This window comes from Pistacia vera, unplaced genomic scaffold, assembly GCF_008641045.1.
Source record: "Pistacia vera cultivar Batoury unplaced genomic scaffold, PisVer_v2 Contig459, whole genome shotgun sequence".
Taxonomy (NCBI): domain Eukaryota; kingdom Viridiplantae; phylum Streptophyta; class Magnoliopsida; order Sapindales; family Anacardiaceae; genus Pistacia; species Pistacia vera.
In genome coordinates this window covers 941,879-1,086,057 of record NW_022196289.1, presented here as the reverse complement: position 1 = coordinate 1,086,057, position 144,179 = coordinate 941,879, and the positions used below count along the sequence as shown (strand labels likewise).

General features: G+C 34.4%; 8 protein-coding genes, 1 non-coding gene and 1 pseudogene across 18 annotated transcripts; 4 read left to right on the top strand and 6 right to left on the bottom strand.

Moving 5' to 3' along the window:
• Nucleotides 1-15,136: 15,136 nt before the first annotated feature.
• Nucleotides 15,137-20,466, top strand: LOC116144908 (TMV resistance protein N-like). 8 transcript variants are annotated; one of them, XM_031430340.1, is made up of 7 exons: nt 15,137-15,319; nt 15,462-15,483; nt 15,574-15,688; nt 16,066-16,603; nt 17,166-18,264; nt 19,238-19,510; nt 19,636-20,466. In XM_031430340.1, exons 4-7 carry the CDS (start codon nt 16,125-16,127, stop codon nt 19,840-19,842), a joined length of 2,058 nt encoding a protein of 685 aa, XP_031286200.1. In that variant the 5' UTR covers nt 15,137-15,319; nt 15,462-15,483; nt 15,574-15,688; nt 16,066-16,124; the 3' UTR covers nt 19,843-20,466. The 8 variants fall into 8 exon arrangements, with proteins under 8 accessions (XP_031286200.1, XP_031286199.1, XP_031286197.1 ...); XM_031430339.1 differs by lacking the exon at nt 15,462-15,483; XM_031430337.1 differs by having other exon boundaries at nt 15,401-15,688.
• A 30-nt stretch (nt 20,467-20,496) lies between these two features.
• LOC116144907 lies at nt 20,497-22,716 on the top strand. The gene is made up of 4 exons (XM_031430334.1): nt 20,497-20,673; nt 20,755-21,374; nt 21,510-21,592; nt 21,662-22,716. Exons 2-4 carry the CDS (start codon nt 20,974-20,976, stop codon nt 21,664-21,666), a joined length of 489 nt encoding a protein of 162 aa, XP_031286194.1. The 5' UTR covers nt 20,497-20,673; nt 20,755-20,973; the 3' UTR covers nt 21,667-22,716.
• A 14,874-nt stretch (nt 22,717-37,590) lies between these two features.
• Nucleotides 37,591-43,152, top strand: LOC116144839 (formin-like protein 2). Its single transcript, XM_031430264.1, has 4 exons — nt 37,591-39,928; nt 40,052-40,251; nt 40,859-41,103; nt 42,003-43,152. Exons 1-4 carry the CDS (start codon nt 38,409-38,411, stop codon nt 42,471-42,473), a joined length of 2,436 nt encoding a protein of 811 aa, XP_031286124.1. The 5' UTR covers nt 37,591-38,408; the 3' UTR covers nt 42,474-43,152.
• An 851-nt stretch (nt 43,153-44,003) lies between these two features.
• LOC116144842 (acyl-coenzyme A thioesterase 9, mitochondrial-like) lies at nt 44,004-47,879 on the bottom strand. The gene is made up of 5 exons (XM_031430268.1): nt 46,928-47,879; nt 46,125-46,302; nt 45,126-45,595; nt 44,510-44,638; nt 44,004-44,315 (listed from the first exon to the last, which is right to left on the bottom strand). The coding sequence occupies exons 1-5, from the start codon at nt 47,654-47,656 to the stop codon at nt 44,163-44,165; spliced, it is 1,659 nt and encodes a 552-aa protein (XP_031286128.1). The 5' UTR covers nt 47,657-47,879; the 3' UTR covers nt 44,004-44,162.
• A 1,050-nt stretch (nt 47,880-48,929) lies between these two features.
• LOC116144895 (sm-like protein LSM36B) lies at nt 48,930-51,777 on the top strand. 3 transcript variants are annotated; one of them, XM_031430314.1, is made up of 4 exons: nt 48,930-49,077; nt 50,302-50,421; nt 51,174-51,287; nt 51,376-51,777. In XM_031430314.1, the coding sequence occupies exons 2-4, from the start codon at nt 50,307-50,309 to the stop codon at nt 51,420-51,422; spliced, it is 276 nt and encodes a 91-aa protein (XP_031286174.1). In that variant the 5' UTR covers nt 48,930-49,077; nt 50,302-50,306; the 3' UTR covers nt 51,423-51,777. The 3 variants fall into 3 exon arrangements, with proteins under 3 accessions (XP_031286174.1, XP_031286173.1, XP_031286175.1); XM_031430313.1 differs by having other exon boundaries at nt 48,933-49,077; nt 50,297-50,421; XM_031430315.1 differs by having other exon boundaries at nt 48,943-49,077; nt 50,280-50,421.
• Nucleotides 51,778-54,080: 2,303 nt separating this feature from the next.
• LOC116144868 (very-long-chain aldehyde decarbonylase CER1-like) lies at nt 54,081-57,911 on the bottom strand. Its single transcript, XM_031430290.1, has 10 exons — nt 57,822-57,911; nt 57,498-57,721; nt 56,771-57,003; nt 56,423-56,642; nt 55,504-55,885; nt 55,121-55,228; nt 54,798-54,998; nt 54,598-54,699; nt 54,345-54,518; nt 54,081-54,257 (listed from the first exon to the last, which is right to left on the bottom strand). Exons 1-10 carry the CDS (start codon nt 57,879-57,881, stop codon nt 54,081-54,083), a joined length of 1,881 nt encoding a protein of 626 aa, XP_031286150.1. The 5' UTR covers nt 57,882-57,911.
• A 14,231-nt stretch (nt 57,912-72,142) lies between these two features.
• Nucleotides 72,143-72,249, bottom strand: LOC116144919. Its single transcript, XR_004130331.1, has one exon. It is a non-coding gene; the product is annotated as a small nucleolar RNA R71 (small nucleolar RNA).
• A 25,603-nt stretch (nt 72,250-97,852) lies between these two features.
• LOC116144900 lies at nt 97,853-101,622 on the bottom strand (annotated as a pseudogene).
• Nucleotides 101,623-128,490: 26,868 nt separating this feature from the next.
• Nucleotides 128,491-131,042, bottom strand: LOC116144867 (cytosolic sulfotransferase 14-like). Its single transcript, XM_031430289.1, has 3 exons — nt 130,829-131,042; nt 129,574-129,722; nt 128,491-129,183 (listed from the first exon to the last, which is right to left on the bottom strand). Exons 1-3 carry the CDS (start codon nt 131,040-131,042, stop codon nt 128,491-128,493), a joined length of 1,056 nt encoding a protein of 351 aa, XP_031286149.1.
• A 10,199-nt stretch (nt 131,043-141,241) lies between these two features.
• Nucleotides 141,242-142,365, bottom strand: LOC116144831 (cytosolic sulfotransferase 15-like). The gene has a single exon (XM_031430258.1). It carries the CDS (start codon nt 142,308-142,310, stop codon nt 141,396-141,398), a length of 915 nt encoding a protein of 304 aa, XP_031286118.1. The 5' UTR covers nt 142,311-142,365; the 3' UTR covers nt 141,242-141,395.
• Between the last annotated feature and the right edge of the window lie 1,814 nt (nt 142,366-144,179).

Here is a 144,179-nt window from a genome sequence, read left to right as displayed (position 1 = left end):
TCTTTTTCTTTCAATTTACAAATCTTTCATGGTATCAGAGCCAAAGACTAACATCAATGGCAAAGATCTCAGACACTAATCACTCTGAAACTATCTTCGAAAGGATGATTCACAGCGCTTCAAGCTCAGTTAGCTTAGCTTTTCCAACAAGTCTTCAGGTCGTTACTCCAAAGTTGACCAGAGACAACTATCGCAACAACTATCGCTTCTGAAAATCGCAAGTGCTCTTAGCTGTGGGAGCCCATGAGCTTGAGGATCATCTCACAGGTCTTGTATCCGGTCCTGAGCCTTTAATTACTATTGATAATGACATATCGCATGAATCAGGAGAAGTTAGTTTAAAAGAAAAAGTTATTGAAAAAATTAATCCTGCCTATATTTCTGGGAAAATGACTAATAAGTTCTTAGTCACATGGCTATTAGCGTCAATATCTGAGTGTATGTTTGCCTCAGTTTCCAAAAGTCAATCATCTACAGCAATTTGGCTAACCGTAGAAAGTGAGTTCGTTAATGATTCTAAGTTTAGAGCTCTTCAGTTGAAAACTTTACTTCAAACTACTCAGAAAGGTCATCTGAGCGCTAGTGATTATGTCAAAAAGATGAAAGGGATAGCCAAGAGTTTGTCAGCTAGTGGCCAAGTAATTTCTGATGAGGATTTGTTACAGTTTATACTAGATGGACTAGGTCCAGAATTTGATGCTGTAATTGTTAATCTCACATCAAGAATAGAGTCTAAGTTTGATTTAGTGACTTTACAAGAAGCTCAATACTTGCTTCAAAAGTATGAGATGAGGATTGAAAGATTTAATTCAAGTGAGTTTCTAAACAGTTCTATTAACAGATCTGTTAATATGGCTACTATTAGCAATCCAGGAATCCATTCATCAGCTGTCAATGTTTTACCTACATCAACACCAACATCAATCCTTTCCAACCAACCTATTGGTGCCTTCAATTTATCACCAGTATTTACCTCCAATCCTACTGCTCAACACACCACCAATCCTTATATTAGACATTAATATCCTACCCCTGTCAATTACCAACACCTAAATGTGCCTTTGATAAGTGAACAGTATAATTCGTCAGCCAACATTGGATAGTATGGAGTCCCTTTTACCGCCTATAGGTCACCTGGTTTTATTCCTTATGGACAAGGTAGAGGTAGAGGAAAACCTATCTACCAAGTCTGTAACAAAATGGGGCACACTACTGTGCAATGTTATCACAAGTACATCTCCATGTATAATGGTATACCCCCACCCTTTGAAGGTCAAAAACCTGGTGGTAATCCAGTTAATCAACATGGTGGTTATCAACATACACAGCAACAACAATAATCCATAATGAATCACAGTCAGCTTGTACCAAACCTTCACCTACAACATCACAATCAGCCTGTACCAAACCTTCCCCTATAACAGCAGCCCCTACCAAACGCTACTCATTCACACTCAGTCTATACACTACCTAGTCAACAAACATCTAACACTATATCAAGTCAAGCATATTTTGTTGCTCCCCAATCTTTTCCCAATCCTGCCCTTCCTGCTCATATCTCATCAACACCAATTCAGGATCCAGCCTGGTACATGGATTCTGGAGCAATAGATCATGTCACCTCTGATTTGAATCAATTGAGTGCAAGTAGACACTATGATGGTCCTAAACAACTTCAGGTTGGCAGTGGTGAGTTCCTCAATATATCTCATGTTGGTTTTTCACTATTGCCTAGTTCTTTACAATCCAAATCCTTATATTTGAAAAAAGTTCTTTGTGTTCCTCGTATAACCAAGAATTTACGTAGCATTTCAAAATTTACTAAGGATAATAATGTTGTGGTTGAATTTTCTGCTACTTGTTGTGTGGTTAAGGACAATGCTACCAAACACGTACTGCTGCAGGGAGACCTTAAGGCTGGATTGTATCAGTTGAACCTATCAACCTTCCCTTTACAACCCAAGTCTGCTAACACTTCATTAGCCTCTGATAGTTCATTCACAAAACAGTGTCATTTAGGCAAATCAGTATTTACTAGGACTCCTATTGAGAATAATAGTGTTTCTTCTAAATCTAAGTGTGCTGAAAATACACATTCTAGTCAGTCCATACTTTCCTCATGCAATAAAGTTGATGATTCTACATTTCCTTCATGTAATAAGAACAGTGATGAGCATCCTGTTGAATTAGTTTCTGATAGTTGCAAAGATTTGACTAGTGATAATAAAACAGATTTACTTTTCACTGAGCCTACTATGTTGAATTTACTTTCCACTGGTAATTCTAGTTCTGTGAATATGCATTCTAAATATGATTCTATTACTAAGTATGCTACTGCAAATATGCATGATGTTTCCTTTGATTATTGTTCTGATATTAACAAAACACACACTGATTTTATATCTAAAACTATTTTTGATAATATGTGTTCTATTCTTGATAAGCACTCTAATTATTTGATACAACCTACTGTGCACATAACAACCACTAGGATTGCTAATGACAACACTTTTGCTTCAACATGGCATAAACGATTAGGTCATCCTCATAATAAGGTATTTAAGAAAATTATGACCACTTTGCCTAAAGCTAATTCATCACTACCAACATTTTGTGATGCTTGTCAATTAGGAAAGATGCATAGGAACAACTTTCCCATTTCTCACTCAAGAGCCACCTTACTTTTAGAGTTAGTCCATAGTGATGTTTGGGGACCTACCCCTCAAGTTTCTTTTGAAGGTTTTCGGTATTATGTCCAATTTATTGATGACTAAAGTAGATTCACTTGGCTTTTTCCTTTAAGAACCAAGAGTGAAGTTAGGTCCGTTTTCATTAGGTTTCATTACTTAGTTGAAAGGCAATTCAGTTTAAAGCTTAAGTGTTTACAATCGGATCAAGTGGGTGAATATAAGGGTCTAATTTCTTACCTCACCAGTGCTGGAATTCAATTTAGGCATTCTATTGCTTATGTTTACCAACAAAATGGTAGAAGTGAGAGAAAACATAGACATGTAGTTGAAACTGGTTTGACCCTACTTGCACATGCCTCTATGCCTTTACAGTTTTGGTGGAATGCTTTTGATACAGTAGTATTTTTTATTAACAGGATGCCTTCTTCTGTTCTTAATTTCATTTCACCCTATCAAATTCTGTTTCACAGTCTTCCTCTCTATTCAACTTTGAAAGTGTTTGGATGCACCTGTTATCCATATCTAAGAGATTATAATCAACATAAGTTTAGTTTTCATTCTGAAAAATGTGTTTTCATAGGCTATAGTTTAGTTCACAAAGGGTTTAAATGTTTAAGTTCAACAGGTAAAGTTTACATAACTCCTAATATCAAATTCAATGAGTTAGAATTCCTTTTTGCTCATCAGTTTAGTGTCTCTAGTTCTACTCAAACAAATTCAGACTCTTCTACATCTACCAACCTCACTAAGAGTTTTCCCTTTGTGTCTATCAAATCATCAAGGTCTTCTGATTCAAATCCTGCTGATGGAATTCTACCTGCTACAGTTTCCTGTGGTAATAACAGTCCCTATTCAACAATTGGTCAAAATCATTTGACCTCACATTCTGCATCCTTAGAAACCAGAATTTCACCTCAATACGCTGATTCATCAGCCACATTATAGAAATCAACACCATCTTGTCCCTTAGTTGTTGATTTTACCTCTTACCCAATGTTGTCTTCTCAATCTGCAATCAACTGTATTCCTGAAGTTGTTCCTAATCCATCACAGCAGTCTACTGCTCTTAATATTCCAAAAATCACTCAAAACACTCATCCAATGGTGACTAGAACCAAGTCTAACTGTCTTCCTCAGCTAAAACCATTCTTACCTCCAGTTCACTTGTCAACCCATCCATCTCTTTAGTTGTTACTGAACCAAGGTCTGTTAAAGAAGCATTAAGTATTGCTGAATGGCAGGCTGCAATGGAGAGTGAATTTACTACTCTGCTCAAGAATAAAACCTGGTCTCTTGTACCCCCTACTGATGATATGAACATAGTGGGAAATAAATGGGTTTTTAGGATTAAATATAACCCAAATGGCTGCCTCCAAAAGTACAAAGCCAGGCTAGTGGCAAAGGGTTTTCAGCAAACTCCAGGTCTTGACTGCTTCGAGACCTTTAGCCCAGTAGTTAAGCCATCCACCATTCGCATAATTATTACTTTGGCTATCACTAATGGGTGGGATATTCAGCAAATTGACATAAACAATGTTTTTCTGAATGGTACTCTAAATGAGATAGTGTTTATGAAACAACTAGAGGGTTTTGAGCATCCTGAATTTTCTGGACATGTTTGTAAATTGGAAAAGGCTTTGTATGGGCTCAAACAAGCTCCTAGGGCATGGTTGATAAAGGATTTAGAAACTCAGTGGCAGACTCTAACCTATTTATTTTTCAAGAAGGAAGCCAAATGACTTATCTTCTCATTTATGTAGATGATATTCTGATTACTGGAGGTAACAAGGAGTTTATTCATACTTTGGTTAGAGATCTTGATCAGTTCACTACTTTCTTGGAATAGAGGCCACTCGAACTGATCAAGGTTTGCATCTCAAACAAACCAAATATATTCTTGACTTACTTGCTAAAACAAGAATGGCTGATGCGCACCCTTGTCCAACACCTCTTGCTGTTGGTACTAAACTTTTTTCTAGAGACAGTGCATGGTTTCAAGATCCTACTTTGTATATGAGCATAGTTGGTGCCTTATAGTATTTACACTCACTAGACCTGATATAAGCTTTGTTGTTAACAAGCTTAGTCAATATTTGCAAGCTCCCACAGAAATTCAATGGCAAACTTGTAAAAGAGTCCTTCGATATCTCAAAGGGACTTCAAATCATGGTATTCAATTTAGCTAGCAGCATCAATGAGTGTTGAATGCTATGCTGATGCAAATTGGGGAAGTAACATTGATGATAGGAGGTCAACTAGTGGATTTTGCATTTTCTTGGGTCCAAATCTGATTCAATGGAGTTCTAGAAAGCAAAGGGTTGTTGCTTTGTCATCAACCGAAGCTAAATATAGAGCTCTAGCCAATACAGCAACTGAAGTTTCCTGGTTAAAAAGTCTTTTCTTAGAATTAGGCTTAAGTTTTCCAAAGTCCCCTATCATATGGTGTGACAATCTTAGTGCAGGAGGCCTAGCATCTAATCCTATATTTCATGCTAGAACTAAACATATTGAAATAGATGCCCATTACATAAGAGATCAAGTTTTAGCCAAGTAGCTTCTTGTTCAATATGTTCCTACTAAGCTGCAAATTGCAGATGTCTTAACAAAAAGTTTTTCCATTGCTCAGTTTCTTGAGTTAAAGGCTAAACTTAATGTTGTTGATTTGCACTTTTCCAATTAAAAGGTTATCTAAAGTGTTCAGATGTGGTGGTACCTGCAATGTCAAGAGTTCTGTTCTTTTCTGCTCCAGTTTGATGACAATATGCAATGCTCATTTCTGCTTTAGTTTGACGGCAATCTGCAATGCTCTAATATGGTGCTTTCTGATTTATTGATAAACTATTGTTCTTATGATTAGAAGTGTTTTGCTTCAGTGGTGATTGCCATGTAGTTTAATGGATCATGGATTGTGTGTGTGAGAATACTAATGTTGAAAGTTGTTGTGTAAGCTAAAGGTTGCTGCGTGTGTTGATTCATTTGGAAAATGGTGAATTAGTATATTCTGGAGGTTGTTGTGTAAACTGTAGGTTGATTGTGGCATCTGTTGACAATTTTATGAAGTTTTATGATTTTTGGAGATTGTTGTGTAAAATGCAACTTGATTGTGTGATGATTTGTTAGTGAAATAGTGAGTTGGTAAAGTGTATTGGTGGTGAAATCTATCGGCAGTTTTTGTGATTTCTGGTGACATGCTATCTTCTGCAGTGTTGTAGTGGTGCAATTTTCTGGTTGCACAATGGTGTTTGCAGTTTTACAGTTTACATCTTTGTGGACTGCATTAACAGTGGAGTACTGCCGAATGTGCTCTATCTTGTACAGTGGAGTACTGCTGAATGTGCTCTGTCTTGTAGTGGTGCAGTTTTCTATTGTGCAGATTGTAATGGTGCAGTTTTCTGTGGTGCAGATTGTTGTGGTGCAGTTTTTTGGTAGTACAGTGGTGTTTGCAGTCTTATAGTTTATAGCCTTGGTGACTACATTAACAGTGGAGTACCGATGAATGTAATCTGGTGAAAAACTGCTATTTGTAGTTTTATAGTTTGTAGTTTTACAGTTTGCAGTTTTGTGATTTATGACTGAATTTTATGAAGAATGGAAATGGTGAATGTAATCTGATGAAGACATGACCTATTGCTGCTGAAGTTTTATTTTTTGAAGGAGATACATGTTTGAGTGGGCATGTGGATTAAAGTGTCAGAATTCAGAAGATGAGGACTTAGTTGATATTTAGCTAAGTAACAACAAAACACAGTCATTTGTGTCTCTCTTAAACAAAACACGTGAGCTTTCTTCTCCACTTTCCCCTTTTTCTCTTTACTTCATTCAGCTGCTATCGTTACTTAAAAGTAGCTGTTGTAATTCATTCACTCATTTACTCAATTGAATATAGTAATTGAAGCTAAATTTGTTTCTCTTTTTCTTTCAATTTACAAATCTTTCAAGATGATATATGTTTGAAGAAAAATAAATAAAAGAATGACAAGAGGGATTTTTATAGTAGTTTGAATACTTAAAACGAATCCTACATTTGCTATTATCTTATTATTCTCTGACTTTTTTTTTTTATTGCCTGCATGACATACAAAAATGGCTTAATGTTTTGTTTACAAAGAAAAATAATGTTTGAAGCTCACATTTGTGCCCAGTTCTCATATATCCAACCTCCCTTTTTTCATGAAGAGAGATATCTATTTGTACCTTTGAGGTCAATGTAATGAGTGTTTTTGTAAGTTGTTTTGACACGTAGGAACCACTCTTTAATCATTATCCTTTATTTGGATAAAGTTGGGACATGTGTTATATAATATCCCTTTAAGACGGTTTAGTTTTTGATAGCTAATACCACTTTGTCTTTAAGTATTTGTTGAGCTCTAATTGATGATGTTGATATAATATGTATTTTTGGCATAACACATGTGATCCACAACCACATTAGCTAAAAGATATTGCTTCTTGGAAGAAGTTATTTTGTAAGTCACAAAAAAATTGGTGCTTTAATTCAATACTTCCTTATTGGAGAAAGGCGATTTCCAGGAAAATGAAGAAATAAAAATACTTCCATGACAACATGACTCGTTTGATGTTGCGTCCAGAATAGTCTAGTGGAACGACCTTGAGATTTAGATGAGATGAGGTCAATTGGGTGCTCGTCATCTATGAAGCCGAAAACCTGTAAATGTCAATGTTACCACACCAAGTTGGGTCCAGTGTTAGATCACTTTCTTCCTTATGTGTCACTCTGTAATTAAAGGAAAAGCTTAAATAATTCAGGTGGGAACCACCACTCAACACAGCTTTGACAGATGTAAGACTTTAATCATGGCTTGGTTTTAGAATGGGAAAGCAAGTATGAAAAGGAGCAAAATTAAAAATAGAACTATCCCCCCTTCACGCAATTGTCAAGAAATTTCTAATCTCTTGTACCTTTATTATTGTTTCGCAATCAAAAATTTCTTTTGGTAGGTCTGACAAAACAATGAAGCAAGAGATATGACATTTTATTATAGCTGTCTATACCTTTCTTCAACGTACACGGTTGATAAAGGAATTACATCGAAATCAAGTCGAAATTAATTATATTATAATATTCATCATTGTATACATTTATGGTCAATATAAATCGTGGTTCCCATATGCCGGGCAAAGTCCCGCACCTCATTGGACCCCAAAATCTTAAACAACCCCTTAAAGAGTTCAGAGATCACAGGCTCAACAACAAATTCCATGGTTTTGGTTGTTGGAAGAAGAAGAGAAAGATGAGAGAAAGCAAGAAAAATTGGTTAATTCTCTCTTAGAGTGATTAAAACTGAACTCAAAAGACAAGAATAATTTACTATTTAATAAGAGAATTTAGACTGTGATTATTCAGATTATTAAAAAAATTGCTTGTCAAACTTCGGCTAAGTAGTTCTTCAGAACTTTTGATATATATTATTCGTGAACAGTACGATGGATCTCTATTAAGATCTCAAAAGACTTAAATATTGAAGTTTACTAACATATAGGGTATATACATATATTTAAACCAGATTGAATTCCTCTAACATCAGCTAAAGGGCTTGATCTTTTATTCTCAATCCATGGATACTTGTTTAGTGTATTACAAGTATATAACATTATTTATATAGCTAGATTTGCTATATTTCTGGCTGTGCATACAGGGCTACAGTGAGCAAAAGTTCGGCTGTCATTGTTAGAGTTATCGCAAGAAGAAAAGGAGGGACGAGTTTGTAACATTATTTATACACATATATTCTATGACTGTTTTTCTGATATTACATGTAAGGTGTATAAAAATGGTGAAATGCTTTGTTTACAGAGAAAAAATAATGGTTGAAGCTTTCGTTTATACCCTGCTCTCATATGTTTGGCCCCCCTTGTTCATGAAAAAAGGTGTTTATTTATACCTTTGAGGTTAATGTAATGAGTGCTTTTATAAGTTGTCTTAACATGTGAGAACCACTCCTTAAGTATATCTTAAAATAGGATATAATTGATATAAAATATCTCTTTTAGGCAGTTTAGGTTTTGACAGCTAATACCACTCTGTCTTTGAGTGCCTGTTAAGCTCCAATTGGTGATGCTGATATTAGTGTGTTTTTGGTACAATAGTATTTAACATACCAAAAACCAAATTGACGGAGCAAGAAAAGGATGAGAGAAATTCCATGGTTTATTTTGTTTATACTAAAAATATAAACCCCTTAAAGAGTTCAGAGACCATAGGATCAACAACAAAGTCCATGGTTTCAATTGTCAGACGAAGAAGAGAAGGATGAGAGAAAGGAAGAAAAACGGGTTAATTTTCTCTTAAGAGTGATTAAAACTAATCTCAAAATGCAAGAATAATTTACTATTTAAATGCGGGCACCACTAGAATATTTAATAAGAGAAATTAGACAATAATTAGAATATTTGAAATCTGACAATGTTTAAACATAAAATATGAACCATTAATTTTTTTTTCTTGCCATCTGCTTATTTGTGTTTTTGAGAACTATTTCAATAAGACAGGAATGTATTATTGAATTAGGTTCACCTAGTCATATAAATATCAATATGCAAGTTCCGTAAAGACAACAAGTGACGACATAACCTTAATTAATTAATTAAAGAAATATAATATTAAGAATATTTGGTAGGCCGAACGACTTACACATACCCAAGGTTTACCGAAATGACAAGTTGGTACCCAAAAGGTTTTGAAATGACAAATAGGTACCTTCCGTCATGTTCTGTTAGTGATTTTCGTTTGATAATAGTAAAAAGACTAGAATGCCCTTGAAAGTTTGATATTTTAGTTTTTTATAAATTTAAAAATTTCTAAAAAACCCCCTAGGTTTGCTAATTTAACTAAATACCCCAATATATAAAAATTTTGTAAAATAACAAAAAGACCCCGCCACCCGCAGTGCCAGATTCCGGCCACCACCGCCAGAATCTGGCTGAAAAAATGTGTTACGGATCTGCGTCGTAACGCGTCGATCTGGCATTTTTCGGCCAGATCCGTGGCTGTTTTGGCCGAAAAAGGCCAGATCTACGCCAGATCAGGCCATCGAGGCCGAAAAACTCCATCTGGCCTTTGCCGGCCTCGTCGGCCTGATCCGTGGCTGATATGGCCGAAAAAGGCCAGATCTACGGTCAAATCTGGCCGAAGAGGCTGGCAAAGGCCATATGGAGTTTTACTACCTCGATGGCCAGTCTGGCCTAGATCTGGCCTTTTCCGGCCAGATTAGCCACAGATCTGGCCGGAAAATGCCTAATCGACGCGTTACGACACAAATCCGATAGGTCTGTGTTGTAACGCAATTTTTTGGCCAGATTCCGGTGGTGGTGGCCAGAATCTGGCACTGTGGATGGCGGTGGTGTTTTTGCTATTTTATAAAGTTTTTATATATTTGGGTATTTAGTCAAATTAGCAAACCTAGGGGATTTTTAGGAATTTTTAATTTTATAAAAAACAAAAGTATCAAGGGCATTCTAGTCTTTTTACTATTATCAAACAAAAATCATTAACAGAACATGACGGAAGGTACCTATTTGTCGTTTCAAAACCTTTTGGGTACCAACTTGTCGTTTCGATAAATCTTGGGTATGCAAAAGTTGTTCAGCCTATTTGGTACTTTAGTTAGTGGATCAAATATTTGTAAAATTAATTAAGGTGAGTGACGGTGTCGTCAACTTTCTATATAAAAATATTTATAATAATTTAATTAATTAATAAATTGGAAATTGGAGTTGTTAGATTTAAAAAGCAAGAGAGGGTTGGTAGAATTTAGGTTAAGACAAGGACCGAAAGGAGTTTAATTCCAAAGGGATAAGCAAAAAGACCGAGCCTTCTAAATTCCACAAATGTACACCTCAGCTGAATGCAAATCCTGGTTATACACTTATTAAACAAATCCAAAAAATTTAATAAGGATATTATTATTGACAAACATCAATTTCTAATTTAGAGGAGTTATTCTCACTCATAGAAACCTTCCACAACACTCCCACCCCAATCACATGCCGTACGTTGCAAGTCTTCTCTCCAATCCTATTCATGCGTCGTGTAGACTTAAAACACAGGCAGTGAGAATAGCAAAACAAAACGAACCAAGTACGTTTTAAGTTTTAACGACATACTGACCGTGCTAAAGACACCCACGTCATCAACCGCTTCTATTGGGTTTGCGACACGTGGCGATTCATCACTCTAAGATGGGTTAGATATTAGATAATCAAATGGTGGAAAGACATTCTCCAATAGGGAGAACGATTTACACATACTCAAGATTTGTTGTAACAATAAGTTAGTACCTAAAAGGTTTTGAAACGATAAATAGGTACCTCCGTCATGTTCTGTTAATGATTTCTGTTTATTAATAGTGAAAAGACTAAAATACCCTTAAAAGTTTGAATTTTAGTTTTTTAAAAATTTAAAAATTTCTAAAAAACCCCATAGGTTTACGAATTTAACTAAATACCCCAATATATAAAAATTTTGTAAAATAACAAAAACACCCCCACCACCCGAAGTGCCAGATTCCGGCCACCACCGCTGGAATCTGGCCGGAAAGTTGTGTTACGACACGGACCTATCGGATCTGTGTTGTAACGCGTCGATCTGGCCTTTTTCTGTCAGATCCGTGCCAGATCTACGGCTAGATCTAGCCGTCGACGCCGCAAAACTCCATCTGCGGCATCGACGGCCAGATCTGGCAGTAGATCTGGCCTTTTCCAGCCAGATCAGCCACGGATCTGGCCGGAAAATGTCATATCTGGCTGTTGCTTTGACGGCCAAATCTTGCCTTTTCCTACCAGATCCGTGGCGGATCTGACCAGAAAGGGCCAGATCGGCACCTTACGACACAGATCCGACGGGTTTGTGTTGTAATGCAGTTTTTCGGCCAGATTTCGGCGATGGTGGCTGGAATTTGGCACTTGGGGTGGTGGGGGTGTTTTTGTCATTTAACAAACTTTTTATATATGGGGGTGTTTAATTAAATTAGCAAACCTCGGGGGTTTTTTAAAAAATTTTAAATTTATAAAAAACTAAAATTGAAACTTTAAAGGGCATTTTAGTATTTTCATTATTAATAAACAGAAATCACTAACAGAACATGACGGAAGGTACCTATTTGTCGTTTCAAAACCTTTTGGTTACCAACTTGTCGTTACGGTAAACCTTAAGCATGCACAAGTCGTTCGGCCTTCTCGAATATTTTATAAATGGCTGTGGTGGCCTGTGGCCATTGTATTCCACTTGGATAGTGGATATAGTCTATGGCTTGTTTCACAATCGTACCATTGTCTAATTTTTGTGCATATTAATAAGTTGGAAATTGATTTTTAGCCTCCACCTAATTGATTATTACCCTTATTTTTTACAATTTATTTTTTGCTTTGATAAATTTAACCCTTAATTTAAATTACTAGAAATAATATTATAATTTCTAAATACACTCATATTTTATTTTATATTTTTGTTTTAATTTTTAACGTTGAATCTTATATAAATTCTAATTCTAAATTTTCATAATCTTGAAACCGATTGTTTTATTTTAAGTATTTGTTTGTTTGATAAAAATATAAAATTAAAACTATGAGACTATTTATTTTGCTTAAACTACTATACTGATGAGTTGCAAGCAAATTTCTTATGAATATCATAATGAAATAAGTAATTTTGTTACAAAATGGTGTAATTGATTTACGTTTAAGAAAATTTAGTTTAAATCAAGTCCTTGGAGGAGGAAAATAGATGAAGTTATGGTATATATAAAGTAATCATAAAAAAAATAAAATTAAAAGGTTATTAACTCATTATGCAAGTATTCAAATCAATTAAGAAATTCCAAACTAAAAATCAACTCCTATTGAATAAAGATATATACATGCCGATTCCATTTAGATTGTGATAACAACTTAAAAGTTTTTTTTTTTTTCTTGACACCTACTCAGTAGTCTTATTTTGAGAACTTATTTCAATAAGACATAATAAAAAGTGTTACTAAATTAGGTTTAACTACTCATATTAACACGTATTAGGTAGAGACGATGAATGTTGACATAATTTTAATTAATTAATTAAAGCAATATAATATCAAGAGTGCTTGTTATTTTAATTAGTGGACCCTAATTTGTAAAATTAATTAACCGTAAGGGACAGTGTCCGCATTGACAGTGGACCCTAATTTGCAAGTCTTTGCCAAGTATATTGAATTGTTCTTCTTTCAGTATTTTTAAAATTTTAATGAAAATTTCCTATCAACTTGCTATATAAAACTATTGGATGACGATGGAAATTTTATAATAATTCAATTAATTAATAAATTTGGAATTTAGATTAAAGACAAGGACCAAAAGATAATTTAATTCCAAACGGAGAAGCTTAAAGACCAATATGTCACGCATTCACGCTTCAACGGCTATGCTCTGAAACCATAGAAGTGCTTTGAGGCTTGAACTTGATTCCTCGATGGCTTCAACAAATTCGTCCATTTATCAATTTCTAATTTAGAGGAGCTATTCTCACTCATACAAACCTACAACAAAAGTCCCAGTCCAATATTTTGTCATTTCATTTGAATTTAACAAATTAATGTAGCAAGAAAAGGATGAGACACTCTGATTATTCGGTGGCAAGGAAATTTCTTGGAATGATCATGCAATTAATTTCCATAACATATATGGTGTCATATAAGATTGTCTTACTTAAGGCTTAATCCAATTCTTCATACTTCTTTGTATTAATACTTCCTTATATATACAATGATATCTTAACTAGCTAGTATGAAACACACCTCAACCCATTTAATCTTTTATAAATTGTCTTGACATATGAGAATCACTCTTTAATCTTTATCCTTTATTTTGATAAAGTTAAGACATATGCTATATAATATCTCTTTGAGATAATTTGAGTTTTGATAATTAATAATAATTTACCCTCAAAATACTTATTAGACTCTAGTTGATGGTATTAACATCAGTGCGTCTTTTTGACATAACACATGTGATCCATAACCACATTAGCTGAAGATATTGCTTCTAGGAAGAAGTTATTTTGTACGTAAAAAACAATTGGTGCTTTGATTCAATACTTCCTGATTGGAGAAAGGGGATTTCCAGGAAAATGAAGAAATAAAAATGCATGTGACAACAGTTGGTTACTACATCAATTTGGGTCGCTGTGTGCCATGTGTTACATCACACTGATATCAAAGGAAAAGAATGGGAAAGCAAATATGAAAAGATACAATAACGTCATTTTCACAACCAATTAAAAAGAGAATTATTCCCCCTTACGCAATTGCCAAGAAATTTCTAATCCTCTTAACTTTATTATTGTTCCTTAATCAAAGCTTCTTTTGGTAGGTCTGATAAGGAAATAAAACAAGGGATATGATACATTGTTAGAACTGTCTATAGCCTTTTTCTAACATACACGGCTCAACAAAGAAATTACATTGAAATTAAATCGAATCAATTAGATTATAATACTCATTATTGTATGGTAAAATAGATAAATTAATTAATTACTATAATATTCATGAAAATATAAATGTTAAAATTAGTTGGTGGCGTGAGATAAATTTGGAAGCATATATATCTAAAACATTTTATTTTTTGGAAACAAAATTAAAATCTAGTTTATTATCTATGAAATCAATATAATATAGTGAGTATGATAAAATTAAAATCTAGTTAACTATAGAACAGACTAATGTTGGCTAGTTAGAATATACATTTATTAAGTCACAGTCAAGAAAGAAAAGAAGGCCAACAATTTGAGATAAAGTTCTTGAAAGCTCTATGGTATTTTCTCTACTATTTCCTCTTTACTTTTCTCTACTATAAAAAATATGTATTAATAATTTAAAAATTATCAAAAAAAGGTAAAAAAAATTGAAAAAGAAAAAATATGAGAACCCATTGAATTTAGAGACAGAACTGAAAACCCTTAAAGGTAAAAAAAAAAAAGAAAAAAATTCAAAATTTAAGTATAAAAATAAAAAAGAGAAAGTGAAAATAATTAAAAATTAAAAGCTTTTATTAAGTGATCAGTTTGATTTAATATAATGAGTATGTTTCATTCTGATTCTTTCAAATATTTTTATTTGAAAATAAAATTTCTAATAAAAATTTGTTGATAATTTTGAAGACTTTGATTGAAATTAATTTCAAATAGGATAGGTTACTGAAAAAAAGAGTTTATTAGAGATAAATTTGACTATAAATACCAATTAAACTAATAAAAATGTCATATAATTTAATAAAATAACATCTTAATTAATAAAAATCTTTAAATTTTCGTATATAAATATTTTATAAAATTTAATAAAAATACATTAATCATGACTTGCTTTTTTCTCATTTGACCTGGGTTTTAGAATGGGAAAGCAAATATTAAACGGTGCAATAACGTCATTTTCACAACCATGACTAGGGGACAAAATTGAAAAGAGAATTATTCCCCCTTCACGCAACTGTCAAGAAATTTCCATCGATTTTCCTGGAAGTTTGCTTGCGTTTCCTCTACAATTTTCTATGCAGATTTCATTCAAGAAGAGGGGAAAATCAGAGAAATCATTCATAATAAGTAAGAAAGTTTAATGGTTTTCCATCGCTTCAACACCCTCAAAGCTGTAAGTATAATTTCTTTTGAAATATATTCATCAATATTTTCCTTCATTGATCTTTTATCTATTATTTGCCTTATTTGTTAGTTCATATCTGGTTTTACATACTTTCTCTGGACCAATTGCATCTCATTATAAAACATTAAAGTCCGGATACATTTGTTTGTTGGGTAACATACTTGGGCTTTGTATATCTATTATTTTTCTTTTATTTTATTTTTATTTTATGAACGTACTGATACATCTATGTTTTAAACAAGTTGAACAAGTAGTCAAAATTACAATGAAATTTGGTTGAAGATTCTTTATATTCATAGTCTTCCAAAGTTTCTGAAGTTCGAGTATCAAATCTAAGCTTCCAAAGGCTGATTAATTGTAAGTGCTTCCGTTGTTTCTTGGATTTGTTTCTTTTTTTCTTTTTCTTTTTTCAAGTACTTGTTCACGTATCTTTTAATTTTTAGATAGTCAAAATATGATATCATTTTTTTTTTTTATAATTAGAAAATAATAATACAATAAACATTTTTTTTAATTGTTGTCTCTAAAAGATAGAAACATATTGATCTAAGTATAATTTCTTTGATCACAAACTAAAAAAGAAAAAACAAATTGGTGGTTTCTTTGTTAAAAAAATAATTTTCACATAAAATATATGAGATTGATTTTTTTTTCTTTTTGCTCTTTTCTAGAAATTGAAAATACTTATAGATGGGCTAGAAGAATTTAGATTATCTTTCTAATTAATTTTTTAGGTTTTGACAGAGGACGAAATTGCTTGCATATACAATATCAACAAACTTGTAAAGTCATCATGCAAATAGCCTCTTCATCAACATCTTTTTCTTGTCGTTGGAAATATGATGTCTTTCTAAGCTTTAGAGGTGAAGACACGCGGAAGAGCTTCATAGATCATTTGTATAAAGCTTTCAATCAAAAAGGATTGCACGTTTTTAGGGATGACAAAGAACTTGAGAGAGGAAAATCCATTTCGCCAGAGCTCCTTCATGCAATTGAAGAATCAAGATCTGCGGTTGTTGTTTTCTCAAAAAACTATGCTTCTTCCACATGGTGTTTAGATGAACTTGTTCAAATTGTTCATTGCAAGAATATAAAAGTTTTTCCAGTTTTCTATAACGTGGATCCTTCAGTGGTTAGAAAACAAACAGGCGAATTTGAAGAAGCCTTTGTCAAACATGAAAAAACTTTTAGAGAGGACATTAGAAAGGTGCAAACTTGGAGAACTGCTTTGACAGAGGTGGCCAATCTCTCTGGATTTGACTTAAAGGATGGGTATGTGACACTTATTTCTTCATCTTTATGGTGGAAAGTTTAATTATCAAAATGAATTATGAAAATGATGTTCATGACTTGATTGTTTAAATGCGCCAATCATGAGTGTTGATAATACAAATTAAGCATTGAATTTCTTATTCAAACCAAGTTTTATCTTTATCAGAAATTTAAAAGTATTCGTACAATGAAATATTTAATTAACAAATTCTTATGTTACATAGATAGTATCTAATAATAAATTAATTAATGTAAAAGATAATTAATAAAATAAGCTTTTTCATATTTCACCAAGTAATGACAATAATAATCAATAACTTGGTTTTTCTTAGACAAGCATGAATTCTTTTATTCAATTTTCCTTCTTACTGTAAGTAAGACACATAGTACATAATACAAAAAGTATAGAGACAATATAACTACAATAGAGACTGAATGCTGTAAACATAGGTGTATGTAGATAATTTCTATGATACACACTATTTATACAATAGTCTATTCATGACTAGCTAGTGTTGTATGTTGTAACCATAATTTTTTCTTGATCTTTTTCACTCTTCAGGTATGAGGCACAATTTATTGAAGACATTCTGAAGGAAATATCAAGCAATTTATGTTTTCCAAAATACACAAGTGTTGAGGGCCTAGTAGGTATCCATTCACGTTTGAAGAAACTAGAGAAATTTATAAGTCTTGAGTCACATGATGTACGTATGATTGGGATTTGTGGAATGGGAGGAATAGGCAAGACAACAATTGCTAGAGTTGCCTATGACTTGATTTCTTGTAAATTTGAAGGTAGTAGTTTTTTGGCTAATGTTAGAGAAATTTCTGAAAAAAGTGATCTAGTTTCTTTACAAAAGATGCTTCTTTCCCAAATTCTACATATGAAAAAAGATGACATCAACGTATATGATGACTTTGATGGAATAAGCATGATAAGAAGTAGGTTGGGGTGTAAGAAGGTTCTTATTGTTATAGATGATGTGAACAATCCAGAGCAAATAGAAAAATTAGCTGGCATGCATGATTGGTTTGGCATGGGCAGTAGGATCATAATAACTTCAAGAATCAAAAGTTTGTTGACATCCCATGGAGTAGATGAAGTTTATAAGGTTGGGGAGTTAAATGATGATGACGCCCTCAAATTATTTAGTTCAAAAGCCTTTAAGAAACCTCAACCTTCAGAAAGTTTTAGGGAGTTATCCAAATGTGTTATACAGTATGCTAGTGGTCTTCCATTAGCTCTTAAAGTTTTGGGCTGCTTTTTGTGTGGAAGAGAAGTTCATATATGGAAAGATGCATTGCAAAGATTAAAAAGAGATTGTAAAAAAGAAATATTGGACGTACTTCAAATAAGCTTCGATGGGCTAGAAGAATCAGAGAAAAAAATATTTCTTGATATAGCATGTTTCTTTAATGGAAGGGGTAGATCTTATGTGACAAGGATTCTTGAAAGTTGTGGTTTTTTTCCAAATATTGGAATAGATATTCTAATTGATAAATCGCTCATAATTCATAATGGCTATAAATTGTGGATGCATGATTTGTTACAACAAATGGGTCAACAAATTGTCAAGAGAGAGTGTCTCGAAGAGCCTGGAAAACGCAGTAGATTGTGGATGGAAACGGACATTCATCATGTATTGACAAAAAACACAGTAAGCAATTCAATTTTGTTAAAATCATGTGCACCTTTTGAATCATCATGTATTGACAAAAAACACAGTAAGCAATTCAATTTTGTTAAATATCTATATGAGTAGTGAGCTAGTGCATTGTTAGCACAGTAGTTAGCCTCTCTAGATTACACATGCATGTTTAATTTATTATTTGTTGATCAATTTGTAGTCCAGTTGAGCATATTAAAGTCTCTTGTTCTTCAAAAACACTTCTATTTCCAAAATTATATTTTGGCTTCTGGTTAATTTATTTTCTCCCTAGTTTAGATACTTTCGATATACATGAGCATACTAACAACAAGAATAGTACGATCTATAATTAAAAAAAAAAAAAATTGATAGTCATTTTTTATATTGTTTTAAAAAGAGTAAGGAAAAAATCAATAAAATATATATTCTATAGATTCATGAATATATTTAAATTAAATATTATAGAAAACCTATAATATTTTCACAATTTAAAAATTAAATTAAAAATTATTTGAAAAGTTAAAAAGAGTTATATGTTTTACTTGTAAAATTTAGACAATGATTTTTGTTTTTTTTCAAAAAGAATACAAAGTTCCTTTTTTTCTAAAATTTTTCTTTAACAAAAATTCATTTTTACAAAATATCATGAAAATTTATGAAATTTACAAAATAATAATTTCGTTAATAAAAATTGGTGTAAGCATATGTAAGATTAAGTGAGTTTGAAATTGAAGAACTATTTTCATAAGATTTTGTGTTACTTGTAAGAGTTTTTGCGCAACCCAATTAAATTTTATGTTAAAATGTTAATGTCAGACCTATAAGTAGAGGAAAGTTGTCGCATTTTGTTTATTCAAGTGGACTGCAAATTACATATATATATATATTGAAGTAGTTAGCGCTCGTATCTATATAGTTCAATTCATGTGTTAATAATTCTTAACTTGTTTTCTCTCTCTCTCTCTCTTTAATTATTTTGAAGGGAACTGAAAAGGTTGAAGGCATGATGCTCAACCTTTCTACAAAAGAGATCCATTGTCATCCTAAAGCATTTTCAAAACTGATCAATCTAAGATTACTCAAGCTCTGCAATGTTCAATTTTCGGAAGACCTTGATTACATTTCCAACAAGTTACGTATACTTGATTGGAGAGGATACCCTTTAAAATCCTTACCACCAAATTTACAATTGGACAAAATTATTGAGTTAAAAATGTATCAGAGTCGAATTGAACAAATGCCACAGGAAATCAAAGTAAGATTAATTCAATTAAACTTTCCTATTTTAATTTTTATGAAATATTTTATGCTTCTTATTATTTAATAAATATGGAAAATTAAGAAAAGTACATCTTTGTCTAACTTCTTTTCTTTTAACAGCCTTTCAACAATTTGGAATCCATCGATTTTAAAGACTGTGTATACTTAATCAAAATACCAAATCTCAAGAAAGTGTATCTTGAAGGATGTAAAATGTTCGTGAGGTTCACCCATCTTTATTGGTTCACAAAAAGATTACTTTTTTTAGTATGTTTGGTTGTACGAGTCTTACAACTCTTCCAAACCAGATTCATATGGAATCCCTAGAACGACTTATATTAGGTGATTGCTACAAATCGGAGAAGTTTCCAGAGATTGAAGGAAGAATGGATTGTCTACGTTACCTCAATTTAAGCAAAACTGCTATCAAAGTACTGCCAACGTCAATTACACGTTTGAGTGGACTTGAAGAATTTTCTTTGGTAGATTGCAAAAATCTTGTGAGTCTTCCAGTCAATGGTTTGGAATCTCTTCGAACATCTTATCTTTCTGGATGCTCCGAAGTTGATAACTTGCCAGAGACTTTGGAGCGTTTAATCTTTCTGGAAAAGACAAAAAGACTTAAAAGTAAGGGAAACTGCGATAAGACGGCCAATGGCGTCCCTTTTTCTTATGAAGAATCTTACAGAGTTAGATTTTAGTGGATGCAGAGGACCGCCATCAAAATCTTCGTCTTCAGTCTTCTTCGATACTTTTAGATTGCCCACTTTGTCAGATTTTTGCAGATCTTTACAAAGTTTGATTCTGAGTGACTGCAATATGGAGGAAGAAGCGATTCCTAATGACTTTTTCGGTAGCTTTTCTTCATTAGGAATGTTAGACCTTAGCAAAAACAATTTTGTTTCACTACCTGGAAGCATCGATCATCTTTCTAAGCTTCGACATCTTGATTTCAACGGTTGTTAGAGACTTCGATCTCTACCAGAACTTCCGCCCAACATAAGATGTATTGACCTAAATGGTTGTGTTGCACTGGAAACAACATCAAATGCATTAAGGTTATGCAAATCCAAGCTGTTTTATTTTTCATGTATAAACTGCTTGAAATTGATCTGCTGCAACAATCTAGCATCTTCAATGCACAGAGAATCCATTAAGGTCAGTGTATTTCTCTTTCTCTCTCTTCATCTTTTGAGTTAAACATTATTCTCTGACTTTTCTTTCTTTTTTTGAGTTCAGGGAACGTCTTATCAGACGAAGTCAATTAATGCTTTTAAATTGGTTTTTCCTGGAAGTGAAATTCCAGAGTGGTTCCAACATAAGAGTGAAGCTTCTTCAATTAAAATAGACAAGCCTCCAGATTCTTATGATAACAAGATCGTGGGATGTGCTGTCTGCTGTGTTTTCGTTTTGCATGAGCATCGTCGTCAAGATTTTGTCATGCAATGAGATAAAATCATGTTTATATATGCGATTGGCTGCGATGCGACTGGTGAAAAACGGAGATTTGCTGACATTATATTTGGCGAGTCAAGTTGGGTCACGATTGGGTCAGACCATCTTGTGCTATCGCATTTTGATGAACTATTCTTTCAAGATTTTGTTGAGCTTTCATTTGAATCAAATGATCCAGCATTCGAGGTGAAGAGGTGTGGGATCCATCCGGTATACGAGAAAGAAACGAAAGAGTTGAAGCCAAGGACCAACAAATCCAGTAGCTCTACTTTTGGGAATTCATATGAGTTAAATGAAGATTTGGTCGGATCAACGGTGGATGTTGACTGTGATGGGTCAGAAGACGAACCAATCTCCAAGATAATAACGTCTTCAAATTTCATAAATGGCGAATCGAGCTCAAGGTAAACTTTAATATTTGTTTGGTTTTAACGACCTCAACGAATATTGCTCTTGAACTCTCATCATCTTTTTTTTTACAATTTTATACTTTAACTATATTGTTTTTCCATTCTCATATAAATTTTGATGTGAAAAAGGTATGAGGTGAATGAGAAAGAAATAGAAGATTATTCTGATGATGATGATGAACCACCATCAAAAAGATTAAAAGAATATATTGGTAAGTCCATATCTCTATTTCTGACCCAATTCTATCTTATTTTTCTCTAATTTTAATGTTCTATGCCAGATTGATTAGACCAAGTTGGAACTTGTATGGGTTGGAATGAAGCTTCTTGAACCAGAAGATGATTTCGGTGACTCCGAAGCAGTTGTTTTTCACCTCAAATGCTATGTCAGATCTTTGTAACAAAGTGGGCCTAAATGGGACTTCAGAGGATGTACAATTGAATAAATCTCAACTTAAATGTGTGAAGTTCCTCAATTAATAAATCCTATGAATTTCCAGGAGTATTAGGAACCTTTGGTGTGAGAGCCTGTACTATATTGGCGTTGACGTCTGAATTCTATACCTCTGACACGGGTGACATTTGGCATTTGGCTGATAATATTCCTCCAATGCAAGCAGCTGTTTAAGGGGAATACTGGAATTTGTTAATAGGGTCAACCAGGAAAGAACTGTTGGCTGATACCTTGATGTTTGATGAAATGCTTGAAGGAGGGTTTGCGTTGAGAGGTGAGCCCTTTGAGAGATGTTTGATGAAATGCCTGAAAGAAAAAAAAGGGTCATTGTGTTCACTTAATGTGGTGGTTTTTATTCACATATGAATGTCTTATGAAATGAAAATCCATAGCCATTTTAATGAAAGCAATATATAATCCTACAAATTGAATTTTCATGCCTAGCTTTAATCGCCGAGCCTCATTTTATCAAGATCCACTCAACTCAACCACAAAGACAAAGACTCCTTATTTCTGCTTCAGGCTCTCTCTTCTCCGTCGACCTCTAGTAATGGTTTCCCTTTCTTGGTTGTCTGCAATCCATCCACAAGAGAGTCCAAGGCAATTTCAAACTTTCAAGAACAAGATCATTGTGAATATTTATTTGGATTTGGTTATCAACTCTCAACATCTTCTCTTTGAGAAACAATTTCTTGGTTTTTCCCACTAAAGTTTCAAGTCTATGGATCTATCTATTGGGTGTTAAAGTCTTCATCCTTGGTTACTGCATTGGATTTGGAGGAAGAGACGTTCAAACATCCTTTACATTCATGAATTGCAGTATATAATGGGTTTCTTAGAAGTAGGTTTCTGGTTATGACGATACCCAGCATATATTTTTCATGTAGGTTATTTGTTTATGTTTATTCTTTTTTTTTTTTTTTTCATTTTAGGCTAGATTTTTCATTGATGGGCTGAACTCAAATTTACTTCCCCTCTTAAATCCAAATACAATTAAGTAATAAACAGAATCTCCACCCAAAAAAAAAAAAAAAGGTTGAATTGAAGCAAACTCACAAAACTAAATGAAAAATGGAAGGGTCGAATCGTTCTTGGGCTTGAACTGCAAATTTGATAACCCATCAAAAGCAGCCCATATATTAATCAGATTTGGCACTTGTTGTTATTGTTGATTATACTTCATTAATTTATTAATTAATACAATTGCTTTAATTAATTGTCAGCTAGATTGATTAAAGTTATAGAATTTGAAATTTGAATCCTTGAAGAAAGCTCCTCCAATTAATATACATTTTTAATTATTTTAGAGAATCTGCATCTTTATTTTTGGGACCCTTTTTCTCATACTTTTTGGGCAGTTATACTTAAATCCTTATTGGATAAAATTGCTTTCATAATATTTTAATAACAAAGTTTTAATTTTTTAACATGGTGATATTTGAAATTGCTTATTCACCTACCACTTATGAAAGGGATATTAGCTTTATAGTTGTCTGCAAGATTATTAATTCAAAGAGTTTTCGCAATTTCCGAAAATTATTATATAACTTTTGTAATTAATCCCATCTCCCCCTCCCCCAAAAAAAAAAAAAAAAAGAACCTCCGAGATTGTTAAAAATGTCTGAAATTATTATATAACTTGTTAAAAATGTCTGTAAAAATATTAAAAGCACTGTCGTAAAAGTTTTAATCGTTTCTGAAAACCGTTTTATAAATTAATTGATCTAAAAGGGAGTATAGATAATTAACCAAAGGAAATGATAAACATTCTAGAGACAATATTTTATATAGCAAAGATTCTATATATTTTAGTTCTTTTATTAGCTTTTTATTTTGTTCGGTCCCTTGGGTTTGTTCCAAGGGTCTCGATGTTAGGGGCAAAACGCTTGTTTAGGTTATTATTCTTTATAAAATTACCGATTTACCCAAAAAAATTAGTTTTTAAACAATAAAATAATAAAAATAATAAAAAATAGTCTAGCCACCCATGTGTGGTGTTAGGCGTTCAATTCAAATTGGAAAAAAAAAAAAAAATCCCTGGTAATTAATTGAAAAGAACAAAAGAGTGAGTTTGGACTGTTCCTTTTTCATATACAGGCCAAAGATTAATGGAGACAACTTCCTAACTTTCAACACTGTTCCTGATCTCTCCCTGTATAAAATTAATTAAGGAATCTTAATTAATATTAATAAATTAATTAAACATTCTTCCCTTGGCTTCAGGCTCTTTTTATGGGGACTTAGATTAACCAACCTTAATTAATTTAAGTCCTATGTTTTAAGATATTATGATTTACCTTCTTTAATAATTCAGAAACGTTTACCTAATACATTAACCAAGAGATTTTTTCTGCATTAAATACCAAGATTCAGCCATCAAAATCATCTGCACATTTTATGCATATGTGTAAAATTTCGTTTCTACCCTTTGATTATCTATTTCTCCTCAACATGTGCTAAAATTAGAGGGTATATCCTAGTACTTTAAATTGTAGGCTTTGGATTAGTAAACCTAAACCTCAGAGGTAACATATTTAACTCAAGTAATTAAACATAATTAGTATATGTAGGTAATTCAAATGGTTAATGAGAATTTGGGATGGTATGAATAGACATATAGTCTCAAGTTCAATTTTTCATCTGAGTATCCGTGATTTAAGTGAGAGACTATAGCGATAGATTGCTACATTAGTCTCCCTAAAGATTAGTCGAAATATGTATAAGTTGGTTTAGATACCTTAGCTATCAAAAAAAAAAAAAAAAGGGTGAACCTAAACCTCAAGGTAAACATAATAACTCAACTAAATGAGGATTAATTAGGGTTCACTTGAGAACTCAACAGCATGTGGGAGTGTTTGGTTCCGGATACCTTGCATCTTTTGAAGGAACCGAAATCAGAACCGATGGTTCCTTGAAATTTGGAACTGGAACTAGAACTGAAACCGACGGTTCCAGTTCCTAGGTACCCCGTAAAATTATTACCCCCCAAAAGTTTTTAAAATGACAAAAAAAACCCTTAAAAACTTATAAATACCCCCCCACCTGGCACTTGTTAACAAAAATAAAATTAAAAAAATTATAAATTCAAAATTACAAACTCCATTACTTTGTAAAGATAGATTCTCAAAAGTTAAACCAACTTACTTTAAATATTATGAAATATAAATATAAATGTATTTAAATTACTTTTTCTACAAGAGTTTTTATTAACCCCCCTACTCTTTTATTTTATTTTATATTAGTCTCAGTTCTCGGTTCCGGTTTCGATTCCCAACTATAAGAACCGGAACCAGAACCGTACGATAACGGTTTCAAAAATTTGGAATCGAATACTACCTGTTGACGACTGGTTTCAGGTAAGAACCGAAACCAAATCCTGAGTACCCATTAGTTCTGATTCTAATTTATTCTTTTGAACACCCCTATCAGCATCCATACTGAGAAGATACCAAATCTTTGTTCTTCAAAGCTTCTTGATAAGAGCAAATGTTGAAGAAAATTATTCAAACTAGCTCAATTCTAAGTAAAATAATATAATACCACGCATTTCCCAAGAAAATAATTTAGAATTTGGAGGAGTCAAAGGTGGAAGACATTCTTGTAACACTCAAAAATATTATACTATCAATCTGCTCATATGTGTTGGCTCACAAATTCAAAGTAAGGGTAAATTCATTATTCAATTATTGTTAGTGTTTTCATGCATGCCAGCCAGCCCTCACATTTCAAACATTCTTCATGTTTTTATATATATGTGTTTTTTGGACCCCCACCCCCGGCTCTTTCTCTCTCTCTCTCTCTCTCTCTCTCTCTTTGTGCTGGTTGGGGCCTCCCTTAAGTTATCCGGCCATTCAATGCACCCCAAAAATAACTTTATACTAACAAAGGGTTATGGATAGGTGAATTTGTCAACGTTGTATTAGAAAGCTCCTTATATTACCTACTAAGTGATTAAAAAAAAAAAAATTAATTTATACTAGCTAGCAAAGACACCCGAATTTGTAACCACTAAGGGTATTTCTATTTTTATGTATAAAACTAGTATTGTCTCTATGTATATCCCTAGATTTGTAACTGCAGCAATACAATATTTTATTTTAAACTAGCAAAGACGATCATATTTGTAACTTTTGTTGTAGTTACAAAACTATTATTTTATTTATTTAGTTACAAATTCAGGGTAACTTTATCTTTACGTACAAAACTCGATACTGTCTTTACGTATGCCCCTAGACCTGTAACTACAATAATACAATAGTACTAGTTTTCTTACTACATCAATACAATTATATTTTAGTTGTTAGATTCACCTAACAACAGTCACAAATCTGGATGTCTTTGCTATTCACTCAAATGGCAGGTAATACAAGGGAATTTCTATCTCTATGCACAAGATAATGTGTCAGTTGATAGATTCATCTAACGATAGTTACAAATTTGGGTGTCTTTGCTAGTTTAAAATAGTTCTGAAATGGATTGGTGATAAAGGAATAACCTAAGGAGCGGTGGATGGTCTATATATATGGAAAGGAGTCATTGGATTTGATTTAGGAATATGCTCAGTGCCTTGGTCCACATGTAGATTCATGCATGGCAGACAATAAACTATTGGAAAAAGCAAAATATTATGTAGCGTTAAAAGCTAAAGAGTTGTCTCTTTCTATATGTAAATATATGGCCACTATGAATCTATCGGTGATTATTGATAACATAAACAAATAATTTGATGTCAATTTGGTATGAGTGGCAACTTTTTAAGCCATTATTAGATTAGCATTATAAGGCAATGGCCCAATTATTTAGAACTCCAAAGATGGTCTTGAAATGAGTTTAATTGTTCAGATTTAAAAATATAAGTTATTGGGATTAGTTATATCCAGGAATCTTGTATTCGAATTGCGAGAGAGACAATTATTAAGTTTACCCTCCCAAAAAAAAGAAAAAAAAAATCATGTTATTAACTTTTAATAATCAAACCCTTATTTAGCTTTATGTAAAATATTTTGAACAATTCTTGAATTTTTGTCATCGTTTTCATTTCATCTACTCTTAATATGTATTGAATTATCAAACCCAAATCCAAGGATTTAAGTCGATAACTTAAACTATCCAATCATATTTTACATACTAACGGATTTTACTAACCAGTGTATTAACCTAAAGTATAATACGGATACTATACACATAATACATATACCATATATAATTTCAGTAAAGGTTAGTAAGATGATTTGTATAATCCGTAAGTATGCGTAATATTACCCTAAACTACCCTATTATAAGATGCTCCGGACAATAACATGCTAAGGTTCTACCAAAGTATTAGTATTAGGATAATCTTATCTCTGGTATCAACCTTGAAATTATCGTGCCATGATTCAAGGATTTGAAAGCATATAATATTACTTTCGGTATTGTAAAAATTTCTTTTAACTTTTTTCATCGTTCCTATTTCATTTACTTTGGCGATGAAGTTATTTGTTGGCCTGCGGTCTTAGGTCCCACAATTTTTTTTTTTTAATTTATATAAAAAATATTTATTTTATTACTAAATATTCACTTTCTTACCCTTCTAGCCAACCCATTTGCTGAACCTAACACTTTAACCCCATTAGCACAAAATTCTAAATCCCTTGATTAGTTGATGACTACTTGCAGCCCTCCCAAAAAAAAGTTTTTTCTAGCTCCACCCCCGATTTACTCTTAAATTGTTACTATCAATAAGACATAATTTTGAAAATGGATACATGATATTCTCAAGCAGAAAATGTACAAAAATCATGTGATCATACATTAATGCATACAGCCTCAATTATAGAATATATAATAGAATCAAATTTGAATTCTGAATTTAAGGCAAGTTAGGGTTTCAAAATTTCAACAAGCACAAAAGTTCGAGTTAGATGATCCCAATAGTCTTCAAAACCCTAAAGAGAGGCCCACTACTTACTAGAAAACAAGCTTTCATGACTTAAAAATCAAAAGCACTTGAAATAAAAAAAAACAAAATTGCTTAAGAAAAAAGTGCTTTTGAAAATTTAGAGTGAAGAGAAAGGTAAATTAAAAGACCCCACTAGTTGGATCAAATTATGAAAGAGATCCAGATTGAATCCAAAAATGTACTACTATTTTTATAGCACTTCACAAGATTCTAAATTTTCAATTCAAAAGATCACCTTTCTCGTTCTTTTTAGTATAAATTAAAAGGGTATCTTTTGAAAAGAAAGAATAATATTAAATGATCTCTATTTAAAGGGAAAATAATAATTTAGATCATTGGAACCAATTTACATGGACTTTAACGAGGTTAGCTATCCACCATCATATGAGAGGATGTTCTCTACTAGGTCAATAATCCATTGTCACATGGAGAATGTTCAGATAAGGAATCGAACTTAAAACTGTGTATTTATGCACACTATCACTAATTTATTTGAATCATCTTAACTATCCATTAATGTGTTTCGTTAAAGTCGTGAAGTCTTTATATGTTAGTAAAAGGAAAATCTATTATTTGTTTTATTTTATTTAATTTTTTATTCAATAATGTGAAATACATAAGATTTTTCTTTTACCAATTTTTAAAATAAAAATTATAAAAAGAGTTAAAAGATAGTTAATTTTTATCTCGACATGAAAGGAAGGTAATAAAATTTATTTTCATTTATTATTTATGTTAATTTTTGTCCATTATTTATATAAATAAAAAATTTTAAAAATTATAACATAATCTTCTAAATTTTAAGAGGTTTTTAATTTTTTTTAAATATTTTATTATTGTTGGATAAATAAGTATAAGAGTTTTAGTAAGAGGGACAAAATGGTAAAAATGAATAACGACGATAGTAGAACTGGAATGCAATTATTCTTGACTGACAACAGCCGGTGAAGCAGAGGACACGAGGCTCTAGAAACTGATAGGTGACGTTTTTCTCAGTCTCTGACACTGCAATATTCACGGGTTTTCACTGTAACACGTCATCTCTTCTTCTCATTCTGTCCTGTTATTGCTGTACGGTCACGTCAATTCCTCCTTTTTCTCTTTTTCTGGTCTATTCATTTCACCGACACTGCAATTTTTTTGAAATTGTGTTTGTTTTTGGGTGGATTTCCTGTCACCGTCTGATTATTATGATTAAAGGATTACAGTCAATGCTTTCATCATGATCAAAATTGAGTATCACTGTATCTATCTTTTTCACTATTCCACTCTTAATGCACAGTGTAGGCATTGGATTAGCCGTGCGGTTGGTACAAGATTAAGGACTTAAAAGATTTAAGGTTTGAACTTGTTTTTCACTTTCATTATAAAATTTAACGGAGACTTTTGTTACTCGTAGGCCTAAAAATTGTAGGGTTTACTGGAGACTCTAAATTTGTTTTTTTTTTTTTTTTGTTTACTTTATTTTCTTATGTACTATTTAATCCAAGAAAATTATTCATCACAAAATGAATACAAAAGAGGTAGGTGAAATCTCCATATTACTTAATAATTAAGCAATTACATTAATGACCCAATTGACAAAATTATGTTCCAGATCTTCGTTATTGTTGCTTTTGATTTTGGAAATTAACTAATTAACTTTTTATTGGTCAATTGGTGAACTAACTAATGATATAATTAATTAATTACCACCTAATTATCTAATGCATGCACATGACTCTTTCAATTCAATCATTTTAGGGTGAATATTTTGGGAATTGTTTAATGGGTAAATTCTTAGCCTTCTTCATCAAGGAATTTTATCTGAATTAATTGAGGATAGAATTAAATCATTAATGTAACATCACATGTTTGATTCATAATTAATGTTAATTATTGAAATTAGATATGTCCCATTTTTCATACCAATTAAGAGACATCTTTTAAGTTACATCAATTAGTTTCTATTATTATTGTTTTTTATTTTTATTTTAAATAAAAGTTAGGTAGTAACTTTGACGTAATATTCTAATATTAGATCACGAGAATTTATCCATCGATTCGTGAATCATAGTTTAATGATATACAAATCATAACATCACAATCGAAGATGATATTTAAAGTGGGTGTAAAAAACTGCAAATATAAGACAACTCATAATGTCACACTTTTTTTCAATCTATTACAGTATCATGTAACATTACCACGATATTAAAAAGATAATTTTACTATATGGATCTAAGGGTTAAGTGAATCATAATCTAGAAAATGGAAGTAACGTTACTCTCATATCATAACGATTCCTTTTTTGGATTTTAGGGCACAAGCTACAAAGAGAAGGTATGGATTATAAGGAGTAAGGGAGTAGCTGAGGCTGAGAAGCCATTTATAGTTTGTAATTGAATTCTGCAACTAGTTTTTCTTCAATATTTCATTCAATTCCACCTAACCACCTTAAAATGGTGCCCCATATATATATATATATATATATTATATATATATTAATAATATATATTTACTGTATTTATTTATTTTAAGTACTAAATGATAAAATTTATTTGAATTTAGTCCACATATTATGTTCAATGTTTCATTAATAATTTTTTTGCTCAATTTAATAATTAATAATATTGCGAGACAAATATTGTTTTTTAAATTATTGAATTTAGTAATAAAAATCATTTTCAATACCCAATTTAACTTAAAAAATCATAAAAAAATAAAAAAAATTGAGTGCTATGGATTTGATCAGCATCCTACTTTTTTTTTTTTTCATACCAAGATTTCCATACATTTCGCAACCTATAAATTTCTACAAAACCAAATTTCGTGACAAATTGGAACCATTCACTCGTGGGATCCGGGTGATCTGAAAGGGACCACCATGACTCCTCTCTTCTTGTTTACATGTAACTATTCAATATTCTTATGAAAATTTAATCACATGGGAGCATTTCTACAGTTGAATCCATTATTGGTTTAGAGACATAAGATTTAATCCCATTAGTATTTTGAAGAAAAAAATATTAAGTTTATTTTCTTTTCCTTTTCCTTTTCCTTTTTATATTTTCCCTCATATTTTCTAGCCAAACATGATAATGACTAAGAAATTAAAGCATGTGATGACTAAGAGAATTTTGATGGAAAATATCATGTTCAAATGATAAGGACTACTATTTTTTTTTTTTTCAATTCACAATATTTTTTTTTATTATTATTATTATTTTTTTAAAGAAAAGGATAATGGCTACATAATTTTGGGTTCTTTTTCGGTTTTTCCAACTACTTTTAAATGTTCTTTATGTTATAGGAAAGACACCATCAATAAATGGTCCTCCATAACATGGCCCAACACTTCAATATATTTTTAGATAGTTTGTCTCAAATTTGTTAATTAATTTTTTCTAAAAACTATATTTATATTTTTTTTTAAACTAACATGTTTGGATCAGTTTACGCATACTTTGACTAATCATCGAGAGACTGGTGCAGCAACCCACTGCCACGACCCCTTACTTAAATAGTAGATGCATAGATAAAAATCAAACCTGAGGCTATGCGCCTATCCACATTATCCATATAAATTAAATATATTCATATAAAAGCCATAAATAAATCTTCAAATTTATTAAAATCCATATAAATTTTTGTAATAAAACTTCTAGATTGAACAATTAAATCCCAAATTACTAAAAATATTATGGTTGTGTTTGTTTCATTTTTTCCTATCCTGTCCTATCCAATCTACCCAGAAGATTCAATATTCTCAAAATCCAATCATATTCTATTCAATTTAAAATATTTAAATTTTTTAGCCCCTTAGGTTTGTTAATTTAACTAAACACCCCCAACAATAAAAATTTATAAATTGATAAAAACACCCCCATCAATCCACGTATTCCTAGCAATCGGCCATCACTGTTGAAAGGTGGCCGAAAGCCGCTGGAATGGCGCACGATTGGCTAGATCTAGCGGTCCTGCGATGATTTGACCGGAAAAGGCCAAATTGATGCACGAACGACCAAATCCAGTCGATCGTGCTCCATTCTGGTGACTTTCGGCCACCCTCCAACCATAGTGGCCGACTACTGGCATTTAATGGGTGGGTGGGGGTGTTTTTATTAATTTTTAATATTTTATTGTAGGGGATGTTTAACTAAATTAATAAGTATAGGAGATTAAAAATAATCTAAATATTTTCAGAAAATATTTTTCAAAAATTTACCAAACACATTTTCAAAAATCCTACTCAAAATACTTTACCAAACACGCCTTTAATGTATTATAAGTTACTATAAAATAGGTTAAAAAAATATGATTGTTTGAAGATTTTGATTCCATCAAAATAGAGCAAAATCTATCAAATATTATTCACTTCAATAGTAATATAACTTGTGACTTGTAGATAGCAAGTCCACTCACACAAGCTTCCAAAAACAAAAACCTTACTCCAATGGGCCACCTTGCTTTTACCATATAAGATTTTGTATTATGTAGTAATATTTATTTTATTTCCTATTATGTTATTTGTTTAATTTTTTTTTGTTTTTTGTTTTTAAAACATCTTGTGATACTTGTTTATATTAAATATTTCTTCTCTTGTTTTATTTATTTTTCATTAATTACTAATTGCAAAATACAAACCTTGTATCAATAGAGATTATTGTGATTAGAAGAGCATAGGTGTATTGTCAAATTACCCACTCTTGGGTAGTTTAAGTGATAGAAGGAGTGTTGGGATGTGTGGTTAAGGTGTACGGTCTCAGGTTTGAATCCTCTAAGCTTCTAAAATTTAAATGGGTGATTATGTCGATGGATTGTCCAGCTGGCTTTCAAAATTTAAGTGGGTGATCATGTCAGTGGGATACTCTACTGGTCACCTATAAAGATTAGGTCATTACAGTGGGATGGGATGCCTTCCCAGTCACCTACAAGACTGGACTTAGTCATTCCTCCGAGACTTAATCCTTTAAGTGCGTGATCATGGCGATCTTAGTCATTCTTACTAGACTTAATAATTTAAGTGGGTGATTAAGATGGTTTGGTTATAAAAATAAAGTGTATTGCCAAATTCTATTATTTATTTTATTCTTTTTTTATTATTTACTAATTAAAAACTTTACCTTGTTCAAAGAAAATATCATGTCACTATAATTAAACGAGTGCACAAGGGTTTGTCTCACATAATAATTGTCGACTAATATAATTTATGTTCTTATTCTCTTTTTACTGTATTATCACAATAGGTTAGTTTCATCTGTTCTTGAGAGATTAATAAATTTAAAACATTAAAAGAATTTCAAACACTATTATAACAGTCACTACAAACCCATCGAGATTATCATAAATTCAATTTGAAATTATAAAAAAACCCTATAAAAATATTAAAAACCTTAATAATAAGAGTACTTTAAAAAAATTACTGAAACGCTCGAGACTTATCAATTTCTCAATGCTCGATGAAATTAACACTATCATAAAATCAATCTACAAAGAGAAGGTATGGATTATAAAGGAGTAAAGGAGTAGCTGAGGCTGAGAATCCATTTATAGTTTGTAAATTGTAATTGAATTCTGCCAACTAGTTTCTTCAATATTTCATTCAATTCCACCTAACCACCTTAAAATGGTGCCCTATTTTTTATTTTTTTTAAGTACAATATGATAAATTTTATTTGAATTTAGTCCACATATAATGTTCAATGTTTCATTAATAATTTTTTTGCTCAATTTAATAATTAATAATATTGCAAGCCAAATATTGTTTGTTTAATTATTGAATTTAGTAGTAAAAATCATTTTCAATACCCAATTTAACTTAAAAGATCATAAATAAAAAAAATTGAGTGCTATGGATTTGATCAGCATCCCACTTTTTTTTTTTTTCATACCAAGATTTCCATACATTTCGCAACCTATAAATTTCTACAAAACCAAATTTCGTGACAAATTGGAACCATTCACTCGTGGGATCCGGGTGATCTGAAAGGGACCACCATGACTCCTCTCTTCTTGTTTACATGTAACTATTCAATATTCTTATGAAAATTTAATCACATGGAAGCATTTCTACGGTTGAATCCATTATTGGTTTAGAGACATAAGATTTAATCCCATTAGTATTTTGAAGAAAAAAATATTAAGTTTATTTTCTTTTCCTTTTTCCTTTCCGTTTTTTATTTTTATATTTTCCCTCATATTTTCTAGCCAAACATGATAATGACTAAGAAATTAAAGCATGTGATGACTAAGAGAATTTTGATGGAAAATATCATGTTCAAATGATAAGGACTACTATTTTTTTTTTTTTCAATTCACAATATTTTTTTTTATTATTATTATTATTTTTTTAAAGAAAAGGATAATGGCTACATAATTTTGGGTTCTTTTTCGGTTTTTCCAACTACTTTTAAATGTTCTTTATGTTATAGGAAAGACACCATCAATAAATGGTCCATAACAGGTCCAACACTTCAATATATTTTAGATAGTTTGTCCAAATTTATTAATTAATTTTTCTAGAAACTATACTTTAAAAAAAAAAAAAAAACTAAATATTTGGGTCAGTTTGCATACTTTGACTAATCATCGAGAGACTGGCGCACAACCTACTACCACGACCCCTTACTAAATAGTAGATGCTTAGCTAAGGAATCAAATCTGAGCTTATGCCTTATCCACATTATCCTCAATTCGCCCTATTAAAAACATAACCGTTATGTATAATTAAATTATTCATATAAAGCCATAAATAAATCTTCAAATTTATTAAAATCCATATAAATTTTTGAATAAAACTTCTAGTTGAACATTAATGCCAAATTACTAAAAATATTATAGATTTTAATGTATTATAGTTACTTAAAATAGGTTAAAAAATATGATTGATTGAAGATTTTGATTCCATCAAAATAGAGCAAAATCTATCAATATTATTCACTTCAATAGAATTAACTTGTGACTTGTAGATAGCAAGTCCCCTCACACAAGCTTCCAAAAACAAAAACCTTACCCAATGGGCCACCTTCTTTACCATATAAGATTTTGTATTATGTAGTAATATATTTTATTTCATTATTATTGTTAATTTTTTTTTTGTTTTTTGTTTTAAAACATCTTGTGATACTTGTTTATATTAAATATTCTTCTCTTGTTTTATTATTTTTCATTAATTACTAATTGCAAAATACAAACCTTGTATCAATAGAGATTATTGTGATTAGAAAGCATAGGTGTTTGTTAAATTACCCACCTTGAGTAGTTAAAGTGATAGGTCGAGCGTTGAATTGTGATTAAGGTGTACGGTCCTAAGTTCGAATCTTCTAGGCTCCAATATTAAATAAGTGATCACGTCGCTCTATTGACTTCTAAGATTTAAGTAGGTGATCATGTCAGTGGATGCTTTGTTAGTCACCTACAAAGATTAGGTCATGTGGTGAATGTGATGTCCTCCTAGTCACCTACAAGATTGGACTTAGTGATTCCTTACGTTTAAGTGGGTTATAAAATAAAGGGTGCGTTTGGTTCCCTATTTTTATCCATTCTCAATCCTATTCCCAAATAATGTTTGGCACACATTTCCAGAAATATTACCCTATTTTTTTAATTACTTTAGTCCCCATAAGGTTATTAATTTCACTAAATGCCCCCTGAATTTTTTTTTTTTAAATTAACAAAAACCCTCCCATCAACCCAACTTGTCAGATTCCGGCAACCACCGCCGGTGATAGCCGGAATCTGTACAACGGCCTAAATTCCAACCATAAATGGCCGGAATTACACCGATCTGGCCTTTTCCGGCTAGATCCACCACGGATCTGGCCAGAAAAGGTCAGATCTGGCCGTCAGCGAAGGCCAAAGAAATGGTCGTCGTTGACCGAAAACGACGGCCACATCTTTGGCCGTCGCTGACGGCCAAAGATGGCTGTCGTTTTGGCCTTTCCGGCCGTCGACGGCCATAACAGGCTGTAGATCTTGCCGGAAAAGGCCATAATGATGCGTTACGGCACAGATCCGATCGGTCTGTGCCGTAACGAAATTTTCCGGCCAGATTCCGGCGGTGGTGGCCGGAATCTGACACTGCAGATGGTGGGGGTGTTTTTGTCATTTTATATAATAGGGTCTTTAATTAAATTAGTAAACCTAAGGGCTTTTTCATAAATTTTCAAATTTACCTCGTAATACTCCCCTATCCAACAATCCAATACTATCCTCAAAATCCTATCCAAAATACTACACCAAACGCACCCAAAGTGTATTGCCAAATTCTATTATTTATTTTATTCTTTTTTTGTTATTTACTAATTAAAAACTTGAACTTGTTCAAAGAAAATATCATATCACTATAATTAAACGAGTGCACAAGGGTTTGTCTCACATAATAATTGTCAACTAATATAATTTATGTTCTTATTCTCTTTTTACAGTATTATCACAATAGGTTAATTTCATCTGTTCTTGAGAGATTAATAAATTTAAAACATTAAAAGAATTTCAAACACTATTATAACAGTCACTACAAACCCATCGAGATTATCATAAATTCAATTTGAAATTATAAAAAAACCCTATAAAAATATTAAAAACCTTAATAATAAGAGTACTTTAAAAAAATTACTGAAACGCTCGAGACTTATCAATTTCTCAATGCTCGATGAAATTAACACTATCATAAAATCAATAATTTTTGAAATATATACACATAATATGAATCAATCTCTTAGGGTACGTTTGGTTTATTATTTTGGATAGGATTTTGGGGATAGTATTGGATAATTGAATATGAGAGTATTACGAGGTAAAATTTAAAAATTTACAAAAAAACCCCCTAAGTTTGCTAATTTAATAAATACTTTAATATATAAAAAATATGTAAAATGACAAAAAGACCTCCACCACTTGTAGTGCCAGATTCCAGGCTTGAAAATTGCATAACCACACATACCGGTTGGATCTGGCCGATATGGCGTCGCTATGGCCTTTTCCAACTAGATCCACCAGATCTATGGCCGGAAAAGGCCAAAGAAGGCCATATTTGGCCGTCAGTGGATTTGGCCAGAAAAGGCCAACGATGGCCAAGATTTGGCCATTACTGATGGCCAGATCAGTGAATTATCGGCCAGTTCCGGTCGGTAATTCATCGTTGTGGTAGATTCCGGTTACCATCGACGGTGGTTGTCGAACTCTGGCAAGAATGGGTCATGGGAGTATTTTTGTTAATTTTTAAACTTTTTTTTAGGGGATATTTAATGAAATTAATGACCTTATGAGATTTAAAAGTAATTAAAAAAATAAGGTAATATTTCTGGAATAATCTGTTAAACATTATTTGGAGAATAGGATTGGGAATATGGACAGAAATAATAAGCCAGTTTACATATAAGTTTGAGATACTACAAATCCAAAACTTACAAACCAAAAGTTACCAACATTGATCCATCTAGTTAAAGTGACAGTATGAGCGTTTGGAATGTGTGATTAAGATAAATGATCTCTCATATTCGAATTCTCTTTTAACTTTTAAGATTTAAACGAATAATCCTAATAGTGATCAGTGAGATATTGGTTACAAAGATTAACTGAGATATGCTAAATTGTCAAAACACTCTATTTAAAAAGAAAACAAAGAAAAAAAACATTTCTAAATTGACAGTTGTGATAAGAAACAAGCCCGGAGGTTATCCTCCTTCCAACTCAACAGTAAAAAGTAAAAACAGCCCATTCGCACTTAACCTATTTGTGATAATAGTAAGATTCTTTGCTCTCTCCAAATGTTTCAAATCCCAATAATGAAATCCTCTCTCTCTCTCTGACAATCTTTAACCTGTTGTAATATTCTCTTGAGCTTTCACTACCACACAAAAATACAAAACAAACCTCTCTTCAATTTTTTGCTCATCAATACATTTCATCAGTACTCCAAAATGGGCTAATGGGATTTGCCTCTCGTTTGCTTTATTTTTGCTCACTCTTGAAAGTATTCTCAATTTGGCCTAATGGGTTTGCTTTTGTTTATCTTGATAGTCTAAACTACCAGTCAGTCTCAAGTGAACTTCAAAGTTTGATTTCATTGATAACGTTCTTCTCTTGCTTGGACCTCACTTCTTTGGTTGGTCTCTTGTTGTTTTCCGTCTACCCATTTGCATTTTCTTACCATTTTCCCTCACTTTCTCCCTCAACAAACACCCTTCTCTCTCTCTCTCTCTCTCGTTTACCCAACTCAAAGTCCAAAGTTCAGACCATATTGCTTTTGAGGTTTGATTTATAGTCCAAGAGTCTTTTAACACAAACAGTTTTCTTCTACCTTGGGACATTTTCTCTCACTTTCCCTCTTGCCAAACTTGAAGTTAAACCTTCAGTCTTTTTGCGCACTATTTCTGTCTACAGACATTATGAAGCCACATTTTCACTGTCAACCACATGGGTTTTGAGGTTGACTAATGCCCCAAGAGTTCAAGACAATAGTTCAAAGTGAAAACCTTTGGTCTTTGAACACCTACAGTTTTCTTCTACCTTGGGACATTTTCTCTCACTTTCTCTCTCACCAAACACAAAGTTCAAACCTTTTAGTCTTTTTCTTCTCATTTCAATAGTAAAGTTCAAACTTTTAGTGTTTTAACAAAAAAAAAAAAAAAAAAAAAAAAAACATATAATGCCTACCATTCTCCTCTTCGTTCTCATCACTTTTGTCTCCACCACCACTGGCCACCATGTCCACCGCCGTCACCTCCTCCACCAACCGTTCTTCCCAGTAACAACTCCTCTCTCTCCTACACAACCACCCTCACTTTCTCCACAATCACAGTTAAGCCCCCACCAACAAACCCAACCCAAGTACCCATTTTCAACTACACCCCCAAACCTTCCAAAAAGCCCTTTCTTCCCCTCCTTTACTTCACATCCTCCGCCGCCACCCCCCTCCACTCTCTCCACCTTCCCCGCGAACATTTCCTCCCTTCTATTTCCCCACCCCCGCTCCTCCTCCGCCCACCGCCACGTCATCGTCCTCGCCGTCTGCCTCTCCCTTCTCTCAGTCGCCATCCTCGCCGCCATTGCCACCATCTTCCTCTACTTTCGTAGCAAACACCACCCCAACAATGCCGGGAAAACCTCAACTGCCGACAGCCAACGCCTTTTCCCGCCAAATTTGGACCCATCGGACGGTACTCAGAAAACCACTGTGCAACACCAGCAACTCAGTGTCTCAAGTTCAAATCCTCCCAGTAATTCTTCAGAGTTTCTTTATCTTGGCACGCTGGTGAACTCTCGTTCACAAGAGCATAATACTACAACTGCTGCTGCAGATTCAAGCCACGTGGTGTCCAAGATTGGCGTCTCTTTATCTTCTTTATCTACGTCTCCATCTTCCTATCAGAAACTTGGGTCTCCGGAGCTGAAGCCATTGCCGCCATTGCCGAAACACAACCCGAGTTTCACAAGCGGGGAGATGTGTTTCAGTAAAGAAGATGTGAGATGTGAAGCTGAAGAAGAGAAAGATGATGATGAAGAAGAGTTTTTTTCGCCAAGAGGGTCTTCTGGTCGTAGAGAGAGTCCAGGTTTAGCTCGAGTTGGTTCTAGCTCAAGAAGGGAAAGTAATATTAATGTTGGAAGTAGGAGCTTTAATTCAAGAACGGCTTCGTACCCTTATTCAAATTCTTGTTCACCTGATTCTATCGTCAGTTCTTGTCACTCCCCAGTTATGAAGGCATCGAGATTGGTTGAGAATGTTGACAAAGTTTCAGTCTTCTCATCTTCTTCGTCATCAAGAAGTGATTCGGGAGATTCCCAGAATTCGCCTGGTAGAGTTTCGAGCTCTTCAAGGAAGAGCAAACAATCACCTTCAAGAAATGGAGGTGAGTTCAGGCCATTTGTTCCAGTTAAGCTGCCACCGCCGCCTCCACCAATGCCTCCTCAACGGTTCTGGGAGGTCCCGGCGACTGCTAGGCCGGCTAGGCCGAGTTCAGGCCCCCCTGTTCATGTTCTGCCTGCAAGGCCGGTTGTGATGCCAAGTTCTGGACCTGGTTTGGGTAGTGAGCAGTTGATGAAGGATGAGAGTGTGGAGAAGGGTGAGGAGACGCTGAGGCCGAAGTTGAAGCCTTTGCATTGGGATAAAGTTAGAGCAAGCTCAGATCGAGCTATGGTGTGGGATCAGTTGAAATCAAGCTCATTTCAGTGAGTTTTTGATGAACCTTTTGTGATTTTTGTATGTTGGTGAAGTTTGTTGGTTTTGGGTTGGATTAGTTTCTTGTATATTTGTGTGGTTTGTAAGTTTGTAGAATGTTATTTTGGCTGCAGATTGAATGAGGAAATGATTGAGACTCTGTTTATGGTGAATAATTCCGCCTTGAATACAAAAGATAATGGTAGGAAACAGTTTCTACCGACTCCTAATCAGGAGAATCGGGTGCTTGATCCCAAGAAATCTCAAAATATTGCAATTCTGCTTAGGGCACTCAATGTTACCATTGATGAAGTCTGTGAAGCTCTTTTGGAAGGTATAGTTGTTACATTTATGAAAAATCATAAAGTGATCTTGATGTTACGGCATAGTCTTGAAAGTAAATCTTTGCTTTGATAAACCATTTGAAAGTCTATTGTTTGCTCAAACAGGCAGTTTGATTTAAACAGCAATTTATTTAGTGTTGAGTCCATAATTGTATTAGCTAGTAGTTTTACATGTTAAATTTTTATTATTATCTTTTGGAGCAAAAGCCATTTCGAGTTTTTGGTTTCTTCATTTTTCAAAAGTTGCATTATGACCCTTCCATAGTCCCTGTCTAAGTGAATCAAGTGATTGAAGAGATTTCTCAAACAATTTCTAGAATGACTCTTTGTATTGACATAGGGTTCTTGTGAACTTGTGGATATGGGTGAGATAATCCTCGTCAATGGTCATAACTAATGCAGAGCATCAATGTCGGGATGTTTATCCCGGTACTGTTGAACAACTCAGTGCATAGTTTCGAGGAAATAAAACAACCAGGAAGGCACTGAAACATTATGTATTTGCTGCTCTTTTTTGATTGCTTATGTTGTTTTGGAATAATGTTGACAAATAACTTATGCTTCTAAATTGTTAAAACTTTCTATGCTTATGCACAGGCAATTCAGATACACTGGGGACAGAGCTCCTGGAAAGTTTATTAAAGATGGCTCCAACCAAAGAAGAAGAACGAAAGATAAAAGAGTTCAAAGATGAATCGCCATTTAAGTTAGGTCCTGCTGAGAAATTTCTGAGGGCAGTGCTTGACATACCTTTTGCATTTATGAGGATAGATGCTATGCTTTATATTGCTAATTTTGACTCAGAAGTTGAGTACCTTAAAAGGTCTTTCGAAACCTTACAGGTAAATATTTTCTGTTTCCCCTATCTATTGCGCATGCATGCACATATGTTCATATTTGGTTAAGTTATTTGTGTTTCAAGTTTGGTTAGGATAATTCCAAATTGGAACCTATCAAACATGTCACGTGAACGTTACTGTTCCATTTCCTGGAAGCAGTCTGACCTTGAATTTTTATTTATGTTAATGTGAAATTCCTTATGCCATGAAGGCTTATCTGAGAGGCTGGAGAATGAATTACAAGTGCTTAAAAAGACGTCAGAAGTTAAAGAATGGGGATTAGTAATGAATTTCAATATTCTTCCTCTTTATAGCAACTGTTTTTCTTTTTGAAGCAAATCAATTTTGGCATTTAGAAAGCATATGATGAGCTTGAGCTTGTGATAGAAGTCAACTGTAATCTCCTGGTCCTTCTCTCTCCTTTTACCATCATTCAAAGACGTAGTCTTAGTGGAACCATTTCAGCTGATATTGTCAGTGATCTCAATCAATGGTTTAATGCTTGAGATCATTGTGTTGAATTATGTTTGCAAATCTTTCATATGGTAAATGAAAATGCTTGAAGTGAATCTTCTTCCTACTGCTTCTATTGCTAGAAACTCAAATCTAGGAAATTCTTTTTCATTTTAAGTGAAGGCACTTGTGTTGATGGAGGTGTATTGAGAGAGAAAAGTATCTGACAAATTAGCCTCATATATTTGTATTATAATATTAAATTTCCAGGGTGCTGGTAATAAATCCGTTTCAATGTTATGATGTTAGACTGCCATCCTCAACTACCAGTTGTTCTTATCCACCATGGATGCTAGTGTCTTTATTTGAATTGATACATGAAGAGTTTTGCATATACCGTATGCATTCATTTTCAAGCTGCTTCTTACATATGTTTTCTCTTTGTGCAGGCAGCTAGTGAAGAGTTAAGGAATAGCAGAATGTTCTTGAAGCTTTTAGAAGCAGTGCTGAAAACTGGGAACCGCATGAATGTTGGCACTAATCGTGGGGATGCACAAGCCTTCAAGCTGGACACGCTGCTAAAGCTTGTTGATGTTAAGGGCGCTGATGGGAAAACAACTCTCCTGCATTTTGTCGTACAGGAAATAATCAGAGCTGAAGGTTCTCGTCTTTCTGGTGCCAATCAGAATAAGAAAGCAGAGAAAACAGAGCAGTCTAGTTTTCAGGATGATGTTCAATTCAGGAAGCTTGGCCTGCAGGTTGTTTCGGGTCTGTGTGGGGAGCTCACCAATGTGAAAAAGGCTGCTGCTATGGATTCTGATGTGCTTAGCAATGAAGTTGCAAAACTTGCTGCTGGAATCAGAAAGATTATGGAAGTGGTGAAGTTAAACGAAGAAATTCCATTTAAAGAAAGCAGTTGAAAATTTTCTGAGTCAATGAATGCCTTCTTGAAGAAGGCAGAACAAGATATTGTAAGCATCCAAGCCCAAGAGTGTGCGGCCCTCTCTATGGTGAAGGAAATAACTGAGTATTTCCATGGGAACTCGGCAAAGGAAGAAGCTCATCCATTCCGGATTTTCATGGTTGTAAAGGACTTCCTTTCTATCCTTGATCAGGTATGCAAGGAAGTTGGCAAGATCAATGAAAGAACAATATACAGTTCAGTCCGACCTATGCCAGCAAATCCGACAATGCCGCTGGCTTTTCCTGTATTCAGTGAAAGGCAACATCATGGTTCCTCAGATGACGAAGGCTCAACTTCATCTTAGTGTCAGATCCTGGCCTCAGGTGACTCTTTTTCTGCATTTCTGTAAGCTCACCTGGGTGCTTATCAGGAATTGGTGGTGAAAACAGGTTGGCTTTCCGATGTAGCTTACCAAGTAGCTGCCTTTTTGTGTACTTATATAAATATAACATATATATATATATATCTATATATCTATATATTCTCAATACAGAATTTTGGAATTGTGTTATCTTGTGTAAGGAAGTAATAAGGTAGTATTTGCCAGAATACTAGGACTTGATCTTGTAAATCTGTCAGAATCTGAATCCAAGCTTCTGCTTGTTCAGCAAAAGAGGCAACAGCAATCGTTCTCATTTGCCTTTTCTCATTTCACTGTTGATTTTGTTCCCAGAAAAATTAGACTGATAAGTTATTTGTGGGTATAAAAAGGTTTAGTAGACAGAAGGCTGGTAATTAGTCGTTGGTTTGGATTTTTCATTTAGTTAAGTTGGTAATTTGTCATCAGTTTTTAGTCTGCATTAAACAAAAAATTAGGACATCTATAGGTAAGAATTGCGAAAAAAAGTTAAAACCAAGATTGATTATTACTAGGTTGAACATTACTAATGGTTATAAGGGACATGAAGTATGCAGAAAATTTGCTGTGGTTGAACATTACTAATGGTTTTAAGGGACATGAAGTATGCAGAAAATTTGCTGTGGAACGCTTGAATGAGAGCATTAGGTGGAAAATTTTCAGTGCAGGGACTTGTTAAAAGCATCCTGCTTTCTAAAAGAACTGAATGGCAAAACTCTTCAAACCACATGAATGTACCACTGATTTGTATTATGAACTGTTATGAGAGGGTCGACCATGTCTGTTTCATTAAACCTTCTCTCTTAAAATATTTTAAGAGAGAACGCTGATGAATACTTGGACCAGTTTATATGTACTTCAACTAGTCCTTTGACCTTGAACAAAACTTTCAAAATAGAGCAAATCTTACGGTTTGTCGACAATATTAACAACATTTCTTGTGATTCGAATTAAAAACTGACCCCAAACCTATATCACTTGATTAATCCATTGTTGGTTATTCATGAACTCTACATTTGATCCTGAATTTTGAAACCCTTCTCCATACATGCATTATTGGAAGTTATAATTTGATTGGGTTCTACTTTTATGTTACGAAAGGGATACTACCAATATGATATGGCTAGTATAATTTATATAAAAGGCAAAAATTAATGTACAAAAAAGGAAAAAAATAAAAGAATAATATTATTTCTTTATAGAAAAAAAAATAGAACTTGTAGAACTTAAGAACAAACCCTGGTTCTTTGGTTAATCCTTGTCTTACTTTGCCAGAAAGAAACTTGGTTATGTTTTTGTCAACTGGGAGCTCTCGGCATCCATACGTTCCAGCACCCGCTGCGCTTCCTCTTCTGTGGCAGGTACAACGTTCCGGATGCTCATTCCATCTTTCACTGACTCGGGACGGATGGTAAATGTGAAGTAGAATTTATTTGATAACTGCTCAAATGATAGGGCACGGAACAATAAAACAAAAAAAGTAGGTAAATTAAAAACAAATAATTACTGCATACCAGGATTTGCATCAAATTTTTATCAGGATGGGAAATGGCTTGTGTTTAACCCAACACTTGAAATAATTGATGATGAACAGTGCAGTTCTAGTTCTTATAAATTTGAATTTAGGTGCTCACCTGGCTGGTTCTGAGCTCAGGCCTTGTCACATGAGCTACAACTTCCACATTTATCAGAGGTCTGGCCTGATCCTCGAGTTCGGTATATAAAACACAAGACTTGAGACGGAGAAAGTTTCCGACATCCACCTGCATCAGCAGAAGTATATTAAGAAAATTAAGCAATAATTCCTGCTCACTGCCAGTGCCCCAACCAACGGAACTTATTTAAAGGGCAAAATTTCCAGCCATATAAATTAATTGTCTGTCTTTGACTATCAACATTGATGAGTAATCTCTTACTCGCTCCCCTTTTGCAAAATCTGCAATCTTTAACGAAGTAGATGAATTGACATTCAATTTCTAACCTATGACAAGACTCCAACATCTAAATTCACCAACATCACTTGTGTGTACAATAGTAACACCACTTTCTTATCAATCAGAATACCTTTCTCCCTTTCAGAAAGAGAAACTTAAAAGGAAATTTAAGACACTCTCAGACGAAGTTGTAAATCGAACAAGAGAGAGAAACTTAAAAGGAAATTTAAGACACTCTCAGACGAAGTTGTAAATCGAACAAGAGCAGTCACAATAAATTATCTTAGATGTTAGCAATAGGAAAGCGGGTACTCACAGGCTTAACAAAATCAACATGATCAACTTCTACAAAGCGTGGCGCTGAGCCAGCAAATGCATAAGCATTTGCAAAGGCCAGTTCAAATGCTTTACGCATCAAAAATCCTCCAAATATCCGACCTTGAATGTTCCTCTGTTGTGGCTGGCACATCAAGGAATTCTCATGATAGGTATCCCTTATAAGAATGCTATCTCTATCTGCCAATGCTGGCATGTCAGAAAAGACTCGCCCTTCAGCCAACAATGCATTAAGCCTGTCTTTGTCCTCATTTCCAATAGTCATTCGATTTTCTGCTTTCTTCTGTTTCCTCATTTTGTTCCTTTGTTCCGCTTCTTCCCAAAGCAATTTCTCTTTTTCGGTCTCGGGCAAGATCTGGTTAAGCGGAGATGATTTTCCTGTCTTGGAATCACGAGCCACAAATGTGAAGTTCGCCACAAGAGCAATGTTTTCTGATGAGTCTGCAGTATATGCAAAACAAGTTTTATTATTAAACATAGCACAATGCAGCAACTAAATCCAGTTAGGACTTTTAAGATCTGAAAGATACATGAATATTGTGTGAAATGAGGACACGTTATTCAGACAAAATGTAACGCATGTCAAGAAAATTTTGTTATATTCTTCCACTAAGTTTTATAATCAACTCGGTTGTCGACTGGACACATTTCCAGTTCCAGATAATATTTTACGTTGCTATCTTTACCTTATATTATTACAAAGCTCACAGTCATATCATACGATTAGTTCAAATGAGATCTATGTTTGCTAATGTCTTATTTATTCTCCTACTAAGTTCTTCATAAGAAACAGACTTAAATTCTTCTACTAAATAAAAATGTATATTTGGTCCATTTCCACTTTGAAGCGCATGGTTACCAGAAAAAAGTATATTAGATAGCAGGGCACTGAAAAAAAACAATGAAAGGTGTAGCGAATAACTAGAATCTACAACCCAAACAAAGATGATGCAAATAACCATTAACTATTTTGGAGTACCTTCAGTGGACTGAGTCACTTCAAGTTGAATCTCCATGGATGACCGCCCAACCCAGGTAACGGCTCCGGCTATTTTCAAGTCAGTGTCAACTCGGATTGGTTTTTTCATCACCATCCTATCAACAGAAGCAGTGACCAATAATATAGGCCTTGTTGCACCATCATCACTGCAACAGTGCTGGTGCATAATCAAATGAACTAATTAAAAAGATTTGAATTGTTTTGCATAATTTACATAACAACAATGAACTCGTTGTGGCATTAGCAACTCACAGTTCATATCAAATAATCAGAACCCCCCAATGGCCAGGAAAGCATGCTTATTTGAAAGAACTTGTCTTCCCTATTAATTATAAATAACCAAAATCTACTTCGGAAGACTGCATTTTAAGCTGCAATGGTGAAACATATTTTAGGGCCACGAATCATAAAGAGCATTTTGTGAATAGGAAATGGAACTAATAAATTGAATTAAAACCATCAAAACACATTGAGAAGGCACCAGCCATACTTTATAATAGAAGGATTTAGCTGAATAATAATGCATCTCCTAAAACATCTTCAGGTTTGAAATGCACAAATCTTAGACATGGCAGAAGCTCCTTATGTGAGACACCAGTCAAGGACTAATTTTGTACAATAACTCAAAATTTTTAATCCACAACTACCAAAATACAAGCCAATAAAAATCTAAATCCAGAACAAGTAATTATCACCAGCCAAAAAGAAAAAAAAAAAAAAAAAAAAAATTCCCTTAAAAGAACTCTTTTCAGAATTCAGAAGAGTCTTAAAGAACTTGGTACCTTATATGAAATGGTTCCAGCAAGAGCATCAAGATCCTCAAGCAACTTCCCCATTCTAATCTCATCCCAAGGATTCCTATACTGCTCTTTGAGTATAAAATCACTTGAAAACTTATAAAGAATAGTAGTCCTGCTCTCTGATGGAGTTTTGGCTTCTAATTCACTTTGAGAAACTGAATCAATTGGCTTTTCCCCTGGCTTCTCAAACATCCTTGATCTTGCTTCCCATAAAGCATTTGTTACAGGTGAATGGTACATTCCAGGCCACAAACTGATTGGTTTTCTAATTGAAGAGCCTGCATCTATAGGCTGCTGTGATGAGCTCTCAAATTGAGGATTTGTAGTTGAAAAAGCACTTGAATTTGAAGAAGATAAACTGGGTTCTGTTGGTTTGGAATAAGGGTCCGAAATTGTCTCTGAAAACAACCTCCTTTGCTGACAAGACTTGTTTCTTAACCCAAAGTTCCAATCATTACATGAATACCCCATCTGTGTATTCCTAAATTCATGATTCAAGTGATGTTTGAGCAATGAGACTGATCTTGCTCCATTGAGTTTTGATTCTTTTGATGAAATACACAAGTGGGTGGTGACAAAATCGGAAGATGACAATGAATTGAATGTGGGGTTTGGCTGTTTTGACTGAAGAGGTGATTGGTTGAATCTTGAAATGGTTGTGGTGAGTCTGAACCAATGGTGGGGAAGTGGTTTTGTGAGGGGTTTCATCATGGTTTAGAGAGAAGTGAAGGGAAGATGAAGATGGTGAAGAAAGGGTTTGAAGTTTAGTTTATGAAACATATGAGATACTGTGAATCTGCTTCAGTTTTAACTGGTTTGGTTTGATTTGGTTCCATGATTGTAGGGGGTAGATTTGGTCGCCAGATTAGTCACTTTGACAAGATTCATTGATTGATTTGGGGATTCTTGTGGGTTTCCTTCAAGATGGGTAAAGTTTAAGGGTATGTTGTTTGTAAAATTTTTGTCTTTTTAATTTTTTTAAATATTGGAAAATAGGAAAAATGAAAGCGCCTTAGCATAAATGAAAATACGAAATTTATCACTTACGTAACCCGTAAAATCCATTCAAAATTACCACTTATTTTGTTTGTCAGAGAGAACTTGTCTCAAATATGCCATTTTCGTTTAATCCCGTGATAAAAATATTGATTTAAAATGAAGTTTTTATTTTATAAGAGAGAAGAGATAACGTTAAAAAGAAAAATAGAATATTGGATTTTTTTATTGAAACTCTCTATATTCATAAATTCTTTGTTTTGCAAAAAAAAAAAAAAAAAAAAAAAAAAAAAAAAATATATATATATATATATATTATATATTTTTTGTTTTTCCTTTTTTCTTACCCTAATTATAAATCAAATTGAATAGACTTCAAAGTACATCATTAAAGAATTTCTCTTTAGGAATGGATTCATTTATGATAAGAAGTAACTTTACCTAGTTGACTTTTGATAAACCTAGATAAATTAAACAATAAAACTATTAGTGGTAAAAAAAAAAGAAAAAACAAGTTGAATACAAATTAGAAGATACAATTGTATATATAAATAAACAATAAAAAAAATATCGTTCAATGCATCAACAGTCATCTAATAACGTGGTGTGTGTATGTCTCGTGTGATGAAATTACATGATCTTCTTGGATGAATTTTGGTGTATCAACATGAAAAATTACTCTTAAAAAATGAGATGTCTTGAGTAATATTTTTACCCATTCATTATCAGTCTGATGATAACTCATTATTTATGTATTTATTTTATTTTTCTTCTATAACGAACATCATGATTTATTATATTAGAATAAATAAATAAAATATGAAAAAAATGATATATGTTTATAGATAATAATCATATGCAATATGTCTTAAGTAGTGTTAAATAAAATTTTCCCTCAAGTTATGGAAATATTATTCAACCCGAAATTCCTAAAAAGTTACATTTCACACCCGAGCATTTATTGTATTTTGTATTTACTATAATTTATATATATTCATTCTTAGTAAATGCAACCTTCCCGTAGTTTCAGAAATTTAGTTGCAGTTGAAAACCCTAACTCTCCTCAATTGAAATCCCACATTTGAGCCTCTCACTTCTTCCCTTTTTCCCTCTCTCGAAAGTTAGTGCTCTCTCAGGTAACGCCCTTCTAATACTCTTTAGATTTACACCAGCTTCTGATTTTGCTTCTGTTTTGTGTCTTTCATTTTTTTTTTCTTTTGTTTTTGTTTTGATTTGGGTTTTGTTGTTTCGGCGTATTTTATATGTTTTGATTCTAGAACACAATCTGATATAAATTTAATGAATTGGGTTTGCATGAATTCTTGAATTTATTTATTTTTCTGTTTATAAACTCAAATGAACGAACTCTTCTCTGTTTTCAAATTTGCTCACTTTTAAATTGAGCTCCGAAACCCTGAATTAGGTTAATTTAATTACGTACAACCTAGTTGAATCTATTGAAACTTGAACTCACAAAATGGGTCTCAGGATGATTTTGTGTTGGGTGTTAAAAGTTTCCAAGTTGTATAGCGTGGCCTTTTTCAGTCTTAGGGTTGAGCCAGCTTTACCTTTAATATGGTCCAATCAGTTCTTCTATTTAACTCCTAAGATGGGTTGAATATTTTTTGGTCTTATGTATTATTTATTGGTTTTTTTTTTTTTTTTTTTTGGGGGGGGGGGGGGGGGGGGGGGGTGGGGTTTCATATCCCGGAAAGTCTAGACCACGCATCAGGTTTGAAGCTGAGTGCTAGTGTCGATTACCATATATAACGCGTGAGATATTGAAAATGTGATTGTTTCTCGGTGTAGTTGGGATTATTTAGACAGTTGAGGGTAGACGTGGGCATCTGATCTGAAACTGTGTACTGGTGTTGAACACCATGTATAACTTGCGAGATATTGAAAATTTGATTTTATTTCGGCTTGTTTGGGATTATTGACAGTTGTGTGTAGGTGTGTGCATATGATTTGAAACTGTGTACTAGTGTCAATCACCATTTTTAACTTGCGAGATATTGAAAATGTGATTGTATTTTGGCTTAGTGGGGATTATAGAGATAGTTGTGAGTAGATGTGTGCATCGGGTTTGAAGTTGTGCAGTAGTCTTGAACACCATATATAACTTGCGAGATTTTGACAATGTGATAATATTTCAGCATAACTGGTATCATCAAACACTTGTGTGTAGACGATGTGCAATTTGGATTATATGAATTTTATAAAAAGTGGATTGTGATTTTATCTTTAAGTTTGGGTTTAAGAATGAGTGGAAGCAAATTTTCTTTATTGTTTTATTTAGTCTTTTATTTTTTTCCTTTTCCCATTATTTATTGGGTAGCAAAATTAAAATTTTAGTACAGCAAAGATGAGTACTGGAGGAGAGAAAGGATCAGCAACTACAAAAACGCCAGCAGATTTCCTGAAATCTATCCGTGGACGACCGGTTGTTGTAAAGCTCAATTCTGGGGTTGATTATAGAGGTCAGTCTTCTGACATTTTTGTTGTCTATCTCTGTTTTCTTACTTTTTCCCCTCATTTCTTCTAGTTTGAATCTGAGGATAAATTGTAAAGGTAATCATTCTTTTAGGGTGTGAAGTTTGGTATTATTTTCACGACCTGTATCCTTGAGATTTGTTCTTGTGAAAATCAAGATATGGATACACAGCCTCTGTTTTTGAACTTCCTTTTAGTGGATGTTTTTGAATAACTAAGATATTTTTGAACTCAAACAATAGTTTCAATAATTCTTTCTTCTTCTATTAAAATGAAATGGTTCTTGATATGAATGACATAGATAACCTTCTGATTCTAATTCAAGGAATTAAAGCCTTCATATCAAATGAATGTATGAGGTTGTGGATACTGTTCTGAGTACAAATTATGTAGAAAATAAACAGAAATTATTTAATCGGTTCACTTTCGGATTAGTTGCACTAGGCAATTATGCTTACTGTAATAACTAAGTTTGAGAACTTTGAGAAGTCAGAACAAATACAGTCAGGATACATTTATGTGTAACAAATCTCTTAATTATATTGTTATCATTAATCGGTTCTCTTTCGGATTAGTTGCACCAGGTAATTACGCTTACTGTAGTAACTAAGTTTGAGAACTTTGAGAAGTCAGAACAAATACAGTCAGGATACATTTATGTATAACTAGTCTCCTAATTATATTGTTATCATTGCAGAAAAGATTAGTATATGTCTTGACGGTTTGCCCTTTCATGCAGGTATTCTAGCTTGTCTGGATGGATACATGAATATTGCAATGGAGCAAACAGAAGAGTACGTCAATGGGCAGTTGAAGAATAAATATGGTGACGCATTCATTCGTGGAAATAATGGTAATAACTATGGCATTATGTACTTGTAATTTACCAGTAACAGTTATTTGCACTGGCAATAATTGGGTATTTTATTTCTTTTGTGCAGTTCTTTACATTAGTACATCGAAGAGGACATTAGCTGATGGAGCATAAATGTCATCCAAATTTTACTGATCATCTGTAGTCAAGGTTTTTCCTATTAATTTGTCATTTAAGATTGTATGGGTAATTTTGGAAGTAAGAATGTAGTAGGAACCTGTCCAACTTGATCAAAATAGTTAGACTTACGCATATTCAATATGCGTTGTGGGATGAAGTTTTGATTGCTTGATTTTAAGAGCAACTAGAATGAAGTTTCGATTGCTTGATTTTAAGAGCAACTAGAATGAAGTTTCGATTGCTTCATTTTAAGAGCAACTAGAATGTATGACGATGTTGTTAATTTCCCTGCGTTACAGATGAATTTGTATGAAAAAGTTTGTTGAAATGCATTTTGTTTAATGTGGAAGCCAAATTTCCAGGAAAAATTTGTACTCTCAGAGTTTGGTTTGCAAATTGCTTTGCCATTTGCATTTTGTTGCTTGTATATTTGGTCACTTCTGCCGCAACATTTGTCAGAAATGGTGGAAGCATCAATATGTATTCGAGACATCTTTTCTCTCCAGCGTTCAAACACCTTTACTCATTCGAGCATCGAAGGGTTCATGTCGAACAATTTTTAAGGCAGTGGTCAGTATTACTTATTTGTAGCAGTTATTTAATGGTGACTGCAATTGTATGCTTCATGGTATCGGTTACATAACAGTGAGAGTGAAGTACCGATTACTCGATGTATCTGTGAAATACCATTACCTGATGGCATTACTTAACGGCAAAGGTAATTCACCCTCACTTGTCCGTAAGGAATACGCCGTTATTTAACAGTTAACATTTGACACAGTTAGTTAAAAAGTAGGCAATCACCGTTATTTAACGGAACCCAGTCATAACCATTTTGCGCCGTCTAGTAATGGCAATAAGGAATTTTCGTTAATCAACAGTGTCTTTGACTCGCTATTAGTTAAGAGTAATGCTACAATCACCGAAGTAGTACACTGAATTTATACACCAAATGACATGATAAAATCTTGACCGTTGATTAATTTTAATTTAATATTAATTGACAGTCAGAATTTTGTTACGTCATTCGGTGCATAAATTTGGTGTATAATTTTCGGTGACTGTATCCTTTCTGATTAGTTAATGGCAACGATGTAGTAGATCAAAGGGTGGTTCATAAATTAATAAAATATATGAAGTTCGTTCAAAACCTTTTTGTCATAGAATAATTAATGAGAATATAAAATATGATGGACTAAATTGATATTATGGACAGATGTGAGAACCTGAAGTAGGGTTGTTCAAAAAAATCCCTAAACCAAAACAAACAGAATCGAACCAAAAACCGGTTTGTCTCTAAAACTAGTTCTGTTCCAATTCAAGAATTTTTCTAAACCGGAAATTCGGTTCGGTTCAAAAAAAGGGGGGTTCAGACTGATTAACCGGTTTTGAACACCCCTACTTGAAGGAGCTCATTGCTTCTCATTCAATTGTACCCCTTACAAAACGAACAATGGGGTTGTTTATACAAAAATTCCAGTATTCAACAATCAATTTTCAATCAAATTGGATAAAGCCAAATCGAGCCATAAATCGTTGAATTGACAAAGATAAATATAAAAAATTTCCAAATACACTAATATAAAATCTTACACTTCAAATAAGTATTATACTATACATATAATATTTTCATACAACATGATGTGATAAAAGATGATTGATTAGTTTTAAATTAAAAATAAACTTTCATCCAATCATCTTTTTTCACATCATGTTGTATAAAAATATTATATATGTAGTATTATTCCTTCAAATAAACTGTGATGAGACATAAGTAAGGTAAGAGACAAGACTAACAGTATTAAAATTTCAATAGCCATGACAAGATACAAGGTGTTCAAGGAACAAGGCCAGTTTTTTAAATTTAAAGAAATCTAAAATAAGATGAGTGTGCAAGATCAGGTTTAATTTGCAGAGTAGATGGGTAAAAAGTATTGTTCTAATATATTTTGATAAGAACAATGTAGATGTATATAACAAAATTAAACCAGTTATTTATCTTCTTCATCAACATTGACAAGATTAATATGAGAGATCAAACAATCTAATATTTTATGAAATTATATAGTTGTTGAGAAATATTATAGATATGAAATTGGTTTCTGGTTGTCATTTCCATTCTATGATTTTATTATCCATCAAGTATTTTTTTTTTTTCAATTTGCGATGAAAAAAAAATTCTTATTAAAATATTGCTAAAATTGTCACTACATGATAATTACTCTTTTACAAGTTACAACAACCTTAAAAGCCTAATTCCTTTTTGTCTTAAAGTTAACGTTCGTTTAAACTCTCTAGAGGCCACCCTAATTAACAACCGATTAATCTTCCGAGGCCCTGAAGTTAACGATTGAGTAAACTTTCCAATTTTCATCCTTATTAGCAATTGAGGGGAATTGAACTCAAGACCTTTTGAGTAATATACCAAAAAATTTCTATTGCCTTACCCGGCCACCCAGGGGTAGTTAATTTAATCATATCATTTCTTCAAACTTCTAAATTGAGTTACATTTTTCTAATAAATTCGAGAATAAAACACAATTCTTTTATTTAGACACGACTCTTCTTAATTCTCTTTTAAAGTAATACAACATCATGACTCATATATAAATATATAAAATAAACTCACGAGATAATAACTCTATAACGAAGCTAAAATTTTGATTGATTTGGGAGAATTAGAGGTCGAAAACCACGTTGAAGAGTTGCTTCCCAAACTTTGTGGATGTTGGAGATGGAGTTTCCACATTCATGCTCTTTCCATCCTTCTAAGCCATGCACTATCCCTCCAATTCGCCATGCACTCATCAGCCTTCTTGGCAACCAATTCTATTCCATTTTTAATGTAAACTTTAAATTAGCAAAATAGATAATTAAGAAAACTTAAACTAAATTTGGTTGATATAAACCACTAACCTCACAGGAGTCAACATTCTCAAGAGCCAAAGGAGTTTCCATTGCTGGTGTCAAGTGATAGAGGCAATCTTTTCTTATTTTCTTTGGTGGGAATTGTGAGAATGGAATGAATATTGTTCCTTTCTTTGCCTTCATTTGTTCTCCTTTAGACAATCCATCTCCCACTAACCATAAAAACCAACACTTTATTAATAATAAATTAATGATAATTGAGGCTATAAAGAAATCAAAATTCATAGATTGATTTGATCACCTTTTGAGAGTAACTTCTTGAAAGGATTAAGTTAGATTTGTACTGGATTTTACCAAACGATTTCTTTAGCTCCTCGTGCTCATCGTCTCGTAAAGTTACCACCTACAACACAAATTCATTTGTGTCATAATATACAATTTTTGTTTTTATAGAAATTTTTAAATTAGATGAACATATCCTGTCATTTGAGTAATATATACCTGTATACCCCGTTGACAAAGAGTGAGAGCAATAACATACGCGACCTTAGTGAGAGTGCCTCTAAGCACCACTTGGGTTGTTTCGTTAGGTATGACATTGAGCAAAACTGCAACAGCAAGGCTACTTCCATCTACCACTTTTATTTGGAGCTGAGGATGCCTTTGGACAAATAGCTCACCATACATGTTCAGCTCCTGACCCTGAAAATTTGATTTATTTAAACTTAAAAACAATAATTTTTTTTTTTTTGGTATATTTTAAAATTTTCTAAATACAATGGATGGTATTGCATTCTAACCGAATTGGAATTTGAAATACTTACTTGATTCAAGAGTCCCAGGCTCAATACTTTAGCACCCTTTTTCTCTGCTTCTAGTATGGCCTTTTCAATCGAGTTATTGATTGATTCACTTTGCCATTGCAAGAAGTACTGCAATCAAAATATGCTATGACATTAAGCCAAGGAATTATCCAACTGTTTGTTGATCTCTCATATTTAAGGAAATATCGCTTAAATAACTTAAATAATTTTTGTTAAGACACGGGAAAGGTCTAATAAGGATTTCTTAGCAATGAAGGAGGTCAGAGACGATCGACCACCTCAAAACTAGAGGGTGTGCGTTTGATTAAATTATTTACAAACCTTATGGGAGGTCAAAGAAATTCGCCCAAGTTAAGAAACAAAGAAATTGAGGCTTCTCTTACTTGAAAATTGTATTTAGGTATGACCCATGTTTGCAATTTGAAGTCACTAAAACGGTTCCTCTCAACCACAAAAGAAGTACCACAAATCCAAGTGAGCATCATGGAGCATAAGGTCACAGGCAACATCAACCACATATACCATTTCGATGATGATGATTGAGGCTGAGCTGCTATGGAAGCAAATCCTAGCCGTAGATGATAGATTGATTCGGGAGTTGTCAAGTGGGTTAGATACACTAGATCAGGGAATTCTTCTTTCTTCTTCAATGAATCTTCATATAATGTTTCTGAAGATTTGTCCATGGAACCATATATAAAATCATATAGAGGCATGAATAATGAGTAGTTGGTTCTGAACTGTGTATGGTGAAGGGAGTGAAACCTGTGGCATTAATTCAAAGTTAATCTCAATTAGAGCATTAAAGAACAACCCAACAAAAGATAAATCATGAATAATACTATATGTATGACCCCTGTATACAAATTGACATGACACGAAATGAGTTATTTGGTGTATATAAAAAGTTGACTCATAATAAATGTAGATGAATAAAATGTCAACCAAATTAAGGTTGTATACGCGATTGATGAGTCTGCATATTTAATGTATCTATATAGTAGCATCACTCTAGATTCATATAATATGTATAATAAACAAGATGTATTGGTCACATGTGGGGATTAGGAACCATACGGAGATTTGGTAACATATTAAGTTAATAATTTGATCTAAAAGTTTAAGTTATTAGAAAAGAGTTTAATATTAATATTATTCCAACACACGTATAGATATGATTATTGAAAATTCTCATATATATAACACACTCATTATACGATAGTTTCGCGACACAATTTTTCCGTCAGGACAAATCATATTTGTTTATTGTGAGTTAATTAGAGAGAGCTAAGAGAGACTTACGAAGGAGTGTACATGAGGAACTTGAGAGGTGGAAAAATGGAGAAAGGCCACTTGGGAATGAGCTCGAAATTACAGTGTCCCATGTTATTCATGAAGTCGATGTAAGTAATGTAACCAAAGACAGATACCACGGAACCAGTACAAGTGAGGATTGTTGTAAAAATCGGTATTGCGAATAGAATGGAATATACTAAGTGCTCTGCAAATGGATGAATCACAGCTGCCACACAAACGCAAAGACAAAAATATCTTACAAATCAGGATGTCCGCAGGAGAGACAGACAGTAGACATAAGTGAGAAAAAACAAGCAAATATAAAATCAAAACTGAAAATCAAGAGAGAATTACAGGTGATGGGCTCAGTGACAATGGAGGAATGGTGATGAGAATGGTAGCGAGAGTAAAGATAATGGTGATGAAGGGCTCTGTGAAACCAGTAGTAAAGAAACTCCACTGGACCAGCATGTAGCAGAATAGTGAGAATTACACCATCTAATCTCCAGATTGGCACGTGAGTTCCCCCGGGAAGTGTCTTGCTTAAAACATATATTAGGGATCCATTGAACAATATTTGGTCATCCCTGCCAACATCCAATAGAAAAAAACTCAAAATTTTTTAATCAGATGGTTTGTAGTGATAATAGAACCTGTAATTAATATAAGATTAATTTCACATACATAAGTACTATAGAGTATACTTATAGATAGTAACACAATTTTTCAGGTACGGACGTCTTATGTAGATTATGATTTATAGTTTGATTTTTTTTTTTTTTTTTTTGTTTGAACAGCGATAGATCTCTAAAATTTATTGAAGAGAATAAAAAGAAGAGAAGAGAAAAAAAAGGCTTAATGCATGCATGAGCGAAGAATACTTCAATTCAAGCTAAAAAAAAACTTGAATAAACCGGTAAGGAGGAAGATCTGAAGTTGGAAAAGTTTTAAAAGATTAAGCTAGTAGGCGAAGATTAAACATTATATTAGTGCGAGAGGCCCCTCTCAAGAAACTTAATTTTTTCTCTTTTACTCCTATAAAGTGACTTTTAATAAAGGATATATTTGTCTATTTACTGACCAATTTGTTTCTCTGTCAACTTGTTCAAATTCAATGGACTTCTCAAGGATTCTATTTCTGCCTTTGGCTGTCCTGAAACGAGAGAGACTAATCCATATCTGATTGTGAAGAAATCGCCATATAATAAGTGGGAATAAGAGCAAGGTTGAGAGGTCTTTCTCCTTCTCATCCTTCACTATGAATGAGTATATGCTGTGAATAACCCAGGGAGCCAAAACTATATACTGTAAATGTTCATCACATCAATCAAATAACAATGAAAGGAGTTAGTCAAATAGAAAGCCAAAAAAAAATGATAAAATAAGGTTTACTTTAAAGTAAAACCTTGAAGTTGCCGAGAGGCTTCCATGGCCAATCAGTGAGAATTCCTGGTTTAGAAGCCATTATTTAGTTCACTTCGCCTAACAGCATGCATATGAGAGTGTGAGAGGGTGAGTGCGAGTGTGTTATTATATAGTGTTTCGATGAAGCCATCAATATCCTGACATTTATGTCTAGGGTAATTTATTGTAAAAAGAGAGTAGGTGACGTAGTAGTTACCACACTATTGATACCATAAACAAACCGATACGTTCATGTTATTTTGGTTTAATAATTTACCAATCATATTAATTGTCAAGATAGTTTCAAAAAAAATTACAAGTGACATAGTTATATCAACTTACGGTATGACTAACACGATGTTGGACAAATGACAAAGTGCCAAAGTTATTGAAGGAAACGCTGTCGTTTAGCTCAAATAATTAACACCTAAAACACTGTCGTTTAGGGTGTTAAAGTCTACTGAATTATGAGAATCTTATTAGAAATTGAAATATGAATCCAATAAGAAATAGAATATCTCATATACTACCTATAAATATAAGAGTGAATATCAATTCAAGGTTATTAGAGAATATGAAAACACAAGTTATTTGATATAAGAGTTATCAAACATTATGAGTAGAGTGTCTAAAGAACTGAGATTGTTTTTACTCTAGATACTTGGTTCAGTGTAATTAAAAACTAGGATTATTTCCGCTCTGTTAATTATATGCTGCGTTTATGGTGTTTTGTATTTTTGTATATCGTGTTCATGAAACTATAGTGAATTTTTTTATATCCAGTTATGTCGAACTACATAAATATTGTATCTCTTTGTACGGTTTGATTTTATTCCTATATTATTTATTTCGAATGTATGTATTCCGTTGCTCGATTTACTTAGAAATTGTTATTTAAAAGATCTAATAAAGTATGTTATTATTTAATAAGCAAATACGAGAGTACACTATTTGAATCTCTTATTCAATGTTTGGCTGCTTACGCCCCACGTGTATTATATTTAGTGGTTGTAACAGAATCAAAAGAGAAAAAGAAAACATTAATATTAATGATAGTGTTTCCTAATTCAAATTTAGTTTCAAATACAACTATGAATCTTTTATTCAATATTAGGCCGCCCACGTCCCATGAGCATTATTTAGTGGATGTAACATAAGCAAAAGAGAAAGCGAAAACATTAATATTAATGATAGTCTTACCTCATTCAAATTTAGTTTCAAATAGAACTAATTTAAGCAAGTCCAATTTCATATCATTGCACTCAACAATTTCAGTGTAGAAGAGATAAGCAACTAAGCACATTAACTATTTTCTAGCATGTTTTTGAGTTGAGAGATTGGACATTATACTTCAGCTTCTTCAAATACAAATTCCTAAATTCATTTTTCATGCGTACTCCTCATTTATTGGAATTTAGGTTCTTCAACTACAAATTTCCTAAAATTTATTGTTCATACTCCTGTTTATCGGACTTTACAGCTAACCAGTGCTCTCTCCTTTGTTGAACATTACACTTTAAAATTCATTGTTCATACTTTTCTGTTGGGCTTTGTCGATCTTCAGCCGCCCATTCATTATTTCTGCAAATGGCTAAGGTGTTTATTGGTGGTGATCCACTTAATTTGGTATGATATATTGGACTTTTCATGCATATTTGGTATCATTTTTTCATGCATACTTCTCATTTACTGGACTTTACCTGTACACCAACCGCCACTCTGGGTCCCACGTACACTTTAGCTAGGTTCTTCACCTACAAACTTTCCTGAGTCTATTGTTCATACTCCTGACACTATGTTGTTTCTCTAACAATGCATAAAATGCTCGGGTTTCTAGTGGCGGTGATCCATTTTGTACAATAAGTAGTTGTGTATTATTAATGCAACATATAGGAAAGTATAAAGATCATTTACTATTTTATGACACTATATATATAGTTGTTGAGTAATAGTAAAGACATGAAATTGGCATTTGAGAGTTAAAACCAAATTCTATGCGTATATATATTTTTTTTCTGAAAATAAAAAACAAAATTAAGCAATTCTTAGTAAAAATGATGATTTGGGAGTGAGTTTCATACAAAAACTATTCGGAGTTCAGTTGAGATAAGTCAAGGGAGAAACCAAAAATTAATTTTCAGGAGGGTTAGCAAATTTTTATATGTACATAAAAAATTTATTATTGATCTTCTTGAACAAAAAAAATAAAATAATAATAATAATAATAATAATAATGTTAATAAAAAAGGTAAGAGTAATAATGGTAAGTGGTTGTGCATTATTAATGCAACATTTATCAGAAGATATAAAGATCATTTAATATTTTGATTGCACACTATGTATAGTTGTTGAGTAATATAAAAGACCTGAAATTGGTCTTCAAGAGTTATTACCAAATTGATATATTTGACAGAGTTTCATAGTACTAGAGGTACTAATGTCAGTTTGAAAAGAATAAAATTTTTATAAAATTTATTGCGATTCAAGTATCTACTGGACTTTAAATTTTTAATCTAATCCAATATATATATATATATATATATAAAATTCAATCTAATTTATACAAAATTAATATCTAATCCAATTCAATCATATCAGATATAAGAAAATTGTATCAAACTGAACAATCAATATATTGATTTCCTCTAAATCCAATTTGACTATATACATTTGACCAAGTGAATATTATTGTTATTTGTTCAATTCTGATTTCTGAGCAAATGATGACACGTAAAGCTTATCGCTACAATCCAGACACTTCTTCCAAATTTTATATTTTCTGTAGTTAATAAATTAAAATTAAAAAGCTTTAGAGTTGCCTGAATGCTCTATCATTGCTCTGTAACTCTTATATGGAAATAAAAAAGTAATCTCACTTCTGTAACTTGTATTCCCACTTGCATGCTGTTAGTTAATGATAAGGCCAGCTTGTACTCTGTTTTGCAACTTGTATTTCCCACTTGCATGCCGTTGGTAGATGATAAGAAGTGCGAACTGAAGCATGTGTTTTCTACGGTTTGAAACTTTTGCTTAAGTGAAGCTTGATATTTTGGTTAACCCCAAATGGTTATATGGATTGTCTTTTGGTTATAACTTCATTTAAAAGCTATGATAGCTTGAGTGATGATACCCTCAAAGCCTGTTTTGTTTACTGTTCCCTATTTCCAGAGGATCAATATATTTCAAAAAAAAAAAAAAAAAAATGATGTTATTGAACTTTGGAGTTTGGATTGGAGAAGGATTTCTAGAATATTTTGATAACATAAGTTCTGCACGAAACAAAGTATATATTGTTGGAAGTCTGAAACTTGCATGCTTACTGGAAATTAGTGATCTTCCAAGAATATTATATGATAAACGTGAAGACTTCTTTAAGATGCACGATGTGCTTCCCAATATGGCATTATCGTTGGCTTCTGAAAAGAAGAACGTCATATCGGTAGCAAGATATCTTTGGTTAAATAAAACAGACAAGGTTGCTAAATTTTCCTAACCAGAGTGTGTTGTTTCGCAAAAGATAGGATTGAGAGTCAATTTCATAAACGTAAAATTGAATGATATTAAAAATAAGAGGGAGTGGAAATATGTTTTATAAGGCCTATAAAGAAGTAGAAAATACGAAGGGTTGAAATGATATTAGCTGGGAACAAATTTTTTGAAAACATACACGACTCGAGGAAGGGACTCGAAATGAGCCATCAAACAAAAGTTGTATCCATGTAATATGAGATTGATTTTTGGCTGTGTAAAGTATTCCTTGGTCATAGATTTATGAGTATAAAAGGCAGCCAATGTCCACAAATTCTTAGCTACTTCACATGCGTTTTAGCAAACAAAATCATTCTGAATCCTTTTCTTTCTCTTTTTGTTTCTTCTTGCAGTATATTATACGAAAAGACTAGTTGACTATTTATGTGGTTTCCGTCAGGCGTCGGTTTAAGGCTGGAGTGAGGATATCAAAGAGTGTGGATAATCCACGCAAGTTATACTCCTGTAGAGATGGTGCTTGTGGGTACTACAGGTTTTGGTGTCCATCAACGGAGTTCAACCTGGTTGATTACATTGCTACATATGCAAAAAATCTGTAGACTGAAGTGGCAGAAATTAAGGCTGAGATGCAACTTATGCAAGTGAAGCAGAAGAAGATTGAAGATTCCAATGGTGGATTGATAAAGCTGCTAATCATTGTCTTGTTTACAATTGAACCTACCTTAGTCATGCATATTTATTGCCTGGAATTACTTCAGAAATTGAAGCAAAACTTTTAGTTCCTATTTGATAATTACTGTACTTTCTTTCTGAAAAGAAGTGTTATTCACAATCACACGATAGCTAATTAATAAACTTGCAATAGACTCTTTCAAATGATAAAGGTCTAGCAGTAATATTAAGTTCTCTTAACACTGGTACTTGATCCGTAACTCTCGTCTGGGGACCTCTCTGCTTCACTGTTTTAACAAATTTTTTGGTTTGTATATTCTCAGATTTGTTTTGCTTAAATGTTTATCAGACGGGTACGTACGTGAAGGAATTCTTACTTTGAAGACTGATTTAACAATATATGTATTGTTCTTGTCCAGCTGTGGACTTCAAAACAGTGCATGCGGTTCGTCTGGATATTTATGCTTTATTTTTTTTGGATATGAAAAATATTCACTTTGAGATTAAATACTGCTTGAGGTCTTTCTAGATAATTATTTTTGCTCTATCTTGGGTCTGAAACAAGTTCAACTTGGACTCTAAAATAGTAGAAATTGTTATAGTGGACTATCTTATCACTTCACTTGGTTGACATGGTAAGACTGTCAATGATATGATGATTTATAGAGTTAGCTTTCTTAATCACTCATTATAGTAGTAGTTATTGATGAATCATACAAAATAGTAATTGAACAATCATGCTAATAGTTGGATGAAAGAGAAAAAAATTGACGTATATGTGGTAACACATGCCATTAATACATTATCTAGATGAGGTGGTAAGACTGTCACATTACTTAGATGTTTAGAGTACTTTTGGTCTTGGGTGTGAAACAATGATCACTTTTGACTAGTGTAAGATGTTCATAAACATGATCAAATTAAATGGTATTTTAAACTTCAAATGGTTCATGTTGTGGGTTCCTATGGATTCACATGTATTTTAAACTTAATATGCCTATGGTTGTTGTTGTAGTTGCAGTCTTGTAGAAGATTTTATTGTGTTTTTCGTAATAATTTTATTGTGTTTTTCGTAATAATTTTATTATATATAATTTTTTATTTTGTTTTAGTTTTTTTTTTTTTTTCAAGTGTTTTTTTAACTCCCACCTAATTGACCAATAATATCCCTCATTGCTAAATACACCTCCTCTATAATAATAATTAAAAAAAAAAAAAAAAACTCTTTATACCTCAATTAATAATAGCCCTCTAAGTTTAATTAGGTTTATTTTTCCTAATTTCAAACTTAATTAGGTTTTTTATTTTACACCATTTTTCTCTAATCTCAAACTTAAACAGATTTTTTGTTCATCCTTTTTTCCCAATTTTCTAATTTCAAATTTGAAACTTACTTTTTATTCTTCACATTCAAATTCATCCCATTGTGTGATTATGTTTTCATGGTTTTAGTATTATATTTTCATCAAATAAATAAATATTTGAAATTTAAAAAGTTTCAATAATGGTTAAAATTTAGGGTTAGGGTATGAAAATTTTGGATTAGGGTTTATGTAAAATTAAAGGCTAAAAATTATAATAAAATATAAACTACAGTATGAATATATTTAAAACTTATATTTAAACTTGTTAAAATAAAAATATATTTAAAAATAGGAGATATTGATCAATTAAGTGGGAGCTAAAAATCACTCCTCTATTCTTTTTAACACTAATTCTCACATTATTTTTTGTCTTGGGATTTCTATTTGAGGAATAAATTATCTCCGTAGAAATGACAACAAAAGCCCGGCCCAATTTGAGTTTTGATTCAATCCACCTAAAAAGGAGTTGGGGCTGATATTTAAAACCTATTGGGTTTGTAATGGGTTTGAAGTTTGTAGAGATAGCCCATTTTCCAATTAACATATTTTTTTAAACAAAATAAAATAAAATCTTGTAATGTGAATCGTCTCACTGTTTTTATTACCACATGTCTTGTAATTGTCAATGCTTGAAAATTTTCCTTTTCAAGGGTTTATTTTATAATTAAATAATTTGGACATTAGAGAATTACTTAAACATAGGTTAAAATGCATAATTGGATTGGATTGGTTTTGAACTGGAATCACTTATCAAATCCAATAATCAATCCAATCCAATTTGATCAGTTTGGATTGGATTAGATTTTGAATTGGGGAAGCAATTTTTAGCACCCATATAACCTCTCATTACTAAGCACACCCATTTTATATTTTAAAATCTCTTTTTAAACCCCACTTAATACCAAAATTTTCCTTTTAGACTTAAATAAGTTTTTTCTTTATTCCCATTTCCTAATTTTTTAAGATTTAGATTATTTCCTATTTTATTTTGCCTAAGTTTGTAAAGATTTATTGAAATATGACACTTAAATGGGGGTTAAAAATCACTCTCTTGGGAAAAGTGTTTGTTTTATTATCTATATAATAGAATCCGGAAAACTCTTTTCCGACATTTTGCTGACAGCTTTTTGACCTTTTTGAATTTTTTCTGCAGACGCGTTCTCTTTTCTTCTTTCAAGCCTTCACCTGTTTTTTTTCAGTCCTTTTTCACGGTTCGTCATTTCTTCTTTCACGCTTCTTCATTTTTTCTTAGTATGGGTAATGAGCAAGTATATTATGATCGTTAAAACGGGATAGAATATGGGCGAAATTGAGAAGAACCGAGTCAACCATAATAAGGTATTATAGACAATATGACGACTGTACGGGATAACATAACGAATGCATTGTGGGCAACACAATGGACTATGTCGTAGTTGTTAATGGAGTATACGTGTAATAATGATTGTAAGGATTGATAATTAGTACTTTTGTCATATATGTATTAATGTGATATTTTTAAGCAATTGGATTAGTATTTGAAATTAATATGAGTTTTTGTTTTTTAATATATACGGGTGACAAAATTACCAATAAAATATTTAGTATTATTAAAATGTAACTTGATAAGTTATATATATAATAATACATTATTTTAATAAAACACAATAAAATATTATATTAATAAATCATTTATAAAAAAATATATTAATCAAATATTCAACACAAATATTAAGGTCAAAATACTCTACTAAACACATATTCTACAAATCTTATTCTCGTAATCATAACTCTATCCAACTATCCAATACTATCTCCAAAATCCTATCCAAAATAATAAACCAGATACACCCCATATTATCGAACTTTGGATTGGAGAAGGATTTCTAGACTATTTTGATAAGATAGGTTCTGCACGAAGTTATACTCCTATAGAGATGGTGCTTGTGTGTACTACAGGTTTTGGTGTCCGTCAGTGGAGTTCAACCTGGTTGATTACATTGCTACATGTAGCTCAAACGAGGCAAAAAATCTGTAGACTGAAGTGGCAGAAATTAAGTTTGAGACGCAACTTATGCAAGTGAAGGAGAAGAAGATTGAAGATTCCATTGATGGATTGATAATCATTGTCTTGTTTACAATTAAACCTACCTTAGTCATGCATATTTATTGCCCGCAATTACTTCAGAAATTGAAGCAAAACTTTTAGTATCTATTTGATAATTACTGTACTTTCTTTCTGAAAAGAAGTGTTATTCACAATCACACGATAGGTTAAACTTGCAATAGGCTCTTTCAAATGATAAAGGCCCAGCAGTAATGTTAAGTTCTCCTAACACTTGTACTTGAACCTCTCTGCTTCACTGTTTCAACAAATTTTTTGGTTTGTATAACTGATTCTTAGAATTGCTTTGCAGAAATGTCTACTAGATGGGTACGTACGCGAAGAAATTCTTACTTTAAAGATTTATTTAACAATATATGTATTGTTCTTGTCCAACTGTGGACTTCAAAAGAGTGCATGCGGTTCAACTTGGACTTTAAAATAGTAGAAATTGTTATAGTAGATAATCTTATCACTTCACTTGGTTGACATGGTAAGACCGTCCAATGATATGATAATTTATAGAGTTAGCTTTCTTAACCACTAATTATAGTAGTAGTTATTGATGAATCATACAAGATAGTAATTAAACAATCATGCTAATAGTTGGATGAAAGAGCAAAATTTGACGCATATATGACAACATATGCCACTACTTTATTAGATGGTCTCAATACATTATCTAGATGAGGTGGTAAGGCCGTCACTTTACTTGGATGTTTACAGTACTTTTAGTCTTGGGTGTGAAAAAATGATCACTTTTGACTAGTGTAAGATGTTCTTGAACATGATCAAATTAAATAGTATGAAACTCTTTCATGTTGTGGCTTCCTATGGATTCACATGTATTATAAACTTAATATGCCTGTGGTTGTTGTTGTAGTTGCAGTCTTGTAGATGATTTTATTGTGTTTTTGGTAATAATTTTATTATATATAATATTTTATTTTGTTTTAGTTTTGTTTAAGTGTTTTTTAACCCCCACCTAATTGACCAATATCCCTAATTGCTAAATACACCTCCTCTATAATTAAACCAAAAAAAATATTCTCTTTAAATCTCATTTAATACTGAAAGTAGCCCTCTAAGCTTAATTAGGTTTAATTTCCCTAATTTCAAACTTAATTAGGTTTAATTTCCCTAATCTCAAACTTAAACAGATTTTTTATTCACATCCTTTTTTCCCAATTTTCTTCATATTCAGATTCATCCCATTGTGTGATTGTGTTTCATGGTTTTAGTATTATATTTTCATCAAATAAATAAATATTTGAAATTAAAAAGGTTTCAATAATTGTTAAAATTTAGGGCTAGGGTATGAAAATTTTGGATTAGGGTTTATGTAAAATTAAAGGTTAAAAATTATAACAAAATATAAACTACAGTATGAATATATTTACAAATTATATTTAAACTTGTTAAAAATTATAACAAAAAACTTGTTAAAAATGGGAGATACTGATCAATTAAATGGGGGTTAAAAATCACTCCTCTTTTTGTCTTGGGATTTCCATTTGAGGAATGAATTATCTCGGTAGAAATGACAACAAAAGCCCGGCCTAATTTGAGTTTTGATTCAATCTACCTGAAAAGGAGTTGGGGCTGATATTTAAAACCTATTGGGTTTGAAGTTTGTGGGGATAGCCCATTTTCCAATTAACATAGTTTTTCAAACAAAACAAAATAAAATCTTGTAATGTGAATCGTCTCACTGTTTTTATTACCACATATCTTGTAATTGTCAATGCTTGAAAATTTTCTTTTTCAAAGGTTTATTTTATAATTAAATAATTTGGACATTAGAGAATTATTATATTACTTAAACATAGGTTAAAATGCATAATTGGATTGGATTGGTTTTGAATGGAATCACTTAACAAATCCAATAATCAATCCAATCCAATTTGATCGGTTTGGATTGGATTGATTTGTTTGAGTGGGTCGGATCGGATTTTGAATTGGGGAAGCAATTTTTAGCCCCCATATAACCTCTCATAACTAAGCACGCCCATTTTATATTCTAAAATCTCTCTTTAAACCCACTTAATACCAAGATTTTCCTTTTAGACTTAAATAAGTTTTTTCATTACTCCCATTTCCTAATTTTTTAAGATTTAGATTATTTCCTATTTTATTTTGCCTAAGTTTGTAAAGATTTATTGAAATATGACACGTACAATATAGCATGATATATATATATGTTTTGGATTAGTTTATAACTTCAAGTTTAAGAAGAACAAACATGCTTGGAGTGAATCATTTTAAAGAAAAAAGAAAGATGAAGATATGAAAAATCATATTTCGGTTAACCAAAAAATTAAAATAAGATGGAGAAGTGACTATTTTTTTAAAGCAATTTAAAATGATAAACTATGAGTTTTAAGTATGATAAAAAAAAAAAAAAAATGAAAGGAAAATATAAAATAAAATAGGAGTGTACTTAGAATTTATGGTGTCTTTTACAATAATTTTATTTAAAGTTTAACTTGTCAAAATAAAAAAAGGGGATTTATCAATTTATGGACACTTTTTTCCAAAAACTAATTAGAAAATGATAAAAGTTTTAAAACACGCACAAAAAAAGGGACAAAATTCTGTTAGTTGAAGTTAAATTTAACGGAAAATGATAAAAGACATAAATGTCCCTTAAATAATATTTAAAGAAAAAAATTAAAAATTCCGATTATTAAAAAATAAAAAAATAAAAAAAACTTTAATATTTAAAAGATAAATTTGTTAAAAAAATCAACAAATATATTCTAATACTTTAAATTTTTATATATTAAAAATATTTTTAAAACAGAAAATAAGATAATTAAATAATTAAAAAAATATATATTCTAAAGTTTAACAATCATTCATAATTTTAAAATAGTTTTAGAATTAAAAAAATCAGATAATTAAATAGTTAGAAAATTAAAATATAAAAAAAGGATGGCCAACGGATTTTATTAATTATTTAATTTTTTTTTTTATCTAAATTTGATTTTATAGTTCTAAAAATATTTTTAAATTTTTAAATACTTAATAAAATGTTTGGATTTGTTGAATTACCTTCTTTAAAGTTAAATCTAACATTCTCTATACGGTTTTGTCATTTTTTTTTTTTTTATGTGTTTTAAAACTTGTGTTCTTTTCTAATAAAACCCTAAAAAAAAAAAAAAAAAAAAAATGGAGGCTACTGATAAAAAAAGATGGGGCTGAAGTAAAATATGTTAAACATGATATTCTAAATGTACTTTCAACTTATACATATTTAAAATTCTTTTTTAGAGTAAACGACATATTCCCACCCGAGGTTTGGTGAAATCCCAAGCAGATAACCCCGATTCCATTTATTCCAGATTTCCACCGTTAAACTAACTCCGTTTTCTTCATTTTAAGAGTGGAAGGCTAAAATAGTCTTTACACTATTTTGAAATTGAAATGACGTACAAAATAACCGTAAATAACCCCAAATCTCAAATTTCTCTCCATCTCTTCGTCTTCCGCTTTCCCTCATCTTTGCCAGCTCCGGATATTTTTCGGTCATTTTTGATGATGAAGCCCAAATCTAGCTATGACTATCCATCTCCCTTCTGCATTTCTCCATTTCTTTCTTCTTCTTCACCACATGATTATGCCTTTCCCATGAGTGCAGGCCCTTCTTCCTCTTGATTCGAATGTCTTGACCCCCTACCTCCACCATCCAATCCCCCAACCCCACCATACCGAAACCCCTCTATCCCCACCCCGTAGATCTCGCAAATCAGCCCTTGGCTGTATTCTGAAATCAATCCAATTGCTGACCTTTTCGCCACTTTTTCAGCTTTTTCTCATCGAAAACCACCATCATCCGCCTCCCTAAACCTCCCACACCAAAACCCCACCCTTTCCTCAGCTTAAACCATCCATGCCCACCTGGAAAATGCGTCGACCATAGTTGGGATTTTTTACGCGCCGTGCGACTGTCCCCAACCGGATTTTGGCTGCACTCATAAGCCTCTCCCCTTCAAAACCCTCAACCATCCCAACCACGATTGTCTGTCTTTTGCTGCCGAAACTCAACTTTGGGTTTTGCGAAATCAGTTGAAATTAGAGTTTATTGGATTGTGGAATTGATTTTCGATTTGTTTGATTTTCGATTTAGTTTCTTGTTTTGTTTTTTTGTTTCATTTTTTATTTTGATTGCTATGTTGGGAAAGAAGAAGGGCCAATTGTGGTGGTGATTTGGTCGGTTGGTGTTGGGAAAGAAGAAGGGTCAACTATGGTGGTGGTTTGGGATGGGGTAGTTTGGCCAATTATGGTGCCGGTTTGGGATGAAGTGGTTTGGAATGGGTTGTGAAGAAGAGGAGGGGAGATGAAGACGAAGAAGGTCCAAGGGTAATTTGGTAAAGAAGACTCTGTCTCCATGTCACAACCCATTTTTCACTAACAACGTCCATTTAAAGGTGGAAATCTGGAATTTATGAAACCAGGGGTACCAACATGAGATTTCACTAAACCTTGGGTAGGAACATGTTGTTTACTCTTCTTTTTTATTTTCAATTTGAACAATATATATATATATATATAATAATCTATATATATATATATATATATATATATATATATAATATATATATCTATATATATATATATATATATATTATATATGATATATATATAATATATTTAATTGATAATCCGAGAATTATACTGTTTTTACTAGGCTTAAGTGGATTTTAGATACTCTTAGTTCATTTTGACCCTGAATTGTTACTTAGTTTTTTATATTTTGTGTTTCAGGCAAAAATGGACAATTTGAGTAAATAATGAGCGATTTGGAGTTTCTGGACTCAGAAGGAAGCGGATCTCAGATTTTGGAAGAGTTCTGAAGCAGAATGGAACACTAGGAAGCTTGTTTCCATAGGAGAGCATCGAAGATCGAAGATTCAAGCAAAAAGGCAAGCGGAGGGCAATTCTGGAATTTTAGAATTCCACATGGAGCTTCGCTAGGACAAAGCTTGTTCTTCGCCGCAGCGAAGAAAGTTAACGCACGAGATCTGTTTTTACTTTGTCGTCGCGGCGAGAATTCTTCTTCGCCGCGGCGATGTCTGCGAATTTCAAAACGCATAGTTTTACTTTTCAGAAATATCTTAGGTTTTTGGGTGAGGTATAAAAGGAAAAACTTAGTCTTTTTGTGGGGTCGTTCGTTTTTAGATAGACAGCAGTTTTTACATTTTTTGAAATTGAATTTGAGTGATTTTTGATTAAACAAAGTGTGAAGATTCGAAGTGAAACTAGTGGATTCGTCAATTGGGGAAATTCTTTTCCTTTTCTCTTGTTTCCATGATGTTGAACTTGGAATTTTTTGTTTCTTTTAATTGTATTATTGATTTAGACACGAACTAACCTAATTTGGGTTAGGGTTTTGATTGTAGTTCGGAATTTCATGGGTTAATTGATTGAATGATTTATTTTCATATGAACTTGCTTGATTGTGTGAGTACTCTGAATTTACTATTTATATGTGATGAACATGATGAGATTGGGAAATGAATCATGTTAGGCTTCTTGGGTATTCATCATTGTAGTATTGGATGCTAGGGATAGATTCAAGAACCAATGAAATCAATCTAGGATTCTTGTGCTTAATAAGCTCAGTTTTATTAACTTTCAATTTGTTGGGTGCGGAACGTTAATAGGGAAGAGTAGAAACACATAGCTTGAGAAGGTATGTTGGACACTTTAGAGAGTTCGATTTACAATCAATGCATGTGAATATGAATTTAGTTTAATTCTTTAGGTTTAACCCATAGAGTCCGAATGAAGTCAAAACCCTACCCGTTTGTTTGAATTGATTTTATCCATATTTTAAATCTTGCTTTCATAGTTTACTTTTATTTTAGTAAATTTTGTTTTATTTGTAGTTTAATTTGCTCCCTTTAATCCAAAAGAATTCGATTGCTTCAACTTGAAAATGGTAGAAAACTTAGTGCTTAGCAACAATCCTCGTGGGAACGATACTCACTCATCACTCTATTACTTGTGCGACTAGTATACTTGCTACAATTGCATATTGTAGGAAACACGCATCAAGTTTTTGGCGTCGTTGCTGGGGATTGAGTTTTAAGTTAACATTGAGTTTTTCTATAGTTAGCTAGATTGGAGTTTTAATTTTTGTTTTCAATTTTCAGTTGGTTTGTGATCTCACTTCCCTTTACTCTTTCTGTGTAGTTTATGCGAAGAGCAAGACGTCAGCCAGTGGTTTCTGTTGATCCTAAGATTGAGAGAATCACCAGACGACTTAACAGAGAGAGAAGAGAAATAGGGGATACAGTGGTTGAATCGGAAGAAATAGCTGTTTAAATGGTAGAACCAGAAAACAGGACACTAAGGGAATTCTCAGTTCCCACGGTTAATAGCAGTGGTTCGAGCATTACGAGGCCAACGGTCCAAGCCAACATATTTGAGATAAAGCCGGCAATTAACCAGATGATCCAACAGTCAGTAAGGTTTAATGGTGATTTGAAGGAAGATCCGAATCATCATATTGCCAACTTCTTGGAAATTTGTGACACCTTCAAATCTAACGGAGTGTCAGATGACCCCATTAGGTTGAGGTTATTCCTATTCTCATTGGGGGATAAAGCTAAGGGGTGGTTAATGGCACTACCATCGGGAACTATCACAACATGGAATAATCTAGCACAGAAGTTCCTAACCAAGTTCTTTCCTCTAACAAAATCAGCAAAACTGAGAAATGATATCATATCATTTCTACAAGATGAATCCGAGTCATTGTATGAGGCTTGGGAGAGGTACAAGGAATTGATGAGGAAATGTCCACACCATGGGTTGCCAGTTTGGCTTCAAGTCTAAACATTCTACAATGGACTGATGGGTAACGTGCAAACCATGGTGGATGCAGCATCAAGAGGAGCCTTGCAGAATAAGACACCAGAGGAGGCTTATGAGTTGCTTGAGGTTTTGGCAAGCAACAACTATCAAAGACCAAATGAGAGAGCAATATCAAGAAAATCTACGGGTCTTCATGAAGTTGATGCCTTTACAGCCATCTCAGCCCAACTCACGGCATTTCATAAACAGTTGGGAAGTATGCAGGTAAACTCTATTCAAGCACCTCAACTAACTTGTGATTTTTGTGCAGGAAACCATGTGAGCAGCGAGTGTCAAGTGGGGAACACATTTGCTTCGTCATCTTCATCATCAGAGCAAGTGAACTACTTGACAGGAAATCAGAGGCAACCAAACAACCTGTACTCTAACACATACAATCCGGGGTAAAGAAATCATCCAAATCTGGCTTGGGGCAATCAGAATCTACAAAATAATCAATGGAACCAAAGGACATTGCCAAACAACCAACCAGGGGTGAGTAATCAACCGGGAGATCCAAGAGTGTCAAAGTTGGAGGACATGTTTGGGAAATTCATGCAAGAAACCACAGGTTTTATGAATGAGACGAGGACAGACTTCAGAAATCAAGGGGCGTCCATTTGGAATCTTGAGGTACAGATGGGCCAATTGGCCAAGAAGCTAAATGAGAGACCGCAGGGTTCTTTACCAAGCAACACAGTAACCAACCCACGTGAGCAAACAAATGCAATAATTTTGAGGAGTGGGATAGTTTTCGAAGAAGTGGGACAAGCAAGGAAAGAAGAAGAGTCACCAACAAGAAGGGAAGAGTCGGATGATGAAGTTGATGAAGAGATCGTAGTTGATGAGAAGCCGAGCAGTTTGGAGGAAGAGAACAAGAAGAAGGAAGAAAGGCAAAAGAAGAAGGAGAAATTGCCATTCCTCGAGATACCACCAGAGTTGGCCCATCACAATCCACCCATGCCTTTTCCTCAGAGACTGAAGAAAAAGAATCAGGATAAGCAGTTTTCAAAATTTATTGAAATATTTAAAAAATTGCATATTAACATTCCTTTTGCAGATGCATTGCAGCAGATGCCGAGTTACGCGAAGTTCCTTAAGGAAATCCTATCGAACAAAAGGAAGCTAGAAGATGAGGAAACGATGATGCTTACGAAGGAGTGCAGCGCCATTCTCCAGAAGAAATTACCCCCGAAGCTCAAAGATCCAGGGAGTTTTACTATTCCTTGCATTATAGGAGATATTACTTTTGATCGTGTTTTATGTGATTTAGGTGCTAGTATTAATTTAATGCCCTTTTCTGTTTTCAGGAGGTTGGGAATTGGTGAAGTAAAGCCAACGACCATGTCGTTGCAACTCGCGGATAGGTCCATAAAACATCCGAGGGAGTGGAAGATGTGTTGGTGAAGGTGGATAAGATAATTTTTCTGACAGATTTTGTTGTTTTGGATATGGAAGAGGATAAGGAAATTCCTCTTATTTTAGGCCGACCATTCTTAGCCACGGGGAGAGCACTAATAAATGTACAAGAAGGAAAGTTACTATTGAGAGTTCAAGATGAAACAGTAACTTTCAATGTCTTTGAAGCGATGAAGTTTCCATCCGAATCAGATTTGTGCTTTAGTATCGATGTGGTGGATAAATTGGTTGTAGAATCTATTGAAGAAAACACCCCACAATTACCTTTATTGTAGAATTCGTGCTTTAGTGTCGAAGCGTGTATAGCCAAATCAAAAACAGTAGAGGTAGATGAGTCGGCGAGTAATGAATGTGCTAGGTTGTTAGAAGCACTTCAACCGATTGATGAGAGTCAAGATCTAGAATTTGAGGAGTTTGATTTTGAAAAAGAGAAGGAAAAGGAAACAAAATGAAGAACCTCCAAAGCTTGAGTTGAAACCTTTACCTTCCCACCTCAAATATGTATATCTTAGGGACTCAGAAACCTTCCCGGTGATCATTAGTTCAGGTTTGAGTAAATTGGAGGAAGAGCGGTTGATTAGGGTGTTGAGGGAACATAGACTAGCAATTGGATGGACTATTTCGGACATTAGAGGCATCTCTCCATCATTTTGCATGCATAAAATACTCATGGAGGATGATATTAAGCCTAGAGTGCAACCACATCGGAGATTGAATCCTTCGATGAAGGAAGTGGTAAGAAAGGAGGTGGTGAAACTCTTAGATGCGGGGATTATTTATCCTATTTTTGACAGTCCATGGGTGAGCCCGGTACAAGTGGTTCTGAAGAAGGGAGGTATCACGGTAGTAAGGAATGAGAGTAACAAATTGACACCAACTAGGATGGTGACGGGCTGGAGAGTGTGCATTGATTACCAGAAATTGAATGAGGCAACAAGGAAGGATCATTTTCCACTACCTTTCATTGATCAGATGTTGGAGAAGTTGGCAGGACATGCCTATTACTGTTTCCTGGATGGGTATTCAGGATATAACCAGATTGCCATCGCTCTTGAGGATCAAGAGAAGACGACTTTTACTTGTCCCTATGGCACCTTTGCTTACCGAAGGATGCCCTTTGGGTTATGCAATGCACCAGCAACATTTCAGAGATGCATGATGTCGATCTTTGGAGACATGGTGGAACGGTTCATAGAAGTCTTCATGGATGACTTCTCAGTTTTTGGTTCGTCTTTTGATAGTTGTCTAACTAATCTTTCTCTTGTTTTGCAGCGATGTAAGGAGACAAACTTGGTGCTCAATTGGGAGAAGTGTCACTTCATGGTCTAGGAGGGAATAGTGCTCGGCCATAGGATTTCAAAGGACGAAGTAGAAGTTGATCAAGCAAAGACAAAAGTGATAGAGAAGCTGCCACCACCATCGAATGTTAAAGCAGTCCGAAGTTTCTTGGGGCATGCGGGGTTTTACAGACGATTCATCAAGGATTTTTCTAAGATTTCTAAACCTTTTTGTAATTTGTTGAATAAAGATGTTGTGTTTGATTTTAATGATGAATGCATGCATGCCTTTCTAACTCTTAAAAAATTATTAGTTTCTGCACCCATTATTGCAGTTCCCAATTGGGGAATGCCATTTGAATTGATGTGTGATGCTAGTGATTTTGCTTTAGGGGTAGTGTTAGGACAGCGGAAAAACAAAGTGTTGCATGTAATTCAATATGCTAGCAAAACACTCACTGATGCACAATTGAATTACACCAAAAAAGAATTGTTGGCTGTGGTTTTTGCTTTTGACAAGTTTCATTCGTATTTGTAAGGTGCAAAGGTGATCGTCTACACGGACCATTCAACACTTAGGCACCTATTGGCAAAGCAAGAAGTGAAACCTCGACTCATAAGATGGATCCTATTGCTTCAAGAATTTGAGTTAGAAATTCGAGATAAAAAGGGGTCGGAAAATGTGGTGGCAGATCACTTATCAAGGATTGAGAGACCAATCCAGGAAAATGAACAGGAAAGTCCAATTATAGAAACATTTCCGGATGAGAAGTTGATGAAAGTGGATGAAGCACCATGGTATGTAGATTTTGCGAATTATTTTTCATCGAGGGTGCTCCCTATCGGTATGACTTTCCAACAAAAGAGAAAATTCTTTTCAGATTTGAAGTACTACTTTTGGGAAGAGCCATTTCTATACAGACACTGTGCTGATCAAGTGATACGGAGATGTGTCCCGAAGGAGGAAATGGAAAGCATTCTACGACATTGTCACAAGAGGGAAGAGGGTGGCCATTTTGGAGTAGCTAGGACAGTAGCCAAGGTTCTTCAATCGGGGTTTTATTGGCCAACCCTCTTTAAGGATTCTTTAAGGATGATTCATGAGTGGGGCCAGTGTCAACGGAGTGGTAATATTTCAAAAAGAGATGAGATGCCGTTGAACAACATCCTGGTGGTTGAGCTTTTTGATATGTGGGGGATTGATTTCATGGTTCCCTTCCCAAATTCTTTTAGGAACATATATATCTTGGTAGCGGTGGATTACATGTCGAAGTGGGTAGAAGCAGTTGCATTGCCGACTAATGATGCTAGGGTAGTGATTAAGTTTGTGAGAAAGCATATTTTCTCAAGGTTTGGGGTACCACGGGCAATTATTAGTGATGGAGGATCCCACTTTTGCAATAGGCAATTGGATACACTGTTGGGTAAGTATGGAGTGACACATAGAGTTGCAACACCTTACAATCCACAAACGAGCAGGCAAGTGGAACTGTCTAATAGAGAACTTAAGGGCATTTTAGAAAAGACAGTTAATGCATCTAGGAAGGATTGGTCACGGAAATTGGATGATGCATTATGGGCCTACCGAACTGCATTTAAGAATCCAATTGGTATGTCCCCATTTAGGATGGTTTATGGGAAAGCATGTCACTTACCTGTGGAACTCGTGCATAAAGCATACTGGGCAGTTAAGCAGCTAAATATGGATTTAAGAGCTACTGGGGAGGAAAGGATGCTGACTTTGAACGAACTCGATGAGTTCCTCTCGAAGCATATGAAAATGCTCGAATTTACAAGGAGAAGACAAAAAGGTGGCATGACAAGCATATCAGGAAGAAGAATTTTGAAGTGGGGCAAAGAGTTGTTGTTCAATTCTAGACTTAGGCTATTCCCCGAAAAACTTAAGTCTAGATGGTCCGGACCATTCACAGTTACAAGAATTCACTCATCCGGAGCAGTGGAAGTTACATATGAAGAAAAGGGCACTTTTACAGTCAATGGACAGAGATTGAAGCCATACATTGATAGGGTAATGAGTTGCAAGTCCATCCCGATCTGGCTTGACATTCCGACTTGAGGAATTGAGAGAGTCGAGGTTTCAACTATAAACAAGCACTCCTTGGGGGGCAACCCAAGTGTTATTATTTATTTTTCTTTATTGATTTGTTTGTAGTTGTTTAGTTTTGTTTGATGTTGTGATTGAATTTTAATTGATGTGTTTTTGTTTTGTTGTGTTTCAGGTGAAATTGGGAATCAAGGAAGAAAACTGAAAATTCCAGTTTTCGCCGCGATGAAGCAATTTTTGACAATTTAGAAGGTGAAAAGTTCCAGACTTCGCCGCGGCGACACTTGTTCTTCGCCACGACGCTATACTCTCGGTAAGTTTTCACTGCGGTGACAAATTTGTCTTCGCCGCAGCGAATGAATTTGGTGAAATTTGATTAAGGGAACTTCGCCAAGGCGAAGATTGTTTGTCGCCACGGCGTTATGGCCTCGGTAATTTTTCGCCACGGTGAAACCTGGGTTTTGAAATTAGGGTTTATGAACGAAGAACTTCGCCACGGCGAAGACAGTTTTATATAAATACCCACTTTCGTTTTTCATTTTTCACACAACTGTTCAAACCCATTTCAGAGAAAAAATTTTCAAACTTCAATCCAGAGCCTCCCCAACGATTTCCAAACAAAATTTCTCACTCCTTAACCTTCCTAAACACCAACCCAACGCATTTCAACACCAATTTTTGCGAAAAGTTCACGAATTTGTTTTGAGTTCAACGAATTTGGGGGTTTTGCATTGTAGGCTGATTTTGGCTCAATTGGTGACAAATACTCCTTATTGTGGGTAAGATTTCACATTCTCTAAGATTGTTTCTAAAAAATTTCGAGTTTTAATTTGTGGATCTGAAATTTATGGATTGTTGGTGGATGTGCGAATTTTTGGTGATTGTGCCTTTGATTTTGTTTGAGGAAGGATTGTGTGTGTGTTGTGTGATATTGAGGAGTGTGGGCTTTCAATTTTGAAGTGTTGGGTGATTGTGGAAAAATTGTAGTTTGGGGGTTGAAGTGCAACTTTTTGGAAGTGTTGTCAATTTTCTTTTTCAGGTTTGAATTGGTTGGCGTAGGACACTTAAGTTTGAATTTTTGAGTGCATTGTTGAGTTGAAATATAGTTTTAGAGAAAATGCCGCTCAAAGTCAAGGTATCATCCAAGGGCAAAGGGAAAGGAAAGAAAGTTGACGATCAGTTTGTAAGTGACAAAGCTCGGCAAAACTATGAGACAACAGCCAAAAGAAAAGAGAAGGGATTTATCCTTGAACGTGGGCTGACTGCCACCGAGGTTGATGAGTGGAGTCAAAGGAGAAGTTGGAAGAACTTTATGAATGAACCCAAACATGCAACTGTGTTACCACTGGTGAGAGAGTTTTATGCCAATCTCCCTGAATGTAATGAGGGGGTTGTCTTTGAAAGGGGTATAGATGTGATTTTCACGGCAAAGGTCATCAATGATTTCTATGGCCTACCTCAGATTGACAAGGATGAATATGAGGAGTTTAAGAGGACACAGAAAAATGATGAGGTGATTCTTAGGACCATAGCGAAACCATATGCCTCTTGGGATATTTTAAAGAAGGGCAAGAAAACCATTAAGGGTACTAGTTTAACACCAGTGGCTCGGTTGTGGCAGTATTTTGTTTAAGCTAGGATGATGTCGTAGACACACTACAGTATAGTGACGTATGATAAGGCAATCTTGTTATATTCTATTGCCACAGGAAAGAGAATGGACGTGGGGAACATCATTTTGACGAGTATTCAACTTGCAGCCAAACCAGGGTGAGGCAGTTTTCCGTTCCCACAACTCATTACAAAGTTGTGCACTAAAGCACAAATCGAGGTACAGGCTGATGAGCCACTGATCCATGCTACCCCAGTTCTCGACACAGCCTACTTTTGCAAACATCTTACGCATCAACCAGAAGCAGGGCCTAGATCAGGCACCAAGAGAAGGAGAACCACAGAAGTGGCCACCGCATCAGGTTCAACAGTCCCAATGAGAGAAATGATGCTAAAAATGATAGGTCTGATGAAAAGAATGGATCAACGACAGGATTGGCTGGCAGAGCAGGCTAGGAAGACACATGAGCTACAAATTCACTGCTGCGACAACGTCGGGATTAATACTTCAGAATATCAGTGGGCTGAATAGGACTCAGATGAGTGGATGGGCTTAGAAACAGAAGAAGATGACATCGAGGAAGAAGAGGAAGCCGAAGAATGAGCACCCGAGCACCTGTTTTAGTTTCGTTATGTTTAATTGTTTTTGTTGTTTCTGTTTTTCTTTTATTTCGAACATTGAACTCAGTTGCTAATTTTGTTGGGATTGTGTTAGTTGTTGTAGTTGTTTCAATTTTTGTTTTAAATTCTAGTTGATGTAAAGACGAGATGAGGGTTGTAATACTTTCATGTTAGTCAGTAGATTTTTCTAACATAGTGGACACCACAATTTTCATTGTTTTTACAGAAGTTGAATGATGAAAAAGCTAAGGACCGAGTGTGCACAATATTGAGCGGAACTTCAAAGTCACGGATTAATCAGGGAACTATCTCGCACCTTTTTCAATTTTGTTTTCTATTCCTAATTTATGCATAATGTGACATTGGGGACAATGTCATCTTTAGTTTGGGGGTAGGGGAAAAATTTGAAATTTTTTTGATTTTGTTTTAGTTAAGTTTGTGTTTTTATTGTGATTGCCAATGATGAATTGCGTAAGTCCATGATGAGACTAGGATTGTTGGGATTGTATTGTTGAAAAATGTTAAGCATTGCTTCAAGTTTTTGTTTATTGATTGGATTTTGATTGAGGTTTGTTGAGTGGTTCAGCCACCATTTCCAATTATTTTGACATGCTTAGATTCTTTTTATGTGGTTAGATAAAGTTTGAAAATGTTGGTGGATTCTAGAACCTAATAGAGAAGTGCGTGAGGCGAAATTCTAGGATTAGACATTGTTGAGGAAATGATTTAAGCATTTTTCGGAATGTTTGAGCCATTTGAAGCCGACCCATGAATGAAATTGTCCCTAGTCACCCATTTGAGCCTTATGAATTATCATTGCTTTATTTTTCTTTGCAAACAAAAAAAAATTGTTCGATCCTTATACCCTAAACACATAATCGTGCCCTTAGGAGAATTTTGGCCCTGATGCAAACACCAAGAAAGTGAAGAGTGGTGCTAGTTAAAAGAACAGTTTGGGGGTTATGAGAAGGGCAATACGAATAAGAGAGGTAATTAACCTCAATTCGATTGTTTTTTTTCAAAAAAAAAAAAAAAAAAAAATTTGTTTTTTGGTTCAATTCAAAATCAAAATAAGGAATGCATAAGTTTAAGGGGTGTAAAATGGTTGATACTTTGATTGGTGGTTGAGAAGAAGTGGAGTTTGATGTGAGTGTTTGCATGAGGAAAACCGAGCTCTCTTACTTTGTTATTCCTATCCTTTTTCTTGGAACCCACTTCCCGAGCCTAACGTTACAAGCTTATAAAGATCTTTTGATTCTTATCGATGTCTAGTCTACATTAGTAGAGAGTAGTTCGATATTTAGGCTTATGAAGTCTGCCACCATTTGATAAACTTTGCATTTCCACATAAAATAATCTGGGAAGTTGGAATGTGGATTGAAGTGGGGTCACCTACTCGGTGGACCGATGGAGGAAGACAGTCGATGTAGCTTATAACTTCTTGGAGTGTTGAATACTTTTTAATAATAAATTTTCAACGACCTTTGAGACTTGTGTAATTTCTAGGCAATTCATATGTTGAGTTTGAGTCTAATTAGTGTTTGTTCATTTTTCAGTTTTATGGTGTTTGTGTTTTGTGTTTGTGGTTTTCTGTTGTTTTTCTTTCTGTGAGTTTGAACGACATGCTTGGAGATGAGCATGTCTTTAGTTTGGGGGTATTTGATAATCCGAGGATTATACTGTTTTTACTAGCTTTTTAGTCGGATTTTAGATACTTCTTAGTTCATTTTGACCTGAATTGTTACTTAATTTTTTATATTTTGTGTTTCAGGAAAAAATGGATATTTTGAGCAAATAATGAGCGATTTGGAGTTTCTGGACTCAGAAGTAAGCGAATCTCATTTTTTGGAAGAGTTCTGAAGCAGAATGGAACACTAGGAAGCTTGTTTCCATAGGAGAGCATCGAGGATCGAAGATTCAAGCAAAAAGGCAAGCGGAGGGCAATTCTGGAATTTTAGAATTCCACATGGGGCTTCGCCGCCACGAAGCTTGTTCTTCACAGCAGCAAAGAAAGTTAACGCACGAGATCTGTTTTTATTTCTCGCCGCGGCGATGTCTACGAATTTTAAAACGCATAGTTTTACTTTTCAGAAATTTCTTAGGTTTTTGGGCGAGGTATAAAAGGAAAAACTTAGTCTTTTTGTAGGGTCGTTCGTTTTTAGATAGACATCAGTTTTTACATTTTCTGAAATTGAATTTGAGTGATTTTTTATTAAACAAAGTGTGAAGATTCGAGATGAAACTAGTGGATTCGTCAATTGGGGAGATTCTTTTCCGTTTCTCTTGTTTCCATGATGTTGAACTTGGAATTTTTCGTTTCTTTTAATTGTATTATTGATTTAGACATGAACTAACCTAATTTGGGTTAGGGTTTTGATTGTAGTTTGGAATTTCATGGGTTAATTTATTGAATGATTTTATTTTCATATGAACTTTTTTGATTGTGTGATTACTTTGAATTTATTGTTTATATGTGATGAACATGATGAGATTGAGAAATGAATCATGTTAGGCTTCTTGGGTATTCACCATTGTAGTATTGGATGCTAGAGATATATTCAAAAACCAATGAAATCAATCTAGGATTCTTGTGCTTAATGAGCTCAGTTTTATTAACTTTCAATTTGTTGGGTGCAGAAGGTTAATAGGGAAGAGTAGGAAAACATAGCCTGAGAAGGTATGTTGGACACTTTAGAGAGTTCGATTTACAATCAATGCATGTGAATATGAATTTAGTTTAATTCTTTAGGTTTAACCCATAGAGTCCGAATGAAGTCAAAACCCTATCCGTTTGTTTGAATTGATTTTATCCATATTTTAAATGTTGCTTTCATAGTTTACTTTTGTTTTAGTAAATTTTGTTTTAGTTATAGTTTAAATTTCTCCCTTTAATCCAAAAGAATTCGATTGCTTCAACTTGAAAACGGTAAAAAACTTAGTGCTTAGCAACAATCCTCGTGGGAATGATACTCACTCATCACTCTATTACTTATGCGACTAGTATACTTGCTACAATTGCATATTGTAGGAAACACGCATCATATATATATATATATATATAGAGGATTTTACTTTCAACATCATAAGTACAAGTTTTAATGTAGGAAAAAAAATATAACTATAATCAATTTAAAAAAGATTGCTCAGTACAACTAAGCACATTAATTATTTTCTAGCCCCAATTTATGGTTTTCCGATGAGAGATATGTATAGATATAGGTCAATAACATCAAAATTATACAATAATTGCAATATTACAAAACAAAAACATAAATAAAATACATATTTAATTTAATAATTACTTTAATAAGAATTCTTTTTGTTAGAGTTGGTGAACTCTATTCAAAGTTAGATACCCATTTTACAGTGCAGCAGAAGATTTTACCAAGTGGATTAATGGTTATCAAGTTTAAGCATAAATCAACATCCATAAGCAGTAAACATAAAGCACACCAGCGTATACATAGTTTGGCTAAAACCACTCTTAGCCTACATCCATGGGACCTCATCTAGATCGAAGCAAATCCACTAAACAACAACAATTCCAAGATGTACTTCAAAGTTAATTTTAGTTATAACAAAGAGAACTCCCTGTTCTAATTCCACTAAACACCACCTTTTGAATCTCTAATGTCTTATTGCTTCAAGGATCTCTTCACACCAGGAACACTCACGGACAACGCTTAAGCTCCACCCAAGCTTCACTCGCCGAAGAACACCTCCAACTTCCATGGCTTGAACTCCTTTCAACCTCTTAGAGTAGGAACCAAGTTCCAGCAACAACCATAAACAATAAACAAAGATGAACAAAATGATTTAAGCATTAAACCATATGGAACCTATGGGTGTTAAAAAGAACCGTGCGGAACCGGAACCGTTGGGTACTCATAATTTGGTTCTGGTTCCTACTCAGAACCGATCGTCAACGGGTAGGTTCCGGTTCTAAAAATCTAGAACCGACACTATACGGTTTTGGTTCCGGTTCTTACAGTCAAGAATCAAAACCGGAACCGAGAACCGGGACTGAAATGAAATGTTATTAAAGAGTTGGGGGGGGGGGGGGGGGTTATTATAATTTACCTGCCATATATAAATACTTCAGATTAGGGCAAAAAAATTTCATTCGGTGCTTCTTTTTGTTAGTATATATGCTCTTTTTATTTTTGGATTCCCCTTTTGAGTTTTGATTGCTTATATTCTGTCCCCGTTTGCTTTCTGGATTGTTTTTCTAAGGTGTGCACAAGATTGATTGAGATATGCATATACCCCAACTACTTTTGAGGATTACTTGATGGATGCAGAAAGTTATAACTCAGGTAACAAAATAATATCAATATTTTATATTCATATTTAGTTAATTTATTCCCAAATTATTTTGTTCAATATTTTGAACTTACTAATTAATTTTCTTGTATTTGTTTTGTAGAAATTAATGCACATGAGGCGAGCAATTCAGAGCATGGAGCATGAGATATTTTTAGTTTTTCATATTTGGATGTTGTTAATTGTTATGTTACTAATTTTATATGTTATGTAATTTCATCGTTTTAGTTTTGGAGTTTATAATTTTGAATTTGTGATTTTCAACGGATTATTGTAATATTTTAATTTTGAATTTGTGATTTTCAATAGATTATTTTAATTTTGGAGTTTGAAATATGAAATTTATAATTTAATTTTGTTAATAAGTGCCAAGTGGGGGGTATTTGTAAGTTTTTAAGATTTTTTTGTCATTTTAAAAACTTTGGGGGGGGGGGGGGGGATAATGAATTTTACAGGGTACCCAGAACCGGAACCGAAACTGGAACCGTCGGTTCCAGTTCCGGTTCCAAAATTCAAGGAACTGAAACCGTCGGTTTCGGTTCTGGTTCCAAAAGTTAAGGAACCGTCGGTTCTAGTTCCTTCCAAAAGTGTAGGGTACCCGGAACCGAACACCCCTAATGGAACTTGTCAAAGAATAATCTCTTTAAAGAATTTTAAAGCACAAACAAAATAATATCCAGGTTCAAAAAGACAAACAAACAAGGAAGAAGATGAACTTCCTTTTAGCTCAACAAAGATGAAGGATGATAAGTTGTTTGGCAAAAAAAAAAAATGGGGAATCTTTAAGAAATAAATCCTTTGAAAGTTTTAAAGAACAAAAAGAAATATCATAAAAAGGTTCACCAAAAAACGTCGTCAGAAGGGAGACGATAAAGATCACTTTCGTGCTTCTCAAATCTGTCCAGGTCAGTAGACAAAGGTTGACCAAAAGCTGGTCCAAAAAAGGAAACATTTCAGTTTTAGTTTAGGACAACAATAAAAGAGAAATAAAGTTGAATTTCCCTAGATCTTTGAAGGATATTAAGACACCTGTAAATGGTCCAAATGACAGCACAAAAGATGCCAAAAAAATATCTTAGTTGTTAAGTAAAACTTGCAACAAGTGCCAAAGGATAGTTAGATATGTGATGCACAAAAAAAGTGTGTGAAGATAAAATACAAAAAAATCTGAAACATATAAATGTTTGGCATACATGTACACACACACGCACAAAATATATATATGAGTTTGAGCTATGGAAAAGGTACTGTTCAAGCGCCTTATGAGTTGTAGAAAGGTAAGAAACCTGATCTCTCTTATTTTCATGTGTTTGGATACAAAGGCTATATTTTGAATGATAGAGAGAATTTAGAGAGAATTCTAGGAGTGATGAAGGAGTTTTCATTGGATATTCTTCCAATAGCCGTGCATTCAGGATCTATAACATACGTTCTGAAAAAGTCTTAGAATCAATTAATGTTGTGTTTAATGATGCAGAAGATTTTTTAGAATATTCACAAGAATGTGAATTCAAGACATGTATGCTCCTCGTGTGCCCACACAAGATGGTGTGAACACTATTGAATCACTTGAACCTAAGCCTTTGTCAAATGTGTTGTCACCCACTTCTGGTGCTACAGCATCTGGATATGCTCTATACAAAGATTCATCCACAGATTCATCATTGCAAAATGAAGGGATCGACCTAGTTGTTGATCTCTCTGATGAAGTATTTAAAGGATAATCCAAAGAAGAAAAGATCTACCAACATGGGTTCAAAAAGCTCATCCACATTCAACCACGGTATGAAAGGTTGACAACTTTCCTTCTTGATCATAACTATGAATGAGGTAATGCCAACAAAACCCTCTTTATCAAACGTGCTACCAATGAAATCGTGTGTGCATAGATTTATGTTGATGATATTGTGTTTGGTTTTGCATCTCATTCACATGCACTTGAATTCATTAGTTTGATAAAAAATGAGTTTGAGATGAGTATGGTAGGAGAGTTGAATATGTTTCTTGGACTTCAAATTAAGCAAATGGAAAATGGCATGTTTGTTTCCCAATCAAAGTATGCTAGAAACATGTTGAAAAGATTTTGTCTAGAAAATGCAAAGCATGCTAGAACCCCTATGAGTGTTACCCTTAAACTGTCCAAAGATGAACATGATAAAAGGTAGACAATAAGATGTACCGAAGTATGATAGGAAGTCTTCTTTAATTACTTAACTGCAAGTTGACCTGATATTTGCTTTAGTGTTGGTGTTTATGCTAGGTTTCAAAACAATCCTTTTGAGTTGCACCTGAATGTAGTGAAAAGAATCATGAAATATGTTTTAGGTACGTGTGATTTTGGTTTTTGGTACTTATTTGTGAAAGGTATGAAGACAAACAGAGGAGAACGAAGGAGAATAGATCTGAAATCCTTTTGAATATTCAACTTGTTGAAAGAGAAGTACAGTAGCAAGATACTTGTAGTAAAACAGAGCAGAAACATAAAACAGAATATAAAACTGTTACAACAGTAAAACTTACTTAACAACTTTTTAACAAACTTCTTAAACTGAATTAACAGCTTTAACCTCATTAAACAGTTTACTAACATCCTCCCTTAAACTAAACTATCTTAACTACCATTCAGTGTTTTACTGACATCCTTCCATAAACTAAGCCACATTTTTTATCAAGCATGCTAACTTCTAATTCTGAACTATGTTAGCAGCAGCACTCTCATTAACCTGATCTAGGATTTCTTTTCAGTAAACTGATCTAACAAAGCTCCAGTATTAAACTAATCTGATGAAACACTAGTATTATCTTACAGAGTCAACAGAGTCAATCTGAAACAGAGAGAGTTGATAACTCAGATTTCTTGGTCAGGGGAGATAACTTTAGAATCTGAGGTTTCCTGTGGAAGAGAGGAAACAACCGTAAGTTTATATTTGAGAGCTTCAAATCTTGTAGTGGACAAGGATTTGGTAAAAATGTCTGTGGTTTGGTGCTCTGTGGAGACATAGCAGACTTTTAGCTTTTTGGCTGCAATTTGTTCTCTGATGTAGTGCATATCTAACTCAATATGCTTTGAGCATGAAAAACTGGATTAGATGCAAGTGAGCCAGCACTCTGATTATCACACCATATAACAGGAACTTTAGGAAGATGCAGATCCATTTCAATGAATAAACTATGAAACCAGGCTATTTCTGTTGCCCCTTGAGCAAGAGCTCTATACTCAAGAGCTTTATACTCAGCTTCAGTAGAAGATAGTGCCACTACTTTTTGTTTCCTAGAGCTCCATTGTAGCAAGTTAGATCCAAGGAATAAGCAGCAGCTGCTGGTTGATCGTTTGTCCTGAATACTTCCTACCTAGTCAGCGTCAATGAAGCATTCAAGATGAAATCTTTGTATTTTGGTGAACTTGACACCAAAATTTGAAGTGCCTTTAATATATCGAAGAAGTCTTTTGCAAGCTTGCCAATGAAGTTGAGTGGGAGCTTTTAGAAATTGACTTAATTTGTTGACAGAAAATGCAATCTCAAGTCGGGATAGTGTGAGGTATTATAGTGCACCAATGGTACTCCGGTAGAGAGATGGGTTGTCAAATGGCTCACTATCTTCAAATGTTAATTTGTTTTCTAATGCCATTGGAGTGAAGCATGGTTTGGAGTCTGACATTCTAGTTTTAAGCAGTAAATCCCGTGCATATTTATCTTGACTCATATGTACTGCTGAATCTATTCTTTGAACTTCAAATCCCAAAAAATACTTAAGAGAGTCCAAGGTTTTTAAGGCAAATTCAAGATTCAGTTTGTGCACAATATCTTGAACTAACTTATCATCATTTCCTGTCAATAATATGTCATCAACATAGAAAATAACATACATAACTTGATTGTTGTGTCTGTAAATAAATAGACTAGGATCAGCTACTGAACAGAGAAAACCCCACTGCAAGAAGGCATTTTTGAGCTTCTCAAACCATGCCCGAGGGACTTGCTTAAGTCCATAGAGTGTCTTTATCAATTTACACACATGAAGAGGCTTTTTATCATCAATGAAACCTTGTGGTTGAGTCATAAAAACTTTCTCACTAAGCTCTCCATTAAGGAAAGCGTTATTTACATCAACTTGCTAGATATCCCAACCATATGTGATAGCCAAGCTTCGAACAACTCGAATGGTAGAAGACTTGATAACAGGGCTAAAAGTTTCAAGATAATCAATCCCAGGGTTTTGTTGAAACCCTTTTGCAACAAGTCTAGCTTTGAACCTTTGAATAGACCCATCAGAATTTTGTTTCACTTGAAAAACCCATTTACATCTAACTATGTTCATGGGTTCAGCTGGAACAAGTTCCCAAGTATGGTTGGATATTAAAACTTTTAACTCATTTTCCATGACAGCTTTCCAGGATGGATGAGATAGAGCTTTAGCTACACTATTTGGTTCACTTGTATCTAGGTGCGAACTAGAGGAGACTAACATAGATATAGGAATTTTGGCTTTAGACCGAGTAACCATGGGGTGAATATTTAATGAATGGGAATTATGGATGGTGGTATCAATGGTGGCATGAATGGACTAGTGTTTAGGAAAAGGAGGATCTACAACAAGATGAATGGATTCAGGAGAACTAGTAGAGTGGTCTGGTAATGTAGTGGGAGAGTTTGTAAGAGGCTGGACAGAGTATTCGGTAGGTTCAAGAATTGACGTATGTGCAGACTGTGGAGAAGACTCTATGAAAGGTGTATTTGGTAATGTACTAGGGGAATGTGAGGAAGATTCTTCTAAAGGATCAGTAGTTAGTGTTTTATGTGAGGGAGATTGTACTAAGGAAGAAGGTGGAACTGGAGTATTAATAGATTTGGGAAGTGGACTGGACTGTGATAATGGAGCTGCAGATGACCTTTGCTGACCAATTGTAAAAAAAACTGGTGAAGAAAAAGAAGACACAGGTGCAGTGGGCAAGGAAGGAAAGACTTTAAAGGAGCTATTATCACAAGAGAGAAATTGTGGAGACTGATTTGTTTTAGGATAGAATGCAGCAGTTTCGGTAGTTACAAAAGGGAAACGGTTTTCATCAAATTTAGCACTTTGACATATATAAATCTTGCCTTTAGAATCCATGCATTTGTATCCTTTGTGATGCATGCTATATCCTACAAATGTGCATGTGGTGGTGTGAAAATCAAACTTGTGTGAGTTATAAGGTCTAAGGTAAGGATAGACTGCACAACCAAAAACTTTAATACACTTATAATCTAGAATCTGTTTAAACAAAGTCTGAAATGGAGACAAACCAGATAGTACAGACGTGGGCAGCCTATTTGTAAGGTAAGCAGGAGTTCAGGAAGAAAGCCACCAAAATTTTAAAGGCATTTTACCTTGAGCAAGGAGAGTTAGACCTTATTCTACTAATTGTCTATGTTTTCTTTCAACCCTTTCATTTTGTTGGTGGGTATAAGGACATGGATGCCTAAAAACAATCCCATGATCAAGAAAATATGGAACTAAACTCCTATATTCCCTTCCCTAATCTATTTGGACGGAGTTAAATTGTTTTTCTGTTAGAATATGAAATTTTTTGAAGATATGTTGAGTTTCTGATTTGTTTTTCAGTGGGAAAATCCAAGTGAATCGACTATAGTCATCTAGAAATTGAATGTAATAACGAAAACCTTCAGGTGAGGGAATGGGAGAAGGTCCCCAAAGGTCTGAATGAATCAATTATAGGGGTTGAGAGGCTCTTGAATTGGTTCTAGGAAAAACTAATTGGTGAAGGTTACCAAATTGACATGCAGTGCAGAAACCAAAGGTGTGTGAAACAATGTTGTTTAGTTTTAAAATGTGCAGAATTTTGGAAAGAACATTTGCATTGGGGTGACCTAAACGTTTGTGCCATAACATTCCATTGGTTTTGGCAGCATCAAGTACTTGAAATGTGTGTGTATTATTATCATTGGTAGCATTTACACAAAAGGATACATCTGCAAAAGAATTTAAAGACTCATTATTAGGACTTAAAGTTGGTTCACATTCTTTATTCTTACAAAAATCTGAAATTACAAAAGAAGAAGGCTAGGGTTAGACAGACTGATCTTGGTGCAGTGTTCTAGTTGAGGAGTTGAAGGTTGTGGCTGTAGGTTTTGCGGAATCATCAGGCAAGATGAATTTTGGAGTGGCTGAGGTTTAAAGTTGATCAGGGCCATCCTTAAGTCTTCCTTGAAGAAGAACTACCTTGGATTGTTTGTCCTTAACAACACAATGGTCAGCAAAGAATTCAACTATAACACCATTATCTTTAGTAAATCTAGATATACTTAACATATTTTTGGTGATACTAAGGACACACAAGACACGCTTAAGATAAAGAGACTTAGATTGACATGGTAAATAAGTGAAACCAGTATGAGATATAGGTAGAAGCTCACCATTTCCAACCTGGAGCTGCTCATTTCCAGTGTAATTAGAGTTGACTGTGAGTTGAGAGAGATCAGCTGTTACATGATCCGTAGCTCCTGTGTCCATGTACCAGGAGACATCTTGGACAATGGATGGTGCAGCAACATAATTGGCAACAGAGTTGGTATAGTTTGGTGACTGTGTTTGAGTAAAAAATGCTTGATTGGAGGAGGTATGTGGTATAGTTATGGAGGATTCATGATTTGTTTGAATCTGCCCAGATGATCCTGCGGGAAAGTGAGCTGATGTTGCATTATGGGCTGTAGAATTAGTGTAAAATGGTGCTGAAAAACCAATTTGACTAGGCATTTGGTTTGAGTGGACACCAGCTGATATATTTGGATTATAGGTAGGTTGAGATGTGTTCTGAGGGGAGTACGATGAACCTTGATAAACAACAGGTGGTCTGGGGTAATTAGGAACAAAATTCTGTCTGATCGGTGGATTGATATCTCCTGTATAATTTGTGTCAAACCTGTGATAACCATTGAGAGCCAAGTGTCCATTTTTACCACATACTTGACATATAAATTTGCCTCTACCAGATCCACGCCCTCTCCCTCTGCCATCGAACTGTGGTGAGTAAACTGGTGTTGTGGAATTGAATTAACAAGATGGTTAGATCCATGAACAAAGTGATTAGATCCATGAGTAACTTGAGGAGTACTTGAATTGTGGGATGCAAAACCAAGAGGTGACATAGGTGTAAACCGAGAGTGTTCACCATTGAAGGGGTGATTTTCACTATGATATTTCTTGTGATTCTCACCAGTTGTAAGATTGGCAAGATTAACAGACCCACCTTGGAATTCATCACTAGATTAGCTTTTTCTAACCTCAACTCATACTTTTGTAGAATTATCTGTGCTTCCTGGACAGAAAGTGGATCAAGTCTAGACTCAAGTCTATTAGTGATATTTACTACTGTAGCGTCATATTCAGAAGTTAGGCCATCAAGAATGTAGTTTAACAATTTTTCATCAGTGACTGTTATACCACTGGATGATAAAACTTCAGCAAATCCTTTCATTCTCATGAAGTAATCATGAATACTTAGATTATCTTTCCTTGTACTTTGTAGTAAGTTCTTGATATGTAAGGTTTTAGATCTAGATTCAGTAAGGAACTCTTTTTCTAAAACAATCCATATTTCGGCAGAAAATTGACACTTTGACGCAATAGAAAACATTGATTCAGATATGGATGCAAGAAGCCAACTCACTAGTGATTTATATGTCTTTTTCCATTGAACATAAGCTGGATTAAGTTTCTTTTCTGTAGCTCCATCAGAACTTTTACTTTGGATCTTGATAAAGGGGGTTGGACATGAAATCAAACCGGTGAGATATTCCTCCAGATCATGAGAACCTGCTGCAAATAGAATTTGCGATTTCCAGAATCTGTAATTATCTCTGGTACGTTTGGGAGAGATAACAGGTAGGGTTGAAGACGCCATGGCTGGAGATACTGAAGAACTTTCAGTTTTAGAAGTCAACTTGTGACTTGAGGTATTTTGATTGAGAGAGAATTAAGAGAGATCAACCATTTATAAAGTTTGTCAATGGCTCTGATACCATGTGAAAGGTGTGAAGAAAAATAGAGGAGAACGAAGGAGAATAGATCTGAAATTCTTTTGAATATTCAACTTGTTGAAAGAGAAGTACAGTAGCAAGATACTTATAGTAAAACAGAGCAAAAAGGTAAAACAGAAAGTTAATAGAATACAAAACTGTTACAACAGTAAAACTGACTTAACAACTTTTTAACAAACTTCTTAAACTGAATTAACAGCTTTAACAACCTCATTAAATAGTTTACTAACATTATTTGATTCTAACAATTGCTTGGTTAGATATAGTGATACAGATTGGGCATAAAGTTTGGATGATCGAAAAAGTACTTCAGGTGGATGTTTCTATTTTGGAAACAATCTTGTCACATGGTACAACAAGAAGCAAAATACAATCTCTTTATCCACTTTCCAGGCTAAGTATGTTGCCACAGGGAGTTGTTGTACTCAAATTTTATGGTTAAAGCAAATGTTGAATGATTATGGTGTTGATCAAGATTGTGTGACAATTTTTTGTGATAACATGAGTGCCATAGAATCTAGTCTAGCATTCTAGGACTAAGCACATTGACATAGACATCACTTCATTAGAGAGTTAGTTGAGGAAAATATCATTGCACTTGCTCATGTGAACACAAAATACCAATTGGATGATTTATTTATAAAAGCACGTGACTATGACACTTTTGTTTTCTTGAGGCAGTCCATTGGACTACTTCAATTTGAGTAGTTTTTCATTTATGTTTGATGAATAAAGCATGAACATGCTACTTTTATGTTTGTTTGTCAAGTCCTCTGATCTGTGCTAGCACCCTAATTGTCATTTATTTTCTCTTGTCTGTGTGCTAACTTTGGTATGTTGTGTCCATTGAGATCTTTCTATAACATGACCTTATCTCATCATGAGTTGTTTGTCCATTCTTCTCACCATTATGAAAGCGTTAGTGTGAAAGTTATTTTGAGTAATTTTCTGATTTATAGAGACCTCTATATTTTAGAAAATCTACCATTAAGAAGATTACCTTCTTGCAAGTGTGAAAGCTACATTTTGTTTATGTTTTGAGAGTTATTTGCCCTTTGTTCGAAATGAAAAGAAAATCATCAAATCTTTTTTTTGTTCTATGCTAAAAAGGAAAAATGCAAAATATTGTAGGGCATGAGGGAATGGGGGGTTTCTCTTGCAAAATTTTAAATTGACAAATGTGTCATTTAACCCCTTGAGGACACTATCACACACTTAGACAAACTCTTGTGACTTTATCTCTCTTGTGTGTGATTGAGGAGATATTGTTTTGATTGCATTATGTTGACAACTTCCTTACGAGTTTTGGAACCTTACAAGATTGGAAATTTGATTTATTAGGATGATTTGCATAGATTGATTGTCTTGACCTTCAAAAATTCATGTGAAGTTTTTCATCATTTTAAATTTATGTTTTTAAAATTGTTCAATAAAGTCAGGTCTTTTGAAAATTTTTTGATGTTCTTTTGTAATGTTATGTGCTCACACGATTGCATGTGTATACGTACTTAGGATAGAGTTCTATTTTTGGTATAACTCTCTTTACGGACTCAAAATCACCACTTGCCATAAATTCTTGCCCTAATCTTTTTCGTGTTAGTCTTCATGTTCTAAACCCTATTGTGTTGCCTGTTTTCTCTGTTCTTCACGATTTTCTATCAAACGTTTCCTTGATTTTTTTTTTGTTTTCTCACATGGATTCGAAGGAAGAAAGCAATTGAGAACCCAAAAAGAAAGGCCATAAAGGAATTACTCAAGAAAGGATTTCAAGACTTGAAGAAATTCAACAAGAAAAAGGCAACGAAAGAGAAAACGCCATCGGAGTCTGATTCAACCACACCAGAGGAGTCTTACGAGGAAGAAACTAGCCATTCATCCTCACCTATCTCTTCCCCTGTTTCCAGTGATCACCAGGACTCTGTGCGCTTACCGGAGAGTTTCCTCCCACCTTACCAGAAAAGTCCCTTTCAGCGTCTGACAACACCTCAAACAACACTCCAATTGCCATTCTCAAATCATGCAAGCGTGCTCCTGCAAAAGTTGCTCTATCAAAGCCCTTGACTCCAACAGAGATGGCGAAGAAGAAAGGAAAGGCAATCATAGAAGAGTCTTTAACTGGTAAAATCTCTCATTTTGTTTTGCCTGCTGTTGAGATTAGATTTAAGAGCCAAATTGTCAAAAAGGAAATTGTGAGCCAGGCAAATGTTAGGTTAGAAGATTTTAAAGAATTCCATGCCATGATGAAGAATAGAAAATGGCTTAGTACTGTCACGAGTATGACTGCACCCATTCAAACTCTTGTTCAAGAGTTCTACGCCAATTTTGGCCTTGACAATGTTAAACCAAACTCTAATGTGCATAATGATAGAGTTTACATTAGAGGACGTTGGGTTCTGTTCAATGAAGATGTTGTTAGAGATGCTCTAGGTCTGAAACAGAGTAAGGAGAATTTTGACTTGACCAATTTAGAATCAGACAAAATTGTTAACGTAATAACTAGTGGTTCGATTGCTATATGACCTAGAAGTGGTGTTCTTTAGTAAAGTGCACTCACACCCTTTTACAAATTGTTGTTTAAGATCTCTTTAATGCACAATTCCCCTATTAGACCAGAAAGAGCACAACTTTTGTATGGGATTACGCAAGGGGAGAAAATCAACTTAGCTGTATTGATCTTCACAAGTGTTAGTGTGGTAGCACAATCCACTTATTCTCTCCAGATTTACCCTTTCCTTCATTGATTTACAAAATCATCTCCACCTATAAGCCCAAATTTTATGAAGTGAAGCCCTTATTGAAGATAGAGACTGTCACCAAGAAGTCTTTTAGACAACCATTAGGGAACTTGCCTTCCACCTCCTCAGGTGAACGCTTTAGGACTAACACTTGGCAGTCTAAGCTTTTTGTTGTTATGTAGGATTTGGAGACATCCATGGTGACTATTCTTCAATATGTGAAGGAAATTCACCTTTCCTTCTAGTGCTTGGATGGACAAGATGGAGACTGAAATGAAGAAAAAACAAAAGAAGAAGAAGAAGAAGAAACCTATTTCTCTTGTTCTGACTAAGCTTGCTGATCAAAATGAGGTTACTCCATTTGCTCCCTGCTAAGCATTCTGCAACTGTCATTCATTAAGAACAGGCTATTCATGAAGAAGAACAACCTAAAGATTTAGCTGCTCAAGACAAGGCACAACATTTTGAAGAAGAGGATGCTTCTCATGTGCGCACTAAAGATGTCATTTCTTTACCAGTCAAAGAAAAAACCCCTCTAGTCCATGATGAAGCTACTGACACTTCCTCTGTTGTTGTTCCCAATGTTCAAGTGGAGGACTCTTATGTCACCATTATTGCTCCTCTAAAGCGCATAATCAAGAGTACAACCAGTCACATATCGCTACCCTATCAGAAGTCTTCAAGACTTATGAACAAAGAATGGGAATAAGCTTTATAGGGAGTGAACTTATTTTTTTGTTTGTTTTTGTTTTGATTAACTTTAAACTGCTTTGCTGATGACTTTCCATGAGGGAGTTTGTTATTTTCTTTATGCTGTTTTTGTTATGTTTCTGCAAAACCTTTCTAGTTATTTTATCTTTATGTTTTATTGGCTAACCTTATGTTCATTCATGTGTTGTTTTTGGTTCTTTTGTTTGTATGTTTGTTCTTGCAAATATGCAGGTTTGATTGGTTGACTGAAACAAATTGGTACTTAATCTCTTTTGTTATGTTCTTTGTTCATAAGTTTGACAAAAGGGGAGAATGTGGAACACCCATATTTGTCAACTTATGAGTTGTGTGTGCACCATAGTTATGTGTTCACACTTGTTGCCAATCTTATGATTTGGCTTGTTTCCTTTATCGTGTGTGTACACATCAGTTTTGCGTGCACACTGGTTGCTAGAATTGTATCTTGGCTTGTTTTGTTTTGAGTGTGTGTGCATAATAGTTTGTGCTTACACTTTCGCTTTAGACATTTGCAACTCAACATGAGTTGCATGTTTGATAAAGTGAAAAAGATATTGTTTATCTTTGTCTCTTACTTTTTAGGACCTTTTTATATGTTTCATGGTATCCTTAAATGGTCCTAGGGAATAAAGTTTCGTTTCCCGATTTGGTTTGTGGTCCAAACCAAAAGAAGGAATACTTTCCTTACTTGGACAAACATGGGTCAGCCTTTTGTTGGTTGATGTGGTATTATAGTGTTGAGAAAAAAATCCTTCATTTTATAATATCCTTTCTTGTGTATATTAACCTAACCTTTTGATATTTTATTTTCATTATACTCTGAATTTCCTTTGAGTATTCTTTCTCTTAAGGTTCACAAGTTCATTTCCATTTTCTGCCAAAACCTCACCATATCAAACATTGTATTGATGGCTCTTGGAACGTCATTGCTTTGCTGATGTTGGTGTGTGGTGTCAGTGCTTGAAGCTTGGTGGTTCATAAGCTGTTCTTGGGTGTGTTCCCGATGTGAAAAAGGTCCAAGGAGTTGCTACACGTTAAAGATTCAAAGTATGGTGCTAAGTGTAAATTTGAAATGAAGTTCTTTTTATTGTATCTTAGATCAACTTTGAACTATATCTTGTAATTTGTTTTTAACTTAGTGGATTACTTCAATTTGGACAAGGTCTCATGGATGTAGGCTAAAAATGGATTTAGTTGAACCATGTATGTGATTGTGTTCTTTATTTTCCGCACTTGTGTTTGATGTGGTTAAACTGGAAATGTCTTAATCAACTTGGTAATAATTCCACTGCAATTAAAATGGGTAATCACACACTAAATTGAGTTAACCAACAACTCTCTCCCCAACAACAACAATCTTTTCGGACAAGGTTTTCTTTTGCTTCAACAAGGTTGCATTTTCAATTCCAAGAGATTACAACTTCTTCACAGCTTTTAACCATTTATCATACATCTTATCACATGCTTCTTGTTATTCAGCATAGATGTCAACAGTGTCATTCAAAGACTCACTCTTATCATCATCTTGATTCACAGTAAAAGCAAGAACATTCTGATCATCACTAGACGTATCTTTCTCACTCTCTTCTTGACCATTCTCACTCAAAATTGCAGCCATAGCCTTACCTTTCTTCTTTTTCAGTGTATTAGCACACTCAGATTGTATATGCCCAAACCCTTCACATTCAAAGCACTTGATACTCTTTTTTTTCATTTCTTTATCTTTCAATTTTTTTTTTTTTTTTTTTAAAAGGTATCAGGGGTTTGCTAGTCATAAAACTTTTTCACAAAAAGTTTTCTACCATTTCCACTTTCAAAAGGCTTTTCATGTTTTTCTTCAAAAACTTTGCAAAATTTTTTGTAAGTAAAGCACAACTTTCATCATCCAAACCACTTGAATCAACTTTCAACAGCGAATAATCAACTTTGGAACAGCAGCTTGCACACATCCAAGCATCAACATGGAACCATGTTCCATAATCGTCACAACAAAGACAATGTAAGAGAATGTAATTTTAAGCCTACCAAAGCATATGAAAAACCTTAGACCAATACAAAAAGGGTTGGGGACAAAAAAGTTAAAGTAAAATTTTTGTGTTTTGCTTTTTAGAAAAAAATATTTGGGACCACAAACAAAGCAAAACAACTTTTATAGTACATCAAATTATATGAGGACAAGTGTAAATGAACCACAACAAATATCTTATAAGATAATATATTTTCTTTTTTGCAAATCAAGTGCAATATGTGTTGTGTAAAAAAAATATCTATAAGATGCGTTGTGACTATACAAACTCTAAAGTGTCCACACAAGGACATAAGTTGACAAAAATACTTACAGGTTGCATAGATTATTTATTTATATTATTTAAAATATTTTTAGTTATAATTAACTCGCTCATACATTTTAAACATGAAAAATAATCATGAATAAGTATGATGTAAAATTTATATATGAAGCCAATAATTATCCATTCATAAAAAGGACATGAGATTTTTAATCATATCCTTTGATTTTGGGAAGTTCCAAAAGGTAAAATCAATATAGATAGGCGTGCAGAATATAGATCAACCAGCAGTTCTTTTTTATTTCATTAAATTGTAAAATAGGACATTAATTTATTTGTACACAACTATCCGTAGTTCTTTTTTTTAATTAATACAACATTCTAATTTATATATTATAAATAGATATTAAAGAACTCGTGAGAGAGGTCATAGGTGAAAATAACTCTGAAACGAAGCTAGAATTTAGATTCATTTGGGAGACTTAGAGGTTGAAACCCACGTTGAAGAGTTGCTTCCCAAACTTTGTGAATATTGGAGATGGAATTTCCACATTCATGCTCTTTCCATCCTTCTAAGCCGTGCACTATCCCTCCAATTCGCCATGCACTCATCACCCTTCTTGGCAACCAATTCTATTCCATTTTTAATGTAAACTTTAAATTAGCAAAATAAATAATTAAGAAAACTTAAACTAAATTTGTTTGATGTAAACCACTAACCTCACAGGAGTCAACATTCTCAAGAGCCAAAGGAGTTGCCATTGCTGGTGTACAGTGATAGAAGCAATCTTTTCTTATTTTCTTCGGTGGGAATTGTGAGAATGGAATGAATATTGTTCCTTTTTTGCCTTCATTTGTTCTCCTTTAGTCAACCCATCTCCCACTAACCATATCTATAGAAGTTATAGGAAAAAACCAACACTTTATTAATCATAAATTAATGATAATTGAGGGTATAAAGAAATCAAAATTCATAGATTGATTTGATCACCTTTTGAGAGTAACTTCTTGAAAGGATCAAGTTAGATTTGTATTGGATTTTACCAAATGATTTCTTTAGCTTCTCATGCTCATCGTTTGGTAAAGTTACCACCTACAACACAAATTCATTTGTGTCATAATATACAATTTTTGTTTTTATAGAAAATTTTAAATTAGATGAATATATTGTGTTATTTGAGTAATATATACCTGTATACCCCGTTGACAAAGAGTGAGAGCAATAACATACGCAACCTTAGTGAGAGTGCCTCTAAGCACCACTTGGGTTGATTCTTTAGGTATGACATTGAGCAAAACTGCAACAGCAAGGCTACTTCCATCTACCACTTTTATTTTGAGCTGAGGATGCCTTTGGACAAATAGCTCACCATACATGTTCAGCTCCTGACCCTGAAAATTTGATTTATTTAAACTTAAAAACAATATATATATATTTTTTTTATTTTAAAATTTTCTAAATACAATGGATGGTATTGCATTCTAACCGAATTGGAATTTGAAATACTTACTTGATTCAAGAGTCCTAGGCTTAATACTTTAGCACCCTTTTTCTCTGCTTCTAGTATGGCCTTTTCAATCGAGCTATTGATTGATTCACTTTGCCATTGCAAGAAGTACTGCAATCAAAATATGCTATGACATTAAGCCAAGGAATTATCCAACTGTTTGTTGATCTCTCATATTTAAGGAAATATCGCTTAAATAACTTGAATAATTTTTGTTAAAGACACAGGAAAGGGGATTAGAGACGATCGACCACCTCAAAACTAGAGGGTGTGTGTTTGATTAAATTATTTACAAACCTTATGGGAGGTCAAAGAAATTCACCCAAGTTAAGAAACAAAGAAATTGAGGCTTCTCTTACTTGAAAACGGTACTTAGGTATGGCCCAAGTTTGCAATTTGAAGTCACTAAAACGGTTCCTCTCAACCACAAAAGAAGTACCACAAATCCAAGTGAGCATCATGGAGCATAAGGTCACAGGCAACATCAACCATATATACCATTTTGATGATGATGATTGAGGCTGAGCTGCCATGGAAGCAAATCCTAGCCGTAGATGATAGATTGATTCGGGAGTTGTCAAGTGCGTTAGATACACTAGATCAGGGAATTCTTCTTTCTTCTTCAATGAATCTTCATATAATGTTTCTGAAGATTTGTCCATGGAACCATACATAAAATCATATAGAGGCATGAATAATGAGTAGTTGGTTCTGAACTGTGTATGGTGAAGGGAGTGAAACATGTGGCATTAATTCAAAATTAATTTCATTATATAATGTTATTAGAGCATTAAAGAACAACCCAATAAAAGATAAATCATGAATAATACTGTGTACGACCCCTTATATAAATTGACATGACACGAAATGAGTTGTTTGGTGTATATAAAAAGTTCACTCATAATAAATGTAGATGAATAAAATGTCAACCAAATTAAGATTGTATACGTGATTGATGAGTTTGCATATTTAATGTATTTATATTGTACCATCACTCTAGATTCATATAATATGTATAATAAACAAGATGTATCGGTCACATGAGGGGATTAGGAACCATATGGAGATTCGGTAACATATTAAGTTAATAATTTGATCTAAAAGTTTAAGTTATTAGATAAGAGTTTAACATTAATATTATTCCAACGCACTCGTATAGATATGTTTCGCGACACAATTTTTCCGTCGGTACAAATCATATTTCTTTATATTGAGTTAATTAGAGAGAGCTAAGAGAGACTTACGAAGGAGTGTACATGAGGAACTTGAGAGGTGGAAAAATGGAGAAAGGCCACTCGGGTATGAGCTCGAAATTACAGTGTCCCATGTTGTTCATGAAGTCGATGTAAGTAATGTAACCAAAGATAGATCCCACGGAAACAGTTCCAGTGAAGACTGTTGTAGAAAGCGGTATTGAGAATAGAAGGGATATGCTATGTGCTCTGCAAATGGATGGATCACAGCTGCCATGCAAACGCAAAGACAAAAATTTCTTATTGGCGAGAGTTGAGATTTCAGATTTTAAACAAATTAGGGTGTCCGCAGGAGAGACTGACAGTAGACATAAGCGACAAAAAATAAGCAAATATAAATCAAAGCTGAAAATCAAGAGAGAATTACAGGTGATGGGCTCAGTGACAATGGAGGAATGGTGATGAGAATGGTAGCGAGAGTAAAGATGATGGTGATGAAGTGCCCTGTGAAGCCAGTAGTAAAGAAACTCCACTGGACCAGCGTGCAGCAGAATTGTGAGAATTACACCATCTAATCTCCAGATTGGCATGTGAGTTGCCCCGGGAAATATCTTGCAGAAAACATATATTAGGGATCCATTGAACAATATTTGGTCATCCCTGCCAACACCCGATAGAAAAAAACTCAAAATATTTTAACCAGATGGTTTGTAGTGATAATAGAACTTGTAATTAATATAGATTAATTTCACATACATAAGTACTATAGAGTATACTTATAGATAGTAACATAAGTTGTCAGGTACGAACGTCTTGTGTAGATTATGATTTATAGTTTGATTTTATTTTTAATTTGAACAGTGATAGATCTGGAAAATTTATTGAAGAGAATAAAAAGAAGAGAAAGGGGCACATTTGAGCCTTACCCCTCAAAAGGAAAAGACAAAACAACATAAAAGCTAGCTAAATAGTTAAGAAACCAAAAAAAAAGGTTTAATGCATGCATAAATGAAGAATACTTCAATTCAAGCCAAAAAAAAACTCGAATAACCCGGTAAGGAGGAAGATCTGAAATCGGAAAGTTCTAAAAGCTTAAGCTAGTGACTTTATTAAAGGATATATATTTGATTATTTACTGACCAATTTGTTTCTCTGTCAACTTGTTCAAATTCAATGGACTTCTCAACGATTCTATTGCTGCCTTTGGCTGTCCTGAAACGAGAAAGACTAATCCATATCTGATTGTGAAGAAATCGCCACAGAATAAGTGGGAATAAGAGCAAGGTTGAGAGGTCTTTCCTCTTCTCATCCTCCACTGTGTATGAGTATATGCTGTGAATAACCCAGGGAGCCAAAACTATGTACTGTAACAAATAACAATGAAAAGAGTTAGTCAAATAGAAAGCCAAAAAATAATAATAAAATAAAGTTTACTTTAAAGAAAACCTTAAAGTTGCCGAGAGGCTTCCATGGCCAATCAGTGAGAATTCCTGGTTTAGATGCCATAATTTAGTTTTCTTCGCCTACAGCATGCATATGAGACTGTGAGAGTGGTGTCATTATATAGTGATTTGATGAAGCTATCAATATCCTGACATTGATGTCTAAGGTAATTTATTTTAAAGAGATAGTCGGTGACATAGTAGTTACCACACCTGCAATACTAGGGGTGTTCGATTCCGGATACTCTGTATTTTTTGAAGGAACCGGAACCGGAACTAGAATCAACGGTTCCTTAAAATTTGGAACCAGAATTGGAACTGACGGTTCTGGTTCCTTGGTACCCAGAACCAAAACTTGTAACAATGGTTTCGGTTATGGTTCTGGGTACCCTGTAAAATTCATGACCCCCCAAATTTTTTTAAAATGGTAAAAAAACCCTTAAAAACTTACAAATACCCCCCCACTTGGCACTTGTTAACAAAAATAAAATTACAAATTATAAATTCAAAATTACAAACTCCATTACTTTGTAAAGGTAGATTCTCAAAAGTTAAATCAACTTATTTTAAATATTATGAAATATAAATATAAATGTATTCACTTTACTTTTTCTACAAAAGTCTTTATTAACCCTCCTAATCTTTAATTTTATTTTATATTAGTCTCGGTTCCAGGTTTTGGTTCCAAAAATTTGGAACCGAAACCTACCCGTTGACGGTCGGTTCTAGGTGGGAACCGGAACCAAACCCCGGGTACCCGCTGGTTCCCGTTCCAATAAGTTCTTTTGAACACCCCTATGCGATACCATAAATAAATTACGGATACTTACATGTCACTTATTATTTTAGTTTAATAATTATCCATCATATTAATTGTGAAGATAGATTAAAAAATAAAAAAATAAAGTGACATAATTATATAGTCTTATGGTATGTATAGTCTTATGGTATTCCAGATTTTTTTTTTTTAAAATACCTTTAGATATAATATCGTTGAAAAAAATAGAAATTAAAAAATGTAACTGAGGATGATGTACCATTACTAAATTCAAATAAATTTATTTAGGAAATTACATTTAAGAGAGACAAAATGAAAGCTTATGAAGCAAAGGTAAGCCGAGTAAAAGAGAAAAAAGTGATAGAATTTGAGGTTGGGTTAACTCCTCACCCAATAAGGTTTTATTGAATGAGAGGATTACCCCCTGTTATAAACCAGTAGGTTTGAGCGTGCCTAGTTGGTGTGAGACTCCAACACTCCCTTTTACGGTCAAGCCCATATGTCGGGTCATGCTTGTTGATGAAGGTAGTTGCTAGCTCTAACTCCTCACCCGTTGTTCAAGCACTCAGGTCAACTGAACCTGGATCTGATACTACGATAGAATTTAAGGTGGGCTGACTCCTCATTCAATAAAGTCTTGTTGTATGAGAGGATTACTTCCTCTTATAAACTAGTAGGCTTGAGCATGCCTAGTCGGTGTGGGATTCTAACACTCCCCCTCATGATAAAGCCCATATGTTATATGTTGGGTCATGCTTGTTGATAAAGGTAGTTGTTGGCTCTAATTTCTCACCCGCTGGTCAAGCACTTAGCTCAACTGAACCTGACTTTGATACCATGATATAACTTAAGGTGGGTCTGACTCCTCACTCAATAAGAGGTATCTCACACCAAGTAGACACGCTTAAGCCTATTGGTTTATAAGAGGGGATAGTCCTCCCATTCAACAGGGCTTTATTAGGTGAGGAGTCAAGCCCACCTCAAATTCTATCATGGTATCAGAGTTAGATCCAGTTGAGCTGAGTGTTTAATCAGCGGGTGAAGAGTTAGAGCTAACAACTACCTCCATCAACAGGTATGACTCAATATATAACATATGGGCTTGACTGTGAGGGAGAGTGTTAGAGTCTCACATCAACTAGGCATACTCAAACCTATTAGTTTATAAGAGGGGGTAATCCTCATATTCAACAAGACCTTATTGGGCGATGAGTCAAACTCACCTCAAATTCTATTAAAAAGACGTTTAGATAATGAAACTACAATTTTGATATATAAAAATTCAAAATTTTACAATCTGGCCACCCCATGCTTAAGGGTGGCTGATAGGAGATAAATCATGTCGAAATATTATGGCTCGTTTTCTTATGTAAAATTGTAAGTTTTTAGAAAAATTCTTTAATTAATAAAGAATTGAATTTTAAATAGGCATAGAATTATAGAGATTGAAATCTCAATTTAATAGCCGCCCATTAATATTATATTGGACTCCTGTACACCAACCGCCATCGCCGGACCCACGTACACTCTTAAGTTCTTCAGCTACAAACTTCCTGAATCTATTGTTCATACTCCTGACACTATATTGCTAAGGTTTCTGGTGGCGGTGATCCATTTTGTACGATAAGTAGTTGTGCATTATTAATGCAACATTTTTGTAGGAAGATATAAAAGATCATTTAATATATATTTTATGACACTATATGGTTGTTGAGTAATATTAAAGACATAAAACTGGTATTCGAGAGTTATTACCAATTGATTTTAATATATATATATATTATTAAAATGATGATTTGGGAGTGAGTTGCATACAAAAACTATTTCGGAGTTCACTTGGGATAAGTCAAGGGAGAAACCAAAAATTAATTTTCAGGAGGGTTGGCAAATTTTTATAGATACATAAAAAATTATTATTGATCTTCTTGAACCAAAAAAATAATGTTAATAAAAAAGGTAATAGTAACAACGGTCAGTTGTTGTGCATTATTAATACAACATTTATTGGACTTTACCAGTCCCCCGTACACTTTAGCCTTTAGGCTCTTCAGCCACAAATTTCCTAAAATTTAGTGTTCATACTCCTGTTTATTGGACTTTACAACTAACCAGTGCTCTCTCATTTGTTGAACATTAGACTTTAACTTCCTCAAATACAAATGACAAGCGTTTTCATGCGTACTCCTCATTTATTGGAATTTACCAGTCCCACTTTAGGTTCTTCAACTACAAATTTCCTAAAATTTAGTGTTCATACTCCTGTTTATTGTACTTTACAACTAACCAGTGCTCTCTCATTTGTTGAACATTAGACTTTAACTTCCTCAAATACAAATGACAAGCGTTTTCATGCGTACTCCTCATTTATTGGAATTTATCAGTCCCACTTTAGGTTCTTCAACTACAAATTTCCTAAAATTTAGTGTTCATACTCCTGTTTATTGGACTTTACAACTAACCAGTGCTCTCTCATTTGTTGAACATTAGACTTTAACTTCCTCAAATACGATTTTCTAAATTCATTGTTCATACTTGTTTGTCAGGCTTTATCGATCTTTAGCCGCCCATTCATTTATTAATGAAAGTTATAGAGCTCACTAATCGTTTGTATTCATCTTAATTTGCAATACAGTAAAGTTAGCACTTTTAGAGCATCTCTAATTGTGCTCTTTATTTTAAAAAGCATATTTAATATAAATAAAAATCATCTTTATCAATTTTAAAATATAAAAAATACAATTTTTATTCAAATCCAATAGACTCTTTAAATTTAATAAAGATGCTTTTTATTTTTAAGAAAAAGACTTAATGGGAGAGAGAATTATTAAATAAAATACATAGGAACTTGTAGTTTATTAATTAAAAATAGGATAGAGAGTGAAATTTGACTCTCTAAATGTGGAGAGCCAAACTCACTCTCTAATTTATATTTTAAAGATAAAGAGTCTGTTGGACTCTTGTTTTCATGGATAAACTCTTTATAATAAAGAGTTTGTGTCATATAAAGAGTCCTTTGGAGATGCTCTTATAGTGCTCTGTTAACAAAACAACATAAAGGTAACTGACTAAAGCTAACCGTAACTAACTGGTAACTAACAACACCTAATAACAATGACTTAACTAATTACTTTTCTATTTACCTTAACATCCTCCCGTAAACTAAACTGGGAGTTTATATGTTTTGCTTGACTATTTGCCTTAATATCCTCCCGTAAACTGAACTGGGAGTTTACATTGCTTACTTGTCTACTTGTACCCCTTACTGACATCCAGGAATTCTTCGGTGAATAAACTGAGACTGAGACTAATTCTGCCTTCAGTTTGCTTTGCTGCATAGTTACTTCACACCTTGCAGAGCCGCAGTAACCTTTCTTTAACACTTGAGTCTTCTATTTCAGACTTTTTCAAAGAAGAATAGAGATATAGGGATTTACGAATCTTTTTGCATTATCACACGATTATATGTATTTATTTCATTTATTTTTTGACTTTTTTACTTTACGAAATATCTCTTTGATATAGGATCACGTTATAATAGGCTTGTAATTAGCAAAAAATTTATTCTCTCTTTTGTGTATATATGTGTATTTTTCTTTTACCAAAGGAATATAGAAAAACATCAACCAATTCTCATTTCATTTCTTAGTTCTATTCTGTAATTTATTATGGTATTAGAGCAAGTTTTTCTTTAAAGTTTTTTTTTTTCAAACACAATTTCCATTCCAAATACTCAAACTCTAGCAACGCTTAAACTCCAGCAACAGCCATTCATATATGCACCCATCAAATCCATTCTTTGTTCATCATTCAGATCATCCTAGCCTCATGCTTGTCCCAACAAAATTGAATGGCACCAACTATCAATCATGGAGTAAATCCATGATCCATGCCCTGACAGCCAAGAACAAAATTGGTTTCATCAATGGTTTTGTCAAGCCTCCATCAGAGACAAAACAACCAACTGAGTTTGCTCTTTGGAATCTGTGCAAAAGCATCATTTTATCATGGCTCACTCACTCAATAGAACCAGATTTAGCCAAAGGGGTCATTCATGCGAAGACAGCTTATCAAGTATAAGAAGATTTCAAAGATTCAGTTTTCACAAAAAAATGCACCAGCCATCTATCAGCTTCAGAAATCATTAGCATCACTCTCACAAGGTAACATGTCTGTATCCTCATATTACACAAAGCTTAAAGGTTTATGGGATGAGCTAGACTCATATCGAACCATCCCTCATTGTGATCAATTTAAAGCACATATATTGAGCAAAGAGAAGAAGATCGAATGATGTAGTTTCTCATGAGTCTCAACGACGCCTATAACACTGTTCGTAGCAACATCCTCATGATGTCGCCGCTGCCCAATGTGCATCAAGCACACTCCCTTGTTATTTAAGAAGAAACACAGCGACAAATGACATCAGAAAGTACAAAGAACTTTTCCATTGCAGCAGCAACTCAAAGCCGCTAAAGCAATTATTCCAGCAAGCCCAAAGACAAACATTGTGAGCATTGCAATAGAGATGGCCATACAATTGACAACTGTCGCACTCTGAAATTTTATTGCAAATTTTGCGACAAGAGAGGTCCCACTGAAGATAGGTGCAAATTCAAAAATGGCACTTGGATATTAATTCTGTTTTCACTAAGCCTTGGATATTGGATAGCAGAGCAACATACCATATTACCACAGATTCCACTCTTTTCATGCACACAAACATATCACCAACACCAATTGTAAAATTACCTACCAAATCTTCAGCCTCTATAACGTCTACAGGAACTATACCATTTAACTCTAATATCACGTTAAATAAAGTTTTGTGTGTCCCATCCTTTCATTTAAATTTGATGTCTGTTAGTAAAATCACCACTGCCCTAAATTGTTGTGCCATTCTTTTTCCCACTTTCTGTGTCTTGTAGGACTTGGCTACGGGGAAGATGATTGGCTCGGGTAAACAACATGGTGGTCTTTATTATGTGTCTCCGTTGCAAAGGACACCTACCTCTCATCAAGTTTCTCAACCTTCCAACCTATGACAAATGCGTCTTGGACATCCGTCTCCATCTTGACTAAAATTAGTATCATTGTTATTGTCTCCTAATGCTTATTTTTGACAAACATGCAAATGTAGCAAGTGCACTAGTCGCAAAAAGTAATAAAGTGATAATTAGAGTATCGTTCCCACGAGAATAGTATTACTAAGTACCGATTTCTCTAGTTTAAGTCCTAATTGAAGCAAAAATAAATTGGATTGATGGAAGATTAACAAACTAAATAAAATGCAAAACCCAACAACTTAACTCATTAAAAAAAGGCTAAAAAATGCTAGGGTGTTGATTTCACCTAGATACGCTAACCCAAATCATAGAATCTATTATCCAAGTTCTAATTCCTTGAATGAAAATCGAATTCCCTAAGTTGTAAAACATACTTTCTCATGCTATATTTTCCTACTTATCCCTACTAAGCTTCTGCACCCAACAAAATGAAGATTAATAGTTCAAAGTCTCTTAAGCTTTATGGAATTCTATCTAGATTTCATAGATCGCGTTTATCTATCTCTAGTTTTCGCTCAATCTCTGGTATTTATTCTAAGAGGCACAATCACAAATCACTTTTCAGTCTCATTATGAACAACATACATTTGAATGGTGATCAAGCATCCAAAAGTCATTAAGCAAAGAGATAAACACTCAATCATGAAATTGAAACTCAAAGTAATTCAAAACATATAAATTTGAATCATTATATCAAAGTTACATCAAACCCTAGCTAAACAGTTCAGTTCATACTAAAAAACAAAATAAAATAACAAAAACAAACTAAATCAAGGTTCATCATTGAAAAACAAGCAAAAGATGGAGAAATCTTCTCTAATTTGAAGCCTAAATCTTCAATAATCTTCTCCTTCCATGAGCTGCCTCCCAAATGACGAACCAAGACCTCTTTCCCTTCCTTTTCGTGCTAATTTATACCTCTTTCACTTAAGGACAAAGCCCTAGCAAGCCAAAACGCGTTGTTTTATTTTTCACATTTGACACAGTTTCGCTGCGGCGAATATTTTTCTTTGTCGCAGCGAGAATCTTTCGGGCCAAATTTGAGCATGCTAGATTCTGAATCTGGAAAAGTAGTAAACATATAAATTGTATCCCTTTCAATTATCTTTCTACTCATTCATGAATCAACCAGATCAGAGGTCTACAGCTCAAGTTATGGAAAAAATACTGAAGCACGTCCAAAGACGTTTTTCTTCAGTTTCTAATATACTGTTCACAAATTCAAGCCAATTTTTCACCCTTGTCCAGTTAGGTTTAGGGTATGTAATTAGCAAAGATTTTATTCTCTCTTTTGTGTATATATGTGTATTTTTCTTTTACTGAAGGAATATAGAAAAACATCAACCAATTCCCATTTCATTTCCTAGTTCTGTTTTGTAATTTATTAAGATGCCTAATATAACTGTATCATTCAACACCTGCATAAACAACTCAACATCTATTCAAACCACACAGGATCAGTCAACTTTATCAGCAGTGGATTAGTATGCATTAGACCACCAAGGAAACTGATTCTGCAGTAAAATCAACCAGCATAACACTATAGGTACAAAAGTTATTAGAACACTGTAAAATGCATATACATCAAAACACTTCTTTTCTAAGCACCAGTAGAACCAACCAGTAAAACACTGCAAGCACAAAAGTTATCAGAATATTGTAAAATGCATGCATAACAGAACACTTCTTCTCTAAGTACCAATGGAATCAACCAGTAGAACACTGCAGGCACAAAAGTATCAGAACACTTCTTCTCTAAGCACTATAAGTTTCTTTTGCAGAATTGCAAGAGGGAACATCAGCTTTCACAAGAGAAGCAACTACTATTAGTTTGACTCTAAGAGTTTCAAAGCGTGAAGCTGACAAAGATTTGGTGAAGACGTCAGCTTTTAGGTGTTCTGTTGAACATATTCGACCTTTAAGTTGTTAGCAATTACTTATTCTTTAATGTAGTGAACATCCAACTCAATATGCTTGGTTTGAGCATGAAAGACTAGATTTGAGGCAAGAGATCCAGCTCTCTGATTATCATACCACACAATCGGTATGGTAGAGAGATTTAAGTGCATTTCAGAAAATAAGCTCTTGAACCATGTTATTTCTGTAGCTCCTTGTGCAAGGGCTCTGTACTCAGCCTCTGTGGAAGACAAAACCACTTCCTTTTGCTTTCTAGCACTCCATTGAAGTAGATTAGGACCAAGGAAAATGCAGCAACCACTAGTTGACCTGCGATCTTGAATATTTCCTGCCCAATCAGCATCAGTAAAGCACTCTAGACTGAACTTGTGAACTTTATGAAACTGAATCCTAAAGTGTGTTGTGCCTTTAAGGTATCTAAGAAACCTCTTGCAAGCTTGCCAATGTAGGTGAGTAGGAGCCTTGAGAAATTGGCTCAACTTGTTGACAGAAAATGCAATATCAGGTGGTGACAAAATTAAATATTGCAAGGCTCCAATTGTGCTCCTGTACAATGATGGTTTGTCAAATAGTTCACTGTCTTCAAGAGTTATTTTGTTCCCTAAAACCATAAGAGTAGAGCATGGCTTAGAGTCCATCATGCCAGTTTTTGTTAACAGATCCTTGGCATACTTTTCTTGACACATATGGATGTTAGATGCTGTTTGATACACCTTAAAACCTAGAAAATATTTGAGGGATCCCAAGGTTTTCAAGGCAAACTCATCCTTCAGCTTGTGCACTATTTCTTGGACTAGTTGAGAGCTACTTCCAGTCAAAAGGATGTCATCAACATAAACTAATACATAAACCACTAGATCATTGAGATTGTAAATGAATAAACATGGATCAGCTACTGAACTAACAAACCCCCACTTCATAAATGCAGTTTTAAGTTTCTCAAACCAAGCTCTTGGAGCCTGTTTAAGTCCATACAAGGCCTTGACTAGTTTGCATACATGGAGTGGGTTTGCAGAATCAACAAAACCAAGAGGTTGAGTCATATATATTGTTTCATTGAGTTCCCCATTCAAAAAAGCAATGTTGATATCAACTTGTTGGATGTCTCATCCATAGGTGATGGCTAAGCTTAATACAACTCTAATTATGGAGGATTTAATAACTGGACTAAAACTCTCAAGATAATCAATTGCCGGAGTTTGTTGGAAGCCTTTGGCAACTAATCGGGCTTTATATTGTTGAATGGAACCATCAGAGTTATGTTTAATTCGAAAAACCCATTAACAACCTACCACATTCATATGAGATTCTGCTAGAACAAGCTCCCAAGTGTTATTTGAAAGTAAGGCACTGAATTCACTCTCCATGGTAGCTTTCCAAGAAGGATGGGAAAGTGTTTCAAGGACACTTACTGGTCCATTATTGTCAAGGTGAGAAGGAGTTGATGTAGAAGAGACTAACATAAAATTATGAAATTTGGCTTTGGACCTAGTAATCATGGGGTGATTGTTTAAAGGTTTTGACTCAATTGGTAGGTCAACTATAAGGTTAATGCCTTCAGGTGACTCTAAATGTGGTGCTAGATTGTGTGGTGATGTACTAGCTGGTCGAGATAGAGGAGGCTTATTAAGCTGATCTGCTAAGTCAGATGATTGTGTATCAAAAGGAAGTTCAACTATAAGATGAATAGCTTCAGGCAACTTAGAATAAGGAGAAGACTCACTAGTCTGGTTAACAGTAAGGCTGATAGAGGTGGACTTATTAATCTAAGCTGTAGGAAGACTAATAGAAGTAGACTCACAAATAGGATTAATAATAGGACTGACAGAGGAGGATTCATTAACCTAATCTGCTAAGTTGGTAGAGTGTAGTAGTGATGAGTTCTGTTAACCATTCATGGATGGAAGGGATGAGACATGAGGTGAATTAGTGATGACTGGAAAATGCTGATCAGGAACAACAGGAGACAAAGATTTGGTAGGAAGAACATGTATGTTTGGAGTTGACTGAGCAGTGATAGAATTGGGGGCTAAACCATTATCAGTTAATGAGACAGGAGGGAAAGAAGTAGAGGTGGAACATTTGGGCCGAGTTAGGCAGGTCAACCCTAACCCGGCTCGTAAAAATGTGCGTTAAACCCGGCAGCAACCCCAGGGCGGGCCGGGTTGCACAATGGCAACCCGCAACCCGGCAGGTTACTGTTTTGTCTCTTTTGCAAGAGACCCGGCAACCCGCCAGGTTGGCTATTGCAACCCGACAGGTTGTAACGGCTAACCCGCCAACCCGCCTGGTTGGCCGAAAAAAATAAAAAATAAAAATAAAAATTTTTATTTTATTTTATTTTACAAATTACCCCTTTATCCTTGAAATATAGCCGTTGGATGGGTCTTTTTCGTCATTTTTCTTTCCCATTTTTTCCTATAAATTGGCCCTAAACTCTCACATTTTTCTCACAACTCAAATTCTCTCATTCTCTCATATTCTCTAATCTCTAATCTCTCAATTATTCATTTATTAGTTTTTGCAATTTGCTCGTATTTTAAGTTTTATTAGTTTTTGCAATTTTTAATTCATATTTCCAATTTTCCAAATTCCAATTTCCATAGTCCAATTCTCTTTCTTTAATTTTTATTTCTTCTACATCAATTTTTTTTTTCAACTACAATGGATTAATTTTTATTAGTTTTTGCAATTTTTAATTTATATTTCCAATTTTCCAAATTCCAATTTCCATATTCCAATTCTCTTTCTTTAATTTTTATTTCTTCTACATCAATTTTTTTTTCAACTACAATGGATAGATATTTCTCTCCCATCAATTACAATGATGACGGAAACTACTATCCTAGTTCTAGTCCCGCTGATTTTACTAACATAAGTGTAGGAGGAGATTCAAATAGTCCCGCTTTCCCATTCTCAGAATCCGATACACCTCAAACTATGCCCCCGATTCCAACAGCTCCCGGTGGTTCTATAAGTCATCCTCGTAATTGTTGTGCTCGTCCAACTTCATCTCAAGCTGAGGCGGGATCATCAACTGCCGTCGAAAGCAAAGACAGACACACATCAGACGTTTGGGCGCATTTCGACAAGTTTTATGAGACAGAAAATGGCGTTCAAGTCAAGAAAGCAAGATGCAAATACTGTGGAAATATTTATAAAGCTGATTCAGGTAATGGTACTAGTACTTTAAAAAAGCATGCTAATAAACATATTAATCAACATGGAAATAGAGAAAGCAATCAAACTCAAATAACTAATATGGGTACTAATTGCAGTTATAGTTCTGATGTATATAAGGAACAGTTAGTTTTATATATTGCTGCAACTGATCAACCTATTAATATGGCTGAAGATAAATATTTTGAAAGATTTGTTCAAAATTCATTTTTTCCAAGATTTAAAAGTTATTCTAAAACTGCAACTAGAAATGATTTAATAAAATTGTTTAAAAAAATGAAATTAGAATTAAAAAATAAAATACATACTTGTCATGTTAGTGTGGCTCTAACTGCCGATATTTGGAGTGGTAGAGCTAAACAAGATTATATTTGTGTGACTAGTCATTATTTTGATAATGAATGTAAATTAAATAAATCTTTATTAGGATTTAGATTAATGGATGTTGATCATAGTGGTGAACAAATTTATAATAAAATTGTTGAAGTTTTAGAAGATTATGATGTTGTTAGTAAAGTGATAAGTTTAACTTTAGATAATGCAAGTTCTAATAGTAAAGTTATAGATTATTTTCAAAGTAATTATCCTTTATATAACAATTTGAAGTTTTTTCACCAACGTTGTGCATGCCATGTTATTAATTTAATTGTGAAAAGTGGTATGAAAACAATTAAAGAAAATATTAATAGAATTAGAGATTGTTTAGCTTGGATTACTAGTAGTAATAAAAGAAATGCTGAATTTCAAGACGCTTGTATAAAATCAAATATGTCTCCTAGAACTTTTGCATTAGACATGCCTGTTAGATGGAATAGTACTTATTTAATGCTTGATTCATGTTTACCTTATGCTAATATAATTAGTTATTTTGTAGCAAATAATAGAGGTCCTCATTATTTGGTAGAAAATGATTGGCAAATAGCTAAAGTATTTCATTCTTTTCTTAAAACTTTATACCAATCCACTTTACAACTTTCTGGTGTGTATTATCCTACTAGTCCATTGGTAATACATACAATTATCAAAATTTCTGAGTTATTTATAAGAAACAAAGACAATGTAATTTTAAATGCACCAATAAAGGCAATGGATTTTTTTTAAAAAAAATATTGGAACCCATTCCTTTTCTTTATTGTTTAGGTGCTATATTTGATCCTAGAATTAAATTAGCAGGTTTAGAAAATGGTTTTGACAATTTATGTGAAAATTTACAAACCAAAGTATACGCCAATCAAATAGGAGAGGTAAAAAATACACTTTTCGAAGTATATTTCTAGTATGAAAACAGGTATGGGAACCCGCAAAGAGGCGAAACATCCAGGGAAGCTGCATCAGAAGAAACAAATGAAGACTTCTACTCTTGGGGTGCACTGAATAGGCCAAAAAGGACCCGAATCCGAAGCACAACCTCCTCTTCAGAGGCTCCACCACCAACAACAACAACAACTAATGTACTGTCTTCCATGCAGTCGCAGAGTAATGAGCTTCAACAATATTTGGCAACCCCTGAAATGTTACCAGTAGATCCACAACAGAGAGCCAACATTGATCTCTTAGACTATTGGAGAGCCAGAAAATGTATTTTTCCAGCATTATCAAGACTTGCCTTGGATGTTTTCGCTGTTCCTGTCTCAACCGTCTCATCCGAACAAACATTTAGTGCAAGTGGAAGAATTTTAAATGAAAGGAGGACTAAACTTACACCACAAATGATTGAAGTCCTCACATGTCTTCGAGATTGGAAACGGTCGCGCCATCAAGGTCAATACGAGGTTGTCGACGATACTTTAATAGAATCATTTCAATTTTGTAATATAGATGATACGGATGAGGGAGGTCCTAGTGAACCCCAAAATTAGTTGTTTTGTAAATTGTAACTTGTAAATTAATTGTCAATTATTGCACTCTTTTTTACTTACCAAGTGTTTGTCCTATTGAGTTTTTCTTGGTGAGGTTTTTAACAAGGCAATAATTATTGTAATTTCTTATTTTATTTTTTAATAAATGAATAAATTTAATTATTCTTATATTACAATTTTAATGTATTAAAATTGAATTAATATTTGGAATGTTAACAAAAAAAAAAATTAATTTAATTTAATTATTGATATTTGAAAAGAAATTAACAATTAACTAAAAACAATTACATTTATAAATTGTTAATTATTCATTTGAAAAGTTAATTAAACATTTAAACTTAAATAAAATAAAACAAAACAAAATTTAAAAAAAAAAAAAAAATCAAAAAGCGGGTTAACCCGCGCCTAACCCGGCGGGTTAGGGTTGGCGGTCCGGGTTGGGCCAGCCAATTCTCTAATATTGGTGGGCCTAACCCGGCCCGTCAATGTCACCGGGCGGGTCGGTCCATTTGCAGCAACCAGTCGTGGGCCGGGCCGGACGGGCTGCTTTTCCACCTCTAGAAAGAAGTAAGGACTGCTCGAGACTGAAATAATGAAGAGGAAGTAAAAGGAAAGGTAGATTCATCGAATTTATCACTTTGACATATGCAAAATTCTGCCATTAGGAGCCATGCCTTTGTATCCTTTGTGATGCATACTATATCCAACAAAAGTGCATTGACTATGTGAAAATCAAATTTATGAGAATTGTATGGCCTAAGGTAAGGGTAGACTACAGAACCAAATACTCTAATAGCTGTGTAATCAGTAGGGCTACTTAACGAACCGAGCCGCTCGCGAGCCGACTCAGCTCGGCTCGTTAACTGCTCGGTCCGTCTGATAACGAGCCGGCTTGACTTGGCTCGTGAGACAGAACGAGTCGAGTTCGAGCCATGTTCGGCTCGGCTCGTTAGGCTGGCGAGCCGAGCCTGGCTCGAAAAACCAGGGGGTTTTTTGAGGTTTTTTGAAGTAATGGGATTTAATTGAAAATTATGCAACACAAGTTTTAAAAAATAACAAAATGGCCCCCGTTGTTAAAATCCCCAAATCGTCGATTTCCTTCGCCAGATGGACCCTTGCTGTAAAAGTTGAAACTCTCCCAAACTCATGATTTTCTTCGCCATCATCAGCACAAAATTTCCGTCGGATTTTCATCGCATTTCTCTGTTCTCCGTGAAAAGGATTTGCGATGTTGTCGACCGTCGATTTCTCGGGGTAAGGTTGCTTGTTTTGGCTTTGTTTTTTTATTTGGCAGCTTGTGAAACCCATATGTGATTGATTTTTGTGAACGATGTTAATGAAATTTGAAGTCATTTTTTCGTGAATTCTTTCTCTGTAGCAGGGGGCTTTTTCCTGTGAAAGAATTCAGGGAAGAGCAGTCTGCCATGTTGTGATAGTTGACCGTGGTGGTGTTGCTGTGAAACCCATACAAGGTTAATGTTTGTGTACTATCTGTGAAGAGCAGTCTACCATGTATTGGGTCTGTTTCATTGTTTGTTTAAATTGCTTTACTAAAATTGTTATTGTTTGTGGTTATGGTTGTGTTGTGGACTTGTGGGAAAAAATTGAAATTGCAAAGGAGTTTGTTAATTTGTTTGTGGACTGTGGTTGTGGTTATGGTTATGGAATTCTACTTGTGGGAATTTGTTTTACAGTAAATAATAGAAGGGCAATTTATAAATTTGTTTGTGGAATTGTGGTTATGGACCTTGTGGTTCTGCATTTGGTGGTGGGGACTGGGGGCTTTGTTATATATTAAATTGCAAAAGGGTAAAGGGCAATGATGCTTAAATTGCAAAAAGGTAAACGGCAATGTAATGTAAAATGGGAAAAGGGTAAAGGGCATTGTAATGTAAAATGGCAAAAGGGTAAAAGGCAGTGTAATGTAAAATGGCAAAAGGGTAAATAACAATGTAATATCATGGATGATAATGTTTAGAATGAAAAAGAAAGTTTTCTGGTGCTCTTTGAAAGTGTTGGAAACAATAGTTTGAAAGTTATAACAATAAAATATAAATTTTTTTGGCATATTAGGGGGACAAATCTTGGACTAAAAAGTTGGAAAGATATTTATAAATGTGATGGTTTATAAATCTCTTTCCAACTAAGTTAGGTTTATAAATCTCTAAAGAACCTTTTCAAAGGTGAGTCTAGTAATCATGTTTGGAATCCTTAGATTGAACAGAGTTGAGGAATAAAAATTGTTGAATGGTAAAGGGAAGTGAAGAGTAAATTGCAAAAGGGTAAAGGTGGCGCGATCGAGTACTGAGAGCTAAGAGCTGATCGCGATCTAGGAGTTAGAAGTTGATCACGATTTGATAGGACCTCGACCTGAGAGCATAACGAGCTCGACCTGAGAGCATAACGAGCTCTACCTGAGAGATCGACCTGAGAGCATAACAAGCTCGACCTGAGAGCATAACGAGCTCTACTTGAGAGATCGACCTAAAAGCATAACGAGCTCTACATGAGAGCTTAAAAAGCTCTACATGAGAGAATAAAAAGCTCAACCTCAGAGCATAACGAGCTTAACAAGCTTGACCTCAGAGCATGACGAGCTCAACCTGAGAGCATAGCAAGCTCAACCTGAGAGCATAACGAGCTCGACCTCAGAGTATAACGAGCTCAACCTGAGAGCATAACGAGCTCGACCTGAGAGCATAACGAGCTCAACTTGAGAGCATAACGAGCTCGACCTCGGAGCATAACGAGCTCTACCTGAGAGATCGACCTGAGAGCAAGAGATCAGCGATCTGAACACGCGATTTGAAGCTAAAGATCAACTATCTAAAGCCGAAGATCAAGACGACCTGAGCGTGTGATCTGAGATCTGGCCACGCGATCGAAGAACTTTGACGCATGCGATTTGGCCACTCGATTGGAGAACTCTGACACATGTGATCTGGCCATGCAATCGGAGAATTTTGACGCGTGCTATCTGCGATCTGGCCACGTGATTGGAGAATTCTGCGATCTGCGATCTGGCCACGTGATTGGAGAATTCTGCGATCTGCAATCTGGCCACACGATCGGAGAACTCTGACACAGGTTTGAGACCTGCATAGGCCACCAAACTGTTGACGCTTGATTTTGGACACCAACAACTCGCACTTGCAAAGCGCTAAGAGGGTCTTCGAAATTACATGTGATGGATTCATGAGATTTGAATATGGAGTTGAGATTATATATGTTGCAAAAAACATAAATAATAGGCTAACAAGGGAGGTTTTTATAGTGGTTCTGATGCTTAAACAAGCAACTCCTACATCCACTGTTATTTTATTGATCTTTGACTATTTCTATGATATTGCCCGTAAGACATACAAAGATGAAGAATTACAATGTTTACAGAGAGAAAGAATTGAGCTTAAATCTATGCCTAGCTCTCATATGCCTAGCCTCCCTTTTCAAGAAGAGAAGTGCCAATTTATACACCCCTGAACTCAATGTAATGAATGTTTTACAAGTTGTCTTGATACATGGAAGACTCTCGTCCATTCATCTCTTGAAATAAGATAGGGTTAGTATGAATATCTTTGAGGAGGTATGAGTTTGACAGCTAGTACAAAAAGACATTTATTGAGCTAACATAAGCATGACTTTTTAGGCATAACACTCCTCATTTATTGGACTTCACCTGTACACCAACCGCCATTGCCGAACCCACATACACTCTAAGTTCTTCGGCCACAAACTTCCTGAATCTATTGTTCATACTCCTGACACTATATTGCTAAGGTTTTTGGTGGCGGTGATCCATTTTGTATGATAAGTAGCTGTGCATTATTAATGCAACATTTTTGTAGGAACATATAAGAGATCATTTAATATTTTATGACACTATATGGTTGTTGAGTAATATTAAAGACATAAAATTGGTATTCGAGAGTTATTACCAAATTCTATGATTTTAATATCTATCAAGTATGTATACATATATTTTTTTTTTCTGTAAATGAAAAACAAAATTAATTAATTCTTGGTAAAAATGATGATTTGGGAGTGAGTTGCATACAAAAACTATATCGGAGTTCACTTGAGATAAGTCAAGGGAGAAACCAAAATTAATTTTCAGGAGGGTTGGCAAATTTTTGTATATACATAAAAAATTATTATTGATCTTCTTGAACCAAAAAAATAATGTTAATAAAAAAGGTAATAGTAATAATGGTAAGTAGTTGTGCATTATTAATGCAACATTTATCAGAAGATCATTTAGTATTTTAGTTGTTCACTATTTATTAAAAAAATTGTATCAAAAAATAATCAATATATTGATTTCCTCTAAATCCAATTTGACTATATATCTTATTAAAATTTATTTTTCAAAGGTTTATTTTTATTATTAAATAACTACTATATTACTTAAACATAGGTTAGAAGGCATAATTGGATTGATTTGGTTTTGGATTATTTAACAAATCCAATAATCAATCCAATCAAATTAGATTCTCAAAATTGAGACCCAAATCCAATCCAATTTGATAGGTTTGGATTGGTTTGTTTGAGTGGGCTTGGATTGGGGAAGTGATTTTTAGCCCCCATAATCCCATATGACCCCTCGTTACTAAATACAATTTATATTTTAAAATCTCTTTTTAAACCCCATTTAATACCAAAATTATCCTTTTAGACTCAAATAGATTTTTTCTGTACCCAATTTCCTAATTTTGTAAGGTTTAGATTATCTCATTTTTTTTTATTTTTTTTTTTGTCTAAGTTTTTTAAAGATTCATTGAAATATGGCAACTAAGATTTAAATTTATAATATATTTATTTTTATTTTTTCCTTTAAGTCTCCTAAACTCAAGGTTTTGTCTTCTTCCATCAACCAACAACGGTTAAGTGCAAAGTTATGTATTCCTAAAAGAACACCGATCACTCCAAGAAACTCCACCGTAAGTGATAATATATTAAGAGCAATACTACACTTACAATCTAATCTCACAAACTTTCTCTTATAACTCCAACGCGACAACTTGTAATTTGTCAGCTCGTAATGATCTCGTTTACCTAATTACGAGCTATCATGTCGGAGTTATAAAAAAAAAAATTTATAAGATTAGGTTATGAGCCAATCTTCATTGATCTATTAAATCGAAGGTTTTACATTTTTTTTTTTTTTAATTTGGATTAGTTTATAACTTCAGTTAAGAAGAATAACTGCACGGTAAGTGAATCATTGTAAAGAAAGAGAAAGGCAAGGATATGAAAAATCATATTTGGATTTAATCAAAAAAAATTGAAATATGACAGAGAGTGAAAAGTGATTACTTTTTTTAAAGCAATTTAAAAGGATAAATTATGAGTTTTTATATGATAAAAAAATAAATAAAGGAAAATATAATAAAATAGGACTGTACTTAGAATTTATGGTGTCTTTTACAGTAATTTTATTTAGGGTTAAATTTGTCCAAAATTAAAAAAGGGTTTTATCAAATTGCGGACACTTTTCAAAAACTAATACGAAAGGACGCAAGTTTTAAAACACACAAAAATGGGACAAAATTCTGTAGTTGCAGTTTAATTTAACGAAAATAATAAAAACACATAAATGGCCCTTAACAAATATTTAAGAAAAAACATTAAAATTCAGATTATTATAAAATAAAAAAAAAAACAAAACTTTAAACTTTAAAAATTAAAAATCAAAAATTAAATTTGTTAAAAAAATGAAAAAATTCAACAAATATATTATAATATTTTTTATTATTAAAAATTAAAATATTTTTAAAACAGAAAATAATATAATTAAATAATCAAAAAATAAAAAACCAAAATATATTCTAAAGTTTAACAATCATTCATAATTTTAAAATTTTTAAAAATCAGATAATTTAATAATTAGAAAATTAAAATACAAAAAAGGATGGCCAACGATTTTATTTAATTATTTTTATCTACTTTTGTTTTTATAGTTTTAAAAATATTTTTAAATTTACAAATACTTAATGAAATATTTGGATTTTTTGAATTACCTTGTTACCCTTCTTTAAACGAATTTGTTGTTTTCAATGTGTTTTAAAACTTATGTCATTTTCTAATTAATTTAAAAAAATGTCCATAAATTGATAAATCACCTTAAAAAATTAAAAAATCAAGGCTGCTGATAAAAAAAGGTGGAGGTTAAAAAATCACTATCCTTTGAACTGCCCTAACTAGTATTATTCAAGTGCGTGGATTTGGGTATTATACAATGGGGAAAGATTAACACCAACAATAATAATAATAACAATAATATCAATAAATTATTATACAATTTTCTTTGGTGGAAATTACGAAATTAAAAAGCATTAACTCGATATCCATGACAGAACAAAAAGATAGTTATTATTCAATTTTCTAGGGAAAATTTCCCAGAGAAAATATTGGAACTTATAATAAAAAATATTATTTAGTGAATATTATTTCTTGAAATTTCAGTATTCGGTTAGTCAATGACAAAAGATGAGCCAATGTTGTGGTCCTAAGGAATATACTGTTAGAGAAGTTGGAGTACATAGATAAAGAATGGTGTTAAATAATATAGAAACCTTATAGTAGTTGTAATGTAATATTCTATTTATTGTATAGACTATCATGTACAGGATTTTTTGTGTTTAACAAAACTATTCTATTCAATTGTTTAACAACATTTGTTTATTCATTAGTCTCAATACTTGTTCTGTACAAAATAAGATCAAACTTACTCACACTTCATCACATACAAAAAAGTTGTTTTTTCATTCTTAATACATCAAATTTATTCACACTTCATCACATTAAAGAGAAAGCAGCACATGAAACAACCATAAGAAAGCAAAGCTATTTGATGCAACAATATGGAAATTATAGTTTATGGATCTTGTAGGGTTTTTAAAGCTAGGTTTTCTTAAAGGATAAACCCGAGCCACTCAATTTTTCTTCAATTATTTTCTCCAAACGTTCGGACATTGAAGGTGTCAAATAATTTTTCCAATCTCCCACCAAACCTTTCCTAAAGAAGCCATCATTCTTAAGCCCTATGGGATGTGCACCATTCTTGTTCACCTCCAAATTGCTTATGTTATCAAAGCTACAAAACTTGGAAATTTCTTCTATCTTTCCTTGCTTCTCTTCATCTTCAGTGAATGGATATAGATGAAATCGGCCAATTTTTTAAAATAAAATTTGTTGTTCTCTTTCAAATCTTCATATTTCAAGAACAATACCTTGTGTGGTTCTTCTTTACTAGCCTTCCAATATCCCAAGACATGTTCCCAAATGGGGCCAAATCCTTGCCTTCCTTGACAAGCCATCTCAAAAGCTTCATCAATCAAAATCGGCTCGATGTTTCGAACTCTCACTCTCACCATGAACTTCTAATGGGAGACAAATTGGTCTAAAGAATTTCTACATATGTAAACAATGCGACAGGTTGAATTCTTAATAGAATTTGTAAGTGAAGGATATGGAGTATGTATCGTGAAAATCCTTGGCTTGGGAAAGTCTTCAAGAATAGGAAGACGATCTCTCATAAAAAGATCATAACCAAGAAAAAGAACCAACTCATGAGGGCGTTGAGAGAACAAGGGACTATTTTCTGGTGAATATTGAAATGCTTGACAATGGTGAAAATTAGGGCTTTGAGCCAAGTGGTGCTGCATTTCGGAAAAGTGGTTAATATTATGTTGTTATCTTGAGCTTCAAAGTGCCTCTGAAACCTGATCATGCCATGAAGGCACTTAGATTGATACCAAAACCCTGGGTATTGACAGAGTTCAAGACCATTCCAATTTTTTTCCTTTGGAAGCATAGTTAAAAGTTGTTCAATCTCATTGCTTAGCTCTTCCTCTTTCTGTCCAAGGGATTCTATTTTTTTCTCCATGGAGATTTGTTTACACAAAGAAAACTTTGGTCGTGAGTGAGAGCATATAGCTCAACACAATTTATATATAGTGGATGGTATCTACTTGAACATAAAGAGATTAGGGAATAAAACAACTAATAATGGAAAAATTAATATAGTGATGTAACGTAAAAGAACAACAATGATAGTAAGAGAATAAGAATAATATAACAAAAGACAATCTCATAGATTTTATTGTGCAATTCATGGAGGCAAGAATTCCTTTGAACCTTATCATTTGCTTTTTCCTACCACTTGATTGCCTGCTAGAATATGTTCAATGGATTGCATTTAATTACTCTTATGTTAGTTGATTTTGTACATAGTAACAATCTCACCAAGTTCTTGGAGATCTTCACCTATTTTAAAGGTTAATCAAGATTCTTATTATGTTAACTAGAGTAGACTTCACAATTTTATGTTATGTTTTTAAGAACTCTATGTTGGGCAATATTGTACATTATACTTGCAAAGAAATTTTTGTCTGCAAAAATATAGTAGTAGACGGTAGGCACAAGGGAGGCTGACTGTTAGATATGCAAAAGCCTGGCTGATGACTCACGAAAACTGGGCTTATCAAAACTATTTTTCTTGCAAAACCTTCACCCAAAAAAAAAAAAAAAAATGAAAACCTCGAACTTATAATAAAAATTCTACTATATTTTAGTCAAGAATTCTTGAAATTAATTTTTGTATATTCGGTTAGTCAATGACAAAAGGCGAGCCAATTTTATGGTCCTAAGAACATCTCCAGATGACTCTTTATATAACTCAAACTCTTTATTATAAAGAGTCTATCCATAAAAACAAGAGACCAACATACTCTTTATCTTTAAAATATAAATTAGAGAGTGAGTTTGACTCTCCACATTTAGAGAGTCAAATTTCACTCTCTATCTTAATTTTAATTAATAAACTACAAGTTCCTATGCATTTTATTTATTAATTCTCTTTCTTATTAAGTCTCTTTCTTAAAAATAAAGAGCATCTTCATTAAATTTAAAGAGTCTATTGGATTTGAATAAAAATTGTGTTCTTTATATTTAAAAATTAATGAAGATGCTCTTTATTTATATGAAAGATGCTCTTCAAAATAAAGAGCACCATTGGAGATGCTCTAAGGAATATATTCTTAGAGAAGTAGACATACTTTATAATAATTTCTAGATAATCATGGATAAATAATGGTGTTAAATATCAATAGAAATCTTATGGTGATATAATGTTAAAACTCAAGCACAAAGGAGAGCCCAACCCAAAAGACCGGTCTGATAGGTGAGAGAGCCCTTACACTTAAGTACCACACTTGGTGGGTATGAGATCCCGATGTGGGATCCTAACATTGCACCCCCCTTCAAGAGCTGACATCCATGACGGCTTTCACTCTATCGACACTGACCTGACGGTAGCCCTTTTCCTCTCTGGGTGGCTTCACTCACCTATCGGTCATTCGATGCACATTACACCTTAATCTAGCCTATAGGTAGCCCTTTCCGCATTCTAACTCTCAACGAAAGCACCAATGTTAGAACTCAAACTCAAGGGAGAGTCCAACCCAAAAGACTGGTCTGATAGGTGAGAGAGCCCCTAGGCTTAAGTACCACATTTGGTGGGGGTGAGATCCTGATGTGGGATCCTAATGTGTAAGGAATCTATAGAAATCTTATGGTAGTTGAAATATAATATTCTATTGAATATTGTATAGAATATCATGTAACATGTTAGAGTTTGTAGGATTTTTATTTTTGGATTAATATAATTTTGAACTCTCAGCTACTAATTTAAACTTTTAATTCTTTAACATGACACGTACTAACTGTCAATATACGAGCAAAACAACTGGTGACATACTCAAGGCACACTCGGTCTAGTTTAAGGGGAAATGTAAGAATAAGTCTTTGTTTAGGACTAAACGTCCAACTGTCAAAAAATATGGACCTTTTTGTAAGATTACTGAAAGACTCAACTGACACAAAAGAAGCACCACAGTGACTAGGTTCAGCTGAAACAAAAGAGGTGCTAGACTCAGTTAAAACAGAGGAGTTTCTACAATTTATTGACTCATATGGAAGACCTTGTGAAGCAAGAGCAGAAGCATTGATAAAAGCTACATTAGAGGATGGTATAGTAGCAGACAAGAAATGAGGAACAAGTGAGGGCTAAGAAGAGGAGGGATTCAGCTGGTACAAACCACCTTTAAGATCCCCTTGCAGTAAAATTGCTCCTGTGTACTTGTCCTTAACAACATAGCAGTTAGAGTTAAATTCAACAATAACATTGTTGTCTTTAGTGAATTTAGAGATGCTAAGTAAGTTTTTTGTTATCTTAGGCACACATAGAATGTTTTTAAGGTGTAAACACTTGGAATAGCAGAATAACCAGTATGAGAAATATGGAGACACTCACCACTGCCTACTTGAAGTTGATCCTTTCCAAAATAGTTTCGGCTAACATTCAATTGATTGAGGCCTGATGTAACATGAATAGTGGCCCCCGACTCCATATACCATATGGGATCAGTAGGTGTAAGTGAAGTGGCAAGAGCAAACTGCTGTGGTTGTGGAGAGGATAGTGCTGGAGGTGTTGAAGAGTGATAAAGTGGATCAAGTAAGAATTCCTCTCCTCTCAACTCTTCCTCTTTTAATCCAAATGTATATTCTCCTTTACTACCTGCTTCCATTAATTGTACTACTCCATCCTCACCGAGTGTTACACCAATATCTACAAATAACTCTCCTGATCAGTGTTCCTTACCCTGTAACAATTCTGGTTGCTCTTCCGAAACCATTATTGTTCCTAATCCAATCTTAGAAGCTGCTGCTCCTACAAGATTTATAGATTGCTCTTTCTCACCATGTCCACTTGTAGTTGATCTTACTTCCTCACAGTTTGCTACTGGTTCAGTTGGTTCAAGTCTGGGTATACATACTGCAGTTTCCTGTCCTACTACCTCTGCAGCTGTCAACATAAACCCTATGATTACCAGATCTAAATCAGCTTCTCAGACTTGTTATTCACCTGATTTTCATGATGACTATCATTTAGCCTTTGTTGCTGAAGAATTAGAGTCCATTGAATTGCTTGAAGCTGAACCTACAATAGTTTCTGCAGCTCTTAAAAGAACCAAGTGGAAGGTTGCTATGCAGTCTGAATTTGATGCACTTGTTCACAATAATACTTAGACTCTTGTGCCATCTTTTTCTGATATGAACATAGTAGGAAACAAATGGGTTTTTCGCACCAAATTCAATGCTGATGGAACACTGCAGAAATATAAGCCAGGCTAGTTGCAAAGGGATTTCAACAGACCTCTGGTCTTGATTACTTCGAAACCTTTAGACTAGTAATCAAACCAGCCACTATCCAAATTGTTGACTTTAGCAGTAACTAATGGATGGGATGTGCAGTAGATTGATGTAAATAATGCATTCCTTAATAGAGTGTTAACGAAAACTATTTACATGAAGTAACCACCTGGTTTTGAGAGTCCTGTATTTCCTGATGTTGTGTGTAAGCTGAACAAGGCTCTCTATGGTCTTAGGCAAGCTCCTAGAGCTTGGTTTGACAAGTTGAAAGCTGCCTTACAGCTCAAAGGTTTCTAGAATTCAGTCTCAGACTCAAGTCTTTTTATTCTTCAGCAAAATTCTGGTTTTATATATGTTCTTGTTTATGTTGACGACATATAGATTACTGGTTCAGATGAGGCATTTATAGCTCAGTTGATGAATGATCTTAATGACCATTTTGCATTAAAAACTCTTGGCTCCTTTAAGTACTTTCTAGGGCTGGAAGCAACCAGGAATTCAAATGGCATTCACCTAAAGCAATCCAAATATGCTTCTGACTTGCTGATGAAGACTAAAATGATGGACGCACATGTTTGTTCCACTCCAACGGCTGTTGGTGTCAAGCTTAGCTCCACAGATAGTGAACTGTTTCAGGATCCTGGATTGTATCGAAGTACTGTTGAGGCATTACAATATTTAACTCTTACCAGACCAGATATTAGCTTCACAGTGAATAAGTTAAGTCAATTCTTACAAGCTCCTACTGAGTTGCAATGGCAAGCTTGCAAAAGAGTGTTAAGATACATAAAACGTTCTTTACATTTTGGTCTTCATTTTAAACCAACAAGTTCTTTACATGTAGAGTGCTATGCTGATGCTGATTAGGGTGGTAATTTAGAAGATCGAAGATCCACCAATGGTTCTTGTGTTTACTTAAGACCGAACTTGATTCAATGGAGCTCTAGGAAACAAAAAGTGGTTGCTCTTTCCGCCACTGAAGCAGAATACCGAGCTCTTGTTCAAACTGCCACAGAAGTAGCATGGTTACAGAGTATGTTCACTGAATTAGGACTGTCTTTTTATACTATTCCTGTAATTTGGTGTGACAATGTTAGTGCTGAAGCACTTGCATCTAATCCTGTGTTTTATGCCAGAACAAAACACATTGAGATTGATGCCCATTACATTCGGGAACAAGTTTTGGCAAAGAAAATGGCTATTCAGTATGTTCCTTCAAAGTTACAGATTGCAGATCTTCTTACTAAGGCACTGTCAGCTACACACTTTAGTGAGTTGAGGTCCAAGCTAAATGTGGTGGTATTTGATGATTGTTGCAAATGAAAGTGTGAGTTTACTGAAAATGTGGTGGTATTCTGCTCTGCTTCTCTAGGTTGTATTTTGCTCTATAAATGTGTATACTATAAATGTGGTCGTTTGTGTGAGTTTTTTTTTTTTGCCTACTGCAGTTTTAATTCTGCTCTTTGATTTTGGTTATGGCAAATGGTTGACTATTCTACAATTTAGCCTACTGTAGTCTACTGCAACTGTTTTCTAAATTATTGAGTGGTTGAGCTGTTTGAGCTACTACTGTAGTTTATTGTTACAAATACAACAGTTGGTGTTTGGTTGATTTGTAGGTTTTGTTAGATTAAAAGTTTGAAGTTAAAGATGCAGCAGTTGTTGTTTGGTTGAGTTGCTGATACTGCAGTTTATTGTTGCAAATACAACAGTTAGTGTTTGGTTGATTTGTAGGTTTTGTCAAATTGAAAGTTTGAAGTTACAGATGTAGCAGTTGTTGTTTGGTTGAGTTGCAGATACTGCAGTTTATTGTTGCAAATACAACAGTTGTGTTTGGTTGATTTGTAGGTTTTGTCAGATTGAAAGTTTGAAGTTATAGATACAGTAGTTGTTGTTTGGTTGAGTTGCATATTCAGTCTGATTAAAGTTCTTTTTTGGATAGCAATTGTTGTTTTGGTTAATTTTTTTGTAGGGTAGAAAAGTTGCATTTGAAAATGCAGAACTGAAAATGGGATGAAATCTCAGTAGCAGTGTTGTGTTAAAATCTCAGTTTGCAGATTTGTTTTTGTGTTGAAATTTCAGTCTGCAGATTTGGGTTGTTGAATAAAAGCAGTTGTGTTGAGTAGCAGTGATGTGTTCAATTTGCTGGCTTGCAGACTTGAGCTTGTTGAGTAGTAGAGTTGTGTTCAGATTGCAGATTTGAGTGGCTAATGTTGAAGCTGAATTACTGAAGTTACAATAATTTTGCAAATGAAAGTGTGATTTGAGTGGCTATTGTTGAAGCTGAATTACTAAAGTTACTACAATTTTGCTGCAGTGTTGTGTTCAGTTTTGCAGAATTGTGTTCAAATTGCAGAGTTGAGTAGCTAATGTTGAAGCTAAATTACTGAAGTTACTGCAATTTTGCTGTTCTTGTAAAATCAACAAAGGGTTAGTCACAGAAAAAGAAGTCCAGAATCACAGTCCAGTTTAAGGGGAAATGTCAATATATGGGCAAAACAACTGGTGACATACTCAAGGCACACTCAGTCTAGTTTAAGGGGAAATGTAAGAATAAGTCTTTGTTTAGGACTAAACGTCCAACTATCAAAAGATGTGGACCTCTTTCTAACATTACTGAAACGATGTCGTTTCAGTAATGTTCCTTACTTAAGCTGATCGAGTTACACTCTTCAACTAACACTCTCTTCATCAGTTCTCTCTCTTACTGTCACTTTACTCTTTTACTCTCTTGTAAGCTCACTATAAAAGGGGCTTTTGATTGTAAAAGGTTCTGATTTAACCAATGAAAAATTAGATTCAATTTCTCAGATTTCTTTTCAATTGTTCTCTCTAGTTGTTATACTAACATCACATGTTTATTCATTATTCTCAATACTTGTTTCGTACAAATTAAGATTATTTAGATCAAACTTATTCACACTTCATCATATAAAAGAAAAATCATTTACAACAACATGAAAGCGAGCTATTTAAACCCGAGCCACTCAACTTTTCTTCTATTATTTTCTCCAAACGTTTGGCCATTGAAGCTGTCAAACAATTTTTCCAATCTCCGACTTCACCTTTCCTATAGAAGATATCCTTCTTAATATTCTTCACCTCGAAGGTCTTTATGTTATCAAAGCTACAAAACTTTGATATTTCTTTCTTGACTCCTTGTTTCTCTTCATCTTCACTAAAAGGATATCCTAAAAAACTTGTCAATCTCTTAACATAAAAATCGATGTCCTCTTTTAAGTCTTCATATTTCAAGAATAATATTTTGTGCGGTTGCTCTTTGCTAGCCTTCCAATATCCCAACACATTTTCCCAAATGGGGCCAAAGCTTTTGATTCCTTCACAAACCATCTCAAAAGCGTCATCAAGTGAAAGAGGCTCCTTGCCTTCGATCGGAAATCCGTTGACCCAGAACTTCCATTGAGAGATGAACTGATCCAAGGGATTTCTACACATGTAAACAATACAACAATTTGAGTTCATAATAGAATTTGGAAGCAAAGCATATGGAGTATGCATCGAAAAAATTATTGGTTGAGGAAAGTCGTCGAGAATCGGAGTTTGATCTCTCAGATAAATGTCTAGATCAAGAAAACGTATCAACTCATGAGGACTTTTAGTGAGCAAGTGATAAGTCTCAAACGCAAAGTGTGAAAAATGCTACGAAAAGTTTGTTTCTCTTCGGGTGAGAAACGTACCACAATTTGAGTGCAAATACTTGACAGTCCATTAACGAAAACAATGGCTGCTTAAATAAGCAAAGCCACATACATACAGACCGTAATAAAAGGAAAGTTAAACAACTAACAAATGAAATTCACATACGTAAAATGAGCAATACAAATGGAATTAAGATGACGTAAAACTCGCAACCACGTTACTGTGTTGCGTTAAACTTGCAACTACAGCAGACCACTTCCTTCTGCACGTTACTGCGTTGTGTTAAACATGCAATTACGGAAGACCATTTCCTCAAGGAAATCGCTCAAGCAAAGACTAGGTAGTCTCCCAGGTGGCGTCCTCTACTGGAAGATGCTTCCACTGGACCAGAGTTCCTTCTTCAAATTTATTTCCCCGTTTGACCCAACGAGTGTCCAGTATATGTTGCGGTGCGAGTATAATAGCCCCGTCATCAGTTATGGGCGGCAGCTCCTTTGAAGGCGTCGCAAGCTCACCTACACAAGATTTTAAGAGCGATACGTGGAAGACAAGATGAATGCGGGCTCCTTCCAGCAATTGAAGTTTGTATGCGATGGCCCCAATTTTTTGTATCACGGGATACGGGCCGTAGAAGCTACTAGCTAGCTTTTGGTGGGCTCGTTTGAAGGCAGTCTATTGTCTGTAGGGGTGTAGCTTAAGAAACACCAGATCACCAATGTCGAATGAAACATCCTGACATTTTTTATCCGCAATTTGCTTCATGCGATTAATGGAAGTCTCCAGATTATGTTTGAGTTGACGCAGTAGCTCGTCCTAAGCCTCTAGACTTTGGTCTACTTCATGTACTAAAGAAAACCCATTATGGTAAAGCGGAATTGAATGAGGTAAACGTCCATATAATGCCTGAAAAGGAGTCATTCCCGTGGATGCATGATAAGTTGTATTGTACCAGAGCTCAGCCCATCGAAGGTAGTTGCTCCACTTGCGCGGCCATTGATGAACCATACTCCGAAGGTATTACTCAACACAGCAGTTGACAACTTCTGTTTGCCCATCCGTCTGGGGATGATAGGCAGAACTGAGTTGTAGCTTGGTTCCCAACATGTGAAAGAACTCCTACCAAAATTTGCTAATAAAGATGGCGTCCCAATCGCTGGTGATGGACTTGGGTAAGCCATGCAATTTAACGACGCCTTCTACAAACCTTTCAGCCATGATTTTAGCAGTAAAAGGATGAGTTAAGGGTAGGAAATGAGCAGACTTACTGAAACGGTCGACAACTACTAAGATTGTGTCCTTGCCATAGGATGTCGGCAGTCCTTCAATGAAGTCTAAGGTGATGTCATCCCATACTTGACATGGAACGGGTAACGGCTGCAGGAGCTCAGCAAGAGACATTGTTTCAGACTTCACCTTCTGGCAAGTTTCACATTTTTGTATATACACCTACACCGCCTGGTACATTTTTGGCCAAAAGAATTGTTGGGCTAATTTCTTGAATGTCCACAAGACCCTAGAGTGTCCTCCAATTTTTGTATCATGCATCTCATGAAGTAGTTTCGCCTGTAATGCTGCCTGAGAAGACATGACAACTCTCCCTTTAAAGAAAGCAATCCATTACGCCATGCATACGATCCTTCTCGTTGAGTCGTAGCCATGCGAGCTAGAGATTGGACATAAGAGTCTCCTTCGTAAGCCTTCTTAATTTCATCCCATATAGTCACTTCTGGTACATGCAAATGATGAAGAACTGGACTACTAGACTTGCATGAGAGGGTGTCTGCTGCTGAATTTTCATGGCCTGGGCGATAAATAATCTCATAATCGTAACCCATTAGCTTGACTACCCACTTTTGTTGTTCTGGCGTGGCCACACACTGCTCTAAGAAATATTTCAAGTTACATTAGTCGGTGAGAATGAAGAATTTTTTTCCCAGGAGATAAGGACGCCATAAACGAATGGCCTCCATAATGGCAAGCATCTCCTTGGCGTAAGTGGACCAAGATTTTTTTGTAATCCCTAATGCTCAACTCATAAACGTTATAGGCTTTCCTTGCTGTGACAAAACTGCGCCAATTCCGTCCCCAGATGCATCAGTTTCAATGGTAAAGGAGTCATTGAAATTAGGCATAACTAATGTTGGAGTAGTTGTCATTGCTTGTTTGAGAGCTAGAAAGGCTGCGTCGGCTTCTTCATCCCAACCAAACTTTCCCTTCTTGAGCAGATTGGTCAGAGGTCGCGCTATGATGCCGTAGTTTTGAACAAACTTCCTGTAATATCCTGTCAAGCCTAAAAAACCACGTAACTTAGAAATATTAGTGGGGGGTTGCCATGCGACCATGGTTGCAATTTTACTGTTATCAACATTCACTCCCTGATGTGTGACAATGTGCCCCAAGTATTCCAGTTCTTGTTGGCCAAACACGCATTTGCTTGCCTTGGCAAAGAATTAGTGTTGCCGCAAAATCTCCAACGTTTGTCTAACATGCACGACGTGCTCATTCCAGGTGGGACTATATACCAAAATATCATCAAAAAAAACCAAAATGAACTTTCGAAGATAAGGCCGAAATATTGAGTTCATGATAGCTTGAAATGTCGAGGGTGCGTTGCAAAGGCCAAAAGGCATTACGAGATATTCGTAATGGCCGTTATGAGTACGGAAAGCAGTTTTAATAACATCGGGAGGATTTACTCTTACTTGATGATAGCCAGCCCTCAGATCTAATTTGGTGAAGCAACGCCATATAATTCTTCCAACATATCGTCAACTGTGGGAATAGGAAAACGATCTTTGACGGCAGCGGCATTAAGCGCACGATAGTCTGTACAGAATCGCCAACTGCCATCTTTCTTTTTCACTAGTAGCACCGACGACGAGAAGGGACTGGTGCTAGGATGGATGAGTCCTGAATCTAACATTTCTTGGACCTATTTCTCTATTTCAGCTTTCTGGAAGTAGGCATACTTGTACGACCGTACATTAACTGGCTCGGTTCCTTCCTTTAGTGTAATACAATGATCCACTTCACGTACAGGTGGAAAACTTGAGGGCTCTTGGAACACGTCCTCATACTCTTTCAACAACCATTGCATATTCTGCTTTTTATCTTGAGTTGGTGCATCAGGTGGTACGGTTCCCATGGTTGGTTGGAAACACACAACAAATGGCGCATGTCCACGGCGAAACTCCTTTGATATTTCCTTTGGTGAAACTGCCTGAATGGTTTGCATGTCCACTCCTTACAGCCTATGGTCTTGATTTTCCCAAATAAAATCCATGGTCAACTGTTTCCAGTTACAAACCACGGATCCCAACATTTCAAGCCATTGAACGCCCAAGACAAGATCAAGACCTGATAAGGGCAAAGAGAAAAGGGTGAGGTAAAATTCGGTGCCTTGCAATTCTACCCGTACCTTATCGTAACGCCTCTAACACATTAATCTTTCTCCGTTGGCCACCCGGACAGGCAATGTCTCCATTGGTATGACTGGTAGCCTGAGCATGTTTGCTAAACGGTTGCTGATGAAGTTGTGTGTCGATCTGATATCAATCAACACCATTACTTCGTGGGGACCCATTTTCGCTGTTACACACATAGTTTTTGGTGTTGTCCATCCTGTTAATGCATGCAATGTGATCTCTGGTTCACGTTCAGGTTCCTGCACCTCTGCTACATCTCCCTCATGGTCTTCTTCTAGTGTTTGTTGATCAATAATGTCCTCATATATCACGTTACTTGCATGCCCCTCCAAGAGTAATAGTTGTAGCTTTTGACATCTGTGGTCTGTTATAAAACATTCATTGTAGTTAAAACAGAGACCTTGTGCTCTCTTCCTCTGCATTTCCTCCCAAGACAAACGTTTAATGGGTCTTATAGCTGTAGCAGGAGCTACACGTGTGGTTTGTGGAAGAGGTAGAGGAGTTCTTGTTAGTGGAGTTCGTGTGAACCGTTGCTGCCGTGTAAGCTGCTCATCTCGCATTCGTGCTAAATTAATGGCCTCTTTGAGTGATTGCGGTTTAAACATTCATATCCCATTAGAAATTTCAGCCTTCAAACCTCCCATGAATGTCTCCACCAACGCCCTTTGCGTCCATCCACGCACCTTGTTGCCGAGCTTCTCGAATTCACGTTGAAAGTCTCTCAACGTCCCCAATTGCCTGATCCTTGAGAGAGCTTCATCAAAGTCTTCACATCCTGATGGTCCGAAGCGAGCCCATAATTCCACTTCAAATTTTTCCCATGAAATTATGTGTCCTTCTTCCTGTAATGTCCTACGAAGCCACTGCCACCATTGGTTGGCCTCCCCTTCAAGGTGGTAAGCAGCCATGGAAACCTTTTGGTTTGCTATCGTGCCTTGGTATTCGAAGAATTGTCCTACCCAATTGAACCACTCCGTTGGATCGTCTCCAAAGAAGCGTGGAAATTCTAGCTTGGCTGATTTGGAAGAGACAATCTGCCGACCTCCATCTTGGTTTTCTCGATGGTGATTACCATGATTTGAGGACTCCGGATTAGCGAGTAACACGTTCGAGAGTCGATTGAGAGCTTCCTCCAAATGGTGGAATTTGTTGTTCATACCAATCTCCATTCGCTGTAGTCCCTCCTGAAATGCACCGAGTCTAGACTCCAAGTGCTCAATCCACTCCTTGTTGGTTCCCATAAAAAACCTGCTCTGATACCAATGATAGGTCCCAAACGCAGAGTGTGAAAAATGCTACGAAAAGTTTTTTTCTCTTCAGGTGAGAAACGTACCGCAATTTGAGTGCAAATACTTGACAGTCCATTAACAAAAACATTGGCTGCTTAAATAAGCAAAGCCATATACACACAGACCGTAATAAAAGGAAAGTTAGCAACTAACAAATGAAATTCACATATGTAAAATGAGCAATACAAACGGAATTAAGATGACGTAAAACTCGCAACCACGTTACTGCGTTGCGTTAAACTTGCAACTGCGGCAGACCACTTCCTTCTGCATGTTACTGCGATGCGTTAAACATGCAACTATGGAAGACCATTTCCTCTTGCAAATTAACTGCCACGACCCAGTTCATCCCTTGTCTACGTTGCATGCATGCATGCATGCTCCTGCAATGGTCCTGCACGTTCCAGCTCATCCCAAATATTTGGGATTGGCTTATGGCCCCTCTCAGATCGTCGTGTCTTATCAGCAAGGGGCTATTTTCTTGTGTGTATTGGTAACGATTGACAATGGTGAAAGTTAGGGCTTTCAGCCAAAGGGTGCCCGATTTTGGAAAAGTGATCAACATTATATCATTGTCTTGAGCATGAAAGTGCCTTTGAAATCTAATCATGCCAGGACGGAACTTGGATTGATTCCAAAAGCCCGGGTATTTGCAGACCTCGGCACCATTCCAGTGTTTGGCTTTAGGAAGGTGGGCCAAGATTAGAGGTGGAAAAGTAACCCGTCCGGCCCGGCCCGACCCGACCCAACTCGCAGCGGGTTACTTAATTAGGCGGGTTGGTCCTAACCAGCCAGCCAACAAAGGCAGGCCGGGTTAGGCCCGCCATTTTTGGGAAAATGGCTGGCCCAGCCCAATCCGCCAACCCTAACCCGCCGGGTTAGGCTGCAGGTCGGGCCCAGTTAGCCCTATTTTTTTATTTTTTTTATTTTGTTTTATTTATTTAACTTTTCAAATAAATAATTAACAATTTATAAATGAATAAATGTAATTGTTTTTAGTTAACTTTTCAAATATCAATAATTCAATTAAATTAATTTTTTTTTTGTTAACATTTCAAATATTAATTCAATTTTAATACAATAAAATTGTAATATAAGAAAAATTAGATTTATTCATTAATTGATGAAATTTTAGCAGAAGAATGAATTATATTTTATACAAGACATGGAAATTTGAGAATAAGACTTTAGTATTTATTTTTTTTATTTTACGTACCATAAAAAATAATAATAACAATATGTCAAATATTACGAAGTTTTATACATTTTAATATTTATGATTTAGAAGTATAGTTTAATATTATTGTGTAAAATTATTTGTAAGAGTTCAATCATAATAGTTTAATTAAAAGAATTAAAAAAATGGGGGAAACTTGAAAAAAATAATTAATTTTTTATTTTTTTTAATTTTTTTTGGGCCAACCCAGCGGGTTGGCTAATGCAAACAAAATAGCAACCCGTCGGGTTGGCGGGTTGCCATATAGCAACCCGGCCAGCCCGGGGGTTGCATGCGGGTTGGGTTCAACCCGACCCGCCTATAAGGCGGTCTGGGTTGAACCCTTTCTAATGCGGGCCGGGTTAGGGTTGACCCGCCTAACCCGGCCCATTTGCTCCACCTTTAGCCAAGATTTGCTCAACTTCATTGCTTAGCTCTTGATCTTCCATGGTGATTTGCACAAGAAAAGTGCAATTGAGGTGGGAATTTATGTATCATTTTTGTTTTATTTTATTTTCCATGTGCATCATACTAAGCATAAAGAAATGAAGCAACAAGTAATATAAAATATATTTAATTAGTAATGATATGAAAATAAAGCAATGCCACTGACATTATACTTATCCTTGAGATAAGATTACATGTATAAAAGTTGGCAATTATAAAAAGTTGACAAATATGGCTCCACTTTCTAAGCCACCAATGACTATTATAATTTCTAAAAGTAATTAAATTCCTTTCAATTTTATGATATGGGAAGCACATGCCTGCCGTTTAATGGGTTACTTAATGAGATATTATAATTTTTTTTTTTTTCTAATGTATTTTAGTTTATATTTATGTGGATTAATCACAATTTTTTCTAATATTTTTAAAGTAAAAATATTAGATATGGGATGCACAAAGCCTCAAAGATATTGTAAAGAGTAGTAAACAATTACATTTAGTGTAGGAATATTTTTTGGTATGACTGGAAATTGTGACATTTAATGGTCCAAATATGCTCGTCCATGCCTCTTGATCTATTTCTTTCTCCATGGAAAGGAATTTCAAACAAGGAAATTGGTACTTAGAGAGTGGAGGGCTATGAAATACTAAGCAAGTTCGTTTACCATATATATTAAATTTTCTTACTTCTTCTTTTCTCATAGTGGTAGCACTGGTAGGTACTTAATTAAAAACTTCAATAATTAGACCTTAAATTATTGCCGACATTATATTTGTTAGATCTAAATGAGTTAAATATTGACCATGTGACTGATTTTCTAAAGTTTAAATTCCATATTCTATATATGAAATATATTCTTCGAAAATATGAAGTAGTTGATCCATGAATAATGCAATATAAACAAATTAATCATACAAATTAATGTGGCAATTTTGTATATTTGATTTATCATTTACTCTAATTGTTTAATTTATCTCCTATTCAAAATCACCTAATCACATTAAAATTCGTTAGTTTGTATGGACGAGTTTGTATAAAAAATTTGTCCATGGAGTATTATTCGTCTAACCATACAATAGAAATCTCTACTGGTGATTTAAGGAATCTATAGGAATCTTATATATGATGGTTGCAATAAAATCTATTGATTATACAAAGTATGTCTGTTTACATTTTTTTAACAGAGTAATGCCAATCATACAAATTATCCTTTATAAACAGGTATAACAACCTTGTAAACTTCTTATACAAACTCATTTCATAGGAATTGATATGTTATACTATAATTTGATACAATAATATTTTGTTTATAATTGAATCTTACAAACAGATAAAAATTATATAAATTTTATGTAAAATGATCACTTTATCCTTTGTTTTTTGTCTGTTTATATAACTAAGTTATATGACTCAATTGTAAGCATAACATTACTTAATTTGGTAACTTAAAATTAAGAATAAATTAAATAAAATAGATGATATGCGAATTGCAACATCATTTTATAAGAAATAATTTGTGTACTTAACAATACTCTTTAACAAAACTAGCAAACAACCTTTGCCAAAACCATTTATTCTCTTTAATATTACGCAAGGAGTTAAAGTACGAATAAAATTTTACAATTCTAATTACTTATTGAGAGGGAAGGCAGTGTTCATATTCTCAAACTTGAAAGAGTCCTAGGATCAAATGAAAAGAGAAACTGGAAAATTGTTGTACTTTCCCGAGAAACAAACAGATGAGTTTGAGAGATAACAGAAAAAAATTCAGAACTGAACTTTTATTAATTTCATTTTTTCTAACTTCTTTTACAAAGAATTATTGGACTGCTTGTATACTAAAGCTGAGTCCACCTTGGCAATCCGTGTAACTCCAGCAAAGAAACACCAATGATTCACAAAGAAACAAAAAATTTACAGCATCTTAGCCGTTGATTTGAAGATTACAAAATGATGAAGATGAACTTCAGCCGAAACCCAGCAACTTTAATCTTAAAAACTGCATTTACTGAGGTGGCAATCCATATGACTTGCTTCAGTAAAAGATCTCAGCCACTCAACATTCACAAAACAAAACAAAATGAAGATTTATAGACTGTAGGATCTGTGCTTTTTCTAAGTAAGAACAGTAAGAAGAAGATGCCAAGCCCTGGAGCTTGATCTATATTATTAAAATGAGTAAACGACGTGTTGCCACCCAAGGTTTAGCTAAAAAAAGGACAGGTTCTCACTCCTGGTTTTATAAATTTCAGATTATCTTTGGTAACAGTTAAAGGGTAAAGTAGTAATTGAACCCACTCATTTCAAATCACCACCACTGCCGTCCCAACCCCCTCTCTCCCTCCTTTGTCTCCCATATTCGGTTAACCACCTACCATCACTCTACCACTGCCGCCTCTTCTTTTTCTTCCACCCATTCTTTTTTTTCTTCCTCTTCTTCTTCTTCTCCTCCTCCTCTCTTTTCTTCTTTTCTTCGTCCTACTCTCTTTCTTCTTCTCTTTTCTCCCTTGTCGGAATAGGCTCCGAGGCGACTGGATTTGGCCGCCGTAAGGCCATCACGCTGTGGCCAGATTTGGATTGCTGCTTTTTCCTTCTTCTTCTCTCAACAAAACCTCAGTTTCATTTCTCTCTCCTAGGTAAACTCCCGCGTTGCCACCCAACGTTTGTGGTGGTTTTTGGGTGGGTTTGTGGCTCGGTTTGTGGTTGCTTTTGGATGGATTTATAGCTGAATTTGTGAGTGATTTGGTGGTGGATTTTGGGCGGGTTTGCTGCTGAATTTGTGAGTGATTTGGTGGTGGTTTTTGGATGGGTTTGTGGCTGGATTTGTTATTTATTTGGTGGTGGTTTCTGCTTGGGTTTGCTGCTGAATTTGTGAGTGATTTGGTGGTGGTTTTTGGATGGGTTTGTGGCTGGATTTATGAGTGATCTGGTGATGCTTTTTGGGTTGGTTTGTGGCTGAATGTGTGAGTGATTTGGTGTTGGTTGTTTGGCGGCGGGGCTTTGGGGTTTAGAGGGATTGCCATGGTGGTGGATGAGTGGAAAGGTGGTGGGTGGTGGTGGGGACTTCGGGGGTTTCGGTCATAATGGTGTTGAAAGGTGGTGGTGGGTGGTGGTGAATGGTGATGGCTGGATGGTGGTGGTGATGGTGATGGTGATTGGGTGGTGGTGTAATAAAAAATAAAAGCAATATGGTAATAACGTGTTTTACAGTTGTGTCAGAAGTAAAAAATATGTGTGAATTTAGGGGTAATAATTTGGAATTTATGAAAGCAAGGTTGAAACTTGCCTTTTCGCTAAACTGTCGTTCGCTAAACTTAGGGTGGGAAAATGTCGTTTACTCTTATTAAAATTTTTTACTTTCAGTGTGTAATGAAATGATGCTGTTGGAATTAAGAGAACTAATGTCCATGTGACAGAATCCGTTTGTTCAGAACCGTTACACAGTGAAGAATTTAAATTTTAACTTTGCCGTTATCAGAACCGTTGTGCAGTAAATTTCCAGATGTCAGTACATGCCAGTAGCAGCCAGATTCCAGCACAGAAAACAGTCACAGAAAAATCAATTCTCCAGCGGCAGATTCTCCAGTTGCAGTTCTGATTTTGATTCTTCACTAACAAAACTTATGAGCTGTACAATTCTAAATTAAACTTTTTCTCCCTCTCAAATGGAGTATTTAATTAGAAGTACTAATAATAGAATATCCTAAGCAAATATAGACAATACGACAAGGATTTTTTATAGAGAAAAGAGTTAAATATACACCTAATTAGGAACACTGAATGAAGAATGAGGAATTTGGCTGTGAGTGAGAGCATATAGTTTAACACAATTTATATAGCATTTGCACTATATTATAATTTATTGTGTGCTTTTTAAATTTTTTTTTTTTTTTTCTCTTGGGCATGGTATCTCTACTTGAACATAAAGAGATTGGCAAAAAATAGCAATAAATAATAAGTGTATAGGTCAAAAATCATCTGAGGCTCAAGCAAGTAACTTTTACTATGTAGGCCCAAGGCTATAGCCCAATTCTGGTTGGGCCTAAGTCAAAGTTCATGTCATGAGCCAGACTCACGGTCTAAACCCGATCTTTCTCTATATTGGGCATCACCATTAGCCCACCTAAGGCCAGACCCATTGCTCCATAATATCCTTTAAGGGCCTAGAATCCTACTAAAATACAAATACATCTATTTCCTATTTGGGGTTTATCTTAATTCACTCAAGATGCTGTATCTTACATGAATTAAGACTTTCAATCCTACAAAGATAAGTAAATCAGGGTCTTTCTTATTTACTAGAACTCTGCCATTACGGATTCAAAGTCCTACTAGAATTCAAAAATCTTATAACCACTATATAAAAAGACGTCATGTCTCTCATTAGGCATTCAATCTCAATACCATTTATTAGCTCCTAAGAGTTATACACCTTCGCCATAATTCTAGTCTCAAACAAAACTCCTAGTAATCCTTCTTTCCCTTAACCTTGACTAAATAGTTTCTTTCAATCTTGCTAACTTGAACGTTGCAGTGCCTAAGATAAATACCACCTCAGTGTTTCCCGTAAGCTTCACGCTTGTTACTTTGTATATGCAGGTCTAACAGATTGTTAGTGGTCTCAATCTCACAAGAACAGTTTGTTCCGTGACCATAGAATTTTAGCATCTACAATAAGACAATAAGAATAATATAAGAAAAGACCAGCAAGGAAATAATAAAAGAGAATCCTCCTTGAGTTAATGACAAAATATAGTGATGTAACCTAATAGTAAAATGATTAATGAAAAATAAATAAGAAAATTGCGTCATGCGTCCGTTACCAAACACATTGTTAGGACTTAGTGATCTCGTGACTCATATATAAATATTAGAGAAGTAGTATATATATATATATATATATATACATCTCGATATATGAACATATTGTTGGAGAATCTGGTGCCAGATTTTTTTTGAATAAGAAACAAATGATATTATAAGCAATTAATTGATGCCATCTCCCAACCTCCACGAGAACTTTGGAATAATTGTCGATCTATCATGCAACGTATTAGCAAACCTTGTATTGCAGTTTTCAATTCTTCAATGGTGGGATGAACCTCCTTTGCAAATTAAGTTTTTAGTTCTTCATGACTGTGACAATCTTTCAATTTATCGTATTACTTAATTTTTTCGTTTTTTTTTTTCTTTTTTTCGATTTCGATTTTGCACAATGTCAATATATCATTTTTCGATTTTGATTTTGCACAATGTCAATGTATCATTTGAAAAACCTTGAAATTACATGGCGTTAAACCATGAAGCTTATGAGAAGAGAAGAATAAATATCATACATAATCATCAAAAGATATTATATATCACACACGAAAATTCTCAAATACCAACTTAAAATCCAGATTTAAACTCTTGTGATCAATTGTTAATTTTTGCATACGAGAGTTGATAAGAGTTTTGGAATTTTTATTTTCTAATGCTAAAAGACAAAAGCCTGCAAACTCTGGCATTGATCAATTAACTCTTGCAAGTGAGAGTTCAAGTCTGCATTTTTTTTTAAATTAGGATATTTGCAAGAAAAATGGACTATATATATGGATATGATTTGATCATCCAATTAATAAGAGAGATAATAAAACAAAGTTGTTTATTCATTCTCAATACATTTTGGGTACAAAATAAGATTATCTACATCAAATTTATTCACACTTCATCACATCAAAGAGAAAGCAGCACACAACCATAACAAAGCAAAGCTATCTGATGCAACAATATGGATTCTATAGCTTATGGATCTTCCAGGGTTTTTAAAGCTAGGTTTTCTTAAAGGTTAAACCCGAGCCACTCAATTTTTCTTCAATTATTTTCCCCAAACGTTCGGACATTGAAGTTGTCAAATAATTTTTCCAATCTCCCACCAAACCTTTCCTAAAGAAGATATCATTCTTAAGCCCAGTGGGGTGTGCACCATTCTTGTTCACCTCCAAATTGCTCATGTTATCAAAGCTACAGAACTTGGAAATTTCTTCTATTTTTCCTTGCTTTTCTTCATCTTCAGTGAACGGATATCCGATGAAATCGGCCAATTTTTTTACATAAAATTTGTTGTTCTCTTTCAAATCTTCATATTTCAAGAATAATACCTTGTGTGGTTCTTCTTTGCTAGCCTTCCAATATGCCAAAACCTGTTCCCAAATGGGGCCAAATTCTTGCCTTCCTTGACAAGCCATCTCAAAAGCTTCGTCAATCGAAATTGGCTCGGTGTTTCGAACTCTCACTCTCACCATGAACTTCCAATGGGAGACAAACTGGTCCAAAGGATTTCTACATATGTAAACAATGCGACAATTGGAATTCTTAATAGAATTTGGAAGTGAAGGATATGGGGTATGTGTCGCAAAAATCCTTGGCTTAGGAAAGTCTTCAAGAGCAGGAAGAGGATCTCTCATAAAAAGATCATAATCAAGATAAAGAACCAACTCATGAGGGCCTTGAGAGAGCAAGGGGCTATTCTTTAGTGAATATTTGGAACGATTGGCAATGGTGAAAATTAGGGCTTTGAGCCAAGTGGTGCCGCATTTCGGAAAAGTGGTTAATATTATGTCACTGTCTTGAGCTTCGAAGTGTCTTTGAAACCTGATCATGCCGCAAAGGTACTTAGATTGACACCAGAACCCTTGGTATTGACAGAGTTCAACACCATTCCAATTTTTCGCCTTCGGAAGCATGGCTAAGAGTTGTTCAATCTCATTGCTTAGCTCTTCTTCTTTCTCTCCAAGGGATTCTATTTTTTTCTCCAATGGAGATTTGTTTACACAAAGAAACGTTGGTAGTGAGTGAAAGCGTGTAGTTCAACACAATTTATATATAGTGGATGGTATCTACTTGTACATAAGAGATTGGGCAATCAAACAACTAATAATGGAGTGATGTAACATATGTAATTATTTACAAAAGAACAGCAATAAAGTAAGAGAATAAGAATAATATAACAAAAGACAAGAAAGAAAATAACAAATTAAAGAAAACCCTCTAAAATTAGTGACAAATACATTGATGTAAGTTTATATAATATTTTCATAACCTTCTTTAGATGTAATTAATTCATTAATGTGGTCCTAACTAAATATTCAATTCTAATTCAAGAGTTATATTTAAGATTTTTAAATAATGGGTAGACCATGTGAAAGGGCCTAATCTGCTTATCTTATGAATGGAATCTGAATGAAGAGAGTTTTAACTTGTAATAGAACTTCTTCTTTCAATGCTTATGTGATTTTTATTTTCTTCTATTGATGTATGATAGATCTGAAATCTAATCATGTTCACACATTAATGAGGAAAAATTTGGTTTAAATTGTTAGACTTTTGCAATATGGTCCTGCACTTCTCCTTAATACATTTTGGTCCCTGTTGATGTGGTCATACGGTGTGTCTCTGGCAGTTTCTTTGATGGAAAGACACTGCATATAAGAAGAAGAATTAACAGTCCCCATTCGATGCATTTTTGATTCCCAAAACCATCACCCAAATTTGCAGTCAAGTGTGAAGTCTGTAATTCATAAAGGAGTAAGAAGATCAAAGAAGTAATTGCTATGGCTGGAGGTTTGTCATTTATTTCCGCATATTTTCCATGGAGTTTTTAATCTGAAATTGATTGTATTGTAAATGAATATTGGAATATGAATATGTGTTTTACTTTTGGTATCAGAGCTTTATATAAATCTCTGCCTAGCATAAAGTTATTTGTTGCAATCTGAAAAATATTGCTAAAATTAGGATTTTTCCATTAAAACCCGTACTGTAAATCAAGCATAACTTTTATTATAAATAAATTTGTTTTCGATTTTGATGTCATTGGAATCCTTGTTGAAAAAGCTTTCCAACGGTATATATTTGTCAAAAACGAGTTCTGGATGTAAAGTTATGCTAGTTTAAAGTTTTGGTTGGTAGTTATTGTTTGGGTTTTTTTCGGAAGCCATTTATGGCATCTATTTAGACGAAATTGTCATTTGGGATGTCACTGATTATTGTATAAGTCCACATTTGAGTTTCCCATCGAAAACCCGGAAAATGGCCGGAAACGGGCTGTTGAAAATCTGGAAAATCCGGTAAAATTGCAGAAAATCGGCGTCAAAAAACCGACCCAATAGGAAAACGGGTCAAAACGACCCGGTCAAAGTCAAAAGTCAATCCGGTCAAACGACCCAGTCCTCAACCCAACCGTCAGGCAACCCGACCCGACAACAACCCAGACCGTCAATGGACCGATCAAGCGGTCAAACCGTCAACAAACCGTCAACAGGTCAAACGGGTCAACCGACCCGGTCAATCGGTCACCCACCCGGGTCAGACCCGGCGCGTGGAGCCGTGCAGGACTCGGCTTGCTTCAGGCGCGTGAGGTTTAGGGTTGGGCGCGTGCAGGCGCGTGTAAGCGCGTGGAGGCGCGTGAGGAGACGTGGAGGCCTGGGGGCGCGTGAGAGAGTGTGCGCTTCTGGGCGGCGCGTGGGGGCGCGTCCTCTGGTCACGGTGGCGCGTGGAATCAGTGACAGCTTTGTATGATGGTTTTTATGTTATATATTACTTGTTATGCATAA

Coding starts and splice junctions, on each gene's coding strand:
- LOC116144867 (XM_031430289.1), bottom strand. CDS start 131,042: ATGGGTTACGATTATGAGATTATTTATCGCCCAGGCCATGAAAATTCA. Junction 129,723..130,828: donor AGAAGGATCGTATGCATGGC/GTAATGGATTGC, acceptor AATCTTGTGTAG/GTGAGCTTGCGACGCCTTCA. Junction 129,184..129,573: donor TCCAGTGGAAGCATCTTCCA/GTAGAGGACGCC, acceptor TTTGCGTTTGAG/ACTTATCACTTGCTCACTAA.
- LOC116144868 (XM_031430290.1), bottom strand. CDS start 57,881: ATGGCTTCTAAACCAGGAATTCTCACTGATTGGCCATGGAAGCCTCTC. Junction 57,722..57,821: donor AGCCTCTCGGCAACTTCAAG/GTTTTACTTTAA, acceptor GAACATTTACAG/TATATAGTTTTGGCTCCCTG. Junction 54,258..54,344: donor AGAATGTTGACTCCTGTGAG/GTTAGTGGTTTA, acceptor AAAATGGAATAG/AATTGGTTGCCAAGAAGGCT.
- LOC116144908 (XM_031430342.1), top strand. CDS start 16,125: ATGCAAATAGCCTCTTCATCAACATCTTTTTCTTGTCGTTGGAAATAT. Junction 18,265..19,237: donor ATGTATTGACAAAAAACACA/GTAAGCAATTCA, acceptor ATTATTTTGAAG/GGAACTGAAAAGGTTGAAGG. Junction 19,511..19,635: donor AAATGCCACAGGAAATCAAA/GTAAGATTAATT, acceptor TTCTTTTAACAG/CCTTTCAACAATTTGGAATC.
- LOC116144839 (XM_031430264.1), top strand. CDS start 38,409: ATGCCTACCATTCTCCTCTTCGTTCTCATCACTTTTGTCTCCACCACC. Junction 40,252..40,858: donor CTGTGAAGCTCTTTTGGAAG/GTATAGTTGTTA, acceptor GCTTATGCACAG/GCAATTCAGATACACTGGGG. Junction 41,104..42,002: donor GGTCTTTCGAAACCTTACAG/GTAAATATTTTC, acceptor CTCTTTGTGCAG/GCAGCTAGTGAAGAGTTAAG.
- LOC116144842 (XM_031430268.1), bottom strand. CDS start 47,656: ATGATGAAACCCCTCACAAAACCACTTCCCCACCATTGGTTCAGACTC. Junction 44,639..45,125: donor ATGTTGATTTTGTTAAGCCT/GTGAGTACCCGC, acceptor CTGCTGATGCAG/GTGGATGTCGGAAACTTTCT. Junction 44,316..44,509: donor CTGAGCTCAGAACCAGCCAG/GTGAGCACCTAA, acceptor TCATTTGAGCAG/TTATCAAATAAATTCTACTT.
- LOC116144831 (XM_031430258.1), bottom strand. CDS start 142,310: ATGCTTCCGAAGGCGAAAAATTGGAATGGTGTTGAACTCTGTCAATAC.
- LOC116144895 (XM_031430314.1), top strand. CDS start 50,307: ATGAGTACTGGAGGAGAGAAAGGATCAGCAACTACAAAAACGCCAGCA. Junction 50,422..51,173: donor TTCTGGGGTTGATTATAGAG/GTCAGTCTTCTG, acceptor CCTTTCATGCAG/GTATTCTAGCTTGTCTGGAT. Junction 51,288..51,375: donor ATTCATTCGTGGAAATAATG/GTAATAACTATG, acceptor TCTTTTGTGCAG/TTCTTTACATTAGTACATCG.
- LOC116144907 (XM_031430334.1), top strand. CDS start 20,974: ATGTTTATATATGCGATTGGCTGCGATGCGACTGGTGAAAAACGGAGA. Junction 21,375..21,509: donor AATGGCGAATCGAGCTCAAG/GTAAACTTTAAT, acceptor GATGTGAAAAAG/GTATGAGGTGAATGAGAAAG.